General features: G+C 38.8%; 2 protein-coding genes and 1 non-coding gene across 3 annotated transcripts in view; 2 read left to right on the top strand and 1 right to left on the bottom strand.

Annotated features, from left to right (window-relative positions):
- Positions 1 to 11,863, top strand: part of LNP1 (leukemia NUP98 fusion partner 1) — a 12,790-nt gene extending 927 nt beyond the window's left edge. The window contains exons 3-4 of the mRNA XM_049785410.1: positions 6,869 to 7,099; positions 11,716 to 11,863. Coding sequence (XP_049641367.1) covers positions 6,869 to 7,099; positions 11,716 to 11,862 — 378 coding nt within the window. The 3' untranslated portion in view covers position 11,863. The remainder of the gene's footprint in view (positions 1 to 6,868; positions 7,100 to 11,715) is intronic.
- A 14,841-nt stretch (positions 11,864 to 26,704) lies between these two features.
- Positions 26,705 to 136,854, top strand: TMEM45A (transmembrane protein 45A). Its single transcript, XM_049785404.1, has 6 exons — positions 26,705 to 26,717; positions 112,723 to 112,914; positions 118,660 to 118,872; positions 121,515 to 121,696; positions 131,716 to 131,861; positions 136,767 to 136,854. The coding sequence occupies exons 2-6, from the start codon at positions 112,725 to 112,727 to the stop codon at positions 136,852 to 136,854; spliced, it is 819 nt and encodes a 272-aa protein (XP_049641361.1). The 5' UTR covers positions 26,705 to 26,717; positions 112,723 to 112,724.
- Positions 71,423 to 71,529, bottom strand: LOC126026740 (U6 spliceosomal RNA). The gene has a single exon (XR_007501961.1). It is a non-coding gene; the product is annotated as a U6 spliceosomal RNA (small nuclear RNA).
- Positions 136,855 to 144,179: the final 7,325 nt, after the last annotated feature.

Here is a 144,179-nt window from a genome sequence, read left to right as displayed (position 1 = left end):
AACAAGCTACTTTTGTTTTTGTTTTCTTTAGTATTGGGGTCCCACACAGCTGTGCTCAGGGTTTAGTTCTGACTCTATGCTCAGGGATCATTCTGAGGATGTGTGGTCCCAGAAATTGAACTTGGGCTAGCTGTGTGCCAAGCAAGTGCCTTACCTTCATATTAACTGGTGCAACTTCAGTTATTTTAGAATGCTATTTAGAGAGACCAATAAACCTGAAATAATCCTGCCATATGACACTAATTTAAGCCTAAGGAAAAAACTTGATATTATACATAATTGATGTAGTATCCAAACGGGTCAATGTATGATTTCTTTATAAAAATCTGGACAAAGTTCCACTTTTTTGTTTGTTTTTGGGCCACATCTGGCAGCACTCAGGGTTTACTCCTGGCTCTGCACTCAGAAATTACTCCTGGCAGACTTGGTGAACTATATGGGATGCTAAAACCCTGGTCAGCCTCTTACAAGACAAATGTCCTACCCACTGTGCTATCTCACTGGCCCCACTTTGGATAACTTAAGTACTTTTTCTTCTTAGATCTCCTAATGGGAGGTAAGCCCCAAATTCTTCTGCCCTCTACTTTATTTTTCCCTGAACTAGGCAGAGCACCCTGAATCCAGTTAGCAAGACACAAACAGACAAGTTGCCATGAGGGGGTTGAATATGCATAACCAGGTGTGGATTGGGCAGTGAGTATGGGCAGCAATTCTCTTTCCTCCACTGGGATGGCTGAAGACTCCACCCAGACACCCTGGGCTGAGCTTCATAATCAGCTAGTGGTGAAACAGCTTTCCTTTTGTTAAAAAGTCACGTAGAATTTCAGTGACCAGAGAAGATATCCATAAACCCTTTGCTTCTGAACCATTATTCTGGGAATAATGGTATTTTGTTTTCATTTTAGCTCTAGAGTTTCTAGTTATACAATATCTGCGAAAGCTACAAAAATGTGTAAAGCAACCACTTTTCTGTCCGATGAAAAGCAAATTGAAGGAATGATACCTTTTTGAGACAAACTTATAGGCAAACAGATCTATTACTAAATGCTTACTCAGGCAAAAGGGCAGGTTTCAGCATCTCTTGGAACTTTCAGAGTCTTCAAGTTAGAGATAAGAGGATTGGATGAGATTGGATTATTGCCAGGAACCATGCTAGCCCTGAATTTTCATGATTGTGTTTTAAAAGGAACACCTGCTTATTATCACTCTCATTTCAATTCTTTTTGTTCTACATTGAATTGAATGTGTTTGTATTATGAGTATCAGGAGTATGATTAATTTCCAATTCCTAGAATGTAAAAACTGAGGAGAAAACAAAGCAAAAAAATTGTGATTTGCTATATTACAAATCTCTTTGGAGCCCTAGAAAACAAAGGGGAAGAAAGTGACTTATAAAACGTAGTTTTTAAAATAAATGTTATCTTCATTGAGACTTTAAAATTTCTATATGGAGAACCATTTTTGTAACTTTTGTAATGCAATGTTTGTCTCATACTGTTGGGAATAGTGCATTTTAGTATATATGACCTTTCTAAGTGATGTTTTTCTTAATATTGATATTAGTTTCTGCTCATCCTGGCTCTTGTGATCTAAATCAGCCCATTTTCTGTCAGCAGTGAATTTCATAATAATTAGACTAACATGGATTCAATATATGTTTATTTAAGACAAGTTATGGAGTAAAAATGGCAATCTTATTCAGTGGAGACAATGCTGGTCAAGGTTTAATGTGTGCAGAATCCTGGCAAAGACTCCTGAAAGAAGACCTATTCTTATCTATTAGTCACAGAAAGGTGTATATTGGTAGAGTGAGATACTTCACCTTCCCTAACTCTAAAATGCACCTATTATTTTCTTCTTTTATAGCCTAGGTAACACATTTAATTTTTTTATGCTTTGCTTTGGAGCTCAGTGAGAATAACATAAAAAGAAAATTTTATTCTTGGCCAGGTCTTATGTTTTTCTACTCTCCACACTGGTCTGTTTTAAGACGCTCCCTTTTTGCGGTCTGTTACTTTGGCTGCTTTAGCATCTGGGTGAATAAGACAAGTCCTTTTATTCACCCCTAGAATAAGGTGCCAAGTGTCTGTGGCCTGAAGCATCTTGAACCTGGAACCTTTATAACATTCTTGTGTTCAGCTAGTTATGTTTTATAATAGGGTATTGATGACTGTTTCACATAGATTACTCTATAACCATATAACAACACAAGATTCATTCACTCCCAAAATTTAAAAGCATTTTACAAAATAGTTAAAAATATCCTTTAATTTTCCAGTGGATGGCATAAAGTTTCATCTAATATTTATTTTTTATCTAATATTTCTTAAAGATTTGCCATTTTGCCAGTTGACAACTGACTCTTTCTGCTATTTCCATTTATAAATAGCTGACTAATTTGCAGTTCTTTTGACTAGGAGGTGAGCTTTAAACTATGCTGTAAAATATTCCTCACATGAAATTCTTTAAATTAGTTCCCTAATGCTAATAATTCTTTATTATTTGAGGGAGGTTTTGGGGTCATGTCTGGTTGGGTGGCACCTGACTCTATGTTCAAAGATCTCTTCTGGTGATGCTCAAGGGAGCAGATGTGGTGCAAGGCAGGTGCTTTAAACTCCTGGACTATCTCTTTGGCCCCACAAGAAGCAAATTATGATGACTTTAGTATTAGGATTTTGTTTGAACCGTCACATTGTTAAAAATCACATATTTAAGGGCTGGAGAGATGTTACCATGGATAGGGCATTTACTTTGCATGCAAATGAACCACCTTTGACCTATGGCACCACATACAGTAACCCAAACCTCACAATATTTTGTCAACCAGGCAGAGCAGTTCAATTTGAGGGTTTAATAATGTGGAGCTGCTAGGACCCTGAAGTGCTGGAGAACATTGTACTATCTCCTCAGTTAATCTATCTATCAATCTATCAATCAATCAATAAGTCTCTATCTATCTACCTACCTATCAATCTATCTATCTATCTATCTATCTATCTATCTATCTATCTATCTATCTATCTATCTATCTATATCTATCTATGTATCAATCATCTATTTAATCTATCTATCTATCCATCTATATCTATCTATCATCTATATCATCTATTTCTAGCTAATCTATCTACTAATCCATCCTATCTTTCCATCCATTCATCTATTATTTTATTTATTTAATAATTTTTTTTTTTGGTTTTTGGGTCTCACCCGGCAGTGCTCAGGGGTTACTCCTGGCTCCACGCTCAGAAGTTGCTCCTGGCAAGCACGGGGGACCATATGGGACGCCGGGATTCGAACCAATGACCTTCTGCATGAGAGTCAAACGCCTTACCTCCATGCTATCTCTCCGGCCCCTAATTATTTTTCTTTTATACCATGCCTGACTGTACTCAGAGCTTACTCATGGCTCTGTACTCAGAGATCACTCTTGGTGGGTATAGGGTTTATATGCGGTGTCAGGATCTAACTCAGGCTGCCTGTGTGCAAGGCAAGCTTCTTAGACACTGTACTTTTCCCCAGCGTTCCATCTATATTTTAATGAATTCATGTTATAAGGTGAGACAAAATATCCTGGGATTCTAGAAGAGAATGAAAAAAAAAAACTGAAACCCAACTACAATTATGTTTGTAATCACAGTGTTTAAATAAAGAAATTATAAAAATAATAAAAAAATAAAGACAGTGATTGGCAACAAAGCATAGCTATAATTTAAAAAAAATTGTAAAGAAAAAACATTTAAAAAAGGGGAGCCAGAGAGATAACTCAGTGGTAGGGTGTTTGCCTTGCACACAGCCAATTCAGGACAGATGGTGATTCGAATCCCGGCATTCCATATGGTCCATCGTGCCTTCCAAGAGCAATTTCTGAGCGCAGAGGCAGGAGTAACCCCTGAGCGCAGCTGGGTGTGACCCAAAAACAAACAAACAAACAAACAAACAAAAAATTGTCCTTCACATGAATGTACATAACAGTCTGATGGAGAAAGGAGATTGTAGCAAAATCACAATATTGGGGCTTAAAAGAGTAAGTACAGTGAGGCATGATTTAGGGAGATTTAAGGATTGAGGATTTAGGGAGAATTTAAATTTAGGTATGAATTTAGGAGAATGTAAAGTGAGAAGGCAAAGAAGCCTACTTTAGAACCTTGGAAAACAGTTGCTAGAAAAGAAAAGGAAAGGGGCTGGAGAGATAACACAGTGGCGTTTGCCTTGCAAGCAGCCAAACCAGGACCTAAGGTGGTTGGTTCGAATCCCGGTGTCCCATATGGTCCCCGTGCCTACCAGGAGCTATTTCTGAGCAGATAGCCAGGAGTGACCCTTGAGCACAGCTGGGTGTGACCCCCCCCAATAAAAAAGAAAAGGAAAAAAATTTATGAATAATGTATGTAACACTATGGCAGAAGGAGCAAAGGGAAATTGAGTCAGTGCAGTAGTGAAACTTTATGGGAAGACTTTCTGGAAGGGCATTTGGTTTGAATGATACTGTGTGTCCTCCAAATTCACAGAATTTATCAACATGAAGACAAAAATTCTGACTGAATTTAGTTGTGGGTACAAAAGCTAGGTTGAGGACCGGAGAGATAGCATGGAGGTAAGGCATTTGCCTTGCATGCAGCAGGACGGTGGTTCGAATCCAGGCATTTCATATGGTCCCCTGAGCTTGTCAGGAGTGATTTCTGAGCGTAGAGCCAGGAGGAACCCCTGAGCGCAGCCGGGTGTGACCCCAAAACAACAACAACAAAACACAGAAGCTAGGTTGAAATAAGTTTTGAAGTGAGACAAAAATGAGACAAATAAGTGAGAGTAAGTATATTTTTTTCAAGAAACTTGACTATTTTTCACTGTCATTCAATTATATTTTGTGATTTTTAACATTGGCAATCATTGTTATAGGATTTATGTCTGATACAAAATTAGTTTAAAAATATTTGATGGGGTGCCTGTACAAGGGGAAAAAGAAAAAAAGCACAAAATAATCATTTTGTCCATATATATGTTTATTAATTGATTGATTTTTGACTTCTTTATTTTGGTATAGATATTTAAGTTGATGTCTCCAATTTTATTTTATTTTATTTTATTTTATTTTATTTATTTTATTTTTTTTTTTGCACTCCGGCATGGTTTGATTTCAGGACCGAAACTATTGTGTGGTGGCTGTCTTTACTGCTGTAGTGCTCACTGGATATTTAATTTGATATTTCTTTCTGTATTGATGTGGTGTTTCAATTACCTTTTTCATGTCCTCTCTCAAACTGAGGTTGAAAGCCTCTAGAAGGACTCCGCCCATTTTCAGCTTATTTGATTTATTTTTTATTTTTTCTTATTTTTTACTCCATTCTATTGCTTTTCTTTTCTTTTTTTTTTTTTTTTTTTTTTTTTTTTTTTTTTTTTTTTTTTTTTTTTGGGTCACACCCGGCGGTGCTCAGGGGTTACTCCTGGCTGTCTGCTCAGAAATAGCTCCTGGCAGGCACGGGGGACCATATGGGACACCGGGATTTGAACCAACCACCTTTGGTCCTGGATCGGCTGCTTGCAAGGCAAACACCGCTGGCTATCTCTCCAGGCCCATCTATTGCTTTTCTTTACTTCAAACAAAACCACATAACTCGAATTATCGAGCTCCACCTCTCAAATAGAGGGGGAAATAAAGGAGGGTACCAGGACCAAACAGATATATGATCACTAATAGTAAGCTAGACAAAGAGGGGACCACCTACTCTAGCAGCCGGGGGGAGGGGGGGGTGATGGAGGGGGGTATGGATTGCAGGAAGGGAACGGGGATAGGGGGAGGACAAATTTGGTGATGGGTATTCCCCTGATTCAATGTTAATATGTACCTAAAATACTACTGTGAAAGATATGTAAGCCAATATGATCAAAATAAAAATTAAAAAAAAATATTTGATGGGACTGGAGAGATAGCATGGAGGTAAGGCATTTGCCTTTCATGCAGAAAGTCATTGGTTCGAATGCTGGCATCTCATATGGTCCCCTGAGTCTGTCAGTAGCGATTTCTGAGCATAGAGCCAGGAGTAACCCCTGAGCACTGCCGGGTATGACTCAAAAACCAAAAAATAATTAATATTTAATAATTAACATGTCAAATATGATTTAATATTTTTGTTTACCACTTAATTTTTCTTTTTCTTTTTTTTTTTTGCCACAAACGATAATGCTCAGGGGTTACTCCTGGCTCTGTGTTCAGAAATCACTCCTGGCTTGGGGAACCATATGGGATGCTGGAGGATCAAACCATGGTCCATCCTAGGTCAGCTAAATGCCCTACTGCTGCGCCACTCCTCCAGCCCCATGTTTATGTTTTTATACACATCAGTTTTCTCTTCGATTTATTCCATTGCTCTTTTGTTGAGAATTTTTCTGATAGATTACATAATCACCTTTGTATTATTTCTTAAGTATAGCTTTTTATCACTTGGAATTAATTATGCTTATCAATTTAAGTATTAGAAATACTCATAATATTGTCCTAATGGTGGAGGAATAAAGTAAGTACACTTAAAATTAATTCTAACCCACCTAAATTTTTTTTTGTTTGTTTTTTTCAGGTTTTGGGTCACATATGGCGGTGCTCATGGGTTACTCCTGGCTCTGGGCTTAGAAATTGCTCCTAGCAGACTTGGGGGGCATATAAGATACTTGGTATCGAACCCCGGTCTGTCCCGGGTCATCTGCATGCTAGGCAAAAGCCCTACTGCTTTTTTGTAGAAGGAAGTTCTTATTGACTAGAAGATAAAATTTAAATTCAGCATGTGATTTGCTTAGTTAATAATTTAAGGGGAGTCTATTCTGATGCCAATACAATATAGTCACATTATATTGTAATTAAAATTTTTCATCTTTCCAGTTTCCTGAGCATCCAGAAATCACATCATCTGACAGTCGTTCTAGGAGGCATTCTCATGAAGAAGAGGGATTTGGACGTCATACCCATGTTCGGGATTTCAGAAAATGCTCAAGGAATGAATCATTCAAGGAGCCACTGGATTCAAAAGAAAGATCCCACTCCAAAATTCAGGCACTTTTGGAGCCCTCTGAACATCCAATGTGTTTTAGAACCAAACGTTCTGTCTCTTTGGTATGTACAAGAATTACTTAGTATTGCAGCAATTTTATTTTATTTTATTTTTTTAATTTTAATAAAATCAATTTTAATAAAAGAGACCCAAGGGATTTATTCTCCATAAGTCTGGAAGGATTATCTAACTTCTCTATTTACAACTTGGAGTTGAGATCATTGAAAGATGACTGTTTGTTTTAGATAGCCCAGATATGCCAAAATGTTTTTTATTATAATTTCTTTGAAGGTATTGGACAAGGAAGGAACTTCCGAAGGGCTTTAAGTGGGATTTTTGTTACTGATTTCCTCTAGTTTCTGTAGACTGTTTTCATTTCCCTTATTATAAAAAATTGTGACTCATCTTTCTTCCTTTCTTTCTTTCTTTCTTTCTTTCTTTCTTTCTTTCTTTCTTTCTTTCTTTCTTTATTTATTGCTTTCTTTCTTTCTTTCTCTTTCTTTCTTTCTTTCTTTCTTTCTTTCTTTCTTTCTTTCTTTCTTTCTTTCTTTTTCTTTCTTTCTTTCTTTCTTCTTCTTCTTTCTTTTCTTTCTTTCTTTCTTTCTTTCTTTCTTCTTTCTTTCTTTCTTTCTTTCTTTTCTTTCTTTCTCTTCTTCTTTCTTTCTTTCTTTCTTTCTTTCTTTCTTTCTTTCTTTCTCTTTCTTTCTTTCTTTCTTTCTTTTCTTTCTTTCTTTCTTTCTTTCTTTCTTTTCTTCTTTCTTTCTTTCTTTCTTTTTCTTTCTTCTTTCTTTCTTTTTCTTTCTTCTTTCTTTTTCTTCTTTCTTTCTTTCTTTCTTTCCTTCCTTCCTTCCTTCCTTCCTTCCTTCCTTCCTTCCTTCCTTCCTTCCTTCCTTCCTTTCCTTCCTCCTTCTTTCCTTCTTCTTTCTTTTTTTCTTTCTTTTCTTTCTTTCTTTCTTTCTTTCTTTTTTTTTTTCTTTCTTTCTTTCTTTCTTTCTTTCTTTCTTTCTTTCTTCTTTCTTTCTTTTTCTTTCTTTATTCTTTCTTTCTTTTTCTTTCTTTCTTTCTTTCTTTCTTTTTCTTCTTTCTTTCTTTTCTTTCTTTCTTTCTTTCTTTCTTTCTTTCTCTCTATCTTTCTTTCTTTCTTTCTTTTTTTCTATCTTTCTTTCTTATTTTCTTTCTCTTTCTTTCTTTCTTTCTTTCTTTATTTCTTTTTTCTTTCTTTCTTTTTTCTTTCTTTCTTCTTTCTTTCTTTCTTTCTTTCTTTTCCTTTATTTCTTTCTTTTCTTTCTTGTTTTTGGGCCACACCTGGAGGTGCTCAGGGGTTACTCCTGGCTGTCTGCTCAGAAATAGCTCCTGGCAGGCACAGGGGTGGGGGTGGGGGGAACGACCATATGGGACACCAAGATTCGAACCAACCACCTTTGGTCCTGGATCGTCTGCTTGCAAGGCAAATGCCACTGTGCTATCTCTTCGGGCCCTCACCCCTCACTATTTATTTTTATGTTTTAGTATTTGGATTACACCTGGCCTGGCAATGCTTAGGGGTTACTCAAAACTTTATGCTCAGGAATCACTCCCAGAGGTGTTTAGGGGACCATTTGGGATGTCAGGGATCGAACCCAAATTGGCTTCATGCAACCTTACCTGCTGTATTATCTCTTCCATTATGGTCTAGTATAGATTATAGTGTTTCTTGGGTTCTAAGTGTTGGAGATGACCATCACCCCCCAACTGTGCTCAGGGATCTCTAGAGCCAGACTTTGTGGTGCTTGGGTCCTACAGTGCTGGGGATTAAATGAGGGTCCTGTACACATATACCACGGCTCTGGGTCTTTAGATTTTTAATTGTATTTCACAACACAAGGATACAGTTTTGTATAGTAGGCAGAGACAAGTAGTGAACCTAGATGTTGATTCTAGTGAACCTAGATGATGGTTCTTGAGCTGTGAATATTCTTTTTTTTTTTTTTTTTTTTTTTTGGCCACACCCGGCGATGCTCAGGGGTTACTCCTGGCTGTCTGCTCAGAAATAGCTTCCTGGCAGGCACGGGGGACCATATGGGACACCGGGATTCGAACCAACCACCTTTGGTCCTGGATCGGCTGCTTGCAAGGCAAACACCGCTGTGCTATCTCTCCGGGCCCAGAGCTGTGAATATTCTAGGGAAGATACTCAGTTGCTTCTTTCCCATTTTCTGATCATAATCTGAACTTCTTGCCTCGCAGACATACATTTTATTGTTGTCATTTGCATAGTTGCTGGCAGGTAGCTCTCATTTTTGTCAAAGTGAACCTGTGTACCACTCCCAATCAGTAAATCAGGAAGTTGATATTTTTTTAACCTTATCACAAGTGAAGTAAGAAAGGAAAAAAATGAGCAACTGATGTGTCTAAATTGTATTAAGACTTTGTGTTTTGTGTTTTGTTTTTAAAGATGGTTTCAGGAGCTGAGATATAGTATAGGGCTAAATGCATTTGCCTTGCAGGCAGCCAAGCCTAGGTTGTTCCCCAGAACTGATAGGTCCCACAAGCACAGGTGGGTGTTGGTGGGTGTAACTGAAGGGTCTCCCAGACACTGTATGGTGACCTGAGGGTCATTGTCAACCTTTCAGGCTCCAACAGCACTTCAGCCCTGGCCCTCATACTGAACCACTCTCCAAAACCAGGTGTGGGATCGAGGAACATCTGGGCCTTGTGATCACTACTTAGAAGACTCCAAAAGAAAAAAAGTTTTTATATTTACAGTAAGAGTGTGAAAAATAGTAAGGAAAAACGTACTTTTCTCACCTACATGCCTTCCAAATGTTCATGTTTTGCTACTCCCATACAAGGAAACAAGAATTCTCTTCCATAAACACAGTAGTGATTATTAAACTCAGGATATCAGCACCAATATATAGCACCTAATCTGATCTGTTGGCCTTATGGCCTTACTAGTTGTCCCCAAAATATTATTCAGAGAGAGATTCCAGCTAATTTTCTGGGAACAGTCTTCATGATTCCTCTCATCCTTTCCATTTATTTATTTATTTGTTTGTTTGTTTGTTTATGTGTTTATTTAGCCACACACAGCAGTGCTCAGGGTCAGGCACTGGGAATCCTATGGGATGTCAGGGATCAAACCCAGGTCAGCTGTGTGCAAGGCAAATACCCTACCCTCTGTAGTATCTCTCTAGCCCCACTCTCATCCATTTTATTCTGGAAAACTTTCACAGTCTTTTTGCATTTTATGACACTGGACTCCTGAAACACTGTCTGGTTAAAGTTTGCTTGTTTGATTTGATTTGGTTCAGTGATTAGGGATACTCCTGGCTCTGAATTCTGGGGGTAATGCAGGCCCAGAGATTAAGCATTTGCATGTGAAATATATACCCTTTGAGCTATCTACCTAGTCTCCTGATTTCTTTTTCTTAAATTTCCTTGTGTCCTATTTTATTTCTTGAAGCAGTGTTTACATTTTCTTTATGTAGGTCTTTCATATAATTTAAATTTGATTCCAAGATACTTGATTTTCTGAGGCACAACGGGGAGTGAATTGTTCAACAACACTTTCTTTCTTCTCTTCAATTTTTATATATAGAAAATGCATCAGTATTTTTATATTAATATTGTAGACTACAAATGTCTCTTGATTTCTTTTCTTCTTTTATCTGGGCTCAGAGCTTACACTTGGTTTTATGCTCAGGGATCACTCCTGAGGGATTCAGGGAACCATTTGTGATGCCAGGGGTCAAATCAGCCCTCATTTAAGGCAAGCACCCTACCTGAGTACTACCCCTCCAACTCCCTGTTTACTTTTTTTTGTTCGTTTGTTTTTGGGCCATCCCTGGTGATGCTCAGAGGTTACTCCTGGCTATGTTCTCAGAAATTGCTCCTGGCTTGGGGGACCATATGAGATGCCAGGAGATTGAACCATGATCCATCCTAGGCTAGCATGAGCAAGGTAGATGCCTGACCTCTTGTGCCACTGCTCCAGCCCTCCTTGTTTACTTTTTTGTGAAAGTAGGAACATTTAGGCCATACCAGAGGTTTGACCTTTCTTCTGATGGCATTTGGGGGACCATATGCAATTCTGGGATAGAACCAGGTCCTGTGGTGTGTAAGCAAAGCTTCTTAATCTGTACTAGCTCTCCAGACTCTCCCTGGTACTTCTAAAAATAATACTATACACTGTTTTGTTTTAGTTTTAGTTTTTATTTTTGCCATTTCCTCATGGTTAGATTTAGATTATAATTCCTTAACAGTAATAAAACAGAAATAGAAGGATTTGCTTTTAAAACTCTTTAGGTCATTAATTATATTGATTTAGGAAATTTACCTGTCTTAAATCCTTTCTGGATCCAGGTAGGATATATACATATATATATACATTACATATATATTTACATATACATATACATATATATATATACATATATATATATTTGAGAGGTGGGGAATGTGGCTTAGTGGTAGAACACCTGCCTTGCTTGTGTGATGTCCTGGTTTTGATGCCGGTCCTATGTATCTATAATCTATATCTATATACTATACATATATTTAAATATATTAACATTTTTAATGCAATAAATAATTTGTTCATTCTGATGACCTCACGTTTTTTCTTATAGCACTCAATATTATATAACTGCTTATAGGAAAGCCACTGACTAATGTTATATAAATCTTTCTCTTCCAGGGAAATGAGAGCAGAAAGGAGAGAAAGGAAAGAGAACGGTTGATGGTGGAGCTAAGGTCCCACAAGAAGGTGGAGGAAAGGCGTTCTAAGAAGGAAGAACCCAAAGAAGCCTCCAAACTCCCCTTGTTTGGAAAAGGGCCTAAGTAGTTCTTGGTTTCCATGGCACAACTATAGATGCTATTGTGATTTTGTTTTGTTTTGTTTGGGTCACACCTGGCATCACTCAGGGGTTACTTCTGGCTCTGCACTCAGAAATCACTCCTGGCAGGCTCGGGGGACCATATGGGATGCCGAGAATGGAACCTGGGTCCGTCCTGGGTCTGCTGTATGTAAGGCAAATGCCCTACCACTGAGTCACTGTGATTTTTTGAGTACCAACATGCCATACACCCTGCCAGTGGGTGGCAGCAGTGGTCAGGAGAGCCTGCTGATGCCCAGTGACTGAACTAACTGGGTTTGGCTGCTTCCCCAAACAGCTTCTACCATCCTTCAACTGCTTCTGGCATTTAGCTCTGCTTTGTTGCTCTTTTATGGAAAGAATAAGAATCAAGGTTATTTTAATAAAATAAAATAATTCTGGATACTTGTGAAGAGAGATATTTAAAGAGTCACCCACACATCTTTACCCACACTTCGTCCACCTCAACCCCACACATAATCTTACATAAAAATAATTGCTATGACTCTAACCTTTCTTTTCGAAATAACTTTGGAAATACGTTTAATGGTTATCATTTAACGAGAACCAATCATTAAAATGTCAAGTATGATGTTGAGTGCTTTAATGCCTTCCCTAAAATTATCCTTACCACTCCAAGGTGATCCTATTTTTCTACTTAGTTTCTGGCTGAGAAACCAAACTTTAGAAAAGTATAGTAACTCACTGGCATGAGTTCATTCTGAGTCATGTTTGGCTTTTGTTTCCATTTCAAAGCAGGTCTTGACAGTACATGTGTGATGTACTTGTGAGTGTAAGAAGATTTAAAATGAAAAACAGGAATAGGGTAGGGTATGATCATATGCTCCCCACAAGTTTCTCTAAGGTTAGGTTTATGCACTCCACTTTATTTTTATGAGGCCACATTATTTCCCTTCATTATTCTAGTTTTATTAAGATATAATTGACAAAATTTTATGTATTTATCTAACACTATGTTTTATTCTTTTTTTTTGTTTTGGTTTTTGGGCCACACCCATTTGACGCTCAGGGGTTACTCCTTGCTATTCACTCAGAAATCGCTCCTGGCTTGGGGGGACCATATGAAACGCTGGGGGATCCAACCGCGGTCGTCCTACGCTAGCGTTTGCAAGGCAGACACCTTACCTCTAGCGCCACCTTTTCGGCCCCATTTTTTTCTCTGAGTTTGTGTCTATCTTGACTTTAAAAAAAATTATTTTTTTAATTTTACGCTCAGGGGTTACACCTGGCGTGAAATTGCTCCTGGCTTGGGGGACCTTATGGGACGCCGGGGGATGGAACCTCGGTCTGCCCTGGGTCTGCCACATGCAAGGCAAATGTCCTACTGTTGTACCATTGTTCTGGACCCTATTTTGAGATTTTAAGTGTGTTTCCTGCAAGCAGCAAATGGCTGGGTTTTGTTTCCTGATCCAATATGCTACTCTATACCTTTTGATGGGAGAGTTTAGTCCATTGAAATTTAAGGAAACTATTGACAGAAAGGGTTATTGTGCCATTATATTGTGTAGGATTGTTGCTGTTACAATTTGATATTTGGTTTACATAATTAATCTCTGAATAGTTCATTTAGAGTCAGTTTGGTTAGCGTGAATATTGCAAATTCTTTTTAGTCTGAGAATGTTTTTTGTCCCTCCCTCCCATATAAATGAGAGGTTTGCTGACAAGTGGACTCAATGTTGAAATTTCTTTCATTCAGTAATTTGAATATGTCATTCACTCTACTTGTCTGTATTGTTTCAAATGGAAGATTCTTCTGTTCTTTCCTTTATACTTAAGGTGTTTCTTCTGGGGCTGAAGAGATAGCATGGAGGTAAGGTAAAGCGTTTGCCTTTCATGCAGGAGGTCGTCGGTTTGAATCCCGGTGTCCCATATGGTCCCCTGTGCCTGCCAGGAGCAATTTCTGAGCCTGGAGCCAGGAATAATCCCTGGGCACTGCTGGGTGTGACCCAAAAACCACACACACACACACACACACACACACACACACACACACACACACACACACAAGGTTTTTCTTCTGTCTTATTGCTTTAAAGAGTCCATCTCTCTATTTTTTGCCATTTGGATTACTATATGTTTTGGTGTTGTTCTGTTTGGTTCTGTTTTGTTTGGCACTCTTTTTACCTCTTGGATTTTATACAGCACCTTCTTTCCAGAGAGTGGGAAGTTCTCTGCTCTTATTTCTCTCACTACTTATTCTTCCACTTTTTTCTTTTCACCTCCTTCTGGTGTTCCTATAATTTGGAGATTATTTCTCTTGTCTTCGTTCATTAAGTACCTTACAATTTCTTCCATTGTTTTGTATTTCCTTCCTTTTTTGACTTCATTATCAATGCTGGTTTGTAATTTGACTTCAAGTTCATCTATACAGTTTTCCACCTGTGTAATTTTGCTACTATGGCTTGCTACATGCTCTTTAGTTTCTTCAATTCCGGTTTTTGGGATCTCTCATCTTCTGAAAGAGTTCTTCTTTGAGTTGGTTGAATTGTTCAACCATAGATTGCTTGATTCCACAGGCTAGCACCTCAATTTCTGTTGCTAAAGCATTAAGTGTTGACTTTAGTTCCTCATCTACAAAGCTCAGGTAAATTTTGGTGGGCTTAGAAATTTGCCTAGTTTTCTCTTCATATCCCCAATTGCCCTTGTCCTCCATAGTTTCTCCATTGTTCATTGCATTTAGTGAGATGGGATGATGCAGTTTCAGATTCCCCATTATTTAAGAAAGTGATCTATTAAATTGATTATTAAAAGGTGGCTAGATGTATATTTATCTTGTTCATTGTTTTCCTAATCATGCAAGTTTATATAAGTATAATACAAAAATTACCAACAAATTATTTGGTTTGGTCAACTGAGTTTTGAATCTGTATATTTTCAAAGCTAAGAAGTGCTGGGGCAGGGGCCGGGCGGTGGCGCTGGAGGTAAGGTGCCTGCCTTGCCTGCGCTAGCCTAGGACGGACCGCGGTTCGATCCCCCGGCGTCCCATATGGTCCCCCAAGAAGCCAGGAGCAACTTCTGAGCGCATAGCCAGGAGTAACCCCTGAGCGTCACAGGGTGTGGCCCAAAAACCAAAAAAAAAAAAAAAAAAAAAAAAAAAAAAAAAAAAAAAGAAGTGCTGGGGCAAATCTGCCCAGAACTACTAGATATATTAACACATTCTCACAGTTTGGGAAGAGGACAGCAGACTGACGGGAGTCAGGATGGGAGGTGGAGTGAGGGAAGCATTGGGGAGGAAGAGATTGACAGTGACACTGGTGGCTGGGAGGGTGCTGGTTGTTAGCAGCAACCAAAAACTCCCTCTCTTGATAGACACACCTGAATGAGGATGGCAGATGGGTAGGTGTCAGATGGGCGGCAGAGAGAAAACCTTATTCGAACTATTTCTGTGTTTTCAGAACCCAACAGAGTTGCCTATCATACAGTAGTTGACCAGTAGCTATACTGTAAGGGTGTATCTCTGATTAATTCTTGAATTAATTCTGATATATTACAGAAGACACTGATTTACTTCCTTGAAATAAAAATTGTAGATGTTTTCCCTCTAAGATGGAATTTTTTTTTTGTGGTTTTTTTTTTTTGGGTCACGCCTGGCAGTGCTCAGGGGTTATTTCTGGCTCCAGGCTCAGAAATTGCCCCTGGCAGGCACAGGGGACCATATGGGGTGCCGGGATTTGAACCGATGACCTCCTGCATGAAAGGCAAACACCTTACCTCCATGCTATCTCTCCGGCCCCCTAAGATGGCATTTTTAACTTATAATATAAGTATCTAAGAATACAAATAATTCAAAGAATACAGAGGAATATATACTAAAAATGACAGTACTGAAACCTAGTCTCAAAATTAAGGACAAGGTGCATGCAGTTCATTACTGACACTTTGATTACTCTAGGGGGCAGACTTAAGCCAAGATTTGGACTAATGTTGACCAGTGAAGTATTATGTTTGAATAATGACAAAGTCACTACTACTACTTTAAAACAGAAGAGAGCTGCAGCAATTTGTATCAAATCCCTCAAAAAATTAAATGTTGATTAATTTTTATGACCGACTACCTTATTTACTGGTATTCATGAAGGAGCACAACAAATTTGTTACCTTTATTAGGTAAAAAACAAGAAAGAGGACTTAAAATACCATAGAGATGACTCAAATCTGTTACAATGAGAAATTTTCAAAATATCAGAAAAAGGACTTACCTGTTATTGTTTCCACTGATTCTAAATTTTTTTTGGAGGGGGGCACACCTAGTGGTGCTCAGGGATTACTCCTGAATCTGAGACCATATTGGATGCCAAGAATCAAACCTGGGTTAGAGTCGTGAAAAGCAAGCGCCTTACCTTACTATTGCTCTGGCTCTGATTCTGAAAAATCTTAACTCTCTAGTCTAGCCTTGAATTTATCATTGTTTTGGCTAAATTCAGGTTATTGGAGTAAATTATCATGTTAAGTGTCTGAGCACAATTTTGTCTCATTTGTACTTCTGGAAAAATCAGGACTAAAATAGAATAAATGAGAAGGATTCCTTTGTGCACTGTTGCTGGAGATGTAAATTGGTGCAAGCACTATGAAAAATAGAATGGAGATTCCTAAAGGTGAAAAAGTCTGATTCTGTTCTGGATATTTATCTAAAGAAAAATAAAATGCCAAGTCAAAATATATCTGTACCCTGGTGATCATTGTAGCATTATTCACAATAGTCAAGACAGGAAGCCAACATCTAAATGTCCTTCAATAGATGCATGAGTAAAGGCAATATGGCATATCTGCACAATGCATTATCATCAGCCTTAACCATGAATTCTTGCCACTTGCAATAAGAATGACCTCAAGTGAAATAAGTCAAATAGAGAAATACAAATGTATTGTCCGATTTATATATGGAATCTAAGAGGAAAATTCCTATACTTAAAGATTAGGGAACTGTTTTGCTGATCCTAGAAGTTGAGATGTCTAGAAAATGAGTTGGGTTAAGGAAGATTTTCTGATGTTAGTTTTCAGGTTACACCTGGCAACAATCAGGGGTTACTCTTGGCTCTGCATTTAAGGATTACTTCCAGTGGGACATGGGGGATTGCATGGAATGCTGGGGATTGAACTCAGGTTGACTCAGGTTGGGTGCATATAAGGAAAAGGACCTATGCTATATTTGTCTCTCCTGCCACAAGAGTGAAGGAAGATTTGAATGACATAAAATTTTGGGCCCAGGGATATGGCTCAGTGATAGAGTTGCAACCTTGCATGTATGAGGCCACAAATCAGACCCCCTTCACACCTATACTGCCTTACATGACAAGTGTGGTGCCCAGTATTGTTGTTATTCACTGCATCCCAATAAGGGACATGAAATGTGTGAGCACTACACCCAAGATTATAACACCCACATATTACCATAGCAGCAGAGAAGGTAGGGAAATGCACATCATTCTTTTTGTAAACTAAATGATGAGTGTGTAATATACATTATGGTGACTATAGTTAATAATACTGTTTTATATCTCTGAAGGTTTTAAGATAATAGATTTTAAATGTTTCACAAAAACTAATTTCTAGCTTTATGGTGATAGATGATGACTAGAATTATTATGGTGATAATTTTGCAATTATATAATATTGAATATAGATACAGAAATATATTTAAATATAAATATAGAAATATCCATAATTATAAATTCAGAGCAGTTAATTTTATATTATTTATTTACATTGTGGTATATGGAAATAAACATACTATATCTCTGAAATTAATGTTATAGCTAATTAATTCTCAACAAACAAAACACATAAGCTGCCCAATTTCTTTGTCCAGATTTTATATTCATGTATGCCCAGCAGTTTAGTCTTAGATTCCAGAATCTAGCCACACTTTGCTGGAATAGAGTCTATTCATGGGTCCTCAAACTTTTTAAACAGGGGGCCAGTTCACTGTCCTTCAGACTGTTGGAGGGCCAAATTATAGTAAAAACAAAAATTATGAACAAATTTCTATGCACACTGCATATATCTTATTTAGAAGTGAAGAAACAAAATGGGAATAAATACAATATGTGGCCCGCGGGCCGTAGTTTGAAGACCCCCGAATTTCTAGATCATCTCTGAATGTCTCCCTTGCTCACAATTGCCAATATTCATTTGCTCATTAAAAAAAGATTCTTTAGTGTTTTTGAGCCACACCCCGCAATGCTCAGGGATCACTTCTGAGAGGGCTCTGTGAACCATATATGGTACTGGGGATTGAACTAGGGTTGACTACGTGCAAAGCAAATTTCTTAACCCCTTGTTTCTTAACCCCTGTACTGTTGGGTTACTGACTCTATCCTAATCAATAATTGTGCCCCACCCTAGGGTGTAACTTGGTTATAGTACATTGTATTATTCCTTACTTAGTATTCTGCTCATACCCTAGGGTGGGGCACAATTATTGATTAGGGTAGGATCAGTAACCCAACATCTCCCCCTCCCTGAATATAAATAAAGGGTAGGGGCTGGAAGGTGATGGATGGAGGATGAAGTCTTTCTCCTCCTTCTCGGACCACTCGTCTGACATCCTGTTCAGCCAGCGGGTTTGAGGGTTCAGGATAACGGTGGGTAGAAAACTCACAGGCAGTCAGGCTTCAGGAGATATCCGTTTTAGTCAGTGGATAAGGCTGAAGAATCCCCCAGCCTTCCTCAGATCCTTGCTTTTATTGACAAGAATCAGGTACCGAGCCTGGAGAGATAGCACAGCGGTGTTTGCCTTGCAAGCAGCCGATCCAGGACCTAAGGTGGTTGGTTCGAATCCCGGTGTCCCATATGGTCCCCCATGCCTGCCAGGAGCTATTTCTGAGCAGATAGCCAGGAGTAACCCCTGAGCACCGCTGGGTGTGGCCCCAAAACCAAAAAAAAAATCAGGTATCACCCGAGGTTGGGAGCAGAATAGCAAATAAGGAATAATCCAACAACTATCACCAGGTCACACTTTAGGGTGGGGCACAATTATTGATTAGGGTAGGATCAGTAACCCAACACTGTACCAGAGATTTGATCCTCAATAAAGATTTTTTTGACTGCCTGCTGGCAAAAAAATAGTGAGCAAATGACAAAACATACTCTTCTAGATGCTCCCTATCCCATTAGCCAGTTTTCAACTTTAATAAAGAAAACATTATTTCAAACTCTTCTTACCTAGTTCCTACCTGCCTCAGTGTTTTATGAATAATATATCTTTTTGTTTGCATGTTTCATTGCTATTGTGGAAATTACCTTCAAGTGTTTTGGAGGAAGTTTTTGGAATTTTCATTTGCAAACAAATGAAATCTATAGAATGTCTATTTTTGTTTGTTTGGATTTTCCAATTGAAATTGGCACAGGTTAATCATCCATTAAAAAGTAATAGTGATCATTATCATGAACAATTTTATTATGATTAAAGAGCCAACAAATTATTTTTCTAGCAATTACTTTTTATCTTTGACAGCTATCATCTATGATTAATTAATGTTATTTAAAGAGATTATATTCTTTTAACACCTCAATTTGCAAATCTTGTAACATTAGTAGACAATGACAACTTACAACTTACTGTTTCCAAGTAAGCACGTGCATGCACACAGATGCACACACACACACACACACACACACACACACACACACACACACACACACACACGCCTTGGTGGGAAGCAAGGAAAATGATAGAAATCAGAGGACTTTTTAAGAGCATCTGGTTTAAACCTGATTCAAGGACTTGTACAGGAGGCAGGAATTCCTTCTGCAATAGACCTGCCAGGTACATTCTAGTCTTTTCTTAATGACTTTCAGGGCTGGAACTATAATTTATTCCATTTTTCAAAACTTTTGTACTTGTCACTATTATTGGCCTGCCATCTAACCCTTACCTCATCACCACAACCACTCTCTGAAATCCAAAAAGTTTTTTTTTTAATATTCTTGAATTGCATTTGCCTTTGGAAGAGTTTCACCCACAAGAAAATTGTTTATTTTTGTTCTCCCAGTACCCTATAGCACAGAGCATAGCCCTACTTCCTCTTATGAGCAATGCTATTATATTTTCTTTTTTTTTTTCTTTCTTTCTTTTTTTTTTTTTTTTTTTTTGGTTTTTGGGCCACACCCAGCGGTGCTCAGGGGTTACTCCTGGCTGTCTGCTCAGAAATAGCTCCTGGCAGGCATGAGAGACCATATGGGACACCGGGATTCGAACCAACCACCTTAGGTCCTGGATCGGCTGCTTGCAAGGCAAACGCCGCTGTGCTATCTCTCCGGGCCCCCCATTTATTAATTTTATGTAGAAAATATGGCATCCAATGCTAGAATAATAGTACAGAGTTAAGGGACACTCATTGCATATTGCTGACACTGATTCAATATCCAGCACTACATGGCCTCCTCAGCATTGCTGGGTCCAGCTCTTTCTGGCTGCCCCTGAGCGCCATGAAGGTAATGCCTAACACTGCAAGCTTGAGTAGCATCAAATCCTTGTATCACAGATAGGGAGTGATCCATTTCATATATATTCCTGAAAAAAGAATTCACAAAAGGATTGATTAATAAGGCAAACAAGTTTTTTTTTTTTTTTTTTTGTTCTTGGGCCACACCTCGTGATGCTCAGGGGTTATTCCTGTCTACGCACTCAGAAATCGCTCCTGGCTTGGGGGACCATATGGGACGCAGGGGAATCTTACTGAGGTCCATCCTACCTCAACGTGTGCAAGGCAAACGCTCTATCGCTTGCGCCACCGCTTCAGCCCCACAAATTAAGTTCTTAATATGAAAGTGGAAGTATAGGCATGATCTTGGGACTGAAGAGGAAGAGAAAAAGGACTTGGCAGATTGTTGGAGCTGAGTGGATGATAGCAGTACATTGTAAGCAGAGGTCATTGAATTAGTCCTCATATGCATCTTAATTGGTTTCCATTGGCCTTGTCTTCCCATTGCCTTTTCTTCTGGCTTTTCTCCCTCTCCTTGGGGGTGGGCTTTGTTTTGATCTCAATATAGGCTACTCAGGAGGCCTGAGCTGAGAGCTGCCATCTAGGCTTGTGATTCCACTTGGTGGAGCAACTGGCTTGCAAGTGAACAGCTTGTAGTGTGAGTTTCTTGCCTGCTAAAACCTTCATAGCTGTGTGAATTATTTATTGTGGGGAACTGCTACCTAACCAGCTTTTCTTATGCTACCCGGACAAGGGGCATGGGGTTCCCCTTTCCCCTCTGGGAATCATGTAGAGGGCTTAATGTCAAGTAATGGAAGAAATAAAGAACAGTTGGGAAGTAGCAGTATTCAGAGAGGTTCCATAAAGGAGAGGAAAGGCTTGACCTGTCTGCTAAAAAAATCCGTGTTAATGTTAAACAGGATTACCAAGTGTGAAGAGAGGTTGACAGGTTTTGTCTCCTTAGAAGCAGTGGAAGTCACCTTTTCAGGGTAGTTTTTCTGGCACCAAAGAGAAGAAGTACTCAGAGTAAGATATGGAAGCAGTGGTTTATGTTGAAGCAAAATTTGTCCATTTCTCAAACCATGAATACATTAAACTTGTTTATTGATTAGTTATTAATTTCTATATTGTGGTCTTATGACCAGACATATATTTTGTAGTGGTTGTGGTGTCTGAGGGTCACACGCTTGCAGTATCAGGGATTGTACACTTGTGGTACTCACAGACTTGGTGTGATGCCAGGGAAAGCACTGGGTAGTGCCAGGGATAATGCTCAATAATGTGGTGGTGGAAGTAGGGATCCAACTTAGGGTCTTATACATGCAAGGTAGATACCCTACTACTAAACAATATCACTAGCCTTAAGAAAACTTTTCTTGGGGCCGGAGAGATAGCGTGGAGGAAAGGCACTTGCCTTTCATGCAGAAGGACGGTGGTTCGAATCCGGCATCCCATATGGTCCCCCGTGCCTGCCAGATGTGATTCCTGAGCATAGAGCCAGGAGTAATCCCTGAGCACTGCCGGAGTCACCCAAAAACCAAAAAAAAGAGAAAACTTTTCTTTTTATAAGTTACTTTATTTAGGGCCGAAGCGATAGTACAGCAGGTGCTGCTATGGCATAGTCTTTTTGTTAGTTTACATGGAGAAAAAAAAAACCCTCAGAATTTTTACCATTATTTTGGTTTGGGGTTATTTGGAGTTTTTTGTTGTTGTAGTTGTTTTTGTGATGAAGATTGAATCCTAGGATATGCAAAGTGTAAAACACATTCCCAGGATTTTACTATTCTTAATAGGAACATTGGTCTATTAGTCCTCAGCACATGCCACTGCCACTCACGGCACTATGTTTGCGACTCCAACCTTGCTCACCATTAGAATCATCCACCTTACACCTAAGATCAGTGCACCTCCTCTACTTGCATGTTCTGAAACCTGTCATGGTCCTCAAGGAGCTCAGCAGTAAGGCAGAATCTTTGAGCATCAACTTTATGCTCAGGGGTTACTCCTGGCTCCACACTCAGAAATTGCTCCTGGCAGGCTCGGGGGACCATCTGGGATGCTGGGATTCGAACCAACAACCTTCTGCATGCAAGGAAAATGTCATACATCCATGCTATCTCTCCGGCCCAAATAAAAGATCCTTAATGCTTTCATTCTGTGTGTATGTGTGTGTGTGTGTGTGTGTGTGTGTGTGTGTGTGTGTGTGTGTGTGTGTGTGTGTGTGTGTGAAGTTTGGAGTTTCATCAGGCTATGCTCAGGGCTATGGCTTACTTCTGAGAGATCACTTCAGGGGGAGTTGTTGTCCACTCTCTATTCTGTTTGTCTCCAGCATTTTTTTTTGTAATTTATTCCCACTCATGATTTTTTCCTCACTCAATGTTTTGATGAAGAGTTAGAATAGTTCCGTTGCTACCCAGTGCCCAGTGCTCTTCTCTGGGGTTCTTGTGACACTTTTTTCTTTTATCACACCTGGCAGCGCTCAGGGGTTACTCCAGGCTTTAAGCTCAGAAATCGCTCTTGGCAGGCTCAGGGGACCATATGGGATGCTGGGATTCAAACCAATGACCTTCTGCATGCAAAGCAAATGCTTTACCTCCATGTCATCTCTCCAGCCCCCTTTATTTTATTGCTATTATTATTATTATTATTATTGCTTTTTGGATCACACCTGGCAGTGCTCAGGGGTTACTCCTGGTTCTCTGCTCAGAAATCGCTCCTGGCAGGCTCGAGGAACCATATGGGATGCTGGGGATTGAATCCGGGTCAGTCCCAGGTTATCCACGAGCAAGGCAAATGCCTTACCACTGTGTTATCACTCTGGCCCTAAAGACCATGTATTATATAATTGATCATAATACATTTATTTCCAGGTAAGTCAGAGTGAAATTATTTGAAAAGACAGAAAGGAAGAGAAGAAAAAAGAAGAGAAAGAAAGAAGAAAGAAAGGAAGAAAAAGAACAAAAGAAGAAAGAAAAGAGTACTGTAATAAGAAAACCTGTGAAAATTATTACATTTCACAGTGAGGTTACTAAATTGTTGACAGAAGTTTTACTAAATTCTTGTTGCTAGTTGATATTTCTATTACTTTTGTTTTTGAATATTAGATTATTTCTAATACATATATCTTTTGATATCTAAATCAGTGTGTTCCTATTGGGAAAACAGTATTAAAAGACAGTATTCCATGCTGGGAATTCCAAGAACTGTGGCTGAAAAAAATCGTGATTTTCCTGGGGTTTGTTTTGGCTGCCAGACCTTCCAGAACTACATTCAGAATGCTAGGGGAGGATGCTGCACTCACTCCAAAAACATTCTAGTGATGTCATCCAAAATAGCGACATGTTTTGAGTTTTGGTTAGATTGGTATTTCTGTGGAAATCTGTAGAAGGGCCACTGATAAAGAGGCGATTGTGGGAAGTGGATACAACTGGCGTGACATTGGTAGGGTGGGGACTTAGCCTGCTTCTCCTTCCAAAACTGCTATCTTTCAGTTGCATGGCCAAAGTACTCACAATTTCTCACAAATTGATTTTCATCTCTTTTTTTTTAAATTTTATTTAAACACCTTGATTACATACATGATTGTGTTTGGGTTTCAGTCATGTAAAGAACACCACCCATCACCAGTGCAACATTCCCATCACCAATGTCCCAAATCTGCCTCCTCCCCACCCGACCCCCGCCTGTACTCTAGACAGGCTTTCCATTTCCCTCATACATTCTCATTATTAGGACAGTTCAAAATGTAGTTATTTCTCTAACTAAACTCATCACTCTTTGTGGTGAGCTTCCTGAGGTGAGCTGGAACTTCCAGCTCTTTTCTCTTTTGTGTCTGAAAATTATTATTGCAAGAATGTCTTTCATTTTTCTTAAAACCCATAGATGAGTGAGACCATTCTGCATTTTTCTCTCTCTCTCTGACTTATTTCACTCAGCATAATAGATTCCGTGTACATTCATGTATAGGAAAATTTCATGACTTCATCTCTCCTGACAGCTGCATAATATTCCATTGTGTATATGTACCAGTTTCTTTAGCCATTCGTCTGTTGAAGGGCATCTTGGTTGTTTCCAGAGTCTTGCTATGGTAAATAGTGCTGCAATGAATATAGGTGTAAGGAAGGGGTTTTTGTATTGTATTTTTGTGTTCCTAGGGTATATTCCTAGGAGTGGTATAGCTGGATTTTCATTTCTTTACAGAATAGATTGAGTTTATGGAACTGGCCAGATGCAGACATGGCTACTGCGTTTGGTAATGAACAACTCTTATAATGCATCAGGATTGAACGTTAGAATGCTAAATGTCTTTTTATTCAAGTTTCTGTTGACTAAACATCATTCTATCGCCCACTTAACATATTACTCAGTTGATTCAACATATTACTCTATATTAAATTGATTTAATATATTTCTCTATATCTATCAAGTAAATTGTGCTCATAACTGTACAGATGCTGCCTTGTTTTTAAGGAGATATTTTATCACCTCTATCATTCTGACTACCCAGATGCAGTTGATCTGAATTTTTTAAAAATCTTATTTTATTGAAACAATTTGAATGTTTTTTGTTTTTGTTTTGTTTTTGTTTGTTTGTTTGTTTTTGTTTTTGGGCCACACTCGGTGGCACTCAGGGGTTACTCCTGGCTGTCTGCTCAGAAATAGCTCCTGGCAGGCATGGGGGACTATATGGGACGCCGGGATTCAAACCAACAACCTTAGGTCCTGGATCAGCTGCTTGCAAGGCAAACACCACTGTGCTATCTCTCCGGCCCCTAATTTAAATGTTTCCGAGGATCAGGTGGAGCTATTGATCATCTCAACCTGAATAAAGGGTAAATTTTTACACCATCTTTTCTAGGTGATGGACTCCCACTGTGAGGGAAAAACTATTAATGAGAGCATAATTAACATGTCATAATTCTGAGAAACTTCTCCAAAAAATCCAAAGTAATCTCGTTTTCGGTAAATATCTGACTTTCTGGTGGTATTTGATTAGATACTTGAATGTTTCTTGTTATCTTCCCCAACATATCACAACTCCTGTTGTTTTGAAGAGAAAGGTTGGGTACTGTTAATTTTTCACTTTTAGGAGTATTGGGTGGGAGAGAGGATCCTCATGGTATTCCCAGAAAGACTAGAATGTTGACAGTTATTGGGACTGCTCAGAGTACTCTGATTCAAGGTGAAATTTGGGCCTAGACAGACAGTGCCTCTAGAACAGTAATCTTCTGGCTAGTACATAAACCTTAGGGTTTCTATTAAGTTTCCTCTTTGCACTAATCAAAGACTAATTTTACTAATTATAATAATTACTTATTAATAATTGATATTTATTGATATCAATATGAATACATTATATATTATAAATATAGATAATTTATTGTGATAAATACAATAATATAAATGACAATAGATTATTATGTATTATGTATATATTATATATAATTATAATACATCATTATAAATATGATATATAACAATTATCAATTAATTAAATTAATTAATAATTCTAATTCTAAAGAGCCTGTTCCATTTCCCTCCAGGGAGAAAGCAGCAGAGTGGAGTCCCCAAGCTTGCCTTGATGTTCTTGAGGGGCCCTGGGCATGTCTCAACCCCTTTCACTCAAAAAATTGCAGGAAACTGAAGCGAGTTCTGGGCATGCCTGTGTTTTTTTCCATCCAAGTACAGATCTGTAAACAGTCCTGTTTACACAGAAACCAGTCGAACTGCCTAAAAAAGATGGACTTTACAAGGGGGGATACTTTGGGGGGGCCCTTTTACCACTCCCTGCTCGACTCTGAGCCCCTCCGGGCCCGAGGCTGCAGGGGGCCCAGTGCCACATCAGCACCGGCGGCTGCGTTTCCAGGTTCTTTTCCAGGAGGGAGCAAAGCTAGCTAGCCCCGAGGGGTGGGGCCTAGATGAGTTCGTTGGAGTGACGGGCCGATTGGCCAATAGAAGGCCTAGAGAAAACCACAGCCACCAATGAGCGGCAGCTTTGGCTGGCCGTGGCCTCCCAGGCTCCTGCCCCGCGGGGGGAATCCTAGGAGGCACATCTGGACAGCTGTGCAGTCCCATCGTGGACCGGACGTCAGCTGAGCACGTCCTCCACGTCTCTGAGACCTCCTAGTCACTGATCACTTGTTCATTCCCCACAAGAAGCTACCAGGGATCCAAGTTGGAAACTTTTCCCTCCACGCCAGAATCAGAAGTTTAATTTAATTTAATTTTTTAAATAATACCTTAAAAATTTTTTAGTATTTTTTATGGGATTCTGGGATCAAAGGAACACCACCATCAGCTGCAAAAGTCCCAGCTCTGACTTATTTAAAAACTGGCAAAGTAGTGGGAAAAAGTGTTGAGTAAACAGAAGGAATTGGGTAAGTTTTGAAATGATGGATTTCGGCTTTTCCCTCTGTGGTCTCTTCTCTACCCTGAATCTTTTTGCTTTTTTTTCCCTAATCTTTGCACCAAGGGGAGAAAAATATTATCCCTCACTAGCCCAGACTCACACAGATCTTAGGTTTTCTTTTCTTTTCTTTTCTTCTGCTTTTCAAACTTTTGCACTTAAAAGTTTTGGGCATCAGCATGCTATGTAAACATGTCTATAAGGAACACACTAATATTTAACAGATAATGGAAGCCTTTCCTGACTTCCAGATCAAGCCGCTTTATATTCTAATTTTGTTTTCTCGCTTTATATTCTAATTTTTGTTCTGTGAGAACAGTTTTATTAATCTTCTCCTGCTAACTGTTTTGGTGGGAAAATTACCAGGCTTAAACAGCATTAACAAAACTTCCTGGCGCCAAGATTGTGTTTAATTTGAACTTATTTGAACATGAACTATATTGGAGATTGCTGTTGAACTATCTTTTGAATGCAGTTGTAACACAGATCTGTTCTCTCCATAGTCTCAAAGTCCTTTCTGAATGTTAAAAATACACTGTGAGCATGTGAAGGAAATCAATAATCTTGTAATTGCATTCATAATTCCACAATTCTAGGAAAAAGTGTTTTGATCATTAGCTATTTATGCTTGTAGATAATTCTGTTAGCTATTTAAGAGTTTTTTTTTTTTAATAGTATGTTTTATTTCTTTTGGGGCCACATCTACTGTGGGTCTGGGCGATTTCTACACAGTGCAGGGATGTTAGGCTGGAAGATCACAGAAGTGCTTGGAGGACCATGTGATAACTGGAAATTAAACTCTGAGCTCCAGAATGCAAAGCATGCCCTCCAAGCTTTTGAGGTCTCTCTTCATCCTTATATTTCAGGACTTAAAAAAATGTTTATTTATTGATTGGTTCTGGGACCACACCTGGTGCTCAGGGGTTACTCCTGGCTTTGTGCCCAGAAATCGCTTCAGGCAGGCTCGCGAGACCATAGGGATGGCTGGAATCGAATCCTGGTCCATCCCGGGTCGGCCACATGCAAAGCAAATGCCCTCCCACAGTGCTATCTCTCCTGCCCCACATTTCAGGATTTAAAAATGATAGTTGTGGCTAAAATGTTGTAAAGGTGAGTGAGTGGAGGAGGAGAAGATAGTATGAGTTTGGGAGCTGAATTGGCAGTTACAAGGAGGGGATGGGTAGTGTTTCTATAATGATCCAATGCTAGAGTTTAGTCTAATTTATCCTCCTGTGTGCTTGACTGCTTGTGTGACATCCCTTTTAGGCCTGTAGCTGTGTGGGGAAGGCTGAGCAGTTACTCTGCATCTCCTTCTTGCTCTCTGTGGTGGCTGTTTGGAACTTTGTTTTGTTTTGTTTTGTTTTTTTTTGGGGGGTCACACCCAGCAGTGCTCAGGTGTTATTCCTGGCTCCAGGCTCAGAAATTGCTCCTGGCAGGCACGGGGGACCATATGGGATGCCAGGATTTGAACTGATGACCTCCTGCATGAAAGGCAAACGCCTTACCTCCATGCTATCTCTCCGGCCCCATGTTTGGAACTTTGTTAATGTAGTCACCTTGGCAGTTTTCAGAAAGGGCCTTGAAATGATTGACTTGGAGAGATCATTTTCCCTCTCCCTGCCTTCATACATACACTGTCCATGCATATTGTTTTCTCATCCTCTGAAACAATGCTGACTCACAGATTTATAATTACTAATGATTTACATAGGTAAGACCTGAAATGCATATTATATTCTGTGAGGTCATGGTGCTGTTCAGGAGAACCTGAATTTGGCCCTGGTGTTTGTCTATGATCTCAGACCACACGTTGTACCATCATGTTTTGTTTTGTTTTGGGGTCATAACTGGTGGTGTTCAGGAGTTACTCCTGGCTCCGCACTCAGAAATTACTTCTGAGCAGCGTTTGCCTTGCAAGCAGCCGATCCAGGACCTAAGGTGGTTGGTTTGAGTCCCGATGTCCCATATGGTCCCCCATGCCTGCCAGGAGCTATTTCTGAGCAGATAGCCAGGAGTAACCCCTGAGCACCGCCGGGTGTGGCCCCCCAAAAAACAAACAAACAAACAAAAAAACAGAAGAAATTACTCCTGGCAGGCTCAGGGGACCATAGGATCCAACCCAGGTTGGCCACTTGCAAGGCAAGGCCCTACCAGCAGTGCAATCGCTCTGGTCCCTGTGTCTTCATTTGTATAATGATTACTAAGGTCATTTCTCCCTTGGATGATCATTTTCCCCCTCTTACCATCCCTGGGATAGCCGGTTGTTTATAGATGGCCATTTAGTGCGTTTTGTAGCTAACAGTTAATACAAAGCAGATATTATTTCTGAGTGCTTTCTATGTCTCAGCTCAGGCAAGCCTCTCAGACATTATGTGGAGGTGAGTTTCTATTGTGACGCCAGTTGTCACAGGCACCTTAAAAAAGTTACTCAAGATGACACACATAGGGGACAGATGTCACCTGTAGAGCCTTATCTCGTCAATATTGCTTTCAGTGTGGTATAGCTACTCTTGTTTGTGGTGTTAGTAGTTCGGAAGGCAGTGGAAGAAGAATTATTGGAGGCAGAGGGAACAGTGGGAAGAAACACACTGATTAAATTTTGATCTACAGGACTGAGTTTTCTCTTGGGGTGTGGGAGATGTTCAAAAGGGTAGATTTTTGAAGAGGGGATATAAGTACATTGGTGATGGGTATGGGCTTAGAATTATGTACCTGTGAAACCATCATTACAGTATTGTGAATCACAGTACCTCAAGCAATAGAGAGAAAAAACAAACAAAATTTTCTCTGACAGTTCACAAATACGACCCAACATAGGAGATTGTCTGTGATTCTGGGTAGACAGGAGAAACAGAAACATTTTAGTCCCTGGCCTTACTGTGGATGTGCAATGAAAGTCAGTTGAACAATTGCAGCCTTGGAAAAACTGAAACTCCAGAGTCTATGAGTCATAAATAAGAGTTTCCTCTTGGTTTACCTACTTTCTTCCCATTTCATTACTTTCTCTGGAGGGAACATTATTAGCAGTTACCTTTGTATTCTTTTATTCCTTCTCCAAGAATCGTCTCACAGATATATATTTAAACATAAATTTAATAGGCAAGACCATTCCTTATTTTCAATAATATTTTTTTTAATTTGAAAAATAGGGAAACTACGAAATGTTTCAAGACTTGTGGAAAAATAGAGCAGCTGCCAAGTAAACATTCTACTCATATTTCTTGAGGAATCTAGGTTTTAGGCATACTAGTTTTGGGAATACCAGCTTCTTGTCTTATTTCTGGGGATTCTGTGATTTTTTTTGTTGTTGTTAAGAACCTTTCTTTTTTTTATTTCTTTTTTTTTTTTTTTTTTTGGTTTTGGGGCCACACCCGTTTGACGCTCAGGGGTTACCCCTGGCTATGCGCTCAGAAATCGCCCCTGGCTTAGGGGGACCATATGGGATGCCAGGGAATTGAACCGCTGTCCATCCTACGCTAGCGTTTGCAAGGCAGGCACCTTACCTATAGTGCCACCTTCCTGGCCCCTAAGAACTGTTTTTAGTGAAAGCCACAGTAGGCCATTTTAAACGTTCCTTTATTAGCTTGGTTTTGATATCTTTTCTGGGAATTCTTTTTTTTTTTTTCCTTTTTCTTTATCTTTTTCCTTTTTTACCTGGGAATTCTTTTTTTTTTTTTTTTTTTTTGAGCCACACCCGGCGGTGCTCAGGGGTTACTCCTGGCTGGCTGCTCAGAAATAGCTCCTGGCAGGCACGGGGGACCATATGGGACACCGGGATTCGAACCAACCACCTTTGGTCCTGGATTGGCTGCTTGCAAGGCAAACGCCCCGTGCTATCTCTCCGGGCCCTTACCTGGGAATTCTTAAATTTTTCCTTAATTTTTTTTTTTTTTTTGGTTTTTGGGGACACATCCGTTTGATGCTCAGGGGTTACTCCTGACTAAGCGCTCAGAAATTGCCCCTGGCTTGGGGGGACCATATAGGATGCGGGGGATCGAACCGTGGTCCTTCCTTGGCTAGCTCTTGCAAGGCAGACACCTTACCTCTAGCGCCACCTCGCCGGCCCCAATTTTTTCCTTAATTTTTAACATGTGAAATCATGTTAAAATGCGATTTTAAAATACAGTTACTCTTTTCAATATAGCACACATAGTTTGCACACAGGCTCTAGAGTCAGACAAAGAAGGTTTTTTTTTTTTTTGGTTTTTGGGCCACACCCGACAGCACTAAGGGGTTACTCCTGGCTCTATGCTCAAAAGTCGCTCCTGGCAGGCTCGGCGGACCATATGGGATGGCGGGATTTGAACCACCAACCTTCTGCATGAAAGGCAAACACCTTACCTCTATGCTATCTCTCTGCCCCCAAGATATTTACTCAATATTCTTCCTCTTCCTCCTTCTCCTCCTCCTCCTCCTCCTCCTCCTCCTCCTCCTCCTCTTCTTCTTCTTCTTCTTCTTCTTCTTCTTCTTCTTCTTCTTCTTCTTCTTCTTCTTCTTCTTCTTCTTCTTCTTCTTCTTCTTCTTCTCTTCCTCCTCCACCTCCTCTTCCTCCTCCACCTCCTCTTCCTCCTCCACCTCCTCTTCCTCCTCTTCTTCCTCTTCCTCCTCCTCTTTCTCCCCCTCTTCCTTTTTCCTTCTTTTTTCTTCCTCTTCTTCCTCCTCTTCCTCCTTTCTCTCCCCTCCTCCTTCTCCTCCTCCACGTCCTCCTCATTCTTTTGGTTTTTGGGTCACAGTGACTCGGGTTACTCCTGTATCTATGCTCTGTGCTCAAAGGTCATTTTTGGCAAGGTCTTTAATCCATTTTTTTCCTTCTCTCTTTAATTCATTTTGATTTGACCTTTGTTTATGGTATTGAAGAGAGGTCTGAATTCACTTTTTTTTTTCATGTAGTTGACCAATTTTTCCACTACCACTTGTTGAAGAGCCTTTCCTTGTTCCAATTTTATTTCTTCCCCTTTATCAAAGATTAATTGATTGTATACCCAAGGGTCAGTCTCAGAATATTCAAGTCTATTCCACTGATATAAGGGTCTCTTTTTACTCCAATATCATGCTGTTTTAATGACTGCTGCTTTATAGTACAATTTAAAGTTATGGAAAGTGATGCTACCTCTTATCTTCTTTTTCTCAGGATTGCTTTAGCTATTCACAGATGTTTATTGTGTCAGACAAATTTCAAGAGTGTTTGATCCACTTCTTTGAAAATTATCAGGTATTCTTGTAGGGAATACATCTTAAATCTGTAAAATGTGTAGGAATTATTGCCATCTTAATGATGTTGATCCTCCCAATTCATGAGTAGGATATATGTTTCCATTTCCTTGTGTCCTCTTTTATTTATTGAAGCAGTGTTTTGCAGTTTTCTTTGTCTAGGTCTTTCACCTCTTTAGTTAAATTTACTTTGGTGTACTTGATTTTTCTGAAATACAATTGTGAATGGGATTGCTCTTTTACTATTTTGTTCTTCTCTTTCATTATTTGTGTACATAAAAGCATGGATTTTTGTGTATCAATTTTGTAACTTGCCACTTTACTATATAAGTATATTATTTTGAGAAGCTTTTTTGTAGTCTTTAGAATTTTTTTGTTTTGTTTTTGGCCCACACCCAGTGATGCTCAGGGCTTACTCCTGGCTATGCGCGCAGAAATCACTCTTAGCTTGGGGGACCAAATGGGACTCCTGAGGTTCGAACCACAGTCTGTCCTAGGGTAGCGCTTGCAAGGCAGATGCCTTAGTGCCACCACTCCGGCCCCAGTCTTTAGTATTTACTAGACATGGTATCATGTCATCTGCTAACAGTGAGAGCTTGAATTCTTTCTTTCCTATTTGGATGCCCTTGATCTCTATTTTTTCTTTGATTGCTATGGCAAATATTTCCAGTACTATATTGAATAGAAGTGGCAAAAGGGCAACCTTGTCTCCTGCCAGATCTTAGAGGGAAGGCTTTTAGTTTTTCTCCATTTAGTACTATAATGTTTGCTGTGGGCTGTGGTAAATGGCTTTGACTATATTGAGGTAAGTTCCTCCAATTCCCATCTTGTTGAAAGTTTTTATTGGATTCTGGATATTGTCAAATGCTCTTTCTGCATCTCTTGATATGACCATATGATTTTTGATTTTTCACTTATTGATGTGGTATATAATATCGATTGACTGCATATGTTAAACCAGCCTTTTTTTTTGAACATATCCCTGGGATGAATCCTACTTGGTCATGCTGTATAACTTTCTTGATGAGCTGTTGAATTTCTTTTTCTTAATTTCTTTTTTTATTTTTTGAGCTGTTGAATTCTATTTGCTAGAGTTTTGTTGAGGATTTTTGCATCCATGTTTATTAAGGATATAGGCCCAAAACTTTCTATTTATTTATGTTGTAAGTTTTTAGCGGTATGTCTAGTGTACCAGTAATTTTTCATGTTTTGGTTAACATCTTTCCTTGGCTTACACAATGAGTCTTGAGTTGAGACATAGTTGAGACAAGGTGAGTGAGTGTTATTTCTTTATTTTTTTGTTTTTGGGTCACACCCAGCGGAAATCAGAGGTTACTCCTGGCTCTATGCTCAGAAATTGCTCCTGGCAGGTATGGAGGACCATATGGGAACCCAGTATTTGAATAATCGCCTGTCCTAGATCGGCTGAGTGCAAAGCAAATACCTTACTGCTGTGCTATCTTTCTGGCCCCTGACTGTTATTTTTTTTAATAAACTGTACATTGTGGCTTATAATTCAGTTTCTAGCAAGGTTTTATATATAACATTTACCACCTTTCATCCTCATATCTGGACACATGCAAATCAAGAGCCTGCTGTTTTCTCTAGCTCTCATTTTAGATATTTTTTGTTTTTTGTTTTTGTTTTTGGGTCACACCTGGCAGTGCTCAGGGGTTACTCCTGGCTCTGGGCTCAGAAATTGCTCCTGGTAGGCTCAGGGGACCATATGGAATGCTGGGATTCGAACCACGGACCTTCTGCATGCAAGGCAAACGTCTTACTTCCGTGCTATCTCTCTGGTCCCTCATTTTAAATATTTCTTTGTATGTATTTTAAAGGTCAGATTAACATTTAAATAATAACATTTGAGTAAAGAAGTTATTCTCCATAGTATTTGATTAATCTTCTAGTATTTGAAAACTAGTATTTGATTAACACTAGTTTTCTCCTAGTATTTGATTAGTCTTTTATTAGTATTTGAAAACATAATAGAAAAAAATGAATCTCCATTGAAGAAAAAAATAACTGTCTAAAGATTGCATTTAGATGTGAACTTCAGAGCCAAATTTTCCTTTGGGTTCCATCTGATTTACCTCGATTTGTCTTGAAAAACCTGTGAGTCTCCACAGTTGTAGTATGAGCTTATACTCTCTCTCTCTTTCTCTCTCTCTCTTCCCTCTCTCTCTCTCTCTCTCTCTCTCTCTCTCTCTCTCTCTCTCTCTCATCTATTGATTCTATTTGATTGGGGAACCCTGACCAATATACAATTTTTTAGCTGTTGTGGGTAAGGCTGCGATTAACATTGAGTTGTTCTTTTTGGAATTTCTGTTTTCAGTCTAAACAGTAACACAGAAGACTCAACAAACACCAATCACAGTTCAGTAGTCTTTAGAAATTGACTCTAGGAACACTATGGTGAGATAGAACAATCATTTCATATTGGCCCTGGTTAGTCTAAGTTTTAATACTTCCATTTGCCTTTGTGTGGTAGTACACCAGATTAAGTAATTTGTACCTGCAATGGGGTAGGTTACTGTGGTGGGTGGGAAATTAGGGACACTGGGCACACTGGTGAAGGGAAGGTCACACTAGTGGCAGGATTAGTGTTTGAATATTTAATGCTTAAAATTGCTGTATGATGAACAACTGGCATTTGAATACTTTGAGAAACCCAGCATTATGCGATTTTTTGGGAAGGTTTTTCTTTTCAAAAGTAATTTATTTGTACATTAGTATTAATATAATCTAACTATTTTTACTTTGTCCCTTGATCTTTTACCCTAACCCTCGGTTTGGTAATCTTACTTCTTTCCTTAGAGTCTAAGAGTTTCATTCCATTTTTATATTTTACTTTCTTTTGCTTTGTTTCTTTCTGTACAACATATGAATGAGATCATCCATTATTTGCCCTCCCTCCTCTGATTTATTTTGTTAGACATAGCAGCCTCTTGCTCTGTACAAGTTGTATCGATGGGTAGGTTTGCATCTTAAAGCAAAGTAGTATTTCACTGTGTTTATATGCCATAACTTTTTTATCTACTAACCTGTCAATGAGTATTTGGATTGTTTTCTGATCCTGATACTGAAAATAGTGCTGCAATGAATATAGCTGTGCAGATCTATTTTGAATTAATTAAAAATATTTTGCATGCTATTCCTATTTACTATTTACTAAGACTAGGATACACACAAAATAAAACAAAATTATACATCTAGGCCAGAGGAGTGGAATATCCAGCCTACATGCTGTTCAATTGCTCTGATCCTTGCACATGACAGGACAGATATGAGTACTTCACTTTGGTTTTCTTTGACTCATCTCCCTGTATTGTCTAGCCTGTAAATGATATTACAAATATTGAAATGGCACTTGGCAGAAAAAAGTTTCCCTACCCCTGATCTGGCAATGAAATATTATTCAGAGTTAGAGTTATTGAGTCATGAGAAGACATGAAGGAAACTTAACTATATTGTTTTGAAGGAAAGCAATCTGAAAAGGTTATATGCTATATAATTATAATTGTATGATATTTTGAAAAGCAAAGCTATGGAGTTTTTATTAATTAATTAACCATTAATAAAATCAAAGGGAGTCTTGGAAAGATAGATGCAGAAAAATTTCAGACCACTGAAACTAATTTTTTAGTATATTATTTTTAGTATATTTTAGATGTATATATTCAACTAGATAGTCTCAAAGCCCACAGAATGCACAGCACAAAGATAACCCTTAACATGATAAACGGATTTGGGTGATAATGAGTCATGGTAGATTCAACAAATGCAAGAAGTTGTCAGTAGGAGAAAGGGGCAGGATGGGGAATGAATGGCCCTGGGGTTTCTTAGGGAACTGTATGGTGCTAGGGAATCAAACCTGGATTGACTGAGTGCAAGATGAACCTTAACCACTGTAAATCTCTCCAGCTTTGAGAGTTGATTTTTTTTTCATCATAAAAAGAGTTAACGGGACAAGGTGAAATTATTAAAAGCCCTTAATCACATTTTTAAAATTAATTTATTAGAGTGGCTTTTTTTACAAGGTAAATGGATTTTGATTGAATACTGTGGCAGGTAGGAAAGGTAAGGCTTGCTGATTATTCCATGGTTCTGAAGGTAGAGGCCAGTTAAGGAGAAAGAGGGGTTGGAGCAATGGTACAATGGGGAAGGCACTTACCTTGTAGTTGGCTGACCTGGTTAGATTCCCAGCATCCCATCTGGTTTTCTGAGCCCTCTAGGAGTGATTCCTGAACTAGGAGTAAGCCTGATCACACCTGGGAGTATCCCAGAAATAAAACAAAACAACAAAACAACAACAACAACACACAAATAACAGAAAGAGAAAAAACAATTCAGAGAAACAGAACAAAAAAATTGCTTGAGGTCTGTTGGAAGACTAATGTTCTTTTATTAGCCAGAGGATTTTTATATTTTTATCACTGGTTCCTATAAAATTCATCCATTAAAAAGGTCTCTTTCAACTAGATATAGAAAACTCTCTCATGTGTGTGCTCTCTGTTTTTTGGTAGGAGATGAGAGAGCCAGATGGCCCTCACTGACTATATAAGGTACTAGGTATGGAACCTGTGTCTGCCATGTATAAGGCAAGTGCCATACTTGCTGTATTATCTCTCTAGTTCCTCTCTCTCTTAACCAAAATTACATAAAAGTTTCTGTTCCTAAGCACTTGATTTTTTTTATGGTTTGTTTTTCCTGGAGATAATTGTGTGTCTATATATATATATATATATATATATATATATATTGATTTTTGGGCCATATCCAGTGATACTCAGGGGCCACTCCTGGCTATGTGCTCAGAAATTGCTCCTGGCTTGGGGGACCATAGGGATGTCAAGGGATCGAACCAAGGCCCATTCTGGGTTAGCTGCAGGCAAGGCAAAAATGCCCTACCGCTGCTCCATCTCTCTGGCCCTGAAAATTGTATTTTTTAATAAAACAAAGCAATTTACTAAGTTATGCATAATTGGGTTTTAGACATACAATGTTCCAGCACCAATTCCACCACCAGTGTCGACCTCTCTCCATCAATGGCCCCAGGTTTCTTCTTATATCTCTTTCTCAACCTTCCATCCTAACAGGCACCTTTTTAAGTTTGGTTATTAAAGCTTGGATCTCATAATTTCTGTGATTTTTGACTCTATTGTTTGAATATTTAACTCTGTCCTTCCTTAATACAACCAATGTAACTGAATCCCCTTGATCACTGTCACCCATTATTTTGCATCTGTCTTTCTTTCTGTTCTATTTCTTTCTTTCACTATACTCTGGTGCATTACAGTGATCTAAGCAACTCCTTTTAAACTATTGCATTTCTTCATGCAGTTAAATACCACGGTAAGTGATATTATCCTGTATTTATCTCCCCTCTTCTAACTTATTTAATTTAATATATAGTCCATATATACATATAACATATACAGTTGCTTATCTATATAGCTATACAATATGTAATTGTAAAAATATAAGCATATCTTCATGATCCACCCATCAACTGTTGGACATCTAAGTTGATTAAAAATCTTACCCATTATATTGAATGCTGCAGTAAATAGTGGTAGCACTAGTTTTCTTACTTGAGAAAATCACCACCCCTAAACTACTGTTATTTCTTGTTGGTGTAAATCTATATTGCAGTAGTCATTATGGAAAACAAATTGGAATTTTATAAATATATAACTATTATATGATCTTGCAATTTCATTTCCAGATATTTATCTGAAAGAAAGAAAACACTAACTTTAAAAGAAATATGCATGCTGTGTTCAGTATAGCATTAACTTACAATAACCAAGCACAGATATAATCTAAACATTCATTGGTGAATGGTTAAAGAAAAATATGAAATAAACACACACACTAGTCAACTATAAAAAAATCACAGAGGGAGGGAGATAAGGGATATATATGCTTGGGAATAGGGATGAAGGGAGGACAACACTGGTAGTGGAAAGGCCCTCATTTATTGTCACTGTGTACCTTAAATATCACTGTGTAAGATTTGTAATTTACTTTGGCCACAATAAAAATAATTAAAAAAAAGAATAAAAAGAATTATGAAGCAAAAAAAAAATCACAGAGAAATCTTTTCATTTGTAACATGGACCTGAAGGCACTGTGCTAAGTGAAATTAGTCAAAGACACATAATGACATGTTGTCACTTCTGTATGGAATTCTTTTTTGGGAATGAGGTTTGTGGCCACATTAGCAGTTCTCAGGGCCCATTTTGTTTTTGTTGTTGTTGTTGTTGGGCCAAAACCTGTGGTGCTCAGGGGTTACTCCTGGCTCAGTGCTCAGAAAGTGATTTTGGTAGGCTTGGGGGACTATATGTGATGTCTGGGATCGAATCTGGGATGGCCCCAGGCAGCCAAGTGCAAGGCATATACCCTACCATTATGCTATAGCTCCGGCCCCCAGGGCCTATATTTGACTCTGTGCTTAGGGATCACTCTTGGTAGTTCTCTAGATACTATATGTAGTTCTGGGAGCCAAATCAGGATCATCCATGTGCAAGGCATGCACACGAACCCCTATACTATTTCTCTGGCCCCTGTGCAGAATCTCTAATCAATAGCAATAGGAAAAACAATAACAGCCCAAAACAAGCCAACCAAACAAAAAAGCTAAAATTATAAACAAGAGATTTGTGGCTCCCAAAGAATAAAGGGAGGTAATGTACAAAATGGGTAAGGTCTGTTTAAAAATATGAACTTTCATCTGTAAAATAAATGATTTATAGGGGCCATAATCCATTGGGGACAATATTTAATTATACTGTAGTGTATATTTAATTGTTCCTAGGACAGTAGATCTTAAAAGTTCTCATGGTACAACAATATTTTTTCTGTCTATGAAAGATGATGTCTGTGAAAACTACATGTCTGTGAAAACATTATTTTGATGACATTTCATAAGATATAGAATATCAAATCATTATTGTATGTCGTTGGGGAGATGGTACCTGAATGGTACCTGCAGCAAAGAGTGGCCCCTGAAGAAATGGGACAGGCAACGAATTGATGATCCGCAGTTTATACTAAAGACTGATAGTCAAATAGCAAGTTTATTGTGTGGATTTTAGTTTTTAGATTAGCCATGATCTATGTGACCAGGCACACATATATAGGTATATAGATGTTAATCTAAAGGGGGCCAGAGCGATGGCGCAGCCGCACGACTGACCTAGGACGGACTTTGGTTCCATACCCCAGTGTCCCATATGGTTCTCCAAGCCAAGAGTGATTTCTGAGCACATAGCCAGAAGTAACCCCTGCGCATCACCGGGTGTGCCCCCTCGCCCCCAAAAAAGAAGTTACTCAAAAAGAAAGTTAAATGCGAAGTCAGAGGGGACTAAATCACGAGAGCATTAGGGAGAGCAGGAACAAAGACATGGATATCTGTCTCAAGGCAGTGAAAAGCAGATAGGGATAACTGCATCCAAGAGAAGGCCAGATACTGAGACATCTGGAGAAATCACAGAGTCTAGGATTATCTCAGGGGGCGCCAGGTCCAAGCATGAGCCAGGCCCAAGTCATCTCAGGAATGCTGTTCCAAGGCCTTTCCCGTAGTCTTCGTGCATTCTTATAGGCAGCTGCTTCTCTAATGCAGGGCCTGGTGATGAGTGAATTCTAACAATTATATTGTATACTTGAAACTTATATGAATGCTGTATGCAAACTATATATGTAGTTTTTGCCCAACACCTACTTGTGCTCAGGGCTTATCCCTAGTTCTCTGATCAGAGTTCTCTGATCTCTTAGGGATCACTTCTGGTGGGACTTGGGGAACCATCTTTGGTGGGCTGTGAGGAAGGCAAGCACATTACCTATTGTATCATCTCTTTGACCCCTATTTAAAAGTTCTTTTGTTTGTTTGGGTCTGCAACCAGTGATGCTAGTACTTACTCCTGATTTCACTTAGGGATTACTCTTGGCAGCGACGAGGGCCAAATAGGGTATTGGGGATTGGATCCCTGTTGGCTGCATGATAGGCAATAGCCCTACCAGCTGTACTATTTCTTCAGCTTTTTTAATCTGGACTCTATTTTTTTTTTTGAATTTTTTTGAGCACCCCGCTGGTGGTCAGGGGTTATTCCTAGTTCTGTGCTCAGGGGGCATTTTTGGCAGTGGTTGGAGGACTATATGGGATGCCAAGTACCAGGGATCAAACAGAGGTCGATCTTGTACAAAGCAAATGCCCTATCCACTATGCTATTGCCCCAGCCCCTATCTTTAAAGGTAGATACTTTCGGTTCAGTCTAGTTGGCTAGGCTAATTATTCCCCAGCCAATCTTTAATAAGTACAGCATATAGTATAGGCAGAGAGTGCTCTATTTTTCCTGGAGAACCAATGTCTGTGGAAGTTCATTTCAGTATTACATTAGATGGAAAAATTACTTTTTTCTTCCCCACATGATACCATCTTTGAAGTTTCCTTTTAGAGTTTATTGGATTTTTTTAGTGCTCGTCATCCAGGATGTATGATGCTTGAACACACTCATAGTTTCCTCCTAGGTCTTTCTCAACAACACAGAGACAAATGCCATATCTGCATAACTGTCTTCACAAGTATGCAGCTTGTCCAAATGGATAAGGACCCATTTTTAGAGAGACCTCACACTAGATAGGTTTATGCCCTGCTCTTACTGTTTAGAATTTTTCAAAACTTTATACACAAGGGACCCTCATTTTCATTTTTCTCTGTGACTTACAAGTGATTTAGCTAGGTCTGTCTCTGCACTTTCAGGGTAAGTCAAGAATAACAGAATGAGAAAATGAAAGATTCTGCTCATCACTTTCCAAATTTTTCTATCCAGATCAGTATCCAAGAAACTATCTTTTCTTTTGCTTTTGTTTAATGCTTAACCTCTTTTAATAAAAGTTCTCTTATTGCCTGATTGAATAATTTCTTGTACTTATCTAGTTCCTGTTTATTATCTCATTTTTTATTTTATTATATTTTATGGAAAGAGGGAGAGAGAGGGAAGAGAGAAAGAAAGAAAGAGAGAGGGAGGGAAGGAAGAAAAAAGAGAGGGATGGAGAGAGACGGTTTCTGTTTTTAAACAACTAAGTCAATTCTTGACTAGATATTGTATTTTGGTCTTTTAGAAACATTTTCTGGGGTAGGTGGCGCTGGAGGTAAGGTGTCTGCCTTGCAAGCGCTAGCCAAGGAAGGACCGAGGTTCGATCCCCCGGCGTCCCATATGGTCCCCCCAAGCCAGGGGCGATTTCTGAACACATAGCCAGGAGTAACCCCTGAGCGTCAAACGGGTGTGGCCCAAAAAAACAAAACAAAACAAAACAAAACAAAAAAAAAAGAAACATTTTCTGATTTTTTTTGAATCTACTTTGGTGTTTTGGCACATAGATAGCATAATCTCACATTTCATAGATATATTCCAAAAGCACTCCACTAGATCTCATTTTTTTTTCATTTGTTTTATTTTGGGGGGGGAGCCACACCCAGTGATGCTCAAGGGTTACTCCTGGCTATGGACTCATAAATCCAACCCAGCTTGGGGGACCATATGGGATGCAGGGGGATGGAACTGCAGTCTGTCCTAGGTTAGCACTTGCAAAGCAGATGCCTTAGCTTTAGCGCCACCACTCTGGCCCCTAGATCTCATTAAAAAAAGTTTTTTTTACTTTATTGAAACCATTGTGATCTGGAAAGTCCTTCATAGTTGAATTTCAGATATACAGTGAGTCAGGACCTTTCCCACCACCTGTGTCGACCTCCTTCCACCAAAGAACCCAGAGGTCAGTGAACTCACCATCCTTTGCCCCCTGACCTGCCAGTATAATAGACCCATTTAAGTTTAGATTGTTAAAAGTTTAGTCTCTTTATTTTATTGTCCTTGATTCTGTTGTATTTATTGATTTTATTGTTGATTCTATTGACTTTGGCTTGGATATATAGTTCTGTCCTTATTTTTTCTTTACCAAAGCATCTGAGACCACTTGCCCCCTGACCCCAACCTTCTTTTCCTTTTTAGTTTAGTTTAGTTTTGTTTTGTTTTTGGGTCACACCCGGCAGGTTCTCAGGGTTTACTCCTGGCTCTATGCTCAGAAATTACTCCTGGCAGGCTCGGGGGACCATATGGGGTACCGGGATTCGAACCGAAGACCTTCTGCATGAGAGGCAAACGCCTTACCTCCATGCTATCTCTCCGGCCCCTCCTTTTTAGTTTTAAGCAAAACCAATAAATAGTCTTACCCTATATGTACAAATGCTAAAGTGATCAGCAATGTTTGTGAACATTTATTCTTGAGATTTTTTGTTTGTTTTGGTTTTTGTTCTTGGATCATACTTAGGGATTCTCAGGGATTATTCTTGGCTCTGCACTCAGGAATCATTCCTGGAGGTGCCAGGGCACCATATGGAATTATGAAGATTAAGCCTAGTTTGTCCAAGTGCAAGGCAAGTGCCCTATCCGCAGTACTCTTTCTCCGGACTCCTATTGTTGAGTCATTTTAGATTTTATAGATGCAATTTAGGTAAAGGGTACAGACCAGAGATTTTGTTTGTTTTATTTTGTTTTGGGGACATAATTGGCTGCGCTCAGGGGATACTCCTGGCTCTGAGCTCAGAAGTGGCTCCTGGCAGGCACAGGGGACCATATGGAATGCCGGGATTCGAACCACCATCTGTTTGAATCAGCTGTTTGCAAGGCAAACACCCTACCACTGTGCTATCTCTTCAGCCCCATAGACCAGAGAATTTTATTTACTCCTCTTGGGTGGGCGGGAATGGACCTGGGCTAGTTGACTTGGTTTGGTTATGTCATATGATAGTCCATGTAATGGATCAATCTAATTTCTATTTCATCTTGTACTTTTATGCTCACATGCAGGACACCTTAAATGGCTGGTTGAAGTATTCCAGAAAAATAATTGACAAGGAGATAGACTTGTGAGAATCAGAATAAGTGAAATTAAGTACTTTGCAGGATTTGGAGAACAACTGCTAACTGGATCTTCCTGACTGCAAAGTACAGCATGCCCAATGGGTTGACAATAAATCTTTGCATGTAGCTTTTGATGATATTAATTGCAGGGTGTTATGGGCCTGTTGGGTGGAGGTGGAGGCCAGTGACAGTTTGCACAACGCCCATGGAGTGGGAGGAAGATGAAAGATCTATCTTGGGTCTTCCAGGGCTGTTGAAATATGCTGTCCTCTCATGATCATTGAGAAACATTTGTGAGAACTGTTAGCAGATCTTTGGCACTTGTGACCCATGAGGGATTCTGGTGAAGGCAGTGTGTTAAGTTTCACTATTTTGTTTTCCTACCAGGTGTGTGTGTGTGTGTGTGTGTGTGTGAAACTCAGTAGTCTCAGATTTTATTCCTTTTGCTGTAAAACTTAGAATTAACTCAGAAAACAGACTCAATAGTAGCTTCTTACTTGTTATCTCCTTAAATGTAATACAAAGTTGATTTACTGAGATCTCATATGATAAATGAATAAAAAGTAAATTGGTGGAAAGTCCAAAGATTGTTTATTTTTATGTCTAGGCATATCTAGGTATGGGAATGAGAATAACTTAGTTCTTATAGAAATAGTTTGAAACTTGACTTTACTCTGTGACCATGTACAGATTACTTACTATCTTGAAACTTCTTTTTCTTCTTTGTAATACAATTTGCTTCTTTGGGTAGTAAATACTTAATAGGATAGCACTAGCAAAGAGCTTACTGAAGTGACTGTCCCATAGTAGAAAGTCAATGGAAGTTGGTGTTCGGATCTTCTTTTAGCCTCCCTCTTTAACTTTGTAGTCGTGGCTTGGTGTTCTCAATTTCTGTAACCATAAGACTGCTCACTAGGTTGAAGATGGGTAAGGCAAACTAAAATTAATTTTCATGATTTTATGGACACTTCATTTCATTGTATATTAGGATCAAGCATTACACTTGGTTAAAAGCAGATGTGAAAAAATACATACTGCTTTTTTCCTTCACATTTGCTGATCAAATTTGTTCATTGGAAATGATTTTACATTTTACATTTAAAAAGAGTTATCTGCCTCTACATAGTGCTTTGTTTTTCTTTGTTTGTTTGTTTGTTTTTGGGTCACACCCGGCAGCGCTTAGGGGTTACTCCTGGTTCTGTGCTCAGAAATCGCTCCTGGCAGGCCCAGGGGACCACATGGGATGGCGGGATTTGAACCACCGTCCTTCTGCATGCAAGGCAAATGCCCTACTTCCATGCTATCTCTCCGGCCCCTACATAGTGCTTTTATAGTTACTTTAGAACATAATTGTGAACAATGTAAAATATTAAATTGACCTTTTATATAAATGGCATTTATTGAGTATTCTGGGAACTAAGTGCTGCACTTGAAATGTTTGACATTTTTTGTTTTGTTTTGTTTGGGGGCCACACCCAGCAGTCCTAAGGGGTTTCTCTTTGGCTTTGCACTCAGGGATCACTCCTGGCAGTATTTAGGGACCGTATGGGATGCTGGTTGAAGCTGAATTGGCTGCATGCTAGGCAAATGCCTTCTTTGCTGTGCTATTGCTCTGGCCCCAGTGTTTGAGCATTTTAAGTGATGGTTTTATGGTATATTTACTAAATAAGAGAATAATTACTTCCAGTCTTCTTTTTTTGGGGCCATTTTTCTTTTCTCTGGGGGTATGGGAGAGCCTCCCAAATGGTGTTCAGACCAGGGGACTGGCTACTCTTAGTCAACCAGACTGGCTCTGTGATGCAGTGTTGCACAAACCCTGCAATACTGGGGCTTAGTCAGGTTACCACAGTGGTGTTCAGTATTCAGGGGTCCTAGCTACACTCAGCACTGCTTGGGGGCATCCAGGAATGTACTCAGCAGTGCTTGATGCTCAGGGACCATCTTGTGCAAGAAGTGAATTAAGGTAGGCCACATGCAAGGCATGTGCTTAACCCCTATTACTATATCTGTCCCACTTCTAGTGTTTATTATTTTGAAAGTCCTTTCTAGGGAAAAAGTCATAAATATACTGACTCAATTTTATTAAATACATTTTAATTTCCTAAAATTGAGTCAGCTTGAAGTTTTATTTCTTGGAGTCAGATGATTTGTAAAATAGTCCTTAAGTTCATAAAATAGGTCTGTCATATATAATGCTATTATAATTATGCTGTGAGAAAATGTATTTTTTAGGGGCCAGAGCAGTGGCGCAGCGGTAGGGCATTTGCTTAGCATGTGGCTGTCCTAGGACGAACTGTGGTTCGATCCCCTGGCGTCCCATATAGTCCCCCAAGCCAGGAGTGATTTCTGAGTGTAGAGCAAGGAGTAACCCCTGAACGCTGCTGGGTGTGATCCAAAACCCAGAATGTGTATTTCTTAAATAAATACTCACTCTAGGGTCACTCGTGGCTCAGTGCTTGGTGGACCATATGGGATGCTGGGAACTGAACCCAGGTTGGCCACATGCAAGACAAAAGCCCTACCCACTGTGATATTACTCTGGCTTGCTGCCCCATATCTTCAGGAAGCTAATAGCTGAACTTGTCCTGACATTCATTTATCCAACCCTTTTTTTGGGGGCCACACCTGCTGGCACTCAGGGATTACTCCTGGCTCTGCGCTCAGAAATAACTCCTTGCTCAGAGGACCTTATGGGATGCCAGGGCTCGAACCCGCGACTGACCCAGGACAGACAAACACCCTACTGTTTGCAAGGCAAACACCCTACTGCTGTGCTACCACTCTAGCCCCTCATTCATCTAACCCTTGATCAACTCTTTACTATTCAACAGTTAGATACTAAACTTCTGAGTATATACAAGGTTCAAGAACCAGAGATTTGGCTATAAAGCAAAATGGAAAATAATCTTTTACTCATAGATCTTCCATTCTAGTGTAAAGCAATATATAAAGGCAAATTAATATATTAAAAAGAAATGTGTTATCTGGAGAGTAAATTAGGAATAGGAATGAGATTTAGAGGTAGTTCAAAATTTTAATTAGGGTAGTGCAGAGAAAGCTTCACTGCGGTAGTGTAATAGCTTGCAGTGTTGGGAAATGTCAGGACTGAAGGTCAGAAAGGCTGACAGAATCATGTGGTTTGGTCAGGTACATGACGGGACAGACATGTTTACTTATCATCGTTTACCTGTTTTCTTGTGTTGTGTAGCCTGCGAATAAGGTTATAAATATATAAGTAGCCCTTGTCAGAAAAAAATTTCCCCACTCGTAGAGAGAAAATAAATGGGAAGGATATTTTAAGCAGAAGGAACAAAGGCCCAAAGTGCAAAGGCCCAAAGACAGAAGTGAGCCTGAGATGTTGCAAAGATGGGAGAATTTGGAGGTTGCTAAGGAGTGATAGAAAGGAAAGGATGTGGAGAGGAGGCTGCAGAAGGTTTGGTGGCAAACTCATGTAGATTTTCTTGTAAGGATTTGGGTACTGTATATCTAAACAGAGTAACACTAGTGCTTGCATTGAAAGCACTGTGAAAGGTGCGAATACAGACACAATCAGACCAGTTAGAAGACTTGTAATAGGGGCCAGAGCGGTGGCGAAAGTGGTATGGCATTTGTCTTGCATGTGTTAACCTAGGATGAACCGTGGTTCTGTCCCCCGGGCGTCCCATATGGTACCCCAAGCCAGGAGTGATTTCTGAGTGCATAGCCAGGAGTAACCCCTGAGCGTCACTGGGTGTGGCCCACCCTCCCCCCAAAAGAAGAAGACTTGTAATAACTCAATGGTTTTAGGGGTGGTGGTGGGAGGGCAGGTCTAGTGTAGTTCTGGATATCAGGAGTCTTGGTTTGAGTTAAACGCATTCACCTAATTGAGAAAAGGAGAGTGGAATAGATGTAGGAGCCTGGTGTTCAGATGACAAATCTTGCCTAAAGATAAAATTGTACACTGGCTGGAGGGGTAAAGTATTGCCTTGTACATAGATAACTCTGATTAATTTCCTAAGGCTACATCTAATTATCTGAGTCTCACAAAAGGTCACTCTTGAGCACAGAACCAGGAACAATAGCTGAGCATCAGATTTTGCCATGTACGCCTTTCCCGAAATAAAATTTTGGCATGTGTTATATAGCTTTCAATGCTGTGAAATCTGATGAGATTCCCTGGTACTGAGATAGATTGAAAAACAAAAGAATTTTGAAAGAAGAATCCTGGGCACCCATTTTTTTTTAATAACATAAACTATTTAAACACCATGATTAAAAACACGATTGTAGTTGGGTTTCAGTCATTCACAGAACACCTCCCCCCACCAATGCCCCCCCCCCTTCTTATCCCCTACTTGTATTCTAGACAGCCATTTTACTACAGTTACTTTTTTTAAAGTTTATTTAGTAAGTTCTTCTTTTTTATTTTTAAAGGATAAGAGTTAAAAAAAATACAGAGGGGCCGGCGAGGTGGCACTAGAGGTAAGGTGTCTGCCTTGCCAGCGCTAGCCAAGGAAGGACCCCAGTTGATCCCCCAGCGTCCCATATGGTCCCCCAAGCCAGGGGCAATTTCTGAGAGCTTAGCCAGGAGTAACCTTTGAGCATCAAATGGATGTGGCCCGAAACCCCCCCCCCCAAAAAAAAATACAGTAATGGTGTGAGAGTGGCAATTGTTGTTGTTTGCATAGCCCATCAAAATATGGAGAAAATGGAAAAGAAAAAAACAAAACCTTGGCCTAAATACAAGGAGACCTTACCCCTGAAGTTTTCTGGCATAAGACTGACTCTGGGCTCCAGGCATACTATATTGTCCAACCCCTGAGTCATTCTCTGTGGTCTCGGTGAATTTTTTTTTTATTGTAAGAATTTATTCAAGAGACAAAATTGATTAACATATTGAGGTGAACTAACATAACATAATATAGTAACATAACATAACATATAATATAATTAATATAATATAATATAATATAATATAATATAATATAATAATACATGTAAGTCAAAGAACATTTCTGATTAAAACACAATTTTTTTATCATAATGGCTTACATTATTAGAGGCATTTTATTTTTTTTCACAAATCTTACACATGATATTTAAGGTACACAGTGACAATAAATGAGGGCCTTTCCACCACCAGTGTTGTCCTACCTTCATCCCTGTTCCCAAGCATATATCCCTTATCTCCCTCCTTTATCCCCCAGAATGCTAGTGTAACTAAAAGCATATATACAGTTTTAGATATTTTTACTAGTGGTTTCTTAAAGGTTTAGAGTCAAAGGAGCGCTGTAAAAACAATGTTAGAGTGGCAATTATCATTTGCATGGGCCCACCAAAGTGTGGGGGTCATGGAAAGGAAAAACTTTGGCCTAAGTATACGGAGACCCTACCCCTGAAGTTTCCTGACATAAGACCATTTCTAGGCTCCAGGCAAACTAGTTTGTCCAATCCCGGTCATTGTCTGTAGTGCCCATACAGTTATATTTTTCACAGTCTCTGTTGTTGGTATCATGTTTCTGTACTGAAGATCCTGGAATCTGTATATCCTACATTGAAGTCAGGATGGTGCGGAGTGGCGTCTAATTTCAACTCACAATTGAAGGGCAATGCAGAAAGCCTTGTCCAGTACGCAGGTCGTTGTTGTTGTTTAAATCTTCTCAGTGTTAAGGGAAGACTCTTTTGAGTAAATTGATGTCAGAGCAGCAGTAGGGTCTTCCCTGGTAGAGGACTGCTTCCAGGTGATGTCATAGACAACTTTGGATATTTCGTAGATGGCTTCCCTGGTTCAGGGGTGACTGGAAAATGCCCAAACTTTTGAGGCCTGTGCCAGGTCATCATGTCAATGTTCAGGGTATAAGGTTCCATTGCACCACAAGATTTGTGTGTTCCTATTTCTATTAGATAAGAACTTTTTTGTATGTATAGTATTTTCCATTTTAATGTGCCCATGCAAACAAGGAATAATGCCAACTAGCGTTATCAGCACATAAGGGGGCTGCCAGAACAAGTCCAACAATCCCTGTGACCTAGTTCAAACATAAGCATTAAACTGAGGGACTCTTTCACCAAAATTCCTTATTGAACAGTTCACAAAGAGAAAAAAAGATAAAAAGTGGGGAAAATAAACAATCTAACTTAAGACAGTGGACACAATTGTCATCATTTAAGAAAATTTGTGTGTTCTCATCTCTATAAGATAAGAACGTCTTTGTATATAATTTCCTATTTCAATGTGCCTATGCAAAGGAAGAACAGTATCACATGGCGAGATTGATGCTTATGGGGATGCTAGAACAAGTTCAACAATCCAATTGACTTGGATTAAATGGAGGGACACTTCTACAAACTTCTTTATTTAACAAATAACAAAGGGAAGGAAAGATAGAGAGGGACTCTTTCACCAAAATACCTTATTGAGCAGTTTACAAAGAGGAGAAAAGATAAAAAAGGTGGGGAAAAAAACAATCTAACAGAAGACATGGTCTCAGTTGTCACCGTTTATGGGAATTAATCAAAAACCTAGTATGGTATCAACCACAGTTACACAATGAGAAAAGGAAGAGGCCAAGAGGCCACTGGGAGTAATCAAGTAGGTAAAGAGTATTGGCCTCTTCCCAGCCTGAGAGTCCATCCTCTCATTTTTACTTTGAAAATATATGGTACCCCCACCTGAACTGGTCTCTTCCCAAACTGAGAGTCCATCCTCCCATTTTTATTTCAAATAAATATGGTACGCCCCGCGCAGTTTTTGAAATGGAGACCAATTAAAAAAAATACCATTGGTTGTCACGACGTAATGTCCCGACACACCAGTGTTGCATCGGCCCGCCATCTACCCCATGTGTCCCCCTCCTTAGTGTCGGGAGAGAAAGGGAGAAAGCCTGAGGACCATGATAGAGTCCACCTGGCCAGCAACCAGGGAAGGCTTAGAGTAGGGGAGGAAATAGGGGAATGGCTGGAGGCCTGCCAAGCCTCCCAGCACCCCCCAAGCTAGGGAGAATGCCTCCGGCATAGGGTATCCCATAACCCCATACCTGGGAAGAGCAGGCCTCCAGGATCAAAACACCGGAAGCCAGCTATCTAGCCTGGAGACCCCTAATAGAGTCCCGCCGGAACCCATGGCAGGCCACCCGAGGGAATTTTTTTCTCACATTAGCTGTTGTTGGTGTCAGGTTTCTGCAGGTAATGATTCTGGTTTCTGTGCATTTCCTTCATTGAAATCAGGCTGAGATGGAGCGTCCTCTAGTTTCACCATACCATTTGATGCGGAGAGCCCTGACTTGCAAGCAGGTTGTTGCTGTTACTAAGTTGTCTGGGTGTTAAGAGAACACTCTTTGGAGTAAGTCAATGCCTGGGCAACGGTAGGATCTTCCTTGGTAGGGGTTTGCTTCCCAGTGATGTAATAGACAATTGTGGTTGTTTCCATAGATGGTATCCATGGTTCAGGGTTGTATGGGCAATGCCCATTCTTCTGAAGCTTGAGCCAAGTCATTATGCCAATGTTCAGGGACTAAGGCCTAACTGCATTACAAAATTTGTGTTCCTATTTTTATTAGATAACAACCTGTTTGTAATAGTTTTCCATTTTAATGTGCCTATGCAAAAGAGGAACAATGCCACAAGGTATTATTGGTGCATCTGGGGGCCAGGGAACAAGTCTGGGCACCCAATTTTAAGCAGCCGGAAGATAAGGAAAGAAGGAGGAAGTCATCCAAAACCAAATCAAACCAGACCAAAACAAAACAAAAGCAAAAAACCCACAAGGCAAGATTCATTTTCAGAGAGGAGGCATTTATCAGCTGTGTCATTCTATTAGTCGCTCAACTAAGATGAAAGGACGTGCAATTAATTTAGCAATATGGAGGATCCTTTTAACCTTCACTAAAAAGTAAAAGTATTGGAGAATGGATAAACAAATGACAGAACGATGTGGAGAAAAAAATCGGAGGCCATTAAATTGATATAGATACTCCCCACTTCAAATGTAGAAGATCTAAGTCCCTTCAATAGCCATTTTTCTCCTTTAACTTAATTTTATGTTGCTGACTTCATTAAGTTTTATGAGTAACCTTAAAATTTTTTATTAGGATTTTTTTAAAACTTTATTGATTGATTGATTGGTTGTTGGGTCACAACCATCAGTCTCAGGGTTTACTCCTGCCTCTGCATTCAAAATTGCCCCTGGCAGGCTAGGGAATCATATGGGATGCTGGGAATAACTGGGTTCCTCCTAGGTCGGCCACAAGCAGTGCAAATGCCCTACCGTTGGGCTATCTCTCCGGCCCCATTGATTAGAATTTTGGCCAGCAAGCTGAACGGAATTCTCTCCCAGATATCTTTGTCTCCTTCCTTGGTTGGGGCAATTGGCCTTTATAACTTCTCCTTCTGCTTGGTGTTTAATATGTGGCTATTGACTCGGCCTTGAAGTACAGGATTGGGGCTCAAAGAAACTGCTTCTAGGAGTAGCTGAACACATTACTTTTGCACAGGGGACACAGGCCTTCTATGAGTTTGCTTGCAGGCATGGGAATGGGGACAGGTTAGTGCCTGTTCTTGTCTACTCTTGGTGAGTCTCCAACAGTAATTGTGCTTTAATGGAATACTACAGTTATTAGAAATGAAGAAATCATGCAGTTTGCAGCAATATAGCTGGAACTAAAGAGAAATAACATAAAATGAATTACCATATTTTTGTACCATAAGACATGCTTTTCCCCCTAAAAACGATGTGTCTTATGGAGCAGATGCCAATTGGAGCTGAAGCCTGAGTGCAGGAGAGAGCATCTAAAAACTATGTATCTCGGGGCCGGAGAGATAGCATGGAGGTAAAGCGTTTGCCTTGTATGCAGAAGGACAGTGGTTCGAATCCCGGCATCCCATATGGTCCCCTGAGCCTGTCAGGAGCAATTTTTGAGCCTAGAGCCAGGAGTAACCCTGAGCGCTACTGGGTGTGATCCAAAAACCAAAACCAAAACCAAAAAGAAACAAACTATGTATGTCTTATAGAGTGAAAATATGATAAATCAGAGGGGATAATATACCAGATGATCTCACTCATCCGAGGAATATATTGAGACAAAAAAAGTAATAGATAGTATCAGACAATGATAAACCTATTCTTCAGTTCACAAAATCTCTTAGCAGAGGGAGAGGTGTGTATGGAAATAGATCACACTAGGAACTGACATAGGGACATTGGTGAAGGTTTATGGGTACACTGGGTGGTGGCTGTGTGTGGGCAATACTTTTGAACATCTGTCTGTACCATCAACATTAACACTATTGTAATAACGTAGAACTCAAAAAAGAGCCAACAAAGCCTAACAGCGTGCTGTTACAGACACAGACGAAGACAAATATAGTTCTAGAAACTAGGATAACCCTGAGGGATTTCAGAGGAGAGGAATGTGGTGAGCAATACGATGGTGAAAGAAAACAAAACAGGACAAGTAAGAAGACAGCTTCTCCAGCTGCAACTGTCTCTTATGGGTGATGCTGATTCCAATAGGTCCAGGGAGTGTGCCCTATATTCTACAAGTGATGGGAGAATTCTTTTTGTATATTTCTTCTTGTAAAGGTACAGGCATATCCAAATAATTAAATCATTTTTTTTTCTGGAAAGGGAAGGCATTTGACAATTAGCATCAACAGTTGGATTTTTTTTGGGGGGGTACACCCAGTGATGCTCAGGGGTTACTCTTGGCTATGTGCTCAGAAGTTGCTCCTGGCTTGGGGGACCACATGGGATGCTGGGGATCAAACCGTGGTCCATCCTAGGTTAGCACGTGCAAGGCAAATGCTCTACCGCTTGCATCACCACTCTGGCCCCAACAGTTGTATTCTTTTCACTAAGTCTAACCTCTTGGTTGCAAATGTTTTCTTCTGTACCTCTTCTTTAGTCCTCCTAAGACTATAGGCTTCATGATCGTCATTAAATTTTCATATATATATATTTTATATTTTATTTAAACCTTGATTACATACATGATTGTGTTTGGGTTTCAGTCATGTAAAGAAAACCACCCATCACCAGTGCAACGTTCCCATCACCAATGTCCCAAATCTCCCTCCTCCCCACCCGACCCCCGCCTGTACTCTAGACAGGCTTTCCATTTCCCTCATACATTCTCAAATTTTCAGATATTTTAAATCCCAAGGCTTTTTCCTCGAGTAGTGTTCTTCTCTCTCGCTCTGGCAATAGGATTTTCATACTCCATTTTAAATGTCTTCAGCCTTTTTAGCAGGGAACCTCAACAAGCAAAATTAAACAAGGCCCACAGTTTTCGTCAATTATTCTCTACTGGCATTCCATATAAGGAGAATGCAGGCAGGGATAGCATGAGCATTTATTGCTGATTTGATAGATGGTTTTAATTTTATGTTCATCAAGGATGACATAGTCTCACACAAACTCTTGACCCTTCCAGCATCAAAGTCACTGCCAATTATTTATTAACATTTGATATGTTGTGATAATGACATCATTCTTTTGCTCAACTAGTGTGAGGTTTCTGTTTTCTTCATCCTTTCTAGGACCATGAAAAGTTTTGACTCTCATTCCTGGAGTCCATTTTCCAAATTACCCACATGATCATAAGATTGGTTGGCATAATCAGCAGCACATAATTCACAAGGGAAGCATCAAACATACCAGAAAGGAAAGCAATGACTTGCATAGTCTTCCCTAACCCCATGTCATCTCTCAAGATGTCACCTTTTTCTGCCATCCCTGAAGAGGCTATACAGGAAAGCTACCCCTTCCTTTTGGTGCTCAAACTATTGGTTGTATAGTTTTTGGTAAAGCAGCAGGTCAGAATTGTACATATAGGCGAACTCATCATTTCCATGGTCTGTTAATTCCTCTAGGGCTTCCTGGATTTTTTGGATTCTACTCATTACCTTTGCACTAGGAAAGATGTCCTTTGCCAAGCTGAAAAGTTTCAGTACTGCTTCTAGTTCTCCATTCTTGGTAGCTTCTTTGGCCTCTTTCACATAGCCCAGGTAATAAGCAGTCTGCTCTGAGCTTAAATCCTCAGCTCCCTCAAACCATTGGGACCCCTCCATGACTCTCCCTAAGATTCCAGGTTTATCTCGCAAGAATTGAATTTCCCTCACTCGGCCTATTGCAAGAGCTCTTCCAATGGAGTTGGGGCCGGGCCAACCGTCCTCCAGCGTGATGTTAACTTGACCAATAAGCTGCAATGTTCCCGAAGTGCCTTTTTGATGTTAGCTACTGTTGATGGTGGCTGCTTCCTCTATCTCCCATCTGTTAAATTTTCTAAGACCTCCTCACTTTGGCTATAAAAACAAGAGCTTTCATAGAAGCACAGAATAAAAATTGTGGGTTTGCCTTTAAAGCATGTTAAGATAAGAGAAGACAGATAAAGTTCCCTTCCTCTTTCATTTTTTAATGTACAGATTATAGAGGAAGACAGTTTTTTAAAAGAGCCAAACAACACACACATTAGCAAATAAAGGTAGTGCTGAGCATTCTTTTTTTTTTTTCCTGAGCATTCTTCTTTTGATTCATAAGTTCCCCACTCTATTCCTTTTCCTTCCAGAGGAATGCCGCAGTCAGCAATTTGATATGCATTACTTTAGAAGTTTGCCCACACATTTACATGTGAGTGAACACAAACAGCTTTCAAGCACAAATGGGGTCATATGTTTATGTTGATTTACATTATTCTTTTCAATGAAATATATCTGGGGACCTCCCTAGTTTTGTACTTGTAGATTGTCCTTTTTTTTTAAAATAATATAATTGTATGGAATTGAGGAAATACAGCTCCTTCTGTGCTTCTGGAAAGTGTAATATCTGCTTTGTTCTCGAACATCTACCTGAATCCTCATTAAAAAAAAATTAGACTTACTTTTGAAAGCTGTTTCACAATCAGCAAAACTAAAGGTAGAGAGTTTCGAAATACCCTTTGTTTCCTCTTTGCTGGCATGACTTTCTCACCATCACCCATGTTTCACCAGCTAGTACACTTTGACCAACTTATATTAATACATTGATATCACTCAAGATTCATGGTTTGCTCTTGGTATTTCTGTGGGATTTGGGCAAATATACAAGAACTTAGAATCTATCATGACAGCATCCTGAAGAAGAGTTTCATTGTGCTAAAAATCCTGCTGTATTAGGCAGTGAAAACTAGGCTAGGGGCTAGTTTCAGGCTCTGGACATGTTTTACACAGAGGGTATATTCAGTTACTTATTTCATGTATCCCAGATGTATATTTTTAAAATTGTATGTTTGAGGTGCATATAGATAGATATGTGTGTCTCTCAGGAAATTAGAAACTAATAAGAGGATATTTGTGACCTTAAAAAAAGAAATACCTGGGGAGTCTGAAAATGTTGTAAAGAAACATTGACCTAGCTATAAAATAAATTTCTATTAAATAGGATTTCCCCATGCCATTGACCTATGTACTGTTCTCTGGAGTAGGATTGTGGATATTTGGGGGTGATGACTAAGTTGTCATCCAGCTTCTCTGCTTAGCAGACAGAAATTGGGACATGTTCTGTCACTTCTCTCTCCCTGTGGCCAAAAAACTAAGCTTGACCTTAGAATCTTCTGTCTCTGTGTGGTAACTGGGAGAGTTTCTGATGTGGCCTGGCACTGTTTCACTGATGTGGCCTGGGATAGTTTCTCTCTGGGACTGAGTTTTGTAGGAGCAGATGAGGACCAACTGAGGTTGCTAGTTTTTCCCCATTCCAGAGTGAACTTCTCCGATTCTGTCTTCTTCAATTCTTGTCAAGGAGGAAGCAATAGCAGGAAATTCTCAAGTGTAGTGATTGGCAGACCTGCTGTGGGCTCCTTAACTTTCCTGCTGCTGGCCCCAGTACTCCCCAGTTTATATTTCAGCTCTGACCATGTTTTTTGGACAGGGTGAGCATCCTAATCCAGGTATTGCCCATTGGCTTCCTTTGAGAAGGCTCCTTCACTCCATCATTGTCCAGTACTCAGACTGAACCAGGGTGAAGGGTGGTGGGTGGTGGAGGGGGAAGGATAATGTTGCCCCTGGCTGTAAAGTCAGACTGAGGAGTGGTTCTGCAAATTGGGCAGATAAATTGTGCTAACAGTCCTTTGCTCTTACGAGATTGAGGCCTGGTGGGATTTAAGAGTTTGGAATCTAAGTGCAGTTTTTTTGTCATTGTCACTCTTGTTTTTATTTTTTGTTTAATTAATTAATTAAATTTGGTTTTTGGACCACACAGGTGATGCTCAGGGGTTACTCTTGGCTATGCACTCAGAAATCGCTCCTGGCTCGGGGGACCATATGGGACGCTGGGGATGGAACCAAGGCCTGTCCTGGGTCAGCTGCGTGCAAGGCAAACACCCTACCACTGCGCTATCGTTCCGGCCCCTTGTTCGTATTTTTTAAATGTAAACTTGATTATTTTATTGCTAATTTAAAATAATGACGTTATACTGATCATGAAAAAAAATCCTTTCTTCCTAATGCCTGAATCCCTCCCTAATCTCTACATGGTTTATCCTTAAAATGAAAAACATTTTTTTATATTGGCCAATGCCCACTGGTATTTAGGTGATTAGGGCCCTCTCAAGAATAATCTACTCAGTGATCAGGGCATTGTGTTTGATTTTGCCTTGTCTAGAAGGCTACATGATTATATTTAGAAGTATGTCATATTTTGTTTTATTTTGTTTTGGGCCCACACCCATCTGCGCTCAGGGGTTACTGTGCTGTGCTCCTGGCAGGTTTGGAGACCATATGGGATACTGGGGATTGAATCCAGGTTGGCTGCATGCAAGGCAAATGTCCTACTGCTGTGCTCTCACTCTGGCCCCAGTTTGTCATATATATATATATATATATATATATATATATATATTTGGGTCACACCCGGCAGCGCTCAGGGATTACTCCTGGCTCTATGCTCAGAAAATTGCCCCTGGCAGGCACGGGGGACCATATGGGATGCCGGGATTCGAACCACCGTCCATCTGCGTGAAAGGCAAACACCCTACCTCCATGCTATCTCTTCAACCCCAGTTTGTAATTTTTTAAAATTAGATTTTCTTTCTTTCTTTTTTTTTTCTTTTTTCTTTTTGGTTTTTGGGTCACACCCGGCACACTCAGGGGTTACTCCTGGCTCTATGCTCAGAAATCGCCCCTGGCAGGCACAGGGGACCATATGGGATGCCGGGATTCGAACCACCGTCCTTCTGCATGAAAGGCAAACGCCTTACCTCCGTGCTATCTCTCCGGCCCCTTAAGTTAGATTTTCTAATTTAGCCGCTTGAATCTAAGTTTTTTCTTTTTTCTTTTTTAAGTTTTGGTTTTATTTCTGCAGTGCTGAAATTGAATTCTAGGCCTCACACAAGCTAGGCGAATGCTCGCCTGCGCTGTATCACCAGCCCCCTTCTCCTTATCATTTGTGGCACACTGAATATTGTTACATTATATGCATACATTATTATTATTATTATTATTATTATGCACTCTATTAATCCATCTATTGAATGGTTGTTCCCAAGTTTGGGCAATTTTTAGTAAATTTAATATAAACACCCGTGTGCAGGTTTTTGTTTGGGCGAAGCTGCCAATTCCTTGTACATCAGTTCCAAGAATTGCCACTGTTGGCTCATCTGATAGAGAAAGGAGTAAGAGAGGCTGGAGAGAGCATGGAGTAGGGCATTTGCCTTGCATGCAGAAGGACGGTGCTCTGAATCCTGGCATCCCATATGGTCCCCTGAGCTGCCAGGATCTATTTCTGAGCATAGAGCCAGGAGTAACCCTGAACGCTGCCAGGTGTGACCCAAAAATCAACCCCCCCCCAAAAAAAAATAAAAAAGAAAAAGAAAAGAAAAAGGAGTAAGAGAAACAAAGTATTGTAAGAAGTTTTTGAACCTTTATCTCAAGTAACTGTACCACATTGTACAGCAATGTATGGGATTTCCTGTTACCAACACTTGAGGATAGATTTTTACCTTTCCAAGAAGTATTTCTTTGTTGTTTACAACTGCCTAATTCCATGTTGCAGTGACTCTTTTGATATTCATATTTATTTATCTTTCCCCTTGAGCTGCTCAGGTTTTTCTCCCCCTCCCCTTTTTTGCTGCTTTTTTCATTTGTTCTTGTTTTTGCTTTTTAGGTCACACATCCAGCAGTATTCAGGGTTGGAGGTCACTCCCAGTGGTGCTCTGGGACTAGGTAGTGCTGGGGATGGGACCCTATCTTATGCAAAACATGCAGAAGAGTCCTTTAAGCTATGAGCCATTGTTTTCATCTAGTTACTCCTTTAATATTTTCCTTTTTTTTGCATTAGTTTTATTTGTACAATATATTGATTCCATACATGTCTATATTGACATGATCACCAAAGAAGTTTTGCTGACAGGTATCATCTTCAAGGCTTTCTACTCTTTCACACTGTGCACCCTGCTTGTGTTTGCCAGAGTCAGTTTGGTCTCTATTTACATTTAAAATCAAATTTTAGACTTCACATTTAAGTTAGGACAAAACACTTTTCCTCTTCTCTGTTTGCCAATTTCACTTCAAGGTATAAGCATATTGTTGCAAATGGCAGAATTTCCTTTCCTTTTCTTTTCTTTTTTTTTTTAAAGGTTGGATAATAATGTACCACAAATAATTCTGTGAAAGATTTGTAATGCACTTTGGTCACAATAAAAATTTATTTTAAAAAAAAAAAAGGTTGGAGAATGGCTTTCAGTGTGTATTTTTCCACATTTTCTTTAGCCATTCATTGTTTACATTCTTTGGTTATTGTTAAAATGTTGCAATGAACCAGGGAAGGAATGCAGCTCGCTTTTCAAAATAGCGACCTCATGACCTTGTTTCATATAGATGAATACCTTTAAATGAAATTTTTGGGTGACACTTTAATTCTCTTTTGGGTGGTTTTCTTTCTAATGCTGTGATGGACTTCCATATTGTTTTCCATAGCGTTTGTGCCAACTTTCAGTTTTAGCAATAGTGGAAAAATGTTCTCCTGCTTACACTTACCTTTTTTTTTTTTTAATTAAACACCTTGATTACATACATGATTGTGTTTGGGTTTCAGTATCTTTTATCTTGCTTACAATAATTACCATTGGTGTGAGATGATATCTCATTGTTGTTTTGACTTGCATTGTCCTTGATGAAATGATAATTAATGACACACGCTTCCTCATAACCCTAATGATCATCTTCGTGGGAAAAGGCCTCTTTAAGTGCTTTGCCTGTCTGAAATCCATTTGATTTATATCTGCTATTGTATTTCATAAACACCTTATATACCGGTTACTAAATGATTATCGGATAAACAATTTAAACACTTCCTGATATTTGCTAGGCTGCCTTTCATATTCCTGATGGCTGCATAATATTCCATTGTATATATGTACTACAGCTTCTTTAGCCATTCATCTGTTGAAGGGCATCTTGGCTGTTTCTAGAGTCTGGCTATTGTAAATAGCACTGCAACGAATATAGGTGTGAGGAAGGTTTTTTGTATTGTATTTTTGTGTTCCTAGGGTATATCCCTAGGAGTGGTATAGCTGGATCGTATGGGAGCTCAATTTCCAGTTTTTGGAGGAGCCTCCAGATTGCTGTCCATAAAGGTTGGACTAGACGGCATTCCCACCGACAGTGAATAAGAGAGTTCCTGGTTTCTGTACAAATCCTATGTCGAAGTCAGTGATGCTGTGGCTGCATCTTCTGGTTTCATCTTACCATTAGGTGGCATACATTATCCATTCTCTTTTTTTTATTTCTTTATATATGTATGAGATCATCTGGCATTTACCCTTCTCTCTTTGAAGTCTTTTGCTTAACTTGATACCTTCTAGCTCTATCCAAGCTGTAGCAAAATATAGAATTTCACCGTTCTTAAAGCTGAGCAGTTTATGTATATATTCCATTTCTTATATATTGTGTATATATATAGCATATATAACTGTATATATTGTGTATGTATTCCATTTTTGTTTATATTGCACACCTTCATCTCTCAATGGGCATTTAGGTTGTCTCCAGATTTGGGACATTATAAGTAGTGCAGCAATGTAATAGGCAGGCATATTTGTTTTTAATGTTACATCTTTGTGTTCATGGGGTAGATTTTAAGTAGTAGATTTTTCTGGATTATATGATAGTTTTATTTTAAAATTTTGATAAATTTCCATACTCCTTTTCCACATAGGCCAAATACGATAACAATTTGACAACTAGTGAATGAGGGTTTCTTATTATTATTCCTCACCAGCACTGGTAGTTTTATGAATTTTTTATAAAGGCCATTATCACTAATGTAAGGCAGTAAATGCATTGTTATTTTGATTTGCATCTCCAGATAACCTATGATGGTCAGCCCTTTTTTTCCTGAGCCTGTTGGCCACGTATGTGTGTGTGTATATAGATATATTTTCCGGGGGGTGGGCTAAACCTGGTGACACTCAGGGGTGACTCCTGGCTATGCACTCAGAAATAGGTCTCCCTGGTTTGGGGGACCATATGGGATGCCAGGAGATAAAACCAAGGTCTGTCCTGGGTCAGCCACCTGCAAGGCAAATGCCTTACCACTGCGCCACTGCTTCCGCTTTTGTGTCTAAAATTTTTTGTGTGTGGCAACTTTAGGGTTTTAGGTATATGTAATATATAAATAAAATATATTACATTAATGTAGTATATCATTTACAGATACTGATAGCCTTTCTTTTTTAATACCTTTAATTCTTTTTCATACATAATTTTTATTACTATGGCTTCTAATACTATTTTGAATAATAGTGGTGAAAGTAAAAATTTTTGGCTTGTACCTACTTTAATTCCAATGTCCTTAGTAGTAACTAGCATGTTCAGGTTTCTTTTTCCTCCTGGTTTAGCTGGTTCAGTCTTGGAAAAGCGTATGATTTCAATTATGTATTTATTTCTTCTGTGTTTTAGATTACATGGCTACAGCTGTGGATTGGGAGTGTGGCTGTTTCTTCTAGCTGTTTGTTTGCACACAGGCGATGAAGATATTTTGATATGATTTTGTAACAAGCCATTTCTCTGCACTTACTCATTAATTCTAATAACTTTAGAATGGTGTCCTTAGAATATCGCTTTTAAATTACCATAGCCTCACTTCTTATATTTTGATTTGAATTTCATTCACTTTAATTATTGTTTTCTGATTGACTGGTTTATAGTAGACATTTATAAGAAATTAAGTAAGGATGGTGAGACTAGAAATTCTTGTCTCAGTTCTGATTGTTTTTTGTTGTTGTTATTGTTGCTGTTGTTTTCTGGGTCACATCTGGCGAGACTCAGGGGTTACTTCTTACTCTGTGCTCAGAAACTGCTCTTAGCAGACACAGGGGAACATACGGGGTGCCCAGATTCAAACCACTGTCTCTCCTGCATCGGCTGCTTGCAAGACAACGCCCTACCTCTATTTATCTGGCCCCCTCAGTTCTCATTTAAAGGAAAATTATTTACTATTTAATCATTGAGTTTGATATTAGCTGTGAACTTTTAGTGTGCAGTTTTTATTGAATTGGCTTATGCTCCTTGTACCTCTATTTTATTGAGTGGTTTTTTTTTTTTTTGTTTTGTTTTTTTGGTTTTTTGGGCCACACCCGGCAGTGCTCAGGGGTTACTCCAGGCTATCTGCTCAGAAATAGCTCCTGGCAGGGGGACCATATGGGACACCGGGATTTGAACCAACCACCTTTGGTCCTGGATTGGCTGCTTGCAAGGCAAACACTGCTGTGCTATCTCTCCGGGCCCATTATTGAGTGTTTTTAATATAATGTGTAAAATCTTGGAAAATGCTTTCTTAGCATTGCTTGATATCTTTATTTTGTTTTTCTTTTACTGATTTAGTGAAATGATTGATTTGCATTTGAGGAACCAATCTTACTTTTCGGAAATAAACTTCAATTAGTCATAATGTGTAATTCCTTTGATGTAATGCTGAATTCATTTTGCTAGTATTTTTTGTGTCTTACTTATATGGTATACCATTTTTAAATTGTTCCAAAGGCAACAACAAATAAAAAAATCATCCAAATATACAACAGTCCTTTTTCTTCCACCATCATCTTTCCCACATTCCACCATGGGCCCTTCTTCTTTTCCTTCCTTTCGTGCTTTCATCCTCACCACCATTCTCCTTCCCACCATTCTATTTTATTTTAAATATATTTATTTAGGCACCATGGTTACACACATATTTATAGTTGAGTTTCAGTCATAGAAAGTACACCCTACCATCACCACTGCAAACTTATAACCACCAATGTCCCCCCAATCCCTCGACCCTGCCATCTCCTAGAGACAGACATTCTATTTCTCTTGCTCAATACCATTGTCGTGATAGTTGTTGGTGTAGTGATTTCTCTACCTGCACTCACCAATCTTGTTCATATCATGGGCTGATCCTTCCAGTCATCTTCATTGTGTCTGGGTATTATTAACAAACTGTCTTTTAATTTCTTATATCCCACAGATGAGTGAGACTATTATGTGTCTATCTTTCTTCCTCTAACTTATTTCACTCAGATAATAGTTTCCATGTCTATACACATATAAGAAAATTTCATGACTTAATTTTTCCTGACAGCTGCTTAGTATTTCACTGTGTATATGTACCACATTTTCTTTAGTTTTTGGGCACTTGGGTTGTTTCCAAATTCTATTATAAATAGAACTGCAATGAACATAGTCATGTAGAGGGTATTTTTGTGTTTTTGTATTCCTAGGGTATATTCCTATGTGGTATTGCTGGATCATATAGAAGATAAATTTCCAGTTTTTTTTTTTTTGAGGAATCTCCATATTGTCTTCCATAAAGGCTAGACTAGATGGCATTCTCACCAGCAGTGAATGAGAGTTCCTTTCTCCCCACATCCCACTAGCACTGATTGTTCTTGTTCATTGTGAAGTGTGTCAGTCTCTGTGGCGTGAGATGGTAAGTCATTGTTGTTTTCATTTGCATCTCTCTCTGATGGTTAGTGATGTGGAAGATTTTTATGTGCCTTTTGGCCATCTGTATTTCTTCTTTGAGGAAGTATCTGTTTATTTATTCTCATTTTTTGATGGGGTTAGAAGGTTTTTTTTTGTTGTTGTTGTTACGTTCTGTCAGTACCTTGTATTTCTTACATGTTAACCTCTTTCCTCCCCTTATCTGATGGGTATTGGGTGAAAAGTTTTTCCTATTCTGTGGCTGGCCTTTGTGTCCTCGTCACTGTTTTTTTTGAGGTGTAGAATCTTCTCAGTTTAATGTAGTCCGTTTGTTTATCTCTGCTTCCACTTGTTTAGATAGTGGTGTTTCCTCTGTGAAGATGCCTTTAGTTTCTATGTCATGGAGTGTTTTACGTATGTTTTCTTCTATATACCTTATCATTATAGGACTGTAATCTATTTGAATTTGACCTTTGTGCATTGTATTAGATGGCGTCTGAATTGATTTATTGCATGTGGCTGACCAGTTGTCCCAACACCACTTGTTGAAGAGGTTTTCCTTGCTCTATTTTGAATTTATTGTCCCTTTTTCAAAGATTAATTGCATGTTTGTGGATCATTCTATGAATACTAAAGTCTAATATTAATATTGCCTCTCAGGCTTTTTTTAATTTTTAATTTTTAATTATGAGAACAATGATGCAAAGAGGACAAGGAAAAGTTACAAAGAACAATAACCCATAAACAGAGTTCTCAGAAAAAATCCCCTTGCTGATGCCTAAATATTGAACTTACAGTAAAAAAAATTAAGAAAAATAAGGCAGAACCCACATACAATTACTTTGTCCACAAGTCCCCAGATTGTAGTACATTATAACATTTCTTAGCAGTACACAAAGCAACCTAAAGCCATGAGATTTATGTAACTCCTTAACTTTGAAGGCATAGTATTTTTTATATATTCATGCACATACATATTAGTTTAAGTTAACATCAAAAGTTTAAGAGGTTTTTTCTTAAGGGTTAGTCAAAAGGGCACAGTAAAAACGGTGTTAGAGTGACAAATATTGTTTGCATAGGCCCACCAAAATATGGGGGTCATAGAAAGGAATAGCCTTGGTCTAAATACAAGGAGACCACTACCCCTGAAGTTTCCTGGCAAAAGACCAACTCTAGGCTCCAGGCAAACTAGTTTATTCAATCCAAGTCATTGTCTGTAGTGCCAATACAGTTTTATTTTTCATGCAGTCCTATTGTTGGCATCAGGTTTCTGTATTAAAGATCCTGGAATCTGCACATCCTACATTGAAGTCAGGCTGGTGTGAAGTATCCTCTAGTGTCACCTCACAATTAAGGGGCAATACAGCAAGCCCTGTCCAGTAAGCAGGTCATTGTTCTTGTTAAGTCTTTTCAGTGTTAAGGGAAGTCTCTTTTGAGTAGATCGATGTAAGAGCAGCTGTAGGTTCTTCCCTGGTGGAAGATTGCCTCCAGGTGATGTTATAGACAACCTTGGATGTTTTGTAGATGTCTTCTCTAGATCAGGGGTGAATGAAGAATGCCCATTCTTCTGAGGCCTGTGCCAGGTCTTTATGTCAATGTTCAGGGTGTAAGGTCCCATTGCACTACAAGATTTGTGTGTTCCCATCTCTATTAGATAAGAACTTATTGGTATGTATAGTATTTTCCTGTTTTAGTGTGCCTAAGAAAACAAGAAATAAAGCCACATGATGTTATCTGAGTATATGGGGATGTAAGAACACGTCTAACAATACCCACGACTGGTTTCAAACATAAGCATTAAACTGAGGGATTCTTTCACACCAAATTCCATATTGAGTTGTTCACAAAGAGAAGATAAAAACGGGGGGATCGTCACTGTATAAAAAATATTCAGCAAAAGTTATAGCCGTCAAAGAAAACACCCATAAAATGTTGAAAAGACATATGTGTTCTTTTTATGCCTTTTGGAATAGTTGAGTGGGTGTTAACTTCAGGGCACCACTTAGGTCTGTGACTTAGGACTCTACAGTACTTAAGTTAGAAAGGGTAAATGAGGAGTAATGATGATAGGGGTTAAGGAAGTTAAAGAGAAAAATGATCTTTTGTAGGGGTGTGCAAAAGGGCAGAGTACAAAATGGATATTCTGAATACATAAAAACATAATTCAATGATAGTTAGTACTATTAATGTATTGTGTGCCCCCCGCACGATTTTGAAAATATAAACTGGAAAGAGATTACCAGTGATGGCTCAAGAAGCTGGGAGGCCAGAAGTTTGGAGCCCCACCCAGACCCTCCCTAAGGAGCTGGAATGGATAATGGGGAAAAGCCTAGGGTACCTTCAAGCTCCACCAAGGGGCCCAACTCACCGGCTTGCCCAGGCATGTGGCCTGGGGAAGCCCCTCTCAGGCTTTTTTTCAAGAAAGTTGTTGGTTATCCTCCAACCTTTGATTTTGAGTTTATGTTTGTTCTGACTATTCAGATGTGTTTCTTTTAGGTAGCAGTAGGTTGGGCTCATATTTTTAATCCATTTTGCCACCCTATGTCTCTTAATTTGTGCATTTAGTCCATTGACATTGAGAGAGATAATTGCCATGGTATATAGTGTCATCTTTGTGTATCTTATCATCTTTGTCATCTTGGTGTGTCTTTCTTAAAAGTAGACTTTTCAGTTTGTCTTTTAAGTCTGGTTTTGAGTCTAAAGTTTCTGAGCTGTTATTTATTCATGAAGCTATGTATATTTCCTTCAAGCCTGAATATTAGTCTGGCTGGGTGAGGTATTCTAGGGGAAGCATTCATTTCATTGAGTTTTGTTACTATTGCCATCACTGCCTTCGGGTCTTGAGGATTTCTTGCGACAGGTCTGCTGTAAATCTTAAGGACGCGCCTTTGAATGTAATTTCCCTTTTGATTTTTCTGCTTTCAGTATTCTATCCCTATCTGTAGGATTCATTATTGTGCCTAGAATGTGTTTTAGGGTGCTTTTGTTCAGTTCTCTTTTAGCTGATACTCTTTGGGCATGCAGGATTTGGTTGCGTGCACTTTTTAGTTTGGGGAGTTTCTCTGAAATGAAGTCATTGACTGTTGATTCTTCCTGGGGACTTTCTTCCTGGGTCTCTGGGACTCCAATAATTCTTATGTTGTTTCTGTTGAGTTTATCAAAGACTTCTATTTTTATCTGTTCACAAACTTTGAGGATTTTTTTTTCCTATTGACTGTTTTAAGGCTCTTTTCCAATCTATTCTGTTATGCATCTCATCTTCCAGCTCACTGATTCTGTCCTTAACCACTGTTACTCTGCTGTAAAGGCTTTCCAATAAGGTTTTCATTTCACCTCGTTTTTCACCAAGTTTTTCACCACTAAGTTTCTCAGTCCTGTTATTTCTGTTTAAATTTTTCTCATTTCTATATTCATATCCTCTTGATTCTTATTTGTGTTTCATTGAGCTCAGTCCATGTTTTCTTTGTGTTCTATGAGTAGTCTCCATATTGCTTCTCTAAACTCCTTATCTGAGAGGCTAAATAAGTAGTTTAGCACTTTGAGCCAGAGCAGTGGCACAAGGGTTAAAGCATCTGCCTTGCCTGCACTAGCCTAGGATGGACCGAGGTACAATCCTCTGGTGTCCCATATGTTCCCCCAAGCCAGAAGCAATTTCTGAGCGCATAGTCAAAAGTAACCCCTGAGCATCACCAGGTGTGCAACCCCAAAAGAAGTGTTTGGCACTTTCCAGGTCATCAGGACTGCCATCTTCATTTTTTTAAGCATGGTGGAGGCCTGTATTGTTTCCCCTTTGTCACGCTTGCAGTGTGGTATTTTCTATGTGTTGTGCTGGGGTTCATTCACCAGGAGATGTGCATATCCATGAAGCTGAGGAGTGACCGGGCTCCTCTCACTCTGCTCACCCCTGTTGACTTTTTGTCAATAAGCTCTTCTGGGAGGTTGGCTTCCTGAAGCAACTGTGGTGGATCAAGATGGCACCAGAGACAAAATGTTCACGGTGGGGATCAGGCTTTGCCTTCTTGAGCAGGGCAAACTCACCTCCATTTTGCTAGTATTTTGTTGACATTTCTGTCCTCTGTGATAATCCTATGTATTCTATATGTTCTGTGTGTGCATGTATGTGTATGTTGATGTCCTTCCTTGTCTGGTTTTGGTGTTAACGTTGATTTCTTACAATGTATTTAGTGACATTCTTTTTTGAAGACTGGAGAATTGGCTGATGTTCTTTAAAGGCAATAAAATTTTCCATATTCTTTTTTTTTTTCACTCCTGATTGTTCTAAGGATACTGTTGGTTCTGTGCTTAGGCTTGATTCCTAGAAGTGCTTCTTTTGCCCATTACATTAGAACAGTTTTATAGATTTTTGTTTTTCTTTTCTTTTTTTTTTGTAGTAAATTCCTCTGCTTTATTTTCTTTCTAAAGTTACATATTAACTTCTATGTGTTGAGCCGAGCTTACTGTGTAGGCTTTATATCAAAATAGAAAATTGAAGATTGTGGGGCTGGCGAGATAGCATGGAAGTAAGGCGTTTGCCTTTCATGCAGAAGGACGGTGGTTTGAATCCCGGCATCCCACCTGGTTCCCTGTTCCTGCCAGGGGCGATTTCTGAGTGTAGAGCCAGGAGTAACCTCTGTGCGTTGCCGGGTGTGACCCAAAAACAAACAAACAAATAAAAAAAAAGGAAAAAAAGAAAATTGAAGATTGTAATCCTATACTACTTGCCTAGGATGTGTTTTGCTTTATATTTTGACAATTATGCACCTGTTTATATGATTGAAAATCTAGTGCCCACATAGGGTAGAAACAAAAAGTGGAGAGGTAACTGCTAGATGATATGAAAAGTTCAATTATCTTGAGGAGTTACTTATATTTTTGAACTGAGTATGGCAAGATATCTACTCTCCCTCTTCTCTAGGCTCTTATTATACTCTGGGCTTTGTTATCTGCTTCAGGTTATCAGTTAATCTTCAGTAGTGGCTTAGTGTTTTGTTTTGTTTTTTGGTTTTGGTTTTGGTTTTTGGGTCACACCCAGCGTCACTCAGGGGTTCCTTCTGGCTCTATGCTCAGAAATTGCTCCTGGCAGGCTCCAGGACCATATGGGATGTCGGGATTCAAACCACCGTCCTTCTGCATGCAAGGCAAACACCCTAACTCCATGCTATCTCTCCGGCCCCCGGTGGCTTAGTTTTGATTTGAGTCCTGTCACCCAAGTCTTTCACAGGGGTTCTGACAGGAAACAGATCATCTAGGAACTGTGAATTTAATTTTCAGCTACAACAATAATCACAGACAGATACAGGAAGGATAATACTAAAAGTCTATAGGTGCCAGTAAAATATTACTTCTCTCATAAGCCACTTTCAGTTTGGATGCTCTAGACATAGTAAATGCTATGGGATTATATAGTGAACACAGTCTAGTGATGGTGCAGGCATGAAAGGGACATGAATTAGTGTTTTATTGAGCACCTCGGGCAGTTGCTGAGAAGCTTCTCTAATGAAGAAGTCACAGGTTACTCTTTTAGTTACCAGCAGGCTTCATAATTCCTTTTCTCAAGGCATGGAGTTCTTGTAAATGGCAGTCACAGGCTCACCTTATCAACCTATATTGGCATGTTGTGACAGGGACCATATGGCCGGCCCCTCAAGATACTTCAAGAAGGTACAGGTTAAAAAATGGGGTACCATGTCATGAAACTAAGGGGCAATGGTAAGAGATGAGAGCCACAAGGAAGAAATAAGGTATGAAGAGGACCATGATTATAAACATGTTGAGAAACACTGCCTTAGACAGTGAGAACTGGCAATCAGAGAATGGGGAAAGGCACATCAATAGCAGGGGTGCTTGTCCTTCCACCGACTCTGGAATTTGGCTATGTTCTGATTGTCTGGTGCTCACCATTGCTGATGTCTCTTTGCTCTCCTAGCACTCATTTGTGAAGCTTCAGTCCTGCTACTCTCCACATAAAACCCCCCTCTATTTTATACCTGCTCATGTGTGTTCCTCTCACCAAAGCAGTCCCACATGACCAAATCCCCCATGGGATCATAAGCTCTCAGTCTTAGAAGTAGAGCTCCTTAGTTTCGACAATAGAACTGAGATTATCAACTGAGGAAGGGTGTGGAAAAAGACACTGACAATGGACAGTGGAGGTGGATTGCCACATTGCTGGTGGGTATGATTCAGAACACCTGGTGGTTATGATTCAGAACACCATGTTAACTCAATTTTAGAAAGTGGAGTTCCAAACAACAGCTTTATTCCTTTTGGCAAGTCAGGACATCCTGAAACATATTGGGAGATATTCTAGTTAGTCCTACAACCTCTGATATCTCCTGCTATCTTTTACAGCTCCTGTATTTTATGTGATTGATTATTTAGTTGGAAGTACAGGAGAATTAGAATACAAAGTCTTATTGCTCATGGATACTCAGAAATATTCCTGAACATCTGAACATGTGTAGGCTTTTGTTAATATTACTATGACTTTTGGGAAGTGAGTTTTGGTTTCTTTCTGTGGATCTTGTATGTACATGTTTTGCTAGGCTTATTCATAAGAAATTCATTCATTAAGGAAGATTATGTAAATGGTTTTAGGTTGTTAATTCAAATTACCTTGTTGTTTTGGTTGGTCTATAAGAAAACAATGGCTATTGTATATTAATGGGGTGTCCTAAAACTGATATAATTGCTTATTAATTCCAGGAATTTTAAAAATTTAAATGAAAAATAGACCATTATGCCATCTTTGAACAAAGATTTTTATTTCTTCCTTTCCTTTGTAAACCTACTTCTGCCCACCTCCATACTTAAGATTGAAAACAGAATTGAAAACTTCTCAACTAATGTTGAAGAGTATTTTGTTACCTGTTAGTGTGAGGGAACATTTTTTCCTTTTGCTATCTTAGCAGGCAAACTTTCAATTTCTCACTATTAAGTATGACTATAGATTTTTGTAGATTTGTTTGTTGTTGCAGTATTCAGTGCTTAAACCTGAACTTGTGCTTAACATTTGAGCCATATCCCTGGCCTTTATGCTTTTTGAGGCATCTTTACAGAAACCTCCCTAATAGTACTCAGGGGACCAAGCCGTCACTTCCCAGTCATACTTCTCTTGACTGTGTGGGCCTGCAGGTTTGTTGGTCCAGGTTAGCAGAGCAGATTCATGTAGTGCAGTGGTGCTATTCTTATGCCATTTAGGGGCTACTGGGGTTATATCTGGTAGTATTTGGAGGATGGTTTGCTACTGGGGACCAAACTCAGGGTCTCTACATTTGAGGTGTGTATTCCAGCCCTTTGAACTATCTCTCTGCCTTGTCATTTCTAGTCTTGTCTTCACTGCTCTTCACATAACCACTCCTATTGCACTCCCATCCTGCCCTTAGACACACACTCCACAAGGACCTCAAGATTGTGCTTCTGGATGTGGGATTGAGCCTGTCTTCCCTGCATCACTTAGAGCAATGTTTCCCCAAAGTGAGTAATTCTGCTCCCTTGGAAGTACTGGAGTAATCCCTGGGAGCATGAGTAAGCTTAGGAGGAATTGGGGGACACTTTCTATTTTTTTTTCAGGCAAAGAGTAATTGTTTAGGTAATTTTTTCCAGAGCAGATAATCAAAGAAATTTAGAACACACAGAGATCAAGAGATCATGCCCTGCTTTCCCCAAAACAGAGACTTGGCCCTACCTTCCTCTTCCCTTCACCCACACTTTTGAGATGTAAAAACCCACACAAGCCTGATTAGAGACCCACTTAAGCTTTATTCTCTTTTTGGGTGTGGGGGGTGTTTGGGCCATGCTTGTTGGCTCTCAGTGGTTACTCTTGGCTCTGTGCTCAGAATTCATTCCTGGCAGGCTCAGGGTACCATATGGGATGCGGGGAACCAGGAACCTGGTCTGTCCCAATTCGGCCCTACCACTGTGCTATAGCTCCGGCCCTCCACCTCGGCTTTATTAGATAGGTGCTTTTGTCTGTTAACTGTATCTTCTCCCTCTACCCACCCATGGATTGAGTCTGGTAAATAAAGATCATACTGGGAGACTGTTGGGGTTCTGTCCATGAGGCTGTGAGTTTCCTAACCCCATGCTTTTCTTCCCTATGTCTGTCTTGTTTTCTTTCTTTGCTTTCTTCTTTCTTTCTTTCTTTCTTTTCTTTCTTTCTTTCTTTCTTTCTTTCTTTCTTTCTTTCTTTCTTTCTTTCTTTCTTTCTTTCTTTCTTTCTTTCTTTCTTTCTTTCTTTCTTTCTTTCTTTCTTTCTTTCTTTCTTTCTTTCTTTTCTTTCTCTTTCTTCTTTCTTTCTTTCTCTCTTTCTCTCTCTCTCTCTCTCTCTCTCTCTTTCTTTATCTTTCTTTCTTTCTTTCTTTCTTTCTTTCTTTCTTTTCTTTCTTTCTTTCTTTTCTTTCTTTCTTTCTTCTTTCTTTCTCTTCTTTCTTTCTTTCTTTCTTCTCTTTCTTTCTTTCTCTTCTTCTCTCTCTCTCTCTCTCCCTCCCTCCCTCCCCTCCCTCCTCCCTCCCTCCCTCCCTCCCTCCCTCCCTCCCCTCCCTCCCTCCCTCCCTCCCTCCCTTCCTTCCTCCTTCCTCCCTTCCTTCCTTCCTTCCTTCATTCCTTCCCTTCTTCCTTCCTTCTTCCTTTTAATATGGAACACTTCACAAACTTGTGTGTCATCCTTGCGCAGGAGCCATGCTAATCTTCTCTGTATAGTTCCAATTTTAGTATATGTGCTGCCAAAGCGAGCCCCTGTCTTGTTTTCTTAATCCTTCCAGTGACCCATTCACCTGGTGATGAATTACATCAAGTGGAACCTCTACAGGAATCTCTGACATAGAGGTTGCAATTGGCAACCTAGTTTTATCTCTTTGGACAAGAGCCACCTTCTGCCCTCACAGTTTCCTGTCTCTAAGAAATGGGAACAGAGTGTGTGTAAGCACCAAGAAATCCAGGCTTGGCTTAGGAAGCAGAGAGAAGAACAACATTGGAGGTGCTTATTGTGACATTGCCAGGTTCGGATCTGGACACACCCTTTGCGTTATTAAGGTGGCAGTTGCATCAAGAATTCTCTTGAATTCTTCCTCGTCATAGGGTAGATTGGGAGTGGGTGAAGGTTTATGAAGTGTGGGAAGAAGGTAGTTGTTTTCTGATCTTTTCTACACTTGAAGAACCCCCACTCTAAAGGGGGGTGCTAGAAAGCATCTCTGTGAAGATCTTAGATGCCTTTGACTTTGTCATTGAGCAAAACTTCCTCTGACACATGCTCAGTTTGTGATGGGAAGATGACATCTAGGTAATGTCTCCATCTCTGGATGAGTGTGGGTGTAGTGAGAATTAAGTTTTTGGTGACTCTCCACTTGGCAGGGCCTATTTGAATGTTTCTTCTTCTTGGCTAGAGCTGTTGTAGTGCCACATTTGCAACAGCACGTACACACACCTCTTGAAGGGCTGTTCCTCGGTGTCACTTAAATCACAGGAGAATGATGCTAGTCTGGTCGACCATGTAGGATGTGTTTGTCACTTTGTGCCAGGTGACCCATTTTCTTGCCACATTCAACTCCTACAGTCTTCTTTCTTCCTGGCTACAGTACAGCTTGGGCCCTTTTGCTGTGACCATGGCATGGAAAATATCTCTGACATGCTTAGTAAGGTGGGGTAAGGGTGTTTCTATTTGTTTACTGTTTTAGACTGAGCGGGAGCTTAAAAGAGGCCACACTTTCCTAATACCAAGCGATCTTCTGCAAGTAGCATTGTGAGTTTCTTTTTCTTCTTTTTTTTTTGGGGGGGGGTCATACTCGACAGTGCTCAAGGATTACTCCCAGCTCTGAGTTCAGAAATAGCCCTGCCAGGCTTGGGGAACCATATTGGATGCCAAGATTCAAACCACCATCCCTCCTGGGTCTGCTGCGTGCAAGGCAAACACCCTATCACTATGCTGTCTCTCTGGCCCCACATTGTGAGTTTCTAATTATGAGCTTTCGCTCCCTGCACAATACTGAATTCAGATCTGAATTTTGAAAAGATGAAGGCAGGGGCCAGGATGGTCCCTTTTATCCCAACACAGTGGGATGGACAATTACCTTGCACACAGCCAACCTGAGTTTGAGACTTGGCATCCCGTTTGGTTCCCTGGGCACCACCAGGAATGATTTCTGAGCTCAGAGATAGGAGTAAGTTCTAAATATGGGCTCCTGTTGCCCCCCAAAATGACAAAGTCAAAGGTATACATTGATAGGAAGGTAAATAATATCCTGCTTATCTGTGAGTCTCTGATAAAGATTCATTTGTTCTTGTGCCAAACTATCAGTGGGAGGCAGGGAGGTTCCAGGCAGTTATTATTGGTTGATTTGACTCTTGATTTGCCTCTCCTAATCAGAAAAAAAAGGCTCCTATGGGGAACATACTATCATTTGCCTTGAATTGTTTGATTTTGTAATAGTATGCTTTTTTTTTTACATACATACTTCATAATTTTATATAAAGAACATTCTAGAAATGGTGACAGAAGGGACCGGAGAGATAGCATGGAGGTAAGGTGTTTGCCTTGCATGCAGAAGGACAGTGGATCGAATCCCTGCATCCCCTATGGTCCCTCGAGCCTGCCAGGAGTGATTCTGAGCACAGAGTCAGGAGTAACCCCTGAGCGCTGCCGGGTGTGACCCCAAAACAAAACAAAACAAACAAACAAACAAAAAGAACCGATGACAGAAGCAGAACTGTGGTTTCCTGAGGACTGCACCTTTGCACCTTGTAAAGTGGGGGCTTGGGAGGTGGGGTTTGCAGAGAGACAGAAGGAAGCTCGAGGATGACAGCTGTGTTCATTTTTCTGAATTTTGGCAATGGTTTCAGGGTGTATGCATGCTATAACTTGATAAATTGGACATTTTAAATGATCTGATCTTCAGGAAAGCTGGTTGCATTTTTAAAAAAAGTTTATTGATTGATTGGTTGTTGGGTCACACCCAGTGAGGCTCAGCGGCCACTCCTAGCTCTGTACTCAGAAATCACTCCTGGCAGGCTGGGGGATCATATGGGATGCCAGGAATTGAACTGGGTCCCTCCCGGGTTGGCTGCATGCAAGGCAAATGCCCTACCACTGTGCCATCTCTCTGGCCCTGGTTGCATTTTTTGTTTGTTTGTTTTTTTGGGGGGGCACACCGGTGACACTTGGGGGTTACTCCTGGCTCTTTGCTCAGAAATTACTCCTGGCTTGGGGAACCATATGGGACGCCAGGGAATCAAACTCAGGTCCATCCTAGGTCAGCTGCGTGCAAGGCAAATGCCCTACTGCTGTACCGCCACTCTGGCCCCTCTTGTTCTGTCTCTTAGTTGAGATCCTTTTCGACAGTCTTAAGTCTCCCATATTTCTTGTTTCACATAGTCAGTCCAACTCAGTGCTACCAATTATTTCCCCCCCACACACAATTTTTTTGGGTGTCACTATCTTGACTAGAGGTCAGGGATCTGACTTCCTCAGAATTTGGCTCCCTTTTGTTCTCTGGATACTTCTGAGAGTAAGAAAATTTTATTTTCCTCTGGCACATCTGTATCCACTGTATTTTTTGTACTATAAGATGCAATTTTTTCCCCTTCAAAAGATGGGGGGAAATGTCTGTGCATCTTAGGGAGCGAATGCTGTCTGAAGCTGAAGCCTGAGTATTTTTTTTCTTTTACTGAATTCTTTCTTTCTTTCTTCCTTTCTTTCTTTCTTCCTTTCTTTCTTTCTTCCTTTCTTCCTTCCTTCCTTCCTTCCTTCCTTCCTTCCTTCCTTCCTTCCTTCCTTCCTTCCTTCCTTCCTTCCTTCCTTCCTTCCTTCCTTCCTTCCTTCCTTCCTTCCTTCCTTCCTTCCTTCCTTCCTTCCTTTCTTTCTTTCTTTTTCTTTCTTTCTTTCTTTTTTTTTTTTTTTTGTGGTTTTTGGGTCACACCCGGCAGTGCTCAGGGGTTACTCCTGGCTCCATGCTCAGAAATTGCTCAGAAATTGCTCCTGGCATGCACGGGGGACCATATGGGACGCTGGGATTCGAACCGATGACCTCTTGCATGAAAGGCAAACGCCTTACCTCCATGCTATCTCTCCAGCCCCTCTTTTTTTTTTTTTTTTATCGTGACTGAAGTTCATCACACAGAATTATTTACAGTACATAGTGACAATGAATGAAGGGCTCTCCCACCACCAATGTTGTCCTCCCTCCACTCCTGTTCCCAGCTTGTCTCCCACATATTCCTCCTTTACCCCCAAAATCCTAGTATAACTGGTCTCCACCTTACAGCTTGTTATAGGTTGGGTATCTATTCTGTTTGGTGTTCCAGTCTGGTCATTTTTTATTTACACTACGTGTTCATATGACTGGTCCTGGTATCATTCTTTTCCCCCCTCAATTTATGAGGCTGAATGATTCAAGTTATGCTATTCTGTTGGAGATAAAAAGGTTAAGGAAAAGAGAAGAAAAAACTTGGTATCAACTACTAAAATAGAAAGGAAAAAAAATCATCAAATAATATCCACAAAAGTGAAAAAGAAAGAAAAAAGTGGAAGAAAAAAGAGAAATGAGATAATATCAAAAAAACAAACAAGAAAATGAAGCAAAACAAAACCAGAAAAAGTGGTGCAGTGGCAGGGCTTGGCGTTACTCCACCATTTTTTTTTTTTTTTGGTATAAGTATTGAGGAAGGAAGGACATTATCGTGGCCTAAGTGATTCAGGGTTTCTCCACTCTTGAAGCATATTGTCATGGGAACAACCACTGGCTCCATACCTTCTCATTGCCATATCTCAGGAAGCCTGAGTATTTAAAAAAAATGTTTATTTCTTTTCTTTTTTTGGTTTTGGGGCCACACCAGTGACGCTCAGGGGTTACTCCTGGCTCTGCACTCAGAAATCACTCCTAGCTCAGGGGACCATAAGGGACGCCGGGGGATTGAACCAAGCTCTGTCCTTGGTCAACTGCATGCAAGGCAACACCCTACCGCTGTGCTATTGCTGCAGCCACATTCATTTATTTTCTGATTAAAAAAAGAGTTAGGTAAATGTATTTAACCAGCTGTGGACTGGCATATTGTAAATAAATGTGGGCCTCACAGGTTGGTTGTTCACAGCTGTTGTCTCCTGATGGCGTCTAGGATTGCACTATTTGCTTTAAGATTTAGAGAAATAACTGCACTGAGGACTATCATAACAATGTCAATATGTGAGGGAAGTAGAAAGCCTCTCTCGAAAACAGGCGGGGGTGGGGGACGGAAATGGGGCATTAGTGATGGGAAGTTTGTGCTGGTGAAGGGGGTGTTCTTTTTATGATTGAAACCCAATTACAATCATGTTTGTAAACACGGTGTTTAAGTAAAGATATCAAAACAAACAAGCAAACAAAAGTCAAAAAATATTTTTCTTATTTTTCTCATCTAAAACCCATGTACATCTTATGGTCAGGTGTGTCTTATAGAGCGATAAATAGGATCCTTGGTGTAGACAAGTGGGCTGCTGAATCAAAGGTTAGAAGCCATCATCCAAGATGTAGTGAAGACCAGAGTCTCGGAGTGCAGCCCCAAATAAACACCTTTCATGCTTCCCTCAAGACCTGTCCAGGATGTTGTGAGTGAAAACCAAGTCCCTGTGATCTACCCAGTCAGTGCTCATTGGCGCTCTCAGCCCTTCTGGTGGGCAGATATGTACTGATGTGGTATTCCTCTATCCATTCCAATCAGCATGCCCAAGTTTCTTGGCTCTCTGCACACATTCTGAGGCCTTTCTACCCTCCCACGTTCTCTAGAATTTCACAGATTTTACATATATTGTTTACCTGTGAGGTGGCCAGCCTCAGATTTGTTCGTCTTCTGTCAGCCTTAGAATGTTTCATCATATGGAATAGCTAGAAGAATCACAAGGTGATCTGCTCATGTTTTTCTCTTGTGTCATAATGACCCACATCTTAACAATTGGTCTATGTGGGATGTAGATATTGCAAGAGTACACTCTAACCTCAGACGTGTATGTGTGTGTGTGTGTGTGTGTGTGTGTGTGTGTGTGTGTGTGTGTGTGTATGATTCCCCAGATTCTCAAGCAGAGCTGAAAGGGTCCAGAGATACTACTGTAATATTTAGCCAGCTATGTGGATCTGATGACAATCTAGTGCTTGGACTCGACAATATGGTGTTATTGGGGCTTGATGGTGCTGGAAGCTTCTAGAACCTCACTTTGTAGTGCTCAGGAGCTATATAGAAGTGGGAATTGAATTTGGAACTTAGCACAAGAAATCATATTCTTTAGCCTTTTGTAGCATCTCCCAGACCCTTAGTCTTAGACTTTTTAAAAACAATTTGGAGGTAACCATGCCCACAAAAGCAGTGGCCATGTTTGAACTGGCCCATTTCCATAGACACACTATTTGCTCAGATGAGATGTAAACTTAGCTGTGGTAGATTATGGCTTCACCAGATCACACAGCAGAAATCTGGCCTTCTCGGAGGAAAGGGTGAGTCAAACCCCCACCCTGCTGGAATCATGCTTACTGCTTCTATCACCCAGAACCACCATTTTCCTGCTGGCCTTGCCTCTTCACTGACCCTATAAGATTTCCTTTGGGGACACCAATCTGACCACACTGCAGGTACACCAGTTTTGGGGCTGATATTACCATGGTTTTTTGGAGTGAGCATGGGCACCCTCTTCCTGTATTTTCCTTCTTCCAGGAGGTCTGGCAACTATGTACATGCCCCTAAAATTTGTAGTATCTGCAACAGTGCTTTGAATTTCTAGACAATGTCATTTGTTTGATGTTGTCATCCCTAAAGGAACACTCCAATTTAACAGAATGGACAGCCAACAGCTAGAACTTTCTGCCATTGTATTAATGACTTCATTGGAGATACAATAATTTTCACAAATGTGCTCGATTCTATACTTTTTCTTTTCTTTCTTCTCCATTTTATATTTGTTTCTTTCTATTTTTTCCAATAACTTTGCTTTCACTTACATGGTAGCAAATATATTATGATCAACTATGTGATGCATTTTCTTTAAATAAATAAATTGTAAAAATTTTGGATTATATGTTGTCAGATATTGCTTCTCATTCTTAAATAAGGTTGTGAGATGCTCATCATCCATCCATCTATCCATCCATTCATCCATCTTTCCATCTGTCCGTCCACTGTCCATCCATCCATCCATCTATCCATCCTCCATTTGTTTAACAAAGTATTCAGTAAATTCTGGGAAATTCTGGGGTTAGAAGGGTTTTAATAGGCCTTACATTCATAGGGTAGTGAGGAAAATCTTAGGTACATTTGATAGTATTCATGAAAAATTTTATGACTGTCTTGAGAATACAGATAAGGGATGTAGATTCAGAAATATTGCTGTTTGAGGTGAGATGAGTTCGGACTGGAGGTTTTTTTCAATTTCTTCTTTTCTTCTCTTTTGTTGACTTAGTTTCTGCAGGATTTGTGTTAATCAGGTGAGGCAGGGAAGGGTTTCTAGCAACAAGAAAGCTGAGAGAGTTGTTAAAGAGACTGACCTATTTGGGGAACTTCAAATGCCCATTTTGCTTGGGCATAGCCATACTGCACAGTAGAAAATTTGATAAGAATCCCTCTATACATGAGTTGAGGAGGAGGGAAGACTACCATGTTAGCCTGTGACAGTCAAACAATACTTTTGAAATTAGAATTCATTTAAGAGTCTACCAGGAGCCCTGTTCCACCCAGAGAGGAGATTTAGTTAGCAGCCAGGTTTCACTAAACTTGTTATGAAGGCCTCTGTGATTGCAGACTGTACAACTTGGTTAGGAACATTTTCTGTGAATCATCTTGTGTGTGTTTTCCTGACTCAGAAGATAATATGATCTTATACAGTTTACTCATCCTATAAATCAATGTCCTTATTTATAAAGATTGTTCTCTTTTTACATATAATTTTTATTTTGATCATAGTGGCTTACATATTGTTGACAATAATATTTTAGGTACATATTTACATAAAATCAGGGGGGATTCCCATCACCAATTTGTCCTCTCTACACCTCTGTTTTCGTCCTACCTCCCATATCCTCTTCCCTCACCCCCTGGGCTGCTAGAATATGTGGTCCCCTCTGTACCTAGCCTACTACTTAGTAGTCTTGCCCCTGTTTGGTCTTGGTGCCTCCTTTATTTCCCCCTCTAACTGGGAGGCAGGACTAGCTAGTACAAGTTACGTGGTTTTGTTTGAAGAAGAGAAAAGTAATAAACTGGGGTAAAAGTCTAATACGCCAAAAATGGGCGGAATCCTTATAGAGGCTCTCATCATCGGTTTGAGAGATGAAGGAGAAAAAGAAGGTGAAACACTCCACCAGTAAAAAAGAAGTGTCAAATATCCAGTGAGGACTCCAACAATAACGATAAGCACCACAAAAAAAAAAGCCATGGTCTTGAGATAAGAAACATGGCAGAGCACATAAAGAAAGAAAAGAAAAGAAGAGAAAAAAAAATAAGTATAAATGGGGGCAACAACTTTAATAACCACACCAAAACAAAGAAATTGACCAAAAATAGAGAGGTAAATAAAAATAATAATAATAAATGAAGATAAAAATAATATATAAAAAATAAACAATGTTTTGTGCTTTTTGCCTTTTTTTTCCCTCCTGCCCTGGCACAGTAAATATTGGGGTCATTCGAAAAGGAATTCATTTGGCCTAAGAGATATGGGGTTTCTCCACCCTTGGAGTATATTGTCATGGGATTAACTATAGACTCTGTTCAGGATCATTTACTCTCCCGGTGGTGGTTTCGTGGTGTTTGGAAGACTTCTGCTCCATCCTGGGTGATAAAGTCAGACCTCTGTATCTAGAGATCTCAGTATCTGCACAAGTCCAGGAGTGGGACTTATGATGAAGTTAAAGATTGTTCTTATGAAACCTGCTTTACTAAAGTTGCTTAACTAAAGTTAATTTATTGATATTTAAAAGAAATGAAAATAGTAAAGACCTGTTATTCACAAATGTCAGGTTTGTGACTTCTGCCCTTCCTCTTTCTTTTTTTCTTTCCTTTTTATTTCCCCACCTTTTAAGTGTCCTGAATCTATTAAGTAATAATTGTCAACACAATATTATTAAAGAGATTCTTGTAGATACCATTCCACAAGAATCTTCATTGTCTATTTATGTTAGCATATTAGCCACAGTCTATGGAATATTTGACATGCAGTTAGTTCCAGCTAAGAGGCTGTAAATATAACATGTAAACACTGGAAGCCTAGTACATAAGAGAATGCAAATGTCCTCATTTTTTGCTACAAATGAGATGACAATATTTTGATCTATTTTAATGAAGAAATGAATTGTACTCATTTTTTCTGACCTTTCAAAATGCTGTTGCTGCAAATTTAATAGGACACTAATGACCTTCATTTTTATTCTTATTGGAATAGCAGTGCTAGTAACTGAGAATTTAATGGTTAAAAGAAAAAAATACCAAACTTGACCTGAAGTAGGGTGAGCTTATTGGCTAATATGTAATAGTAATAAATTAAATATTGATAATGGCAAAACAACCACACCAAAAGAAAATAAAAGATAAAAGAAGCACAACAAAAAACCCCAGGTTATGTGAAATGCTGTAAAAATAAGTTTTTATAATCAGGAAATGGGAGGACCTAGTTCACATTGCTCTGACCAGGAAGGCTTCCTTCAGAAAGGTTTGTGCTGAGTCTTGGGGAGAGGCCTTCATCCATGGAGCCTTTAAATGAAAGTGGAAACAGGAAATTACAGGAAATTGCTAGCACTCAAACACTCAGCTGGTGATTAGCAAAGGGAAATGTCTTGGGGTGACAGACACAGAAAATGTGCTCAGACTGCAGAACTTGTGGTCTAGTGCGAAGACAAGGGGCAGCTTTTATGAGGCCTCTTCACCTTGGGACGTCACTGACCTTAGCCTTGGCTGTGTAGACAGACTCTCAGGATCACAGTTCCTTCTTCACTGTGGGTGACATATTGTGGTAACACATTCACTTTTTCTTGTTCTCATTGTCCAATTCTGACTCATCATCTCAGAAATTAACATCATCAATTGCCTCTTAGCCAGTTTTCTTGCCTGCAGCCTCTTTCTCCTTTTAATATACCCTGGGCATAGATGCCAAATAAATTTTACTGAAATACTATTTAAATCCTTGCTTCAAAGCTTTTCCTAATTCCCAGATACTGGTAGAGCAACATTTGTCAGGTGACTCACTTCTCTCCCCTTACCTTTGCCTTCTATGATGGTTCTAGCTCCGGAGAAACACATCCCCTCATCTAGATTTCCATGCTTGCCTTGCTCTACCCTCTGTACTTTTTCCAAAAATTTTATGTTATTGAAACCATTATGATCAACAGAATACTTCACAGTTGAATTTGAATTATATAATGAGTCAGGACCCTTCCCACCACCAGTGTCGACCTTCCTCCACCAATGGCCCCAGAGTACATTCTATACCACCACCCTTTACCTCCTGGCCTGCCAGTATAACAGGTCCCTTTAAGTTTAGACTGTTAGTTTAGGTCTCTTGATTCTATTATCATTGACTTTGGCCTGGGTATTGAGTTCTATCCTTACATATTTCCCTGCCAATGCATCTGAGACTACTTGGCCTTTCTTTGATCCTTTCTTCTTAGTTTTATAGAAAAATGTGGGAATATGTGATAAAATAAGCAATCCATGACCCAAGGTTCTATGAAAAAGGCTAAAGCCCCAATTTAAACGATAAGAGATTTAAAAAAATTCAATAAAAAAAAAGTGGGGGGGGGCAATTTTTTGTTTGTTTGCATAGACAGAGCAAAATATGGGGAAAATAGAAAGGAAAAACCTTTGGGCTAAAAACAAAGAGATCTTACCCTGAAGCATCCTGGCATAAGACCAATACAGACTTTAGGCATACTAAGTTGTCTAACCCCAAAGTCTTTTTCTATGGTCCCAATAAAAGTTCTTCACTGTCATGATTAGCGGTCAGGTTTCTGTAGTTAGAGAACCTGGTATGTGTACAGAGCCTATGTTGAAGTTAGGTGACACTGAGTGTCTTCTGGTTTCATCTCATCATTAGGTGGCAGTGCAGGGAACTCTGTCCTGAAAGCAAGTTGTTGCTGTTACCAAGTCATCAAAGTGTTGTGTGAATCCATTCTGGAGCAAATCGATGCCAAGGCAGCATTAGAGCCATCTCTAGTAAAAGACTAATTCCTGATGCTGGAATAGAAAACCATGTTTTTTCCATAGATGGAATCTAAGGGTTAGGTGTGAATGGCCAATGTTTGATCTTCTGGAGCCTAAGCCACTATGACAAATGTTCAGGATCTAAGGCCCCATTGCAATATAAAATTTATGTGTTTCTATCCCTATTAGATAAGAACTGATTTCCACTCGTAAGATTTCCTCCATTTTAATGTGCCTATGCAAAAAGGAACATTGCCACATGGTATTACTGGTGCATATGGAGACAAAAACACAAGCCAAATAATCCCAATATTTTGGTTCTAACATGAATTTGGAACACAAGAGGGATTTATCTACTAGAATTTTCTACTAAATAGATCTAAAAAAAAAAGGAGTTGGGAAAACTGCCGCTACATAAGAAGATAGCCAATAAGAATTATACCTATTAAGGAAATAAGGAGATATCTATGTCCCTTTAAGTCTTTTGAAATAGTCTGAGGGGAGGATAAAATCTGGAGCACAGCTTCAGCCTGTGACATGGTCTTGTGGAGTCTGAAAAAATGACTCCCAGCAGTCACATTTCAGGAAATGTCCTTGAGCTGTGTGTTTCTCAGAAACCAAATCCAGTAGCAAGCAACAGTCCATATTGAAGGGAGGTGGGGGATAAGGGGCCTCTGAGAGCAAATCAGCAGCAACAGCAATGGCAGCTTCTTTTCAGGCTGAGGCAACGCAGACTAGAAATCTGTCTTTTCGGTTTGGAAGCTGGTTGGCAGCTGACTGGGGTAGGGGGAAAGTTTTGGTTCCTTAGGGGTTAAGAACTGAGGGTAAAAAGGGTTAAATGGAGGGAGGATAACAGATCTGGAATGAGAGAGTGAAGGGCTAGAAAAGGATTTGTAAAGTGGTAAGTGGAGAGGGATATATATATATATGAGAATATATATAACAGGAGAAAGGACAATAAACAACACAGTCATGTATATTACAGATGGACATGAGACAGATATTCAGGTGGTCAACACATGCACATGCGTACACATACAGACACTGAGGATCGATCCAAGGGTTACAGTTGAAAAGCTGACCCTGGTGAAATGGGTCAGAATACTTAAAAAATGCAAAGCCAGCAAGTCAGATGGAGAGGTTTTCTATTTTCTAGACCAATAATCATTGGTGAGGTAAATTTTAAGCGATGAGGTAAAGAGCATTGTAAGAGGAGTCTACACCATGAAGAATCGAAGGCTCTCGATCATCCAGGTTCCTTTCCTAAGAGCAAACTAAAGTTATGAGCATTATGGTATAATGGTAAACTACCTACAATTAAAATCATTTTATAATAACATATTCAATGAGTGAGCTCTGTAGCAGGAGTTTATGGCATGCAGTTGCATACTCCATTGCTATCTGTGGACATAAACATTAGATTATATTAGCAGGCATAATCAAGTAGACAATGAATCGATTAGAACTTTTGTCATATCATCTTAATGAGCACTGTCTTCTGAGTCTAATATAGTATGACATTGCAATGTGGAACTAGGGCAACCAGCCTATATCTCCCAGTATCACTGTGGACAGAAAGATCAATGATAGAAATTTGACTCTTTTTAGCCCTACATTGTAGGGCCTACAAAGTCTAGTTATAGTTTGTATGTTCCTTTTTTAGTTCTGTTTTATTTTGGGGCCACAACCAGAAGTGCTCTCGAGGGTTACACTTGGCTCTGAGGTTAGAAATTACTGTACTTAAAAAAAATAAATTACCATTGTTCTGGTAGGCTCATGGGACAATATATGGATGCCAGATCAGCCATGTGCAAGGCAAGTGCTCTACCCGGTATACTATTATTCCAGCCCCTGTGTATTACTTGTTTTTGATGACTCTTTTTTGGGGGTATCACACCCAGTGAACACTCCAGGTGGTCTTCAGGGACCTAATAGGGTGCTGGAGGGGGGTTAACTCAGGTTGGCTGTATGCAAGGCAAGCGCCCTACCCACTGTACTATTACTCAAACCTCTGTTTTTGATCACTCTTAAGTGGATGTCAGTTTTGATTTTCTGTCAGTAAGAAATGGAAAGGGCTTAGAAACAGGGATTAGCAGAATCTGGGTTTCCAAGTCACATTGCAGCTGTCTCTGCTTCCAATTTTCTGGATGGCAAAAAGTTCTCCTTTGAATTAGCGTGATTCTGGAAGATTAATGAACTTGGACATGAAGGTATTGAAATTCTCACTTAAATTCATGGTGTACACACTATTTTAAATTAAAGGTTTCAGAGGGAGGGCGGGAGGGAAAGAGGGGGCATTGATGGTGGGAAATGTATACTGGTATTGGACATTTTATGACTGAAAGTCAATCATGAACAACTTTGAAATCTTTGCAGTCTTCATTTATTTTTCTGCTGGATTGTGGAATCCAGAGTTACTAAAATAAGGCAGCAACTAGGGTTCCAGGGGAATATTCCTTTAGACCTTATTTTTGGGAAACAATGCAATTTTTTCACAACAGCTCTACTAATGTAGATGGAAAAAAAATAAGTTATCTGATGTAGCAAATGTAAGATTTTTAATTTGTGTTTTCTAAATTTTACTTTATATTTTTTAACTTTATTTATTGATTGATTGATTAATTTGTTTTTGGGTCACACCCGGTAGTACTCAGGGATACTCCTGGCTCTACACTTAGAAATCGTCCCTGGCAGGCTGGGGGACCATATGGGATGCTGGAAATTGAACCGGTACCTCCCAGGTCAGTTGCATGCAAGGCAAACGTCCCATTGCTGTGTTATCTCTCCGGCCCCTGTTAATTTTATTTTTATCAGATCTGATCACAATTCAAATTCTGTTACAAAGGATACCTGTGCTCCAGTTTCTTAAGTAATTAAGCAGGTTTTTTTTTTTAATTGGGAAGCTTTAAGTGGAAGGAAATTTGTAGTCAAAGATAGTCAGTGAATTAAAGTGGCTAGAATAATATTTCTCAATTATTGTTCTGTTTGTTTTTTTTTCACACCCGGTGGTACTCAGGTATTATTATGCACTCAGAAATCACTCCTAACAGGGTTGAGGAAACATAGGGGTTGCTGGGCTCAAACCCAGATCTGCTGCTTGCAAAACACGTGCCCCACTTGCTGTGCTATTGGTTCAGGCCCTTCTCAAATGTGCTGAGTGATCTCAACAGCCAGTTTTTTCTTTTCTCTCTTCCCTTCTCTTCCTTGCTGCACTGATGACTGAGGTAGGGTGAAAGCATGCCTGATTGTTTTGCTTGAATTTTCAGTTGTGGTACTCTAGGCATTGAGAGTCACACATTAGGTTGTGGTGCTCACCCCCTCCCCTGCAGTGCTCCCAGAGGTTACTTTTTCTTAGCTACAGTGCCTGTTTCTTCTTGTTTTTGTTTTTTGGGGCCACACCTGGCGGCGCTTAGGGGTTACTCCTGGCTTTCTGCTCAGAAATCGCTCCTGGCGGGCATGGGGGACCATATGGGATGCCGGGATTCGAACCAACGTTGGTCCTGGGTCAGCCACTTACAAGTCAAACGTCCTACCACTATGCCATCTTTCCAGCCCCTACAGTGCTTGTTTTGAAGATGTCCACCGGACTCATCTTTCCTGGTTGTGCTTTTTGAAAAAAAAATATTTATTTAGGCCAATGTGAATTACAAGACTTTCACAGTTGTATTTCAGGCATTTAGTGAAAATGAATTAGGGCCATTCCCACCACCAGTGTTGAACTCGCTCCACCATAGTCTCCAGCATGTATCCCATAACTCTACCCTTAGCTCCTGGTCTATGAGTATAAAAGGTCCATTTTGTGTTTAACTTGTTATAGTTTGGGTCTCTTGATTCTGTTGTTGTTGACTTTGGCTTGGGTATTTAGATCTGACCTCCCCCCCATTCAATGTTTCCCATGACCACTTGGCCCTTGGGCTTAATCCACTTTTTTCCTCCATTTTCTCAATTTGTAGGAAGACATAGAAATATGAGACGTAGCTAAGTGATTCAAGTTCTATGGTTCTATGGAAAAGCGAGAACCCATATCTAGAATATAAGTAAAATTAAAAGAAGGAAAAGAGAAATAAAAGGGGTGCAGAGGGTCAGGTATGTGGCTTTTTTGTTTGTCTGTTTTTGTTTTGTATAGGAACATCAAACATTGGGGTAATTAGAAAAAAATTCCATTGGCCTAAGAGATACAGGGTGTCTTCATCCATGAAGCATACTGTCAAAAGACCAACTACAGGCTCCGGGCACGTTTGTTGTCCAGCCCCAATGTCTCTCTTTATGGTCCCAGAAAAAATTCTGCTCTTTCACAGTTGACAAAGTCAGTCTTCTGTGAGCTTCTTGAAGGTTCTCTTTCCTTCCTGGGAGCCCGGAGTCTCTACCAGCATGAGGTTCGGCAGGCCTCCGCCATGTTAGAGGCCTTCTTAACCAGGACCGGGGGGAAGGTGCGGGACTTGGGTGACCCCAGCACCCCTCTACCGCCTTGCTCCAGATCTCCAGGGCTTCCCCAGGCCACATGCCTGGGCAAGCCCGCCAGATGGGTTGCACTAAAGCAGTCACTGGTAATCTCTTACCAGTCTATAATTTCAAAACAAGACACATTAATAATTCTCACTATCATTGAATTATGTTTTTGTGTACGCAGATGTCCATTTTGTACTCTGCCCTTTCACACACCCCTACAAAATTTCATTTTTCTCTTAACTCTCTCACCCCCTATCATCACTACTCCACATTTACCCTTTTTAACTTAAGTACTGTAGAATCCTAAGTCACAGACCATAGTGGTGCCCTGGAGTTAACACCCCCCCAACTATTTCAAAAGGCATAGAACATACACGTATGTCTTTTCAACATTTTATGTGTGTTTTCTTTGATGGCTATAACTCTTGCTGAATATTTTCTTATAAACTGACGATTTCCCTTTTTTTTATTTTTTTCTTCTCTTTGTGAACTGTTTAATAGGGAATTTGGTGAAAGAGTCCCTCAGTTTAATGCTTATGTTTGAACCAAGTCATGGGTATTGTTGGACGTGTTCTTACACCGCCATAGACTCCGATAACGCCACGTGGCTTTATTTCTTGTTTGCATAGGCACATTAAAACGGGAAAATACTACACAAACAAATAAGTTCTTATCTAATAGAGATGAGAACACACAAATCTTATAGTGCAATGGGACCTTACACCCTGAACATTGACATAATGATCTGGCACAGGCCTCAGAAGAATGGGCATTCTCCATTCACCCCTGATCTAGGGAAGACATCTACGAAACATCCAAGGTTGTCTATAACATCACCTGAAGGCAATCCTCTACCAGGGAAGACCCTACTTCTGCTCTGACATCCCTTAACACTGAGAAGACTTAACAACAATAATGTCCTGCTTACTGGACAGGGCTCTCTGCATTGCCCTTTAATTGTGAGGTGAAACTAGAGGACACTCGACACCGCCTGACTTCAATGTAGGATATGCAGATTCCAGGATCTTTTGCCAACTACAGAGACTGTTTGAAAAATAAAACTGTATTGGCACTATAGACAATGACTTGGATTGAACAAACTAGTTTGCTTGGAGCCTAGAGTTGGTCTTATGCCAGGAAACTTCAGGGGTAGGGTCTCCTTGTATTTAGGCCAAGGCTTTTCCTTTCCATGTCCCCCATATTTTGGTGGGCCTATGCAAACAATATCTGCCACTCTAACACCATTTTTACTGTGCTCCTTTGACTCTAACCCTTAAAAAAAAAACCTCTTAAACTTTTGATGTTAACTTAAACCAATATGCATGTGCATGAAAATATAAAAAAATACTATGCCTTCAATGTTTAAGGAGTCACATAAATTTCATGTCTTTAGATTGCTTTGTGTACTGCTAAGAAATGTTATAATGTATTACAGTTGGGGACTTGTGGACAAAGTAATTGTACATGGGTTCTGCCTTATTTTTCTTAATGTTCTTTGACTGTAAGTTTAATATTTAGGCGTCATCAAGGGGATTTCTTCTGAGAACTCTATTTATGGGCGATTGTCCTTCCACTGTAACTTTACCTTGTCCTCTTTGCATCATTGTTCTCATAATTAAAAATAAAAATTAAAAAACAAAACAAAACAAAACAAAAGTCAGTTTTCTGTAGTTAGAGATCTTGGATTTTGTACAGGTCCTAGGATGAAGCCTAGGATAAAGTCTTTCTTTGTGATTCCAGGAAAGTTCTGCTCAATCATAGTTGCTGTAGACAGTCTTTTGTAACTAGAGATATTGGTTTTTACACAGATCTTAGGGCAGAGCGTCTTCTGATTTTTTTCCTTGGTTTTTGGGTTACACCCTGTGACGTTCAGAGGTTACTCCTGGCTATCTGGCTATGTGCTCAGAAATTGCTCCTAGCTTGGGGGACCATATGGGATGCCCGGGGATCGAACCACAGTCTGTCCTAGACTAGGGCAGGCAAGGCAGACACCTTACCGCTTATGCCACCATGCTGGCCCCCCACATCTTCTCATTTCATCTCACTGTTGAGTGGTGAGGTAGGGCAACCTGCCCTTAGATCTAGTTGCTGCTGTTTCCTCATTATCAGGGTGTCTTATGGGCCTACCCTGGTCATGGCTTTTTGACATCCTTGTAGTTGCAGTTCTTGCTGGGCCTTGCACTTTCTTTAGTTGTGTTGCTCATACATACCCAACTGTTGTACACCATGAAATCATTTGGGACAATTTCCAGACCATGGCTCACAAACAGCGAAGCTATCAGAGGGAATACAGTGAGGGGATATAGTGGTATAGAGATTTGAGCTCTGGTTTATGCAATCAAGGCAAGAGCTCTAAGCCACTGCGTTATCCTCTGAGACCCTCAGTTTGTTTTCAACAAAGATATTAATGTCAATAATGTCAGTTCTTACAAATAGCTATTTCAAAGACACAAAGTGAAAATGCATACTTCGGGTGGTATGGTCTGCATCATTAACAACTGAATAATAGACTTTATTAAAAAATTATCTCCAATGGAATAGCCTCATCTATATAGAAAGATGAAATCTTGCCTTTTGCTACAATTTAGATGGAATTTTGAGGGGGCTTATGTTAAGCAAAATTAGAGGAAAAAAATAGTCAATGATCTTACACATGTGACATATTTGGAAACAAAGCAAAGGAGTGGATGGTATCTAATGAAAACAACCTCTTGGGATTTGAATACAGAACTGATCTTACCAAGCTGGGGAAAGGACCAGAGAAAAGGAAAATGGGTGAGCTCAGTGACACCAGGGCACTTAGGTGGTGGTAAAGGTAATGTAACTTTTACAGTATAAGCCTGAACAGAAACACTATTATGGATTCATAATTGAAACCATATATATGGAACAAAAAATGTGTTTGCTTTCAGGTTACATAGAGCAATGTTCAGGGGTTACTATTGCCTCTGAACTCAGGAATTACTCCTGATTATGCTTTGGAGATCATATGGGATGTCAGGGATTACCCTACCTACTGTAGTGTTTTTACCCTACCTACTGTAGTGTTTTTATAGCCCTGCAATGGAAATATTTTTTTTTCTTTTGGTTTTGGGTTACACCCGGCAGTGCTCAGGGGTTACTCCTGGCTCCATGCTCAGAAATTGGGCAGGCTCGGGGGACCATATGGGATGCCAGAATTCGAACCAATGACCTTATGCATGAAAGGCAAATGCCTTACCTCCATGCTATCTCTACAGTCGCAATGGAAATTTTTAAAAAATGTTTTCTTTGGAAGATACAACATGTGTGTCAATGATAGAATAATATTATTCTGGACCAGACTTAGTGTATCATAAGTACTTGTAAAGTGAGAATACGTGAAAGGCTATAAAAAATAAAAGCAGTTTTCAACAAATTCTTTATGAGGATTAAAATGTCTATGAATAAAAGTTTATGTAAAAGTTAATGTAGTATTTGATGGAAGAATGAAAGCACCAACTGGAATTCAGAAATTGTCTTGTATGCTAGGTCTGCAATCTGTATTAGTTACACCCTGTTGTTGGAAGGAACAACAACATTAATATGACTATGACACCTATCACACATGGTCACCCTATGACAACCTTTCTTACTTTAGGCTCTAAGACTTTTTCTCTTATTCCTATTTCTCAGAACTCATGTTCAGAACCATGAAAATAATGTTTATGTGACTCTAGGATGACAGATAGCAGAGCTTATAGATACATACCGTAAAGGTCCCAATATTGTACTCAATTATGAGTGGTATAGGGCCACTGAGCAATCTTCAAGCTCCTACAAAACATTCTTTGTGTGTGTGGAGGGCTTAGGCATGGGGGCATAGCCAGTGGCATTCAGAGCTACTCCTAGCTCTATGCTTAGGGGCCATTTCTGGTGGTACACAGAGGACCATAAGGGATGAACCTGAGCATCCTGCATGTTAAGCATGTGCTAATTCCATTGAGCTATCACTACCCAAGCTTCGAAAAGACATTCTTTATATTTGTTTTTTTTATGAATTAAATTACTGAGGTTTTTTTTGTTTGTTTCTTTGCTTGTTTGTTTTTGGGTCACATCTGGCAGCGGTGGTGCTCAGGGGTTAATCCTGGTTCTGTGCTCTGAAATCATTCCTAGCAGGCACTGGGGACCATATGTAAAGCCGGGATTCAAACCACCGTCTGTCCTGGATTGGTTGCATGCAAGGCAAACACCCTACTACTGTGCTATCTCTCCAGCCCTAAATCACTGTTTAATTGAAATGCATAGTTATAGAGTTGTTCATGATTGAGTTTTAGTCATACAATGTATAACACCCTTCACCAGTGCACGTTTCCTGCCATTAATTGTCACCCAGTTTCTCCTCCCTTACTCTTCTTTCTTCTCTCTCTCTTATCATTTTGAAAAAATTCTTGAAAATAGGGTTGAGGCGATAGCACAAAGGGCTGGGGCATATGCTTTACTTGCAAAGCCCAGATTCAATCCTCATCATCACAAGCCTATACTAGGAGTGACCCCTGAATCCTCCAAACAAACAAAAATCCCAAAATTATATTTTGTTTGAATTAGGATCCAATCAAGTCCAAACACTGCAGAGTTATGAATGATTCAGAAGTCTCTTATTATGATGGATTCTTTCTTTAGTTCATTCTCTTACATTTTATCTATTGAAGAAACTAGTTTATCTTTTAGAATTTTGCATCTGAATTTTATATTTCTGTTCCCATAGTGTCGTTTAACATGATGTTCCTTTATTTTCTCTAAGTTGGTAATGATGCAAGAGGTTAATAATTTTTTTTTTTACAAAAGTATTTCAGATACATCTTGACAGATTGTCTCAGATGTGAAAAGTCTTTGCTATCATGGGTTGAATTTGTTAATTCATTGGACTTGTAAAATTCTAAATTCTATTATTGTTCTGCATTGATAAAAAGAAATGTTTATATGTGTAAAATTTCCCTTCGTTATTTGCCATACTTCTTTTTAATTCTTTAGGGTAGTATTTATAATTAGGAAAATAGATAATAAAAGGAATTTAAGTACAGTGACTCTGAAAGATTGAATTTTTCCTTTAAGATGGCTGCAGATTACTTAAGTTAGAGAAATACTTCTTTAGCCTTCCTTTGTAACTTCAGAAACCTATTAACTAGTACCAGAACCTGTGTAATTTATCTTGTTAAGGACTGACCTCCTGTTGAATGTATTTGAATTCTGTGAGACCAGTTATGTCCAATGCAGAGATGTTCTTTGGAAGGAAGATGTCATGAGGTCTCCTGCCGTGGTCTCTGTGGATATCTTGTATGTCCCGGATGCCTTGTCACATTTGGTGTGGGGAATTTTAGGCTATATTCATGCATTGCCAGTGGAACTTTTTGGAAAGGTAAAAAGCAAAACAAACTCAAAACCGTGTGAATTTTTTTTGAAATCTCATTAAGATGCAAATTCAAACTCAGATGGGACCTTAATGGCCTCCCAGATGCTGCTCTGGACCGTTCCCCATATAGTGAGCAATCATTCGTGTTTTTGTTTTGTTTTGTTTTTGTTTTGGGGCCATAACCAGCAGCGCTCAGGGTTTATGTGTTACTCCTGGCTCTGTGCTCTGGCAGGCTTTGGGGACCATATGGGATGCTGGGAATTGAACCCAAGTAGGCCAGATGCAAGGCACATGCCCTACCCACTGTGCTCGTACTACAGCCCTGCAACCATCCGGTTTATATGTCATAATATTCTTGATTGTTTTTGGGCCACACCCACAATACTCAGGGGTTACTCTTGACTCCCAGAAATAATTTTTGGCAGGTTTGGGGGAGCCATATGGGATTCTGGGGATTGAACCCATCATTTGCAAGGCAAATACCCTGCCTTGTACAATCACTCTGTCCCCAGTCACAATATTCTTGAATTTTTTTTTCTTGGCTAAAGCATAAAGCCCTTAGCACAGTGTTTGTTGTGACAGGCATTTTATAAATATCTGTGACTTAGCTATGGTTGTTAAAATGAACTTTTGAGGCATATAAAAGGGTGGAGACATCAGAGGAAAGGATTTTATAGGTGGACAGATTTGAAACTGAATTCTCACAGTTCCATTTATGGGTGATCAGGGCTAAAATTTGGGGGCTCTGTCCTGTGAATGCAAAGTGGAAATGAATATGCTGCTTCATGAAGTTGAAGGGAATCTAATGTTTCTAGAGTGGTGGGTGCTCTATGTTGGTTCTTTCATTTACTCCTTAGAACATAGACTTGGGGCTGGAATCTCAGTTCTGCTATAACACTCTGGAGTCACCTTACAATTCTTTTGAAATGTACCTTTTGTCCTGACTTTTAAAACAGTAACAACAAGTTGTTGTTGCCAATAACATTATTGGCACATGTCAAGTGTATTGGCACATCCTAGGAACTTGACCTTGTCGTTTCACTCCCCTCACTTCCTTTTCTTCATATTGCAATGGAAGAAACTAAGATAGACACCAAGTACACATCAGAGAAAACCTCAGTGGTTTCACCCCAAGCTAACTAGAAACATCTGGAGCATATCCAAAAGGAAAAGGAAGAAAGATTCCCTTTACCACAGAGATTCTGATCCAATTGTCTGGATCCAATTCAGACCAATGGTCTGGGCAGTGGGAGGCCATTAATTTTTGTTTGAATCATTCCCAAGATGCTTGCAGGATCGTCAGTCTGAGAACTGTGGTTCGTGTAAATGGCTTAATTTTCTGATTACTTTAGATGATTCAGCGTGCCTGCCAGTTGCAAAGTTCACCACATCTTCTCCACCCAGCTCCAGACTTTCTGACTATTCTTATTCATTAGTCCAATTATTCCTTCATCACCTCTGTTCAGCTAGAGGAGATCTGTAACTTGTGGTGCTGTCTTCTCATTTCCTTTAGCTCCCAATTTTAAACGAGGTGGTTTTATTTTTATTTTTTTGTAGTTTTTTGATTTATGACATTCTCACTAGTGTGAGACGGTATTTCATCATTATCTTGATTTGAATTTCCCTGATAAAAAGTGACAACATGTACTTTTCATATGCCTAATGCTTTATTTCCATTTGTCTTCTTCAAAGAAATGTCAGTTCATTTCTTCTCATTTGTGGATAGGCTCTTGGCTTTTTGGATTGTTGATTTTTCTAAGTACTTTATGTATTTTGGCTATTAGCCCTTATCTGTCTTGTGTGGTGGGTGCTAATAGTCTCTTTAGCTTGGTGCGTTTTAGTTTTAGTCCATATTTAATTAGTCATGCAGAAACTTTTATTTGATGTCATCCCATTTGTTTATTTTTTTTCTGTTGACTTTGCCAATGAAATCATATCATGAAACCATCTTTGAGCTTTAATCTTGGAATATTAGCCTTATTTTCTATAAAGATACTGGTTTGATACCAAGGTCTCTAACCTACTTTGAATTGATTTTTGTATATATGGTATGAGATATTGATCCAACTTTATTTTATTTTTAAAGTATAATTACTTTATTTAAGCACTGTGGTTGTTCATGGTTAAGTTTCAGTTATAGAATATGCACCACCCTCAGCAGTGCACCTCTTTTTTTTTATGTGGGGAGATTTTATTTTAAATAATTTTTATTGTGACCAAAGTGGATTAAAAATCTTTCACAGTAATATTTTAGGTACACAGTGACATTGAACCCACGGTATTCCCACCACCAGTGTTGTCCTCCCTCCAACCCTGTTCCCAGCCTCAGGGCTGCTAGTATAAGTGGTTCCCTCTGTGTCTAGTTTGTTGTAGAATGGGTATTGATTCTGTTGTCTTTGGCATTGGATTTGGTGTTTAAGACATCATTTTTTTTCTACTAATGTTCATACAACTGTTTGGTCTTGGTACCATCCATTTTTTCCCCTCAATTTATGAGGCAGAACACAAGATGATTCAAGTTATGTGATTCTGTTTGAAGGGAAAGAAAAAGAAAAACAGACCAAAAAACAAACAAACAAGACCCCCCCCCAAAAGCAACAGACAAACAAACAAATCTGGGAGGGGTCCATCTAGAGGATTATAAATATCATTTTAAGAGAAGAGAGGGGATAAGGAAGAAAAATATCACCAAATATATATATATATATATACACACATATATATATAAATTAAGGAAAAAAGAACAGACAAAACAAAACAAAACAACAAAAACTACAATGAAAAAAATCCAAAAAGCACCACTGCAATACAGACAACAAACAAGCAATAATCATGAGCCCAAAATAAAACAAAAACAAACAAAAAAGAAGAAGAATAAAATTGTGCTTCCTTTTTTTCCCCCCTCTTTTGCAAAGGCACAGTAAATATTGGAGAGATTAGAAAGGGAATTCCCTTGGCCTAAGAGATACAGGATTTCTCCACCCTTGAAGCATACTGTCATGGGAATAACTACAGGCTCCGTACATGCTCTTTTACTTTCCCCTAGGTCTTTTTGTGGTGTCTGGAAGCTTTCTGCTCAGTCGGATCCAACTTTATTTTTGAACATGTGATTATACAAGTTTCCCAGTATGTTTATTGAAAATTACTTGACCATGGATCTGGTGATTTTTCTGGACCCTCATCCCTATGCCCCAGTGACAAGCTGCTCTTGAAGGTAATTTGCTTAGAATTCAGAGGCTGTTATTCTGACATTTTTTCCTTTCTACTTTGTTTTTAATACTTATTTTATTTAAGCACCAAGGTTACAGAATTGTTCATGATTGAGTCATGGAATGTACACCACCCGTCCTGTTTCCCTCCATTTACCCCCACCCCACCCCCCACCTGCCTCTGTGGCTGTTGCTGCCCTCTTTAAAAAAAAAAAAACAGGATTCATGTACCTAAAATATTACTCTGAAAGATATGTAATCTACTTTGATCAAAATAAAAATTATTATAAAAAATTCCAAAATATCAGAAAAGAAACCCCAGGATTTAATTTTTTTTAACATACTATACAGAACCACAATTCTATTTCAATTTTAAATAATTTAACTTGAAAATTTTTGGGAAATCATATACAAACACATTTGATTTGACAAGTTGTTGTGTATGTAAATATTTTGGGGGATTACTATGTTACTCACCCTAAACTGATTGGTGATTGTGCCCTACCCTAGGGTGTGACCTGGCATTCTGCCCCCACCCTAGGGTAGTACCTGATTCTGCTTCCACCATTGGTTGGTATCTGATCCCACCATTGGGTGGTACCTGACTCTGGGGGATAAAAACAAGGGTCTGTGGAAGGCTGGGGCTTTTTGGCTGGAACTGCGGCTGAGTCTTTGGACTTCAGTCTAGTCCACCGAATAAATCTAATATTTTCACAAGCCTGACTGTCTGTGAGCTGTTTACCCGCCGTTTCACCTCAGAACTGTCGGCTGGACAGGGTGGCAGACGTGTGCTCCGAGCTGGAAGAGATAGGCCTCATCCTCCATCCCTCCATCAGTCAACCTCTTCAGGGGCTGACTTGCAACAACAAGTTTCAGTGCTGAGCAACTTTTTGAAAAAGATATTTGCCAGTTTAGGAAATGATCAAATATATTTTTGCTACGTGGGCTAGTTCCATTAATACTTGCTTAAGGAAACAGGCCTTTGAAATTCATATTCTTATTAAAAAATATCAAGCTTATACATGCTTTCTGAATTCCTCAAACATTCCAGCTTGAATGATGGAAGGCCAAGAATTGACATGGTGGGCAGAAGGGAGAGAAGGGAGAAAAGAATGAAGGGAGGTGAGTAAAGAGGAGACGGGGAGGTGAGGCCACAGAGATCATGGGATGGAGCTGTCAGATCATATATTTCCTGTAAATAGGTCAGTGATTTAGTGAGATTTCATTGTCAGCAAAGCACCTGACTACAGCAACTGCCCACTTAGAAGTGGGATGCAATGCAGATTTCTACACACTTAATTTAGGTTTGGTAATTGCTGTTTGGCTCTGCATTGCTTAGGGAGAAGTCTGGGCCACTGGTTACCTGTGTCTTACTCTGAACTTGAAGACTATCACTTTCTCCTCTGGATAGTAAGTGGGGGAGCAATGGGTTTAGGAGTCATGTTTTTGTGGAAGCTGAATGACACTCATGGAAGTCTTGTATCTTTTTTGGGGGGTTGGTGGAGGGTGCCCCACCGGGGGCCATTTCTGGCAATACTCAGCTATCTGGGCTTTTAGTTCATTGTGAAGGTGTGAGGAAGGTACAGTACTATTTGGCTTCTGTGGTGCTGGGGACCACAGGGGTGACACTGGTGGTTTTCAAGGGACTCTGGGGCTACAGTGATGATGTGAAAGATGCCCTGTGGTGCCAGGATTGAATTCTTGGCAGGCACCCTAATCATTTTACTATCTCCTGGCTCTATTATTTTCATTATCTGAGACTTCTAAGAGATTTAAATAGGCTATAAAAAGTGTTACTAGAAAGTAATATTTGTATGTCACCGGAATGGATAGCATACAAATGACTTATGGATAAAAAGAAGAATAAATATTGTTAAGACATCAATGTTTTTCAGCTTCATCAATAGAAGTGATCCCATTCACAACCCCAACAGTTTTTTTTTGTGGCATCAACAAAAGAATTCAAAATGTTATACATTATAGAAAAACATCCAGAATAGCCAACATACTATTTATGGACAAAAGTAGGAGCAATAGGTATAGTACAAAGGTTTAGGCACTTGCTTTGCATATGGTTAAGCCCAGTTTGATTCAGGCTCCACATATGATTTCTCAAGCACTGACCTCTAAAAACAGAGTGATCTCTAGAAACAAAACCAGGAGTGAGCCCTGAGCATCACTGGGTATGCTCCCTTCTTCCCAAAAGGCACGGCTTTATTTAATTACTATACAGCAACAGTAATTGAAATAGCGTGGTACTGGAAAAACACCAGATATATAGGACAATAGAACAGAATAGATAATCCATAGCTAGACCCATGTACGTTGTCAATTGATTTTTGATTAAGAGATTCGGGGCCGGAGAGATAGCATGGAGGTAAGGCATTTGCCTTGCATGCAGAAGGTCGGTGGTTCGAATTCTGGCATCCCATATGGTTCCCTGAGCATGCCAGGAGCAATTTCTGAGCGTAGAGCCAGAAGTAACCCCTGAGCGCTGTCAGGTGTGACCCAAAAAACAAAAAATAAAAAACAACAACAAAAAAGAGATAAATAATTCTACATAAAGAACAGTTTTTTTTCAACAAATGATGCTATAACAATTTTATTCATGTATAGAAAATTGAATCCAGGCACAGTTCTTATTTTTCACAAAATTAGCTTAAAAATGGATCATAAGCCTAAATATAAAATATGTAGAATTTCTGGAAGGTAGCAGAAGAAAGTCTTAAGACTTAGGTTGTGGTAAGCTTTTGATATAGCATCATACACACAAGCCATGAAGAAAAAAGTGTATAAAATAGACTATTTTATAGTATAACATTTGAACCCTTCGTAAGACAGTTTAAAGGAAATGAAGACAAGCAACAGACCAACAGAAAATATTCTCAAATAATCTCCAATAAAAATTTGATATCCTAAATATATGAATAATTCTCAAAAGTGACAAGAAAAATAAAGAACCAATTAAGAAATAAGCAAAATATCTAAACAGGCACCTCATTAGATGATATGTACAGATTGCAAATTCTGTTGACAAAGAAGTTGAAGTTAAAGCAAGAATGAGATTTCTTTGTACATATATTGGAGTTATCTAAATTCAGAACAATGATTACATTAAACACCAAAGAGGATATAGGGAAATTAGAAATAGTTTTTGCTGATTGCTTCTAAGAATGCCACATCCAGATTCAAATCCTAGATATATTATTCATTTATGTTGGGAACACCGGTTTACAAAACCTCCACATGACTGATAGCAGTTTTATTCATAATTCCTCAAACTTGGAAGCAACAAAGATGTCCTTTAATTAGCGAATAGATTAAGAAGGAGTAAAACCTGGTAGTAGGTATGGAAAAGGCCCAAATCACTGTAGGCCATGCTCTGCATGCAGAAGGTAGAAATCTTGTCTCTGATGCTTCAAAGTCCAGTGAGCATCCCAGGGAATGGCTTCCAAGCCACCCTCAGCACAAATAAATAAACTAACAAAATAGGAATATCTATACAATGGAATATTATAGGGAAATAAAAAGAAAGAACATCACAAAAAACATGCTGGGGGTGTGATTGAAATGAATCAGTCTGAAAAGACAACATTCTGTTTGATTCTATTATAGGGCATTGTGTGGAAGACAAAACTAGAGAAATAATAAAAAAAAAATCAGTGCCTGCTAGCTGTTTAAAAGGAGAGGGACAAATAGGTAGGTAAAACACATGAAATTTGGTGACATTTTCTGCCTGAATCTGTAATAATCTAAACCTGTAACCTAATGCACTTTTCAAAAGTGAATTTTTGTAAAATAAATAAAAAATGAACCCTAATTTACATGACAGGTTTTAACTAAATCGTAGTAAGATTGATTCACCAGTTGCAACAAGCGTAACTCAAAAATGCAAGCTATTAATTAATAATAAGGAAAATTGTGAGAATTGGGGAAAGAATGGAATTCCTTTTTTTTGCTCAGTTTTCTTTAAGTCTAAGAGTTCTTTAAAAATTAAGTTAATTAAGAATTAATAAAGGAACAACATTTAATATATCAAGCCTTGTACTCCCATCATTTAGAGCTGGTATTTTGTCTAATGTGTTCAGTTGTTTTCTTTCTTTGAAATAAAATCTAATCTAATCTTTGGAATCCCTCAGTTAATTTCCTTTACCCTATCTAAAAGAATCCAATGTAATTAGTGCATGTTCCACTTTTTATTCAAACATATAACAATAAACAGTATTTTTATGTGTTTAACAACATATAATTCTTTTCATTGTATTTAAATACAATACAGTTCAATGTTTCAAAAAATACACCAAACTATTATGTGTTATGTTCACTTTTCATTCAACAACTTTAGAAATCTGTCTATGTTATTAAATATAGATCTAATTCTTTGTTTGGGGGCCACATCGGTCCTCGGGTTACTCCTGGATCTGCGCTCAGAAATCACTCCTGGCAGGCTCAAAGGGACCATATGGGATAATGGGGATCAAAACTGGATTTGTCCCAGGTTGACCGCGTGCAAGGCGTGCTGTGCTATCGCTCTGGCCCCAGATCTAATTCTTTTAATTAAAAAAAAAATCTAACTATTGTACCATTCTACTTATATATGTTACTTCATGTTATTTTTCTATTTCTCTATTGATGGATATACAGGTTATTTCTAATTGTCTGATTCACCAATAACATTTTTGGGGAATATGTGAGCATTTTTAGGGTAAATACTATGAAAGGATGGACTGTGCGTCGGATGTCCTTCCAATTATTCTACCATGATTAAATTGGTTGTCAAAGTAATGACAATTTTTATTTCTGTTTAGGTATCAGCATCGCTTTTACACATACTTTCCAAACACTTGTCATAATAGAGCTTTAAGCTCTTTTTGTTTTGTTTTTGAGTCACATCTGGTGGTGCTCAAGGCTTACTCCTGGCTCTGTGCTCAGGGATCACTCTTAGCAGGGCTTTATGGACCATTTGTGGTGTCAGGAGACAAATCTGGGTCACCTGCATACAAAGCAAGTACCTTATCTGCTGTACTATTGCTTTGAATCAATAGGTTCTTTTTGTTGTTGTTTTTTTTTTTTGGGGGGGGGTCACACCCAGCAATGCTCAGGGATTGCTCTTGGCGCTGGACTCATAAATCTTTTCTGGCAGGCACAGGTGACCATTTAGGATGCTATCTGTCCTGGATCAGCTGCATGCAAGGCAGATACCCTACTGCTGTGCTATCTTTGGGCTGCTCAATAGGTTTTTTTTTTTTTTTTTTTTTTTTTGTTTTTTGTTTTTTCGGGCCACACCCGTTTAATGCTCAGAGGTTACTCCTGGCTAAGCGCTCAGAAATTGCCTCTGGCTTGAGGGGACCCAATGGGATGTCGGGGGATCTAACTGTGGTCGCAGTCCTTCCTTGACTAGCACTTGCAAGGCAGACACCTTACCTCTAGCGTCACCTCGCCAACCCCCACTCAACAGGTTTTTAATGGACATTTTTTCTTTATAAAATGTTATTGTTTAACTTTAATTTTTATTCATGTTAGGCAATTGTGCTACCACTTAAAGCTACACTACACCTCTAATAGTTTTTTTTTTTTTTATCTTTACCAATCAAATAAGTAGAAAATGTTCTCTGCTTTAAGCTTTGGATTATAGAGAAATTGAGCGCTTTTTTCTCATAATATTTGCCTGTGTCAAATTATTTCTTCTGTTTGCCCAGGCAAGGGGTGGGGAGGTCGTGGTAGTGGAGATCTGATGCCATTTTTTTCTTTTCTCATGGATTCTTAGTTTAAAATGACATTTTGACCACTACGCTGTCATTAGCTTACTGCAAATGTTTTCCCTTTCATTTGTACTTAAGCTTTATTTATTATATTACTGCAGGAGTGCTATTATTACAGACAAGGACTCGATGATCCCTAGCATTATTATTTTTTACCTGAGTAATTTAGCACATTTGATTCCATCACTAAATTTGTTTCAACTTCTTCACTTGTAAAATATGATGATAGTGTCTGTTTCAGAGGTTTCATTTTTTTAATGGTTTTTGGGCCACATTTGGCAGTGCTCAGAGGTTACTCTGCACTTAGAAGTCACTCCTGGCAGGCTCGGGAGACCATATGGGATCCGGGGATCGAACCCAGGTCGTCCACTTGCAAGGCAAATGCCCTACTGCTGTTCTATCACTCTGACCCCTCAGAGGTTTCTTTTAAATATGAAGTGACTTAAAATGCAAGGCTTTTGCTTGGAGAGCAACATGCAGAAAGCTATAACAATGTTAAACTAGTCTTGTGACATAGAAGTTTTTTTTTAGTATGTTATAGACTTTATTAAGTATATTATTATTATGTTAGCTGTTATTAACTATAAAATGACAAACTAAGATGTAGTTGTATTGTACAGAAAAACAATAATGTAAAATTAGAAGTTTTTTTTATTAAACAAAATCAATTCTTTTATTTTTCCCTTTGAGCATGATGAAATTTTAGCTCTATTTCCTATAAACTCTTTATGAAAACTAGCCACAGAGATGAAATGGCAGCTCCACAAATTTCTTATGAATATTTCAGCATGCAATATTCAAGATTATTTTCTTCCCTTTGATAAGAAACTTACCTCATAACCAATTATTAATTTATCAAGCCTCTAGCACTCACACGTATGTCCTGGCTGCAGGAAAGAACAAATTAGAGAGTTTGTTCTTTTTATTCAGCTTTACTGACATCTAATTTTCATGATGTAAAATTCACCCTAAAATTTTAGTGTGTGATTTGAAGTATTGTGTACTTGAGTTTTTTTTTTCCTTTCTTTCTTTTGGGCCACACTGGTGACGCTCAGAGGTTACTCCTGGCTATGCGCTCAAAAATTGCTTCTGGCTTGGGGGACCTTCTGGGACTCTGGAGGATTGAAGCTTGGTCTTTGTAAGATGTTTGCTAGGCAAACCGTCCTAACACTTGTGCCACAGCTTTGGCCCCGGGTTGTTGTTGTTTTGAAGGGGCACTTCTAGTGGTGCTCAGAGACCACTCCTGGTAAGACCAGGGGGACCATAATCTTTACAAACTTTCTGACTCAATCATTAGAGTCTCAACGTCCTTATACTTGGGGCGAAAATTGTACTTAGTCTCATTCATCTATGGGTTTTAAGAAAAATAAAAGTTATTATTGTCATAATGCCCAGAGACAATAGAGATGAGGGCTGAAAGGACCAGCTCACGCTATGAAGCGCACCACAAAGGGTGGTGAAATAGAGGGGAGAAACAGAGAAATAACTACACTGACAACTATCATGACAATGTTAATAAGTGAGACAAGTGGAATGCCTGTCTCCAATACAGGCAGGGGGTGGGAGAGGAGGGAGATGGGGACCATTGGTGGTGAGAATGTAGCACTGGTGAAGAGAGGGTGTCCTTCTTATGATTGAAAACCAACTACAAACATGTTTGTAACATCGGTGTTTAAATAAAGATATTATTTTAAAAAATAAAGTAATTCAAAAAAGAAGCAGCAGCTTAGGTTATTTAAATTAAAGGCAAAAATAAAGTTTCAACGATAGAATAAGCTCATTAATGAAAAGGGATTTCCACATAGTGAATACTTCTTTCTGTCCTAGTTGCAATAACTGAAAACAGTACAAGCTTTTATTTACTTTGAAGAGTTGGGTAGAAACAGCTGATGCAATCTGACATTTGCTCTTGCTATCTGTGTTCTGGTTTTATATTTAAAGATGTTATAAGTCTTCAGATTACCTTACTTTGTTTCATGTTTTCTTTCTTTATTTCTTGCCCCATTTCCTTACACATTTTAAAAGATTAATATTTAGTGAAAATTTTATGAACTTTTTGTTATTCTTTGTTGATCTCCATACCCCCCTATCTCATTTTTTCAAGTTTAAAATTCTGTTCTAGAATTGATAGAATTCAGTATCCTGGTGTCACTTAATTGTCACCACATATTCTAAAACTTTCAAGATTTGTGTGTAAGTTAAAAAAAAAAATCAAATGATGTACTTGTAAAAAATGAAGACCTCGGTTTAATTCTTCGTGTGTGTTTTTTGTTTTCTGGTCCACACCTTATGACCCAGGCTCACTGGATTATATGGGATGCCAGGGATCCAACTTGGGTTGGCCACGTGTAAGGCAAATGCCCTACCTGCTATGCTATTGTCTGGCCCCAAGGCAGACTTCTTAAATAGACTATTAAACAGATTTATTTTGTCTCTGTTTCCTGAACTATTTCTCCTGTCTTCTAATCATTCTAATGACCTGAAAGAGAGATGGCAAAGACACAGGTTCTATTCACATTGCTCTTACAGCAAGTGACACATGAAAAAGGTTAGTTGTTGTGTGGGTGGCAAAAAGAATCCACTGGCAACTAATTTTATGGCACAATGTTTAGACAGCAAGATAGAATGTTCAAAAGGGTGTGGTTCCTAGATTTCCATTTATGTGGACATTGCGACATGTTCTTAAGGCATATCTGTGAGACTTCTTGCTGTAAAGATGAGTACATTACTTTTGTCTCTGACGAAGGATGTATAGGCCTTTCCAGATTTAGACCAGTCAGTATCTGCTTTTCATTTGGAGACAGAAATAATCTTGCATTCTTGGGAGAAGATTGTTGATCTACACTTGACATTGAAGGAAGTGTGAAGGTAAAGATTATTTAACTAAGGGGAAAATTTTTTTCTGTCTTTAGTTCTCTTTCTTTCTATCTTTTTTTTTTTTTCAGCATCTCTGTTTGGTTTTGGTATCAGGGTGATGATAGCTTCATAAAAACTATTGGGGAGTGTTCCTGTTTCTTCAATTTCATGAAAGAGCCTAAAAAGGATCGGTAGTAATTCCTCTGGAAAGATTTGAAAGAATTCATTAGTGAATCCATCTGGGACTGGGCTTTTTTTTTTTTTTTGAGGGGGAGCTGGGCTTTTGTTTTGGGAAGACTTAAATCTTAATTTCCTCTATAGTGATGGGTCTGTTTAGATGTGCTAAATCATCCTGGTTTGAACGTGGAAGGTTATGAGTCCAAGAATTTATCCATTTTTTCCAGGTTCTCATGTTCCGTGGCATAGAGTTTCTCAAAGTAGTCTCTGATTACCCTTTGAATCTCTGCAGTATCTGTAGTGATCTCCCCTTTTCATTTCTTATCCCATTTATTAAGTTTCTCTCTCTTTCTCTGTGAGTTTTGCTAGTAGTTTATCAATCTTGTTTATTTTTTCAAAGAACCAACTTTCATTTTCATTGATCTTTTGTATCAATCTTTTGGATTTCCACTTCATTGATTTCTACTCTAAGCTTTGTTTTTTTGCTTCTGCCTACATATTTTTGGTTCCTTTTGTTGATCATTTTCTAGTTTATAAGCTGTGCAAAAAAAAAAATCTTTCAAAACAGTCTTTCTTTGAAATTTGGGGGAGATGATATAAAATGAAGGGGAATCCAAATGTAAATATATTTTTGCTTGTATACAATTAATGTTGAACATTAAGACAAATAATAAATTATTAAGACAACTAAGTGAAGCTCAAGAGATAGTTTGAGGGCCGGGCGGTGGCGCTAAAGGTAAGGTGCCTGCCTTGCCTGTGCTAGCCTTGGACGGACCGCAGTTCGATTCCCCCGGTGTCCCATATTGTCCCCCAAGCCAGGAGCAACTTCTGAGCACATAGCCAGGAGTAACCCCTGAGCGTTACTGGGTGTGGCCCAAAAACCAAAAAAAAAAAAGAGAGAGATAGTTTGAATTGATGTAGTGGATCAGAATTTACAAATATGTCTTAAAATAAGAGTTACTAATTAAGGATAAGGAATATTTAATTTTGGTGATTTTTCAGATAAAATTTTACCCCATGGTAAATTTATAGTAAATTTAACTAGTTTGTTGTGATCCTAACCAAGAAAATGACAGAAGCTTGCTCTCCGGGATTTTTTATTTTTCTATTCTTTCTATACAGAGACCTGGTCTGTGGTTTATGTGATTGAAAAAAACTTGATTTAGATTTTGAAATTTACTCAATCTTATTTCTAAGTTTTGGAATTAAAAATGGTTCTTGTGTGTGTGTGTGTGTGTGTGTGTGTTAATGGTTTATGTTGTCGGTGGAGCCCAGAATATGATGTTTTGATGTCATTAGGAGCAGAGTTAGAAGATGTACAGAATTTTATCATGAACTCAGCTCAAAGCTAGTGACTAAAACTTGCATCTCACTGTTGTCAGCTTGGCTCACTTTTTCCACAATTTGACAAGTGGCAGGACAGAGTCTAAGACAGGAAGGATGTTTTGCTTCCTATCCTGGTAATTCCCCCTGGGAGTTCTTTAGTTTTTCTGGCAAGTATATTCATGTTGTTGGTGATGAAATTTCTGTGTTCATCTTCCAAGTTTCTTTGAATTGAGATACAATCTAACTCAGAACTATTTTGGCTTTCCCCAGCAATAAATTGCTCTTGCAAACAATAATAATAAGGTACAGTGTGAATAATGGTATTCTAGGATAAAGCTTTTAGGAATTTTTCCTTATATAACTGTTTTCACCTGAAAAATGTAACATGGGTGAATATTTAGAGAAACAATATTTCTAGAAATACTCAGATTCCTAGGTGAATGTTTTTTTTTTTTTTTTTGGTTTTTCGGGCCACACCCATTTGATGCTCAGGGGTTATTCCTGGCTACGCGCTCAGAAATTGCCCCTGGCTTGGGGGGACCATATAAGACACTGGGGGATCGAACCGTGATCCTTTCCTTGGCTAGCGCTTGCAAGGCAGACACCTTACCTCTAGCGCCACCTCGCCAGCCCCTAGGTGAATAGTTTTGAGTTAAGGTTTTTTTTTTTTTTTTGGTTTTTGGGCCACACCCGGCGCTGCTCAGGGGTTACTCCTGGTTGTCTGCTCAGAAATAGCTCCTGGCAGGCACGGGGGACCATATGGGACACCGGGATTCGAACCAACCACCTTTGGTCCTGGATCGGCTGCTTGCAAGGCAAACGCCGCTGTGCTATCTCTCCGGGCCCTTGAGTTAAGTTTTGTTACTTGAAGGTACAGTGAAATCTTTACTTTTTCCCGCATATTCAATTATACGGGACACAACCCAAGATTTAAGAAGACAAGAGTGAGGTCATACCTGAATGTGCTCAGGTGTCAATCCTGGCACAGTATATGGGACTAGACGGGGTGATAGGGATCAAACCTGGATTGGCCACATATAAGGAAAGCACCTTAAACAAAAGCATTGTTTTTGTGGTGAAAACCGAATTGGAATTTTTGTATTGACTTCATTGTAATATATAAAATAAACATTGATTTATCTGATATACACCTGGAACTTACCTGCTCTGTTATAATGCGATGTTACTTCAATAAAATGTTTTAAAATATTAAAAAATAAAAGTGTGAGGTCATGTTTGAAGATTTGGACAATGTATCCCCACCCCCCAAAAGAAAGTGAAATAAGATGAAAGCCTTATTTATTACTAAAAGCAGCTAGGTCTGTTGATTCTCCTAGGCAGGCAAACATGCTGTGTAAAAGAAAAATATTTCCTTCTACCCGAATTGGTTCTTTAGCTGATCTATAATTAAAATGACATTAAGGAAAGATTAACATTAAGGACAGATTAATAATCTTAGCCAAAAATATTCTGTTGGGGCCAGAGTGGTGGCACAGCGGTAGGGAGTTTACCTTGCAAGGCCTGACCTAGGATGGACCGTGATTTGATCCCTGGCATCCCATATGGTCCCCCAAGCCAGGAGCAATTTCTAGTCAGGAGTAACCCTTGAGCATCACCGGGTGTGGCCCAAAAACAAACAAACAAAAAAAATCTGTTAAATTTGCACCCATGGGAGCCCTACAAAAGCCTGATATTTTCCCTGGTAGGCTATTATGGTTTATTTACCATTCTGAGCTAGGTAGACAAGGAGGAAGGCCCTGGACTTCTGTGGGAATTAAAACTATTTTACAGGGAGATGGGAAAAACAATGATAAACAAATTTATTAAAGCTTACAGAGAGAAAAGGACACTGAAAATATGAACAAATAGGTCTTGCTGATTCCTTTCAGTCTTTCAAATCTAGCTCATTTTATATTGTTCTTACCTACAGTTTTTATCTCTAGAATAGATTATCTAAATGCTTTTAGGAATTTAAGGGAATGGTCAAAGGTTTCTTGGACATTTTTTCCAATTTTAGTATATGTGCTGCCGAAGCACAATGCTATTTTTTTTTTTTTTTTTGCCTAGTGGTGTCATTGTAAACCAAAACAGTTAAGTTGGAGAAAATTATTTTCTGGCAGTAAGAGAGTTGATAAGAGAACACGAGTGTTGCCTGAATACTTGGTGCTGGAACACATGTTATCTGCATCTTTCCTCTTGTGGTGTATACTTTCATAGTTTTATGCTGTTTGTGTACTGGGACTTTCTACCTTTGGAGAAGCCTGGACTCTCTCTTGAGCATGTTATTTTCTCTCTTTTCCTTATCTTCCCCACCCCTTCCTCTGAATATAATCTCTTTTTACTTCAAAAAAAAAAAAAAGAGAATAAATAAGATGTTTGACTTCATTTTTGATAAGTTGAATATGAGTGCCATTTTATCAATGACAGTAGAAATGTTTTATAAAACTATCACCTTGTATTATAATTAAGGCATATTTTACTCATTTCCTCTTATTTATTTAGAACCTTGGAGTGCAAATGGTTTTCTGTAGGTCCAATGGAGAGTAAAAAGAATAGACTTATAATCATTAAATTCTAAAAGCTTCTTCTCACATTATAATTAAGGAATAAAAAACAGAAGAAGTTCTAATAATCTTTCATTTCAATAGATGGAGAAATGTTATGAGAGGAATGTAAATTGTATAAGATGATTCTTGCTTTGCTGTGTGAATGTGCAAGAAGAATTTCTCATTTTGTTTTAGTGTGTGTGTATGTGTGTGTGTGTGTGTGTGTCTGTCTGTCTGTCTGTCTGTTTGTCTATGCCTTGCTTGAAGGAGTTGGTGGCTGCATCCAGTAGTGCTCAGAGTTTACATTGTGCTCAATGATCACTCCTAATGGTACTCAGGCGGCCATATGCATTGCCAGAGATCAAACTTGGGTCTCTTGTGAGCAACTGCCTTAACCTACTTGGACTATTTTTCTGGTCCTCACTTTGTCTTACTTTTCTAGATGCGGTCAATTCAGGATAATATAAACTTGCTTAATCATTTTGTAAGTTATTGCTTTGGAATAGCTCATTTTAGTTTTGCTGTTGATTGTCTCATTTTTCAGAAGAATAAACAGAGAGACTGAGAGGTTATGTAAATGCCCAAAGTCATTTAGTTTGTAAATGATAAATTTGAAATTCAGAGCATGTCAGTCTGAATCAAAAGTTATTTCTCAGTTTAAAAAAGTTCTTTTCGGTGCTGGAGCAGTGGCACAGTGGTAGGGCATTTGCCTTGCACGCAGCTGACCTAGGATGAACTGGGGTTTGATTCCCCCAGTGTCCTATATGGTCCCCCAAACCAGGAGCGATTTCTGAACGCGTAGCCAGGAATAACCCTTGAGCGTCACTGTGTGTGGCCCCCAAACAAACAAACAAATATAAAACACAAACAAAAATTTAAAAAGTTCTTTTCAATAAAATATCTCTTATTTATTATTTAAAATGTTAATTTTAAGCTCCTGCAGAATTTGTTTTCCTAATTTTTTGTATTTATATTTGCAATTAGATATTCAGAATTCCTGAAACTGGGTTTTCTGTACTAAGGAATAGTAAACATTTAATACTCCTTAAAGCATCAATTTATAATGTAGATATACTTTTAATCCTATATAAATATCAAAGTCAAGATAAACAGAGGAACTCAATGATAAATATGGCAATTAAGACAATGCATCATACATTGCTAGTGCAAAGGAAACTTATTATTATTCTTAGGTGATTTTCTCATATTAAGAATGAATTCTCAGGACTGGAGAGATAGACAAGGGGTTGAAGGTATGGTCAAGTCTAGTTCTTTTCTTAGCATCTCATATAGATCCCTGAACACTACCAGTAGTGATCCCCAGAACAGAGCTAGGATTATCTCCTGAGTACATTTTGGTGTACCCTCTTCCCCGCCCAAAAAAGAGTTAAGTCTCAGAGAGGTTTAAGGGACCAAACAATACCACTAATTAATTTTGGAGTTAGGACAAGAATCTGCACTTAGCACCACCTACTAGGTTGAGTCAGAGTTTAGAGGTTATATATACTGAGATGTGTTGAAAACTCTATCTTGGGTCTCAACTGCAGATTTAAGAGAATTTGTATTTAAGTATATTTCAGATTCCCCTTCAAAGATTCACAAGTGTTTGAGGAATGTGAAAGGAAAGAGTTTTGAAATGAGAGGCACAATACTCTCCAAAGGAGATAAAGAACTCAACTGGACCAGAGGACTTAGAAATCCTCTTTTATGCATTCTTTCACATTTTTTCTATTGGCATTTATCCACAGGGATGATTCTGCACAATATATTTGAACAAAACATTACCCATGAGTTAAAAAAATCAAATAATTTTAGACTTATTTTATAGCACAAACTAAAAATTAAGAGAAAATGGGTTGGGTAAGGGAGAGGGGAGGGAAAGAGCGAATGAGTGTATGTGTGTGGAAATATGGTGGAAGGCTGGAGTTTGAACCAGACAAGTGCTTCCTGGTACCTCAAATAGAAAATATTTGTGTATATTGTCATATATTGTAACAATTGTGTAAGATAAATTTACAATTTTATTTGACTTGGCATCCATCTGGGGAGTTCTTCTTTTTTTTTTTTTTCATAAATGAAACCCAACTACAAACATGTTTGTAATCATGGTGCTTAAAGACAATTATTTTTAAAAAAAAGTTCACAATAAAGATGATGCAAGCATGAAAAAATATAAAATAAACTCTGTGCAGTATTTAATAACTCATGGCACAGGGTGGAACAAGAAAATATTTGGTGGAAATAAAACTTAGTTTCTTGAAAATTCACAGAGACTGAAGAAACCACTAAGGAACACTCTATTTCCAGCATAAGGAATATGATATATGGTGAGAAAGAGTCAATATAAAGTTTCCATGAACTACATATAGTTTTTCAAGGCTAACCAAGAGGCAGCACCAAGGAGTTAAACTTCTAAATGAAGAGCCGTGAAAAATATAAGAAGGATTCTAAATATATCTTGCAAGTGCCTAGAAAGGACTGATTTTTGGGGGGGGGGGGGGCTATACCTGGTGACACTCACGGGTTATTCCTGGCTATGTGCTCAGAAATTGCTTGTGGTTTGGAGAACCATATGGGATGCTGGGAGATTGAACCGTGGTCTATTTTAGGTCAGCCATGTGCAAGACAAACGCCCTACTGCTGCACCACTGCTCCAGACTCAAGGATTGAACTATTTTATGCAAGGGAGCAACAAAATGAATTTGATTGGTGTTCAGTAATACTCAGCACTGACAACGTGGATGATGAACTGGTATACTTCATAGATTACAATAAGAGAAGTTTACCATGCTATTGACACCAAATACTATAATGATGATAAAATGAAGAATAAGTAATAGAATATAAAACCATTAAAAACAGTAATAACCCTGGTTAAAAAAAGTTAACTCTTACAATGTTATGTGGCATTTCAGTGCCACTTACAGAATTAGTTATCACATTGCTATCATTCATTTGCTCTCCTATTAGGAACAATGAGAATTTTTTTTTATATTTTATGTAAAAATATAAACACTGTGCTTAAAATATATAAAATTTCTTTTATTTTTTTAAATATATAAAATTTCAATTAGAGTAATGATTTGTGCTGAAGTCTCTTGCAAAGCTAGAAGTGACCTTGTTGTTTGCTTCTCATGTTGTAGATGTACTCTGTAAGTAGCTTAATGCAGGGGAAGCGTTAAAGGATACATGTAGGTTATTATTATTATTACTTTTGGTTTATAGTTTTTGGGTCACATCTGGTGATGCTCAGGCGTTATTCCTGGCTATGCGCTCAGAAATCATTCCTGGCTTAGGGGACCCTATAGGACACCAGGGGATCAAACTGTGGTTCATCCTAAGTCAGCCGCATGCAAGGCAAACGCCTTACTGCTGTGCCACCAGTCCGGCTCCTCATGTAGGTTATTAACTGACTCAGCTTTGAATAAAAAAATGCCACAGTCCATAAAACAGAACTAATGGTGTGATTGCTATTAAAACCAGCTTGAAGAGCTTGGGGGTGCATGGAAGACAGATATTGGATATGCTCTAATTGTTTCCTTTCTTTTTCCACACAACATGCTTGATAATCTGAAATTATCTAAAAAAAATGTAGATAATTTCAAGTTATTTGGTGTCTAAACTTAAAACGTAAAACTTTCATATTATTTTCTTTGAAATATACTTTATTTTGGAATAGATACTATCATTTAAATTATTGTTATTATATATATATATATATATATTTTTTTTTTTTTTAGATTTTGGGTCACACCTGGTGGCGCTCAGGGGTTACTCCTGGCTGTCTGCTCAGAAATAGCTCCTGGCAGGCACTGGGGACCATATGGGACACCGGGATTCGAACCAACCACCTTTGGTCCTGGATTGGCTGCTTGCAAGGCAAACGCCACTGCACTATCTCTCCGGGCCCTAAATTATTATTTTTGAGCTTTATGCTTAGTATAGAAATTAAGGCATTTGGTGCCAGAGAGATAGCACAGCGGTTGGGCTTATGCCTTACACACAGCCAACCCAGGAGAAGTTGGTTCAATTTCTGGCATTCCATATGGTTCTGAGCCTGCCAGGGGTGTTTTCTGATTGCAGAGCCAGGAGTAACCCCTGAGCGCTGCCGGGTGTGACTGAAAAAAAAAAAAGAAAAAAGAAAAGAAAAGGAAAGAAAAAAGAAAAAAATTAAGGTATTTACATTACATGTGGCCAACCCTGATTTCTTTCCTGGCACCACATAGTCTGCCTAGCACCACTAGGAGAAATACTGAAGCCCAGATATAGAAATAGCTTCAAAGCTTCAAAGTACTTCCTTCTCACACTCAAATATGACCTTGAGATATCGTACTGTGAGTAAGGCAAACAATTTTATATAGAGTTAACTATGGTTCTGTCCCCATTGAGGCAATGGTTTTCTAAGCCCCTCGAGGAGTTATCAATGAACACGGAACCAGGAGTAACCTCTGAGCATCATTGTGTGTTTTCTAATTTCAGATAAAATAAAATAAAATAAAACCAAACTGAGATTTTTGCTTAAAAATCGTGAGGTTTGGGAAGTCATTTAACTTCTCTACACCTGTATCCCAATTTAAAATTGCGATAATAAGTCCTCATTCACGATGATAATGTAAAACAAAACAAAACAAAACAAAACAAAAAAACAGCTATATGGCCTACTGACAAGTTAAGTGCGAAGTGAATGTAAATATTCTTTTGTTAGAATTTTTGATTTGGGGGGCCAGAGAGATAGCACAGCGGTAGGGTGTTTGCCTTGCATGCTGCTGACCCAGGAGGGACTCGGTTTGATTCCTGGCATTTCTGGCATCCCATATGAGACACCAGCCTGCCAGGGGCAATTTCTGAGTGCAGAGCCAGGAGTAACCCCTGAGCGCCACTGAGTGTGGCCCAAAACCCAATCAATCAATCTATTAATCAATAAAGTTTAAAAAATAATTTTTGATTTTGTAGTGGTGTCTACTGTTGAAAATCCTGTAGAGGTTTCAGAATTGGTAAGCTCTAAGAAGAGCATTCTCTGTGAGAACAGTGACAGTTTAGCTAAATCCTGGGATAAAATGTCTCCATTTTCTCTGTTCTTATATTGGCAGACATGGGGAGTTTCAGAGGCCATGCCATTCCTGGGAGCTTCTTCTTTGTCATGGGTTTTTGGTGGAGTATAAGGTATTCTCTAAAGCATGTTTGCAGAAAGCAGAAGCGGACTTCTTATTTTCATTCCAAAACACTTTTCCAGCGAATAGAATTTGTGGAAGGCATTGTAGTAATCATCATGACAGCCTTTGGTAAGTGGACCTTTTCTATGATTATTTTCTTTCTTTTGGGTATTTTTGAGTGTAAGGAGAAGAGTCAATATAGTGAAATCACTAAGAGGAATACTTTGTATTTACTTGACATAAAGCCTTACATTAGTTTTCAGTGTACAACATATATTCTAGTACATGTGCACAAGAATAAATTAATGTTCTTAAAGTTTGACGATGAGGACTTTTATTTACTTAAATTCTTTATTTTTATTACTTAGTTTCTTTATTTGTTACTCTTTGGGGGGGGCACACCTGGTGGTGCTCAGGGGTTACTCCTGCCTCTGCACTCAGAAATTGCTCCTGGCAGATTCGGGGAACCATATGGGATGCTGGGGATCAAATACAGGTCCGCCCCAGGTCATCCACGTGCAAGGCAAACACCCTACAACTGTGCTATCTCTCTGGCCCCACTTATTTGTCACTTTAATATAAACAATACAATATTGTTTCTTCTTCATAACCATGATTGTGTACTTGTTTATTTTATAAAGCAAAGCTTATACCTTTTATACTACCTTCATCCATTTTATTTACCCTGTCATAAAGTAAATTTTTATTCGAAAATAACATCTAAACACATATATACTAATTTTTATTTCTGATAAATTCTGATAGAATTTTTAGAAGGTGATACTTCATACAAAGGATGAATCAATTATAGTAATAAATTTGTTGCCCACTCAAGGCGAAAATAATTGTTATCTCTTAGATAATTTTTTGGGGGGGGTTTGGTTTTGGGGCACACCTGGCTGCGCTCAGGGTTACTTCTGGCTCTGCGCTCAGAAATTGCTCCTGGCAGGCACGGGGGCCATATGGGATGCCAGGATGTCTTTTCTGGATCAGCTGCATGTAAGGCAAATGCCTTATCGCTGTGCTATCTCTCCAGCCTCTCTCTTAGATAATTTTATATTGGTTATTATAATGTCTGAGCAAGTAAGTTCCATTAGGAATCATTTTTCAAAATGGCAAGAAGCCAATTGAGTATAGGAAAACTTCACTAAGAAATAAACAGCGACGTACAGGCCCAAACTACATGTTCTATTCACTGAACACATTCAAGCAAACTAGCATTCCCTTGCTATTTCTCCTCTCTTCTCACCACTTTCTTAGCTATTTTTTTCTTTTCTATTCTTTTCTTTACTTTCTATCCTTTCTCTTCTCCCTTTCTTTCTAATGTATTTTTCTCTTTTCTCCCTCACTACCCCTTCCATACACCTTACCCTTTCCCCCCTCTGGAAATCCAACTATCCCTCCACCCCTCAATCCCATCCAGACCTCCCTCTATATTAAAACACTTCACCCTCAGTCCTTAATCTATTAGGCAACAAGATCGACCTCCTACCCCAACGAACCAGTACCCAGCACCCAAGAGAAGGGACACCCAGTCAAACCCACACCTTGTCCCGGGCAAGAAAAGATAGCCAACTCCCCTGCGGACTCATGCTGCGAGGCCCTCCCTACCAACTCCCCCTAACGTGGACTGTTTCTTGAAACCGGACCTAGGTCCAAAAGTATCCCCAATGCAAGAACTCTTCCAAGACCTCCCTGCCGCAAATTTTTACCAATCTGAAGAAGGTCAGGGGGTGTGATAGGAAGATGCCTGGGAACCCACACATCACAAGAAAAACCCAAAAGACAATGGGAAAAACTGTACTACCAACATAGGCATAAGACCTGTAATACACCACCTCGTTACCTGCTCTCCCCCAAATGTAAGGTAGTCTTTTGCACCACTTTGGTCCTTTAAAAATTTCGCTAACTCATTTTAGTTCTTTTTTTTTCCCCTTAAATTTATTTATTTATTTTTTAAATGTTGGTCCTATATATACATTTGCGAGCACATACATTTTTATTTATTTTATTTTATTTATTTATTTATTATCATTTTTGGGTATGTGACCTGTGTCTGTTATCCCCTCTGTCCACCCCCAACTACACCGACAATACAATGTAGCTCCACTTCCCCCTGCAAAGACACACTAAATAAAGGGGAAATCTTACTTATAAAAAAAGAGCTCTTATCTACTAGAGATAGGAACTCATAGTTGTTTACAATACAGGGATATCTCCTACCTTGAAAATATGTCATGTGGAATCAACTTAGACCTCAGATGATTAGATACCATTTATCCAGCCTTGAACCCTGGATCCCAGACATAGAATCGGCACAGCTCTTCACAACAGCTGCAGGAAACAAACTCCATCCGGGACAGCCTTAATACTGCGGGGTCAACAACAAGGGCTAGCTCTAACATGATATCCTGACAACGAGGAAAATGTGAACAACTTGACCTTAGAGCAGATTAGCCTACCTTACCAGCTAACGACAAGACAAAACCAGAAGACTTGGCACCCTTTGGTAGGTCCAAAAGCCAAGATCGTGACTTACAGATGACTGGCTACTAGAACCACGACCAGACAGTATACATCTTGGGACCAATAAAAAAGCCCTAGTTTAGGGTTTGAATTATGACTTGCACAATAAGCATGATCCCCAGTCCCAAAGGTCTGACAGAGACAACTGCAACAGAATGGGGCTTCTGGAAGCACAAAGAAAGACGCTATCCTAGGTGCCATCCTAGGCTCAGTGCAAAGACCAAGATCACCAACCACAGACGATGGATTAAAACGACACTGAGGTAACAGAACCTCTAGAACCACAAAGACTGACTTCATCATAAGTCCCACCTCAGGATCTGTGCAGATACTGAGACCTCTAAACACAGAGCTCTGAGTGTATCACCCTGGACAGAACAGAAGTCTTCCACACACCAAAAAAACACCACCGGGAGAATAAATGATCCTGAGCAAAGTCTAGAGCTGATCCCATGACAGTATACTCCAAGGACGGAGAAACCCCATATTTCTTAGGCCAAGTGAATTCCTTTTCGAATGACCCCAATATTTACTGTGCCAGGGCAGGAGGGGAAAAAACAAAAGTACAAAAAGCACAAAACCTTGGTTATTTTATATATATATATATACATATATATATTTTTTTTTACCTTCATTTATTATTGTTATTATTATTTTTATTTACCTAGCTATTTTGGTCGATTTCTCTGTTTGGGTGTGATTATTGAAATCGTTGTCCCCAATTATACTTATTTTTTTCTCTTCTTTTCTTTTCTTTCGTTATGTGCTATGCCATGTTTCTTATTCCAAGACCATGGCGTGTTTTTGGTTTGTTTGTTTGTTTGTTTTTAGCTTTGTTTTTCGTCTGTTTTTTGTGGTGCTTATTGATATAGCTGGAGTCCTCACTGGATAATTGACACTTTTTTTGGTACTGGTGGAGTGTTTCACCTTCTTTCTCTCCTTCATCCCCCAAATCGATGATGAGAGCCTCTAGAAGGATTCCGCCCATTTTGGGAGTATTAGACTCTTACCCCAGTTTATTTATCTTCTCTTTTTCAGGCAAAACCACGCAACTTGAACTAGCTAGTCCTGCCTACAGTTAGAGGGGGAGATAAGGGAGGCATCAAGACCAAACAGGTGCAAGACTACTAAGCAGTGGGTTTGATACAGAGGGGACCACATATTCTAGCCGCCCTGGGGGTGAGGGAAGAGGAAACGGGAGGTAGGACAAAAACGGAAGGGTAGGGAGGACAATTTGGTGATGGGAATCCCCCCTGATTTTATGTAAATATGTACCTAAAATGTTATTGTCAACAATATGTAAGACACTATGATCAAAATAAAATTTATATTAAAAAAAAAGAAATAATTGCTTAGAGCCTGTGCAGGGGGATCTGGCCTGAGGAAAATCTTCTTTTGCAATATATAATTTGTATAATTCTCAAATGGGAATGGGGAGTTAGATTTGATCAATATAAGGCCTTTATATTGATGATGAAGGCTTTATGAAAGTATTTTGTGTTTTTATTAATATATATTTTTAGTGTTTTGTGTTTTTAAGACTTTCATTTTAGGAGCCGGAGAGACAGCATGGAGGTAGGGCATTTGCCTTGCATGCAGAGGGATGGTGGTTCAAACCCTGGCATCCCATATGGTCCCCTGAGCCTGCCAAGGGTGATTTCTGAGCACAGAGCCAGGAGTAATCCCTGAGTGCTGCCAGGTGTGACCCAAAATCAAAAAAAAAAAAAAAAAAAGACTTTCATTACAGCCTCATCGTTATGAAAGACAAGATTTCCCAATCTCCATTTGGATTTCTTCTTGATTTGTGTATGGCAATAGGTCTTGCCATGAAATAAGACATAGCCATGAAATTGCAAAGCCATCATATTACAAATTCATAAAGAGAAGAATTTCTTAGCAAGATTATATGGATTAAAAAAAGGCACAATCTTTAAGAAAGATTAGCTGTGCAACAGGCTAGACTAGTAGTTTTTGAGATAAATATCAGAGATTATATAGATTATTATATATAATATATATGAATATTATATATCAGAAGGAATTAATCAAACTCTATGAGTCAGAAGTCACAAACCTGAACCCGAGTTCATTCAGAATTCTCTCTAGTGATTACATTAACATTAAGATCATGAAGACTATTCTAACAATGAGAATGTATGAGGGAAATAGAAAGCCTGTCTAGAGTACAGGTGGGGGCGGGGTGGGGAGGAGGGAGATTTGGGATATTGGTTGTGAGAATGTCGCACTGGTCATGGGGGTGTCCTTTTATATGACTGAAACCCAACCAGAATCATGTTTGTAACCAAGGTGTTTAAATAAAAATATTATTTAAAAAAGATCATGAATGATAATAATTACGTTAGTTATATTATGCATGAGAAACAAAGATCATTAGTTCTGAAGATCTGAAGTAGCTTTGACTAAGTTGGTGATCCTTGACTCAAAGTATTTATCCAAATTTATTCAAATTAGTGCTTGGAATTTTTAACTAAGTTTAAGACATCACTACGTAACTATCAGTACGTATCTATCACGTAACTATCACAAGGTAACTATGGTTTCGAGGAAGAATCAATGTTATAGGGATGCTATATTGGACGATGAGTGGACTAATCTTCATACATATTGGCACTTATTTTTGCTTTTCTAAAATAATTTATTAAAATATGTTCTTCTGTGGAGTGAGTCTATTTTCTTTAATTTTTAATTGGATTAAAATATAGTTAATACAAAGTTATTCATAGGGAATTTTATTTTATTTTATTTTTTATTTTATTTATTTCATTTTTTAAAATAATATCTTTATTTAAGCACCATGATTATAAGCCTGATTGTAATTTGATTTCAGTCATAAAAAGGACACACCCCTCCACCAGCATATTTGCACTTTTTTTAGTACATTTTTTTAGTACAGTTCTGAAAAGGTCCTTAAAATTGTTCTATTTTCTAGAACTAAGGAACTCGAGACATCTTGAAGGGTCTTTAAGGATTGTGGTTCAGTGGCAAAGCACTTGGCTTGCATGTGTGAGACTCTGAACCCAGTACTATGGAGTCTCCTGAGCATTAAGCAGGGAGTAACTAGGTTCCAGACTCTTCCAGGTATAAACCAAAACCACCAAAAAGTGAACAAATAAAACAATGACACCTTTAAAATATTAAATCCAATGGTTAGCTGCTAGATCTGAATGGCTGCTAGGTTATTTATTATCTTGCATAATGTCAGATTATTGTTGATCAGATTTTTAATCAATCCTTCGTTTCATAAGCGGAGATGATGAAAATCTTGAATGAATTAAAACTTTAGACATGGCAACTACATGAAAAAAACTTTTCTCTTTTTCTCTACAGGCATGATTGCAGAACAACTGACAGTTGGTGGGCCCCATTGGTCTTTATATGATTATAAAGAGGACCAGTGGGTTAGTCTCCTTAGTTGGCATCATTTCAACATGTATTTCTTTTTTGGACTGATGGGTGTATCTCAAGTCTTATGTTTTATTTTTACTTCAATTCCAAGCTCCTTACCCATGTTAATGTTCGCAAATGGTTTATTTGTGGAGGGTAAGTATATTTACAATCATAATAATTTAGTGTTTGATGTAACATTGGTTAATATCTCCACTATTTGTTTCATGGTGACTTGGATACCGTGAACCATCGAATATTGCTTATTATTTCTGGGTTATATGGAGATTCTCAATGTTACCATGTTTAGCATGTGGTACAACTTAGAACAGTAAAGCATGAATATTTTTTGTTAGACACTTCTTATTTTAGGCTACCTCTAGATCAGTGATGGGGGTCACACCTGCTGGTACTCAGGGAACCATGTGATGTCAAAAACTAAATTCCAGTCTCTTAAATGCAAAGCATGTGCTCCAGCCCACTGATGTCCCCTTAGCTTGAAGATGATTTAATTCTTAAAATGAGGTGACTGCTCAGAGACGAGTAGCTTCCATCACCTACTAACTAGCCTTCTTGATATCGAAATAATAGAAACAACCTGCTATGTGGTTAGAATATAAAAGAACGGTGGTTCGAATCCTGGCATCCCGTATGGTCCCGGAGCCTGCCGGGAGCGATTTCTGAGTATAGAGCCAGGAGCAACCCCTGAGCACTGCCGCGTGTGACCCAAAAACAAAAACAAAAAGGTTTTTTTTTTTTTTTTGGGGGGGGGGGTTGTTTCTTGTTTGTTTTAACCCAGCAATGCTCAGAGCTTACTCTTGGATCTGCACTCAGGAATTGTTCCTGGCAGTGCTCAGAGACCATATGGGATACTGATCCAGGATACTGATTTTATTTTTGAAAAGATGATGAAAACCAAACTTTTTTTTGTTTACTTCATATCTATATTTCTACAAATAGAAACACTGAGGACAAGTGCCTAAAGTTTATTTTCATTGTTGCACAAGTATAAAATAGGCTGGTTATAGAATTTTCAAAAGCCTTAGATTATCAAGGGCAGTTAATTAATACCTAAACACCTCTTTCCATACTTGAAGACAAGAGCCTCTCTTTTCCTATGCTCTTTGAAGATAATACCTAGATAAAAAGGTGCTAATCACTAAGAGTCTGACTTTTATATCTCAGTAATTTATATTTATATATAATATCTATTTAAATTTTTTATTGAAACCATTGTGATTTATAAAATTCTTTATAGCTGGTTTCAGTCATACAATGTTTCAGGGCCAATTCCACCACTAGTAGCAACCTCCTTCTACCAATGTTCCCATTGCCAGTAGCCCCTGACTCTTAGACTGCCAGCATAGCAGGTCCATTTTAAGTTTTGATTGTTCAAGTTTGGGTCTCATGATTTTATGGTTGTTCATTCTGGCTTGGTTATTTAGTTCTGTCCTTTCCTTACACACAAGGTGACTCCTATCAGAGCAGAAAGTGAGCTCAAGGGATTATACACGGTACTAGGGATTGATCCCAAGTCAGCTGCTTGCAAGGCAGGTGCCCTATCCACTCCATCCCTAATAAACATCTTATTCATTTCATCTAAAAGAAGAGGACAAAGATAAAACTGGACTCTATCCATGGGATTAAAAATGTATTAAGTTACGACATGGGATTTTCCAGAACAATCTTGTCATACCTATTGATATTCACTCTTCAGATTTATCTAAATTCATTAGTGTACTTTCTCTAATGGACTCATTTCGTTAAGGCTAGGTTTTGCTTCGCTCATCAATAAAATCACCCTAGTTCCCCCTCTTTCCATCACACTCATTATTCATCATCTTGCACAAAGTGCTTTGAAGTAGCTGAAAATGCCATGATGTGTTAGAGGAGAGAATCAAGGTTGGAGAAGGGAAAAGACGTGTTGCTTTCTAAGATGCAATTCCAAAGAGGTAGTGGGAAACAGTTTTTTTGACAACTATGTGTGTATAAAATTTGGTATGTATGCTAGGAAAGTGAAGGGGGCTCAGAAAGAGATGTTGGGGGAGACAGAGAAATGTCAGAATGGGTGTTAGTCTTATTTAAAAAAAATAAGAAAGAGTGGTGGTGCAAGCGGTAAGGCGTCTGCCTTGTGCGCACAAGCCTAGGATGGACCGCAGTTTGATTCCCTGGTGTCCCATATGGTCCTCCAAGCCAGGAACTATTTCTGAGTTCAGAGCCAGGAATGGCCCAAAAATGAAAGAAAGTGAGGGAGGGAGGGAGGGAGGGAGGGAGGGAGGGAGGGAGGGAGGGAAGGAAGGAAGGAAGGAAGGAAGGAAGGAAGGAAGGAAGGAAGGAAGGAAGGAAGGAAGGAAGGAAGGAAGGAAGGAAGGAAGGAAAGAAAAGTAGGTGTTAGAGAGTATAAAAACCAGGAGCTATGCTTTGCATGCACAGGACCTAAGAACTTTGGTACCACATGGTCCTCGGAGTACCACCAGAGCTGATCCTGGTGGTCAGTGTACCACATGGCCCAAACAGCTCTGCATGTTTGAGCTCTAGCATTTAAATCATCTCGTCAAGTTAACTATCACCAGGAATAAGCCATAGATCCTTTGAACACCACTTGGGAGGTCTCCCCTACCCAGATTAATGAAATGACAAACTAGAATGACCCAGAGACAGTGGTGGGAGGAAGTGAGATGGATGTGCTGCAATAACATCGTAGGCTTAAAACATTGATATTAATACTGTTGTAAATTGTGTCACCAAAATTAAAAAGTGAAATCATAAAAGACAAATTATATCTCTTTCTCCATTAGCATTTATCTTCTACAACCATACTCATGGCCGGGAAATGCTGGACATTTATATGCATCAGCTGCTGGTCTTGATCATATTTATATCTGGCCTGGTTACCTTAATGGGGTTCTTCACAAAGAACATACTTCTGGAGCATCTGCGGATAGGCTTTCTTATGTTTCAGGGAACCTGGTTCTGGCAGGTGAGTTGGGATCTCCAGTTAATTAACCTGGTATCTTCACTTTATTTATTTATTTTGAAAGAAAAGTATATTTTTATTTATATATTTTATTTTTTTAAATGATATATTTATTTAAACACCATGATTACAAACATGATTGTAGTTGAGTTTCAGTCATAAAAAGAACACCCCCTTCACTAGTGCAACCTTCCCACCATCAATGCCCCCCATCTCTCTCCTCCACCCCCTGCCTGTATTCGAGACATTATCTGTCTTTGATAATGTACTTTGCTCTTGAATCAAAATACTGTCCTCTAGTGTTTTTATAATGAAAATAGGGACCTTTGCAAGTTGATGTTTCTTTGTGGGGCAAAGAACTGGGAAAGTTGACAGACTCTGCAAAGGAAGCTGGTATCTTATCTTCATTGTATATCTAAATATCTGTTATGTGGGAATTAAGAATGAGTGCTTTCAGTAGTAAACAATTCCTAATGCTAAAGTAGCTTATAGTTTAATAGACACCTAAGCTCAAGAAATCTATGGAAGATAGGAAAAAGGAGAGGCAACTATTACAATTTGAGAAATACCTTTATGCTGCTCACTGTGCCAGATTTTCTTTGTATGTTCTTTCATTTTGTACTGAATGTGATTTCATCAGATATGATCATCCCTAGTTTACCAATAAGGAAAACTCAGAAGGTTCCTTACTTTCCCAAGAATACAGAATAATGAAACTGGGACGCAGCTGTGGCTCTGCAGACTCTAAAGCAAAGGTTGTTTCTGTTTCGTTATGTGTGCATACCTTGGTGTGTTGCTCCAGGTATTTCATAGAAATTTCACAATAAATTTCACAATTTATCTGGTAAACCATAATCGAATAGTTAGAGGTAGATGCAAAGGAAGCCTGTTGCTTAATCAGGTAAGGTTTCTTAAAAGAGATTTTTCAGTCAGCAGGGAGAGTGAATTTGAGATGATGAGGTTTTTGTCTCATCATTTCAGGATTTTCTTTTTTGAGAGTGAACGAAAAAGAAAATAATAGATGAGAGAGGATAAATAGCATTCATTCTGATCTGGGGCCGGAGAGCACAGTGGTAGGATGTTTGCCTTACATGCAGAAGGACGGTGGTTCAAATCCCGGCATCCCATATGATTCCCCTCCCCCCCAGCCTGCTGGGGGCGATTTCTGAGGTAGAGCCAGGTGTAGCCCCTAAGCGATGCCAGTTGTGACCCACAAACCACAAACCAAAGAAACAAAAACATTCTGATCTAAGCAGCAAAGTCTAAGAATCTAATTAAATGATAATAGCTGCCAGGGGTGTAATTGCAGTATGATAACAGCACTGCTATATGATAAAAAGGAAAATTTTGAAGAGTTAAGTTACAAATATTCTCATCAGATGATAAATGTTTTTCCTTTTTTTTTTAAAAAAAATCTAATCTGTATGAGAAGACATTAGCCAAATCTATTATTGTAGTCATTCTCAATATACATAAATCAAACAATCATGTTGTTCAGCTTGAACACTGATCTAGGAAATTATTTCTCAGTAAAATTAAGAAAAGAAATCAAGAAAGAAATGTCAAAAATCAATTCAAAAAAATTCTGGAACCAAGGAAAGTGAAAAATAAAATCATTGCTTTTCTTTTCTATGGTCTAAGTTGCTACGTGCTAGGATGATTTTTTTTTCTTTTGGGGCCACACCCAATGATACTCAGGTGTTACTCCTCAGAAATCGCCCCTGGCTTGGGGGGACCATATGGGATGCTGGGGGTTTGTCCTAGGCTAGCGCTTGCAAGGCAGATGCCTTACCTCTAGCACCACCTCTCCAGCCTCAAGATTCAATGTTATTTTGCAGACAAAATCATAGGAATAAAAGATAAATATTCCATTATGTGATAAAGTTGATGGCTGGCCAATTTAATAAGCTAATATACAGAAATTTTTCTGCTTTATCACCATCTGTGGTGAACCCAAAAAAGGTATATTGAATGTAGATGTCTTGTATGGAGTATTTAACATATATATATGTATGTATATACATATACATACATATATATATATATATTTGAATAAGCTGGTTTTTGTTTGTTTATTTTTTGGACCACACCTGGCAGTGCTCAGGGGTTACTTCTGGCTCTGTGCTCAGAAATTACTCCTGGCAGGCTCTGGGGGCCATATGGGATGCTGGGGATTGAATGTTGGTTGGCTGCATGCAAAGCAAATGCCCTCTCTACTGTGCTATTGCTCCAGCCTGGATTAGCTGTTTTAAATTAAAATGAAATAAAACCACACATATAACTATAAATAACAGGGAAAGATGAATGGGAAAAATGTGCAGAGGGTCATTTTGAGGATGAAATGGAGTGAATCCAATATATATAGAGGTATTAAGCTTTGGGCCTGAAAGTTTATAATCTTTTTAATTCACAATAAATTGGTAGAAAGATTTGAAAAAGAATCTAGAAAGAACAAATGGAAAATCCTAAAGGAGTTGAAGAAAGGAATGATAAGGAGCACACTCAAGGGATTTTATATTTCATTAATAATAAAATATTAAAATTTTAGGGAGAAAGGATAAATTAGTCACCACAAAGAATAGATGGACTTTGCTTACTTTGGCAGAGAAATTATGTTTTATTGTTTTCCCATAAGCTTTTTTTTCTTTTCATCTTTTTTCCCTTGTTTGTTCCTCTCTGCTCTCCTTTCCATTTCTTTTTCGCTTTCTTTCCTCTTATTTTCTTTCTGCTCCATTTTTTCTTTTTTCAGCGTCTGGGCCACACCTGCAGTACTCTAGGCTTACTCTTGGCTTTGTGCACAGATCAACTAAATGCTAGGCAAGTTCCCTACCTACTGTACTATGTCTCCAAAAGATTTTCTAGGAATGAGTTAAAAGGGTATATAGGGGGCTGAATAGATAGCATGGAGGCAGGGCATTTGCCTTGCATGCAGAAAGATGGTGGTTTGAATCCCGGCATCCCATATGGTCCCCCAAGCCTGCCAGGAGCGATTTCTGAGCGTAGAGCCAGGAGTAGCTCCTGAACGCTGCAGGGTGTGACCCCAAAACCAAAAATAAATAAAAAAAAAACTATCAACAACAGCAACAAAACAATCCACCTTCAACTTAGCAATAGTGCAGGGGTGGCGAACACAAAGAGCCAAAATTTAAACTGTGAGAGTCAGAGAGCCACACCACGCAGTGACCTGCCAAAACAGACAAACACTCACACAAGAGCATATAATTTTAACAATAATATATTAAACATATATTGCATTTTGCCATTTTGAGCGAGGGTAAAAATCCTGTTCGCCACCCCTGAAATAGTGTTCTGTGTTTTGGTATTGTAAATCAAATATTTGCCTAGGTTTATGATGTAAATACTAATTGGGAAATAATGTATAAATCACTAGGAAACTCACTAATTTATAGGAAATGAGCTTTTCTCTTACTGCTTATAAGTTTATTTCATAGATTTTTTTGTAATATTTTTTGTAAGCACCATGATTACAAACATGTTTGTAGTTGGGTTTCAGTTATAAAAAGAACACCCCCCCTCACCAGTAAAACATTCCCACCACCAGTGCCCCTCGTCTCCTTCCTCCCCCATCCCCTGCCATGCATTCTGCTTCTCTCACTCACTACCATTGTCATGATAGTTGTTAATTAGTGTAGTTATTTCTCTAACTGCACTCACCACTCTTTGTGGTGAGCTTCATAGCATGAGTCAGAGGAAGAGAGACACTGAATAGTCTCACTCATCAATGCGTTTTAAGAAAAATAAAAGACATTATCATAATAATGCCCAGAGACAATAGAGATGAGGCTGGAAGGACCGGCTCAGGATATTTCAGTTTAAATGTGATACTGAGAGGAGAACTGAGTCAGTAAGGGATGCTTATATTTAGTTGGTGGATGTGGTATGCATCATCCTATTTCTGAAACATTAATCCTAACAATGCTATCAATTTCAGTGCCAAATCCCTTTATAATTAAAGCAAGCTATGAATGGTAGATGAGTCTTCAGATCAGGCAGATCCGGAAGTGTAACATTCTGCTTCTACCGTGTTAATTACCTGCCCATGAACTAGATAGAGTGTGTTTGTAGATTTTCTTCCCCACAAAATAGAAATAACATGTCAGTAGGTTGTTGTGAGAATTAAATGTCAATTGAAAGTCCATGTTTCCCTGAGGATATACTGTTCCTTCAGGAGGAAGTGGCTCTGAGAGTTGAGAAACTTCAGCTGTTGTTGAGGTGCTATTTAAGGTGAACAATAGTCATCAATGTAACTTGCCTTGAGGTTTGGAACAAGAGATACTTCCACACACCAGATAACTTTATATAATGGAAAGTCAGCCTTTAATATTCTGTTGGCCAAAAGAACAAAACCCAAGGTGTAGCAGATTGGTTCTTTCTGGGGACTGTGAGTAAAGCTCCTTTTCTTTTATTGCCAATAATTAGCACCTGCTAAGAATTAACCAAGCCACACTTGAGGATGTTGGGGTTCTCTAGGGCTGCCTTTAGCAATGCTCTTGGAACCATGCATGTGATGCTAAAATTAAACTAGTTGATGACAAGCAACTTATATTTCTTCATCCTGACTCTATTGCCTATAATCTTTAGTTTTTTTTTATTTTTTAAATTGATTTTTATCAATTACAATTACAATACAGTTACACAGTATTCATGATTGAGTTTCAGTTATATAATGTCCAATCTCAGGGCACATTTCCCACCACTACTGTCTCCAGTTTGCTTTCTGTCTTCCTCACTGCCTACCTGAATGGCAGACTTTTTTTGTTTGTTTGTTTTTTGAACCACACCCAGTGGTGCTCAGGGGTTACTCCTGGCTCTGTGCTCAGAAATTACTCCTGGCATGCTCGGGAGGGGCATATGGTATGCCAGGAACTGAACCCTCATTGGCTGCATGCAAGCAAACATCCTACCCATTGTATTATCGATCTAGTCCCTACAATAATTAGTATTCTGCCACCTTCTAAGAATTGTGTGCAAGAAGGCATTAGAAGAAGATTCTCATGGTCCTGACAAATCCAACTGAAATACCTGAAATGAATGGTAATGACATTATTTGTGATTAAGCATAATGTGAATGACAAGAACTAGACTGCTTTGCCTTTTTTTTTTTTTTTTTGGTTTTTGGTTTACACTTGGTGCGATGCTCAGGGGTTACTCCTCACTCTTTGTTCAGAAATAGCTCCTGGCTCGAGGTACCATATGTGATGCCAGGGTTCATCTCAGGTCTGTGCCAGGTAGCTGCGTGCAAGGCAAACACCTTATTGCTGTGCTATTGCTTCAGCCCCTAGACTGCTTTGCTTTTTTCCATGAACTTTGAGGAGCTGAACTCTGGTTACTTTGTGAGTTTTCCTAGCAGTGTCTAAATATGATTTTGCAAAAAAAATTTGATATATCCAACTATCTGACAAACAAGTTTTGTGGCATTCTCCATCAGTTTCTCACTGCAGTAGACTCAGACCTCTCTAATTTGATGACTGGTTTTTCTGTGTGTTAATGCTTCATTCCTAAGGTGGAAGGAAGGTTTAGTCTTTAGAGAGCAAGATTCTGAAACAACGATGCAAAAATCTTTGCAACTATTTGGGGATGTGGGAGTAGAATCCTACAACACTTAGGTTTCTTTTCTTTTTCTTCTCCCTCCCTTCCTCCCTCCCTCCCTCCCTTCCTCCCTCCCTCCCTCCCTTCCTCCCTTCCTCCCTTCCTTCCTTCCTTCCTTCCTTCCTTCCTTCCTTCCTTCCTTCCTTCCTTCCTTCCTTCCTTCCTTCCTTCCTTCCTTCCTTCCTTCCTTCCTCCTTCCTTCCTTTTTCTTTTTTTTTCTTTTTTTTCTTTTTGTTTTTGGACCACACCCAGTGACACTCAGGGGTTACTCCTGACTCAGAAATCACTCCTGGCTTAGAGAGCCATATGGGATGCTGGGGGATTGAACCTCAGTCTGGCCTAAGTCAGTCACGTGCAAGGCAAACGCCGTATCTCTGCGCCACTGCTCCAGCCCCTACTAGGTTTCTTATCTCTAAGATATAGACCACAAATATAATCTGTTTTCTAAGATGTTAAGAAGGGCAAGAAATTTTTGTTTTGTTTTGTTTTTTTGTTTTTTGGGGCCACACCCGTTTGATGCTCAGGGATTACTCCTGGCTAAGCGCTCAGAAATTGCCCCTGGCTTGGGGGAACCATATGGGACGCTGGGGGGATTGAACCGCAGTCCTTCCTTGGCTAGTGTTTGCCTTATCTCTGGCACCACCTCACCGGCCCCTGGGCAAGAAATTTTTATAGAGTGCTCTACTTTCAGTTAATATGACATTGCGGGAAAATTTGATATATTGTTGATAAATAAAATACATAGCGCCAACACAAACTTCAAAAGCTACCAGGTGACCTGAATGATGAGCTTATGGGGAATGTATGCTCCCTCCTCAGTTGTCATTTACGAACACAGGATTTCAATGATCAGCTATTTCTATTCTTACAAATAAGGCAAGATTGCACTTTTATGTAACATTCTTTAATTTTTAAACATGGGAAATGAAATAAGATTATTTTTAAAAACAATCATGCCAGACATAAACATGTCTGTGAATTAGATGTGGCTAAGGAAGGGTGTACTTTTTGTTGTGATTGTTTTGGGGCCACACCCAGCAGGGGTTACTCCTGACTCTGCACTCAAAAATCCTGGCAGGCTCAGCTGTACCATACGGGATGCCAGGGATCAAACCCAGGCCTACCCTGGGTCTGCTGTATGCAAGGCAAAAGCCCTACCGCTATCACAATGCTATCACTCCGGCCTGTTGATGTACTTTTTATGACTGAAACCCGACTTCAAGCATGCTTGTAACCAAGGTGCTTAAATAAAGATATTGTAAAAAGATACAAAAAGAAAAAAAAGAACTAGATGTGGCTCAAAGATGACAGTTTATAACCTGTGTTTAAAAAACACAGTGTCGTGACCTGAGAGATAGCATGGAGCTAAGGCATTTGCCTTTCATGCAGAAGGTTGGTGGTTTGAACCCCGGCATCCCACATGGTCCCCTGAGCCTGCTGGGGGTGATTTCTGAGCATAGAGCCAGGAGTAGCCCCTGAGCACTGCCGGGTGTGACCCCAAAACAAAAATGAAAACAAAACAAAACAAAAACCACAGTGTTATGCTTTCAGGGGCCTAACTTCTGCCGCATTAGGAATTAATCCATCAGTACCAAAGCTGCAGAGATGGCTCAAGTGATCTTGTTGTTTCAGGTCACTGTCTTCATATTTTTCCATGAAGAATGAGCTTAATTGATTACTTGATGAGAGGGAGTGTCAGATAGAAAAAGGAATAAATAGATTTTTTATTTGTTTGTTTTTGGGCTACACCCAGCAGTTCTCAGGGGTTACTCTGGGCTGTGCAGAAATCATTCCTGGTGCACTCTGAGGATCATATGGAATGCCAGGAATAGAACCCCGGTCAGCCGAGTACAAGGCAAATACCCTTCCCACTATGCTATCGCTTTGGTCCCCACAATCTTTAATTTGGATGAAGTACAATTTGTAGAGTTTTTTGGTAGTAAATTAGTGTTCTTGGTATGGTACCTAAGAAAATTTAACCAAATCCTATATCGTGAAATTTCTCCCTATATTTCATTCTGAGTTCTATAGTCTCAGTTCTCATAGTTAAGTCTTTGGTTCATTTTGAGTTAATTTGTATATGAAAGAGTTAAAATTCATTCTTATACATGTAGACATCTAAGTTGTCTGAGTATTACTTGTTTAAGATCTAATTTACCCATAAAATAATCTTAGTACTCTTGTAATCATACAATTTGATGACAGGTGTATGGACTTATTTATAGACTTAATTAATTGATCTGCATGCCTATTATTGTATTAATAATATCTTAGAAATAATTTTGCTACTGTATTTTGCAGTTTATGATAGTTTAAGCAATCAGAAAATGAAGTTCAAAGTTATGCATGTTTGGGGCATGTGTGCTATTTTGAGTTCATTGAAATTTCACATGAATTTTTGGATCAGTTTATAATTTCTGAAAAAAGATTATTGGGGTCTTGGAAGTGATTTCATTGAATCTTTGGGTGGCATTGTCATTTTTAGTAATATTAATCATGAACATCAGTTATCTTTTTATTTTGTAGATCTTCTTTTATTTCTTTCAACAATGGTTTGTCACTTTTTGTGGACATATCTTGAACCTCCAAAAATTTCCCTAAGTATTTTGTTCTTTTCTTTACAATTCTTTTGTAAGTGAAATTCTTTTTTTATATTTTGATGTTTGGATTGTTCATCATTTAGGTATAGGAAGAAAAACAACAAATTCTTGTGTATTGATTTTGTATTCTTCGAGTTTGTTTGATTATTTTTTAACTCTAATAGTTTTGTTCATGTGACTGTTTGTTTACTTTGGTTTTTGAGCCATATGCAGTGATGTTCAGGGACTGCACCCAGCACTGTGCTCAGTGCCAATCTCAGTGTGGTACTCAAGTTTACTCCTAGAAAACTTGTTCAGGGTACTATGCAGTGCCAGAAGTGGAACGCAAAGCATACAGACGAGCCCTCTTAGCTCCCAACTATAATAGTTCTTTGTTTTGTTTTGTTCTGTTCTGTTCTGTTTTGGGACCATTTCTGACTATTCTCAGGCCTTATTTCTGGCTCTGAACTCAGGGATCACTCGTGGCGGTGATCAGGAGATCATATAGGATACCAAGGATAGAATCCAGGTTGACTGCGTGCGGGCAAGCACCTTCCACTCAGCCCAATTTTTTTTAAAAAGGAAAATGCTCTTGGAGTTTCTATTTATGATCACAACATCTACAGCTATAAACTATTTATACTTCTTACATTGTGTCTGGGTTCCTTTCATTTTTTTTTTGCCTAAATGATCAGTCACAAATTTCTAATATAATGTATACAAGTGTTGAAATGATATACTTTTGTCTTATTTCTAATCTTTTTTTTTTTTTTTTTGGGTCACACCGGCGGTGCTCAGGGGTTACTCCTGGCTGTCTGCTCAGAAATAGCTCCTGGCAGGCACGGGGGACCATATGGGACACCGGGATTCGAACCAACCACCTTTGGTCCTGGATCGGCTGCTTGCAAGGCAAACGCCGCTGTGCTATCTCTCCGGGCCCTTATTTCTAATCTTAAGGGTAAAGTTTTCTTCCTTTTATGGGGAGAAAAAAGGCCACAACAGGCAGTACTCAGGGCTTACTTCTGGCTCTGTACTCAAGGATGGGCGCAGGGGACCATCGGAGATGTTGAATTTTAAACCCACATCAGTCACATACAAGGCAAACATTCTACCTGCTGCACATTGGCTTCCCTGGTTTTCTGGTTTGTTAGTTTTTCTAAAAATTTTACTGCTTATTTTTGTATATATAATTATTTTATTTAGGCACCGTGGTTACAAAATTGTTCATGGTTGAGTTTCAGCCATAGAATGTACACCCTCCTTTACCAGTGCACACTTCCTGCCACCAATGTCCATAGTTTCCCATCCACCCTTCTCCACCTTCCTCTGATAAATCTTTCACTGTAATGTTATCCATGAACATTTAGTTTATTTAAAATGTATTTTTTAAATCTGTATAACTTAGAAACTCAACATACTTGCAAAATCTCCTATGCCCAGAGGTGATTACCATGTATAGTTTGAAAATCAATTCTGTGATGCACTTAAAAATATGATTGATGGGAGGGGGGATTGGGGACATTGGTGATGGAAATGTTTTACTGGTGATAGGGGTGTTCTTTTTTATACCTGAAACTCAACCACATCATGTTTGTAATCAAGTTGCTTGAATAAATATATTTAAAAAATTAAAAAACTATGATATGGCAAAAATATGATCTGAAATTGTTTATAGTACTAAACTAGCAGCAAAACTTTTATTTTATCAATGGCATTGAAGGTAATGAGCACTAACTTAAGCTACCATAATCTTGGAACTATATATTTTGAAGAGTGCCATTTTTGAGAATGTAACTGGTTACTTTAATATGTGGTTTTTGTTTTAAATTTCAGATTGGCTTTGTCCTTTATCCCCTAAGTGGAGGTCCTTCTTGGAATCAAACAGACCATGACAACATTAAGTTTCTTGCCGTATGCTTTTGTTGGCATTATGCATCATCGCTTATCATCGTTGGTGTGAATTATGCCTTTGTCAGTTGGTAAGTTGGTGAATTTTGTTCATTGAAGTTCTATTCATTGATACTTATCAATAAGATGCAATATTTTTGGTCTTAAAAATAAAGAGGGGTGCGGAGTAATGGCGCAATGGTAGGGCGTTAGCAGTAGAGGTTAACCCAGGATGGATCTAGGTTCGATCTCAGGCATTCCATATGGTCTCCCAAGCCAGGAGCTTTCTCTGAGCATTTTCTGATTACTGAGTAACCCCTGAACATCACCGGGTGTGGCACAAAAACAAAACAAAACAACAAAAAAAAATAATGGGATATTTCTTTCCTTAGCATTTCACAAAATAGGATAATGTGATAGAGATTTTATTTGGCAAACACAGAAATATCTAATGAAAAATAAGTACTATTTTAAAATTAGAATAAATTAATAACATATCTACTGAGTCTGTGATTTATATGTTATCCTTCAACACATTCTTTTGAATTTCTAGAGCTTTTTTTGTGCAGTTTTCTTTTATGATTAGACTTCCCTACACTTGGTGTGTTTTCAGCTTTACTCATGTGTCTACCTAGTTGGCCATAACTTTTATGTGTGTTTTTTTGGGCTACAATGCTTATGAACTACTCTATTTTTTGTTGTTGTTTTTTTTTTGTTTTTGTTTGTTTTTTTGGGCCACACCCGGTGATGCTCAGGGGTTACTCCTGGCTGGCTACTCAGAAATAGCTCCTGGCAGGCACGGGGGTCCATATGGGACACCGGGATTCGAACCAACCACCTTTGGTCCTGGATCGGCTGCTTGCAAGCAAACACCGCTGTGCTATCTCTCCGATGAACTACTCTTGACTGTGCTAGATAATTTCCTCTCAGCTGTGCTTAGGGATCATATGGACTATGGATCAAATCTCAGCCTTTGAAATCAAACCATGTGCTCAGCCTGTTGAGCTATCTCATTGGTCCTTGGTGTCATTTTAAAACTAATATATATGGGTATCCCATTAAATTATTCTTTCGGGTTTTTTTTTTTTTTTGGTTTTTGGGTCACACTTGCCAGCACTCAGGGGCCACTCATGGCTCTATGCTCAGAAATCGCCCCTGGTAGGCTGGGGGACCATATGGGATGCTGGGATTCGAACCATTGTCCTTCTGCATGCAAGGCAAACACCCTACCACTGTGCTATCTCTCCGGCCCCTAAATTTTTTGAGTACCTGATTAATTGCACATTAATAATATTGACTCTAATATTTGTAAAAGATTTTAGCTGAACTATTGAATTTTTTTCTAATGGCCTTTATAAAAGCATTTTTAAATACTATATTTAAGCACCATGATTACAAACATGATTGTAGTTGGTTTTCAGTCATAAAAATAACATACCCCTTCACCAGAACAACATTCCCACTACCAATGCCCCCATCTTCTTTCTCCCTCATCCCCTGCCTATATTCAAGACAGGCATTCTGCTTCTTTCACTCATCAACATTGTCATGATATTTGTCAGTGTAGTTATTTCTATAAAAGCATTTGAAGAGCATTGCAATAGATCAATAAGAATACATATTTCTATCTCTACGACTTATTTTTCTGATTTTGGGCAAGTTGTTTAACCTCATGAAGTCTTTGTTTCTAAACTTATATTAATTATTCCTAAATGAGGTCACATATTTAAATGTCTTAGTATATGATAGAAGTCATTACTTTTATCTTTGCTCTTCTACTCCTATATCAAATTGCATAAGACATATGTCTATGCAGATAGACAATAGAGGAGATAGAAATAGGATAAAACACTATTGGAGTTCAGAAGAAGCTCTTTTAACATTAATAAGTAAGCTATAGCTTAAAGAATGAAAAATAGAAATAGAACAAAAGAATAAAAATAAATAGAAAATAAATAAAAAGAGGTGAAAAATGCAGATTTCTTCTAAGAGGTCACTAATAAGAAAACCTAGTTGGCCTGCATGATCCCAACATCCAGTCAGGAACCTCATGTTTTAGATGATAGTTCTTATCTAAGTACTATAAGTAAAATATACTTCTGTGTCAGCCATGTTCTTATGGTGGCCATAAACTATTCATGGCTATTGAAACTGGCATGTATCTAGTGTCATATTGTTTTTAATTCATTTCAGGATACCTAGATGCATGGTGGAGTACAATACTGTTAAACCTACTATGCTGGATATTACACATCTACAGTTTCTCTAGATTCTTAAAATTCTTTACCTGGCTTAGACACTATGGAATCTTAGTATGCCCAAACTAGTTATTTTACTCTTTTCTCCCAGATTGCCCCTCCTGCTCTGCTCCTCTTTGAACATCAACTTTTAAGTACTTTTGGGACTGGGTCTCTAGATGGTAAAACTATTTCCTTGTTTAGATCTTAAATTCGCCCCCTATAAAATGCAGTTGCTTCCTTCTATAAGCCCTTTTGGTGTGAGTTTCTTCTCATTGCGTAATTTATCTGTATTCTAGTCTATTCCAAAACATGTACCTGAGCTGACTTTTAAGGCTGGCTCTGCCATTGAGTGAAACGTGGCTTCCTTCCTCTGTTGTTCTAGGCTGACATCTGGGCCTCATCTCCTTTGGGGCTGGGCAGTTTCCAAGAATCATGCCAGCATTCAAGGAGCCTCTCAACCTCATGTCAGATACCTTCCAGAGGAAAAGGATCACTACTCTCTTTTCCTTTTTCAAAAAACTGCAGACATCCAATAAGTCTTTTAATCGCCCAGAGTTCTCTAGAAAACAAAAACGGCATGTTTATTATTTCATCCTCATTCCCCTCTTCACCCTGATGTCTCATTCCTCACTACTAACCCACATATTTCCCTTTAAGTGGCATCCACATTAAAATCTGATCACCTTACAAAAACTTACATGGTTCTTAGTTCTGGTGCTTGGGGATGCCTAGTTGTGCACCAATGATTGCACATCCATTTGTAGTCCCGTGGATTTCAACCAAGCATGACTGGGTTCAGTTCACACAGAGGTTGAACTCAGACTCAGATTCATAGTCCCAAGGCAAGTACTTTCTGCCATTGAGATATCCCCAACCCACACAGATCAAATTCTGGACATATGGGAGTGGGCCTTCTGAAAATTTGACTTTTTTTAAAAAAAAAAAAAAGAATTTATCTTTATTTAAGTACCATGATTACAGAAACATGTTTGTAGTTGGGTTTTAGTTATAAAAAAGAACACCCCACTTCACCTTTTCGGTTGCTCTCTGGAAGCACTCGCATGTTTGGAGAGAACATGAACATGCAGAAACTAATGCCAAAAACACCCTGGGCTTACTTTGGTGGATATATTTCATTTCAGAAATCAGCAATTATTTCACTTCATTATGCTATGTCTTAGCCTATTCTCGGTGACTACTTACGCATACTGGAGACCCAGAACTGTGGTCCATGTTGATCAGATACTTATTTTGTCTAAATATGTTTTTATTGGTTGCTTATAGCAACATTTTCAACCCAGAGAGGAGGGGAATAGAAAACAGGAGGGAATCTCTAGGCTTTATGCTTGAATTAATTTATAATAAGTAGCCAAGCGTTTGTTTTCCATTAAAGTTATAAGGAAAGAATCTAGTGTATTAATAAAATTTTTTTTATGAATTTTAATTATGTTTGTGTTGGAGGAGTCATACCCAGCAGTGTCCAGGGCTTATTCATGGCTCTGAGCTCAAGGATAACTCCTGATAAGGCCCAGGAAACTATATAAGGTACCAGAAATAAGACTCAGTTCGACTGCGTGCAATGCAAACTCCCTACTCATTGTACTATTTTCTTTCCATGCAATGAGATTTTATAGTATGGCAGAAACTATATGAGCTTTTAAAAAATGACAGAATCACAGTCCTGGATTTTAACTTATTTATGTCTATTAGTCCTTCATGAGAACAGTTGAAGAATTGGGATTGTTGGGAATAATGTCTAGAGTCACTTAATATTACAAGAAAATGGTGTGTGTGTGTGTGTGTGTGTGTGTGGTGTGTGTGTGTGTGTGTGTGTGTGTGTGTGTGTGTGTGTGTGGTGTGTGATATGTGTAAGGCCCCACTCGGCAGAGCTTAGGGCTTACTTCTGACTCATTTTTCAGGAGTTACTCCTAAAGAGGCTCAAAGGACCATATGTAGTTCTATGGAATAAACACAGGCTAGTTGAATACAAGGAAAGCATCCTGATTAGTATATTTTTCTCTCTGGTACCCCAAAGCAAATGATTTTGAGTTTTCCCATGGCTCTTTATTAATTAATAAATGTTACTGATGCTGCTCACTCCAGAGCATAGTGGAAGACTTAGTGCTGAGCTGTAAGTGACTGAAGAGTTGCCTTATGGATAAGGGAGATTAACTAAAAGATTATCAATAAGGTGATTGACTTACAATGTGTTGAGCCACTATTAAGTACCAGACATTGTTTGAGACTGATTGGGATTAAGATGTAAATAAAAGGAGGTGTCTGCTCTGATAAAACTTATATTCCACTGGGATTCAGAAAACAAGTAAAGGCATTGCATATTAAATGGACAGGCAAGATTTTCATTGGAAGGAGACTGAAATAAAGGTAATGATGCAGAAATTTTGGTAAAGTTTCCACAAAATAAAAATGACACTAAAATTATTGGGTCATCATGTTATTTGCATATTCCTATTGTATTTATAGAAAGTAACTGTAATTTGTAGATTCGGTCTCCAAACAATGCCTTTACAAATAATCATGCCAGGCAGAACTTTACTTAGTTCTCATTCCATCCTCTATTTTTTGCATCTGTGAACTGGAGAAAATGCTGAAAGATGTGCCACAAGAAGTTTCACATCTCCCAAGTGCCCAAATTAAATATCCTATTTGTATATTAAATTGCATTTGTTGTATGGCAAATGCATACTGAGTTTTTATGTAAACAGTATAACACAAGACACCTTTTGTTTTCCTCAGGTTGGTTACAACACGACTGAAAAGATCCTGCCCCTCAGAAGTGGGACTTCTGAAGAATGCAGAACCAGAATCAGAAGAAGAGATGTGATTTTGATGAACATTAAGTCTCGATGATGAGCTCTTTCTTTTTGGCATTGTTCTTCTCATGATTTTCTTCTTGACTTTGTATTTGAAGAATAACCAACTGAGAAAACCCCTTGGTGTTCTGTTTGTATTTCCAGTTCCATTCAAGTGTTTGTACTTAAATATTTTATTTTTTGGTTTTAAGAGACTTTGGGTGATAAATTAATTTTGCATATTAGTCTTAGTATTTGGGGCCTGAGTGACTCTTCTCAAATCATTGAAGTACAATATGCATTTTATTGCCTTAAAGATAGGTGTGCTCGGGGCCGTCGAGGTGGCTCTAGAGGTAAGGTGTCTGCCTTGCAAGTGCTAGCCAAGGAAAGGACCACAGTTCGATCCCCTGGCATCCCATATGGTCCCCCCAAGCCAGGGGCAATTTCTGAGCGCATAGCCAGGAATAACCCCTGAGTATCAAACGGGTGTGGCCCGAAAAACAAAAACAAAACAAACAAAAAAAAAGATAGGTGTGCTCAAATTGCCTGGGCTAGCTATCAATTGAACTTTGTAACATGGAATTATTTCTGTTGATCTTATTGTTTCAGCAAGAGACAAATTAATTCATGAACTTTGGATATTTGTTTTAGTTATTCAACAGCATCCCACTTTATACCAGGAAGAAACAGCTGCATGACTCTGAAATTCATTTTTCTGTGATATGCTGGGTGTAACACCTAAGTTTTCTCCTGGGAAAAATAAGCTGAAAATTGTTCTGAGTTGTGGAAAATAAAAAATATGATGCCTACAATACATGGTCATAAGCCAAGAGACTGGAAAAGAAAGACTGTGATGGTAGTCATAGAATTATCATACAGGACAGTCCTTCCCACATTGTCTCCTATACCCTAAGAGTTGAAGGGTTAATACGGAAAAAGCTCATATAATATCTGTGTTGCAGCTAGCTTTGGGCCAAGCATGTTAGGGAACTTCTTTGAATCCTCTCTAGGAAAGTGGGTGCACAAACGGCATGTGGCAAAATATGAAATATGAAGAAATAAGGACCACACAAGGGTATGTGGGAAAAACAGCATTCTGACTTTTAATGTGAAGACTCAGGGGTATAAATGGGGGATTTTTGCCAGTCACTAATTGTTTTTTTTTTTAATGGTATGACAAGAATGTTCTCCTTAGTTAAATTACAACATCTCTCTCTTGTTAACAGAAGCTTCTACAAAACAAAACAATTCACATGGCTTTAGGTGGTATGCTGACCTGATGAATAGATGAATTTCAAGTAAGAATCCAGAGTTATAAAGAGAAGATGAACTTGAGCAACTCAAAGCAGTTCCTGTTCAACTAGGCCCTGGTGTCAATACTGATGTAGATTAGGGGATTTCACAAGGAGCTGGGTTTCCTTATCAAACTTCCTATTTCTGATGGAAGAGGTTTTTGTATTAAGGGCAAATAAAAAAAGACAAACTTATCTGAAAGGGTTGCAAATCTATACCTGATAAAGTTTTCTCAACGGCCCAATGCTATATTTCCTGGCTTAATTTTTTGGATGTAAATACTGAGGTAAAAATGAGCAAATACTCAAAAGTACTCAAAGGTCCTTTAGAGATGTTCCAAAAGCAGAACCTTCCTGCTTAAAACTGCAAGGGCATTTAGAAGACAACGAGGAAAGAAGTAGTTTTTAAGGATTTTCTGGTGCTGAGTTTCCCAGGTAAAGAGAAATTTAATCAAGGCTATCTGTGCCTATTTGAATCCTTTATTTAAACACCGTGACTACAAATATGATTGTAGTTGGGTTTCAGTCATGTAAAGAACACCCCCCCCCTTCACCAGTGCAACATTCCCATCACCAATGTCCCAAATCTCCCTCTTCCTCACCCCACCCCCGCCTGTACTCTAGACAGGCTTTCTACTTTCCTCATTCATTCGCATTGTTAGGATAGTTCTCAGTGTAGTTATTTCTAACTAACTGTACTCATCACTCTTTGTGGTGAGCTTCATGTCGTGAGCTGGACCTTTTGGCCCTCCTCTCTTTGTCTCTGAGAGTTTTTGCAAAAATGTCTTTTATTTTTCTTAAAACCCGTAGATGAGTGAGACTATTCTGCATCTATCTCTCTCCCTCTGACTTATTTCACTCAGCATAATAAATTATATTATTGTTAAGTACTTTAATTAACTGACACATCTTCCAAAGTTATTGTCACTGCTATAAACTAAGTTTATTATACTTGTTTATCTGGCCAAATTTGTTTTCTTAAATGTTCTAAAACTACACATAAACTGACTTTAAGAATCCAACTTAGGGCCCAGAGAGATAGCACAGCGGTGTTTGCCTTGCAGGCAGCCGATCCAGGACCAAAGGTGGTTGGTTCGAATCCCGGTGTCCCATAGGGTCCCCCGTGCCTGCCAGGAGCTATTTCTGAGCAGACAGCCAGGAGTAACCCCTGAGCAATACCGGGTGTGGCCCAAAAACCAAAAAAAAAAAAAAAAAAAAAAAAAAGAATCCAACTTAAAACCGGAAGCTTGCATGTTAATTACATACTTGTAAATTTGACCTACAAAAGTAATCTGCAGGGAAAGCTGATCTATACTTAAGTATTATTATTATTATTATTATTATTATTATTATTATTATGGTAGTTTAGTTAATAGGATTGCAATAGTGGTTTGTTTTGGGATGCAGTTACTCTACCTCCATGGAAGAGCCTGTGAGCCTTCATCTCAATGTCACCTCCCAACCCTACCCCAATTATTTGGTGATTGACAGTTATGGTTTTGGTGCATACTCCTATAGAACCTCCCATGTTCTCATGACCTGTAGTCAACCTATTTATGTTGTCCCCACCTCCCTCCAATCCTGGCACTTTCAGGTCTGCATTCATGTACCCAAAGTTTCATGTTCACACCCTTGATTTTTTTTCTCTACATAACTACAGATCAGTGATATCACTTCCATATTTGTCCTTCTTCCTCTGGCTTATTTTGTTCAGCATGATACTTTCCAATTCAATCCAAGATGCCACAAGTTGAATGAGTATTTTTTTTCAGATGGTTGCATAGTATGCGATTATATATATATATATATATATATATATATATATATATATATATATTACAATTGCTGTATCCATTTCTTCTTGAACATTTAAGTTGCTTCCATATCTTTGCAACTATATTGAGATATAATAAACACAGGTATGAATATATCTCTTCAAATTATTGTTTTTGTGTCTTGGGAGGAGTAAATACTTAGAAGTAGGATAACAAGGTCAAATGGGTGACCTATTTCCACTTTTTTTTAATAATGTTTTCTAAAAAAAAGCTGAACTAGTTACATTTCCACTATATTTGAGTGAAAATTTCTTTTTCGCTACACCCTAGGCAATATTTGTTGCTTTAAGGTTCTAAAATACATGTCTATCACCTTATCATTTGAATTTGTGTTTTCCCTGATACTGAGTGATATGAGCACTTGAGAAAAATTAGTTTAGGATTATAAATTTATACACATTTTAGCAGCATTTGGCCTTTGTCTCTAAAATTCTGCATTGAATCTGCATAGTGCTTTGTGGAGGATAGTCATTCTGACCAGTTTCATTCTTCCAATCCATAAACAGGGAATGTGCTTCTATTTTCTTAGATCCTCTAGTAGTGACATATACTCTTCTTTGTCCTAGTCTTCCACATAATTTGTTAACTTTTCAATGTATTTGATTTTTTTCTGATGCAAATGTATGTAGTTGGTTTTGAAAAAATTTTTTCCATCGGCTTTGTTTTCATATAAACATGGATTTCTGTGCTTTCATTTTGTAGCCTGCCATGTTACTGGAAAGTATTTAGTTTTTAGGAAGTTTTTGCTAGTCTTTTAGATTTTTCTAAGTAGAATATTATGTCATCTGCAAATAGAGATAGCTTGACTTTTTTACCAATCCGAATTCCCTTAACAGGGGTCCTCAAACTTTTTAAACAGGGGGCCAGTTCACTGTCCCACAGACCATTGGAGGGTTGGACTATAGTAAAAACAAAACTTATGAACGAATTCTTATGCACACTGCATATATCTTATTTTGCAATGAAGAAACAAAACAGAAACAAATACAATATGTGGCCCGAGGGCCATAGTTTGAGGACCACTGCCTAGTATTTTTCTTCATATCTAATTGTTACAGTAAAGGACTTCTGATACTGTATGGGATAATAGTGTTGAGAATGTGTAGCCTTGCTTTATACTTGATCTTAGAGGGAAGGCTTTCAGTTTTCACTATTATGTTAGCTGAGGGTTTGTGATAAATGGTTTTAACTGTATTGAGGACAGTTCTTCTGGGGGTTAGAGGAGAGGGGTGAGTGGGAGGGGTCCTGAGACATTGGTTGAAGGATTAGGGAACAGTTGGAATGATGTTTGCATGAAACTAACATTATCAATATTTGTAACTCATGAGCCTTAATAAAAATGGAGAAGAGAAGACTATCAAGCAGTTTTCCCCACCAAAAATATATATCCATAAATATTAATTGTGAATAATTTCTTAACAAAAATATTGATATTATGCTTTTGCTGTCCTTAAACTACTTTTCTGCTTTTCTTTTAAAACAAGTTTAAGAAAAATTTTTAATTATGACAGACAATGTTGGAGAATAATGACTGATTGACTGGTTAAAGGCACTTGCTTTGCATGATTGTCTAGTAATATCCACTGAGCCTCTCCAGGAATGACTCCTGGATACAAAGCCAGGAGTAAGCCTTAAACACATACAGGTATTGTCCCAAAACAAAACAAACAAGAAAAGATTTTGGCACCATATAATGAATGAAACAAGATTCTTAGTACATGTTGATTTCAATTATTTATAACCACTATCAAACTCTCCACACAACCTTCTACAGCACAGTAAACTTCCTGGGTTGGAGTCATGCTTAAAATTATCTCTCTTTTCTGCCTACACATGAAAACCTCCACCTAGGTTGTCATGTCATTTTATGAGTCTCATTCTTTTACTTTTAAGACATTTAAATATATTTATTTCTAATTGTAAAGACTATTGAATTTGATGTTATTGTGCAAGTTTTTCCCAGGTGTTTTTTTAAATCTGATTAAAACTATACAACTTTTATTGGTATTGGCTTAATATTCATATGAATTCTAGGTCACTCTCAGTTAAAGGTAATTAAGATATCAACACTGGAATTGGATGTCAGTATTTACTAGCTGTTAATACCCTGAAGCAGGGACAACCCTCTAAACAATTATGGGAGTAATTACGTTGGCTAAAGAAAATGTTAAAATAGAAAATGGAGACAAACAGTGTTTCTTTCAAAGTCTCTCTCATAAAATCTAGATAATCTACCTGTTTTCAAATGTCATAAATGGAGGATTAGCAATTTTAAGATGCTGATGACAAAGCCCTAGATGATTTCTCACTTGATGATTTGTGTCTAAATGAAAATACTAAGAGACTCTAAAATAAGTAGGTTATAGATCCTATAGAATCTCTCTCAGCCTATATTGTTGGAAGTAAGCAGAGAGAAGACAAAAAAAAATCAAAGATATATATGTATATATATACATACATATATATATACATATATATATATATATATATATATATATATATATATATATATATATATATATATATATATATTTTGTTCCACACTAGTGATGCTCAAGGGTTACTCCTGGCTATGTGCTCAGAAATTGCTCCTGGCTTGGGGGAGTGTATAGGATACCAGATGGAACTACAGTTCATCCTGGGTCAGCCACATGCAAGACAAACAACCTACCGCTGCACCATCTCTCTGACCCCAAACAAAGATATATATTTTAAAATAATTTTTTAAAGAAAATGCATCACATAGTTGACATAACTGATCATAATACATTTGTTTCAAGATGACCAAAAACAAAGTTATTTAAAAAAATAGAAAATAGAAAGAAAACTAAAATAATGGAATAGAAAAGAAAAAGTTCAGTAGCAAGTATATTTCTGAAAATTATTGTATCACCAATGAACTCATTAAAGCCATAGCAGAAGGTTTAGTAAGCTCTTCTTTTTTTTTTAAGGGTAAGGCTAAAGAAATACTGTAAAAAAGGTATGAGAGTGGCAATTGCTGTTGTTTGCATAGGCAAAATATGGGGGAAGTAGAAAGGAAAAGCCTTGGTCTAAATACAAGGAGATCTTACCCTTGAAGTATTCTGGCATAAAACCAACTCCGTGTTCCAGGCATACTAGATTGCCCTACCCCTGAGTCATTCTCTGTAGTCCAGTGAAGTTTTTTCATACAATTTCTGTTGTTGGTGTCAGGTTTCTGTAGTTAGAGATCCTGGTTTCTGTGAATACATTGAATGAAGTCAGGATGATGCGGAGCATCCTCTAGGTTCACCTCACCATTAGAGGGCAATGCGGAGAGCCCTGCCCTGAGAACAGGGCAGCAGTCGGGTCTTCCTTGGTAGAGGTTTGCTTCCTGGTGATGTTATAGACAACTGTGGTTGTTTCTGTAGATGGCATCCATGGGTCAGGGGTGATTGGACAATGCCTGTCCTTCTGAGGCTTAAGCCAAGTCATTATGACAATGCTCAGGATACAGGACCCCACTGCATTACAAAATTTGTGTTCCTATATCTATTAGATAAGAACTTGTTTGCATATGCAATATTTTTTCAATTTAATGTGCCTGTGCAAAAAAGGAACAATGCCACAAGGTATTAGTGGTACATATGGGGGCCAAGGAATCAAGTCCAATAATCCCCATAACTTGGTTCTAACATGAACTCTAAACAGAGAAACTTTTCTACCAGAATTCCTTATTCAACAGATCACAAAAAGCAAACAAACAAACAAACAAACAAACACACACACACACACACCCCAATGGGGGAAATTGTCGCTATGTAATAGGATATTCAATAAGGGTTATACCTGTTAAGGGAATACATCTAAAGAAATATTCAAAAGAGATATACATGTCCCTTTTAAGTCTTTAGGAATAGTCAGGTGTGTGTGTGTGTGTGTGTGTGTGTGTGTGTGTGTGTGTGTGTGTATAGCCAGCAAAGGTCCATAGTGAAGGGAGGTGGAGTAAAGAAGGCCGCTGAGAGTAAGTCAATAGTCAAAGAGTATTGGTTTCTTCTGGGGCTGAGAGTCTTATCTTTTCACTTTGGGAGCTGGTTGGTAGCTGGCTGGAGTGAGGATAATGATCTGCTTCGTGAGGAGCCGAGAACTGAGGGTAAAATGGGTTAAATGCGGGATAATAACAGGTAGGGGTGAGGGAATGAAGACTAGAAACAAGCTTGTAAGGTGGTGAGAAAAGGAGGGAGAGACAATATACATTATAGGCATTCTATA

Source organism: Suncus etruscus, chromosome 13 (genome assembly GCF_024139225.1).
Source record: "Suncus etruscus isolate mSunEtr1 chromosome 13, mSunEtr1.pri.cur, whole genome shotgun sequence".
In the NCBI taxonomy this organism is placed as follows: Eukaryota; Metazoa; Chordata; class Mammalia; order Eulipotyphla; family Soricidae; genus Suncus; species Suncus etruscus.
Note: the sequence above shows the minus strand (reverse complement) of the source record. Positions and strands in the feature narration are given on the sequence as shown.

Bases quoted from the DNA above. Each gene is read 5' to 3' on its own strand.
- TMEM45A (XM_049785404.1), top strand. From the start codon at position 112,725: ATGGGGAGTTTCAGAGGCCATGCCATTCCTGGGAGCTTCTTCTTTGTC. The intron at 118,873-121,514 runs GTAAGTATATTT...TTTCTCCATTAG, and splicing joins AAATGGTTTATTTGTGGAGG to CATTTATCTTCTACAACCAT. The intron at 121,697-131,715 runs GTGAGTTGGGAT...TTTAAATTTCAG, and splicing joins AGGGAACCTGGTTCTGGCAG to ATTGGCTTTGTCCTTTATCC.